General features: G+C 36.1%; 10 protein-coding genes and 2 pseudogenes across 21 annotated transcripts; 1 reads left to right on the forward strand and 11 right to left on the reverse strand.

The window, feature by feature from the left end:
* Positions 1-9,341: 9,341 nt before the first annotated feature.
* LOC108986794 lies at positions 9,342-13,600 on the reverse strand (annotated as a pseudogene).
* A 16,221-nt stretch (positions 13,601-29,821) lies between these two features.
* Positions 29,822-31,632, reverse strand: LOC108986806 (scopoletin glucosyltransferase-like). The gene has a single exon (XM_018959567.2). The coding sequence runs from the start codon at positions 31,502-31,504 to the stop codon at positions 30,041-30,043; it is 1,464 nt and encodes a 487-aa protein (XP_018815112.1). The 5' UTR covers positions 31,505-31,632; the 3' UTR covers positions 29,822-30,040.
* A 2,679-nt stretch (positions 31,633-34,311) lies between these two features.
* On the forward strand, positions 34,312-35,974 carry LOC108986798. Of its 3 annotated transcripts, none has more exons than XR_001995424.2 (3): positions 34,312-35,378; positions 35,460-35,724; positions 35,811-35,974. XR_001995424.2 is itself a non-coding variant. In XM_018959555.2 (3 exons), exons 1-3 carry the CDS (start codon positions 35,202-35,204, stop codon positions 35,949-35,951), a joined length of 372 nt encoding a protein of 123 aa, XP_018815100.1. In that variant the 5' UTR covers positions 34,312-35,201; the 3' UTR covers positions 35,952-35,974. The 3 variants fall into 3 exon arrangements, 1 of the variants encoding a protein (XP_018815100.1); XR_001995423.2 differs by having other exon boundaries at positions 35,464-35,724; positions 35,811-35,973; XM_018959555.2 differs by having other exon boundaries at positions 35,671-35,724.
* Positions 35,975-37,077: 1,103 nt separating this feature from the next.
* Positions 37,078-44,947, reverse strand: LOC108986805 (monocopper oxidase-like protein SKU5). Of its 2 annotated transcripts, none has more exons than XR_001995426.2 (9): positions 44,421-44,947; positions 42,116-42,225; positions 41,764-42,034; positions 41,554-41,692; positions 39,290-39,653; positions 38,607-38,972; positions 38,438-38,516; positions 37,638-37,764; positions 37,078-37,444 (listed from the first exon to the last, which is right to left on the reverse strand). XR_001995426.2 is itself a non-coding variant. In XM_018959566.2 (9 exons), exons 1-9 carry the CDS (start codon positions 44,550-44,552, stop codon positions 37,336-37,338), a joined length of 1,767 nt encoding a protein of 588 aa, XP_018815111.2. In that variant the 5' UTR covers positions 44,553-44,947; the 3' UTR covers positions 37,078-37,335. The 2 variants fall into 2 exon arrangements, 1 of the variants encoding a protein (XP_018815111.2); XM_018959566.2 differs by having other exon boundaries at positions 37,638-37,834.
* Positions 44,948-45,553: 606 nt separating this feature from the next.
* Positions 45,554-53,439, reverse strand: LOC108986803. Of its 2 annotated transcripts, XM_035689923.1 has the most exons (7): positions 53,228-53,439; positions 53,113-53,144; positions 50,746-50,937; positions 49,956-50,006; positions 46,820-46,881; positions 46,627-46,749; positions 45,554-45,759 (listed from the first exon to the last, which is right to left on the reverse strand). In XM_035689923.1, the coding sequence occupies exons 1-6, from the start codon at positions 53,299-53,301 to the stop codon at positions 46,648-46,650; spliced, it is 513 nt and encodes a 170-aa protein (XP_035545816.1). In that variant the 5' UTR covers positions 53,302-53,439; the 3' UTR covers positions 45,554-45,759; positions 46,627-46,647. The 2 variants fall into 2 exon arrangements, with proteins under 2 accessions (XP_035545816.1, XP_018815108.1); XM_018959563.1 differs by lacking the exon at positions 45,554-45,759 and having other exon boundaries at positions 46,482-46,749.
* Positions 53,440-55,300: 1,861 nt separating this feature from the next.
* Positions 55,301-60,781, reverse strand: LOC108986801 (TLC domain-containing protein 4-B). Of its 5 annotated transcripts, none has more exons than XM_018959560.2 (10): positions 60,708-60,781; positions 60,370-60,578; positions 60,109-60,261; positions 59,423-59,511; positions 59,176-59,314; positions 57,724-57,798; positions 57,288-57,409; positions 57,129-57,204; positions 56,478-56,537; positions 55,301-55,665 (listed from the first exon to the last, which is right to left on the reverse strand). In XM_018959560.2, the coding sequence occupies exons 3-10, from the start codon at positions 60,226-60,228 to the stop codon at positions 55,528-55,530; spliced, it is 819 nt and encodes a 272-aa protein (XP_018815105.1). In that variant the 5' UTR covers positions 60,229-60,261; positions 60,370-60,578; positions 60,708-60,781; the 3' UTR covers positions 55,301-55,527. The 5 variants fall into 5 exon arrangements, with proteins under 5 accessions (XP_018815105.1, XP_035546367.1, XP_035546366.1 ...); XM_035690474.1 differs by having other exon boundaries at positions 60,420-60,578; positions 60,708-60,761; XM_035690473.1 differs by having other exon boundaries at positions 60,402-60,578; positions 60,708-60,761.
* Positions 60,782-62,794: 2,013 nt separating this feature from the next.
* On the reverse strand, positions 62,795-66,327 carry LOC108986804 (CBS domain-containing protein CBSX3, mitochondrial-like). Of its 3 annotated transcripts, none has more exons than XM_018959565.2 (6): positions 66,190-66,327; positions 64,853-65,136; positions 64,647-64,728; positions 63,558-63,631; positions 63,356-63,416; positions 62,795-63,225 (listed from the first exon to the last, which is right to left on the reverse strand). In XM_018959565.2, the coding sequence occupies exons 2-6, from the start codon at positions 65,108-65,110 to the stop codon at positions 63,083-63,085; spliced, it is 618 nt and encodes a 205-aa protein (XP_018815110.1). In that variant the 5' UTR covers positions 65,111-65,136; positions 66,190-66,327; the 3' UTR covers positions 62,795-63,082. The 3 variants fall into 3 exon arrangements, with proteins under 3 accessions (XP_018815110.1, XP_035546358.1, XP_035546357.1); XM_035690465.1 differs by having other exon boundaries at positions 64,853-65,115; positions 66,190-66,321; XM_035690464.1 differs by having other exon boundaries at positions 66,057-66,321.
* A 9,357-nt stretch (positions 66,328-75,684) lies between these two features.
* On the reverse strand, positions 75,685-79,057 carry LOC108986799 (calcium uniporter protein 6, mitochondrial-like). The gene is made up of 2 exons (XM_018959556.2): positions 78,105-79,057; positions 75,685-76,531 (listed from the first exon to the last, which is right to left on the reverse strand). The coding sequence occupies exons 1-2, from the start codon at positions 78,555-78,557 to the stop codon at positions 76,046-76,048; spliced, it is 939 nt and encodes a 312-aa protein (XP_018815101.1). The 5' UTR covers positions 78,558-79,057; the 3' UTR covers positions 75,685-76,045.
* Positions 79,058-80,851: 1,794 nt separating this feature from the next.
* LOC108986800 (bifunctional bis(5'-adenosyl)-triphosphatase/adenylylsulfatase FHIT-like) lies at positions 80,852-84,521 on the reverse strand. Of its 2 annotated transcripts, none has more exons than XM_018959558.2 (5): positions 84,373-84,521; positions 84,131-84,239; positions 81,720-81,784; positions 81,178-81,276; positions 80,852-81,074 (listed from the first exon to the last, which is right to left on the reverse strand). In XM_018959558.2, the coding sequence occupies exons 2-5, from the start codon at positions 84,237-84,239 to the stop codon at positions 80,961-80,963; spliced, it is 387 nt and encodes a 128-aa protein (XP_018815103.1). In that variant the 5' UTR covers positions 84,373-84,521; the 3' UTR covers positions 80,852-80,960. The 2 variants fall into 2 exon arrangements, with proteins under 2 accessions (XP_018815103.1, XP_018815102.1); XM_018959557.2 differs by having other exon boundaries at positions 81,720-81,866; positions 84,129-84,239; positions 84,373-84,517.
* Positions 84,522-100,456: 15,935 nt separating this feature from the next.
* Positions 100,457-102,638, reverse strand: LOC108986796 (cytochrome P450 714C2-like). The gene is made up of 5 exons (XM_035690386.1): positions 102,319-102,638; positions 101,977-102,203; positions 101,651-101,898; positions 101,142-101,490; positions 100,457-101,021 (listed from the first exon to the last, which is right to left on the reverse strand). The coding sequence occupies exons 1-5, from the start codon at positions 102,614-102,616 to the stop codon at positions 100,596-100,598; spliced, it is 1,548 nt and encodes a 515-aa protein (XP_035546279.1). The 5' UTR covers positions 102,617-102,638; the 3' UTR covers positions 100,457-100,595.
* A 16,602-nt stretch (positions 102,639-119,240) lies between these two features.
* LOC109003401 lies at positions 119,241-119,777 on the reverse strand. The gene has a single exon (XM_018981516.2). It carries the CDS (start codon positions 119,775-119,777, stop codon positions 119,241-119,243), a length of 537 nt encoding a protein of 178 aa, XP_018837061.2.
* Positions 119,778-135,420: 15,643 nt separating this feature from the next.
* LOC109003404 lies at positions 135,421-137,838 on the reverse strand (annotated as a pseudogene).
* Positions 137,839-144,179: the final 6,341 nt, after the last annotated feature.

Genomic DNA, 144,179 nt, shown 5'->3' on the forward strand with positions numbered 1-144,179 from the left:
TAGTAAGGACTAGAAGAATTTGAAGGATTTGATGAGGAAGATGAGGAATTTGCAGATGAAGATTTATAAGAAGGGGTAGTCATGATGTTTTGCATGGGAGCGTATTTTTCAAACTGATACCATGTTAATATTGATACCAAGAAGTGCTCAAGAAGATATAGAGCATCAGAAAAATCTTTATTAAGTGATTTGTATAAAATGAACTACAACTTATATATGCTCACTTACAAATGCGGGAAAGATAAAACTTAAATATCAAACTAACACTAACAGAAAACTCTATAACAGAATAAAATGAAGCTATATTATCTCTAATAATTTCCAACGTGATAATACAGAAGAAACCTAGAACATGCCCACTCATCTTGATGTTACCCTTCCAACTTCATCGATCGGCCAGACTTGTAAGAAGAGTGGGTTTAGAACGTACGTACAGGTCTAACGACATGCATGACATAAGGAGTGTTTGTGTGGAAGTGGTTTAGCTATTGTCAAATCTAAAATTTTGTCAGAATCTTAATTTTTGTTTATAGTATTAACTTTTAATTAGGCAAATCCATATTGAATTCGTCATTTTGAAATCAAAATAATAATATTTTATTATATATGTTGGTGAAATATATAATAATATAATAAAAATTATAATCAAATTAACATTCACACGAAATTAGTTTGGATTGAGACACGGAAATCTTGCTCTCTTTAAGGAGATTTAAGTTTTGCGGTGTACAAAATCTCAAATTAATCGGTACAACAGGACTCCTCTTGACTTGATATCTCTAGGATACAATAACTCAACTGATCATCGTATATCCTGAACTAATTTTGTCCAAGTAGTTGAGGTCAAAACTCTATCAAAAGAACATATTTATTTTTAGCTAGAAATACTGTCAAAATTATCTAGGTACAACCCTCTTTTCTAGTCTTTCTATAAATTTTCTCTATATTATATAGAAAAACAACACCACACTCAAATGGTGCTAAAACAAATGTTTATTGTATATTAATTTTCTATAGCAATGTTATATACAGTTATGGAATGCGCAAACGTCATGCAGTCGTTTTGAAAAAGAATGAGATCCACTCATAAAAAATTAATTTTTTTTTATGTGGATCTTATATTTATTCACTTTTTTTTTAAAATAACTACACGATATTTATATAACACTTACACAATTACGATTGTAACTATCATTTCTTTAATTTTCTAGTATTACAGTGGGACAATGCCTATGTATTTATACTAGATAGTATTTACAGTGAAAATATTACAGCTAATAAAGACAAAACTTGCTACGGCTAAAGTAGATGGTTGAAGGCTATTGGGTGCTGCAGAGTATAATGGACAGAGTCTTCGTAGTGTGCTGGCTGCGCACTACTTGCTGCATGCCGTGTGTCCTACATGTTGCATGCCGTGTCCTTGAGCAGGTTTCGTACCAGCTGCTGCTGGCTGTGCATTGCTTGTACGTTGCATGTTACGGATTGACTTGAACAATTGGAAAACAATACTAGAAGAATCCCCCCTTCTCTCAATAAGCTCAACCATTTAAATAAAAAATAAACGTTTTCCTTCATCCGGCAACTGGGCAATCAATGAAAAAGAAACTCACAACATAAAAAAAAGGCCGTTGGCCATCAGTGGTACCTAATAGCAGCCAATTAAATAAAGTCGACCGCACTAACTTATAACACCATTAACAAAGAGAGGGTAAAAGAGAGTATTAAAGAGAGAAAATTCAAACGGCTTGGTTAGAAAAATACCGTAACAATAAAAGAATTTAAGCTGCCAGATTTTATCCCCATTGAATGCCTTAATGATCACGAATGTTTAAGCTGTAAAAAAAAAGAAATGATATATGCAGTTGTGAGTATGCAAACGCCGTGCAGTCACTTTAAAAAAAATAAATAAATATAGAACCCATATGAAAAGAAATTAATTTTTTAATAGTAGACTTCACTCTTTTTTAAAGCGACTGTATGACATTTACACATTTTACGACTGTATGTAGCATTACTAAAAAGAAAAAATGTCGCAAAACTTCAATGGATGGAAACCGCCAACGGTTATGACCTCTTAAAAGAAACATTAAAAAATTATTATTTATTATAAAATACCAACATTTTCCCATTATTTTTTAATAAAATAATAAAAATAAATAAGAGAGATACTTTTCGACAAAAAAGGATTATTATGCATCATGAATGTATGCTCTGTATTGAATCCTCATATAGTGAAATAATAACTTTTACTCTAGAATCAGTAGTAGTCTTAGACTTGAAGTATGACTGCTTAAGGGAAATAAATAATTATTACTTGCACATAGTAACCTGGGTGTTGACATAAGCTTTACTAGCGAGCACATTACGGCGTTGTGCTAATCCATATTTCATAAGTGTATTTGAGAATAAACCCAAATCTCATAGAGTGCAGCCCCACTTCCACACTGACATATATAAATCTGTCAATTGTGCTCCTGTAAATTTTACACCCTACTGATAAGAGCTACAAAATTTTATTAAGAGTTTCTCCAAAACATTACAAGATAAATACACTCACATCATAGGAATGAGAAATAAAATAAATAGTGCATTTCTTATGACCATCATATGATTTGTTTTTTCCATTGAATTCAGTTTTTAGGATCTCTAGTCTCTAGGTTGAGTATCCTCATATATGACTCATGAATTTATGGGTTTTAATCACATTCCCCTCGATGTATTTCAGATCATTTCTCTAGTCAAAATTTTGTTTAATGGCCTATCCACATTAATAATACCATGAATAAAAAAAAATCTTACAATACTGTATTTTTCTTCCAAAAGATCTAGATTTACAGTTATAATAACAGTTTTGTATTCTATCAATTATAACAGTACTATCACAATAAATAAATATTAATGAAACTGAATTTTTTTCCACAAAGGAATAAATCTATCAACATACGGCAGCCAACCAAATGCTAAAGCAAGGAGCAATAAAATCTTAAAACGACTTAAAGCAATAATAAAAAGCTTTCGATTGTGGCACTAAGTCCAAAATTAATACCACATACTTTTAAAGAAAGCAAACGGCAACAAATAAAATAAATGCATTTGATGTAAATATGTACAAAGCCGCATGCCGCTTGGAAGTTGGAAAAGTTTTCGTGCATCTAAATGCACTAGGCATACACAAACGTTCACCAAACACCAAGATTTCAACCACTTGTGACTTTACTCCCAAAACTAAAAAAATAATAATAAATAAATAAATAAAATATTATCTTCTAAAAACTTGACCCCCACTAATTTTTGGATTTAAAAAGAAATTTTCTTTTCATAAAAATAAATACACCTTACTCAAAAAACACTTTATTCCAATATGAAAAAATGGACTGCTATTTTTATTCCATATCTAAGAAAGACATAAGCATGTGTGCCAAAATATTTAAAGAATAATGCACACAAAAAGAAACATTTTATGCTTTATTCTCAATATTCAATTTAAATTTCCCATCACAAGCATAGCCCTTGTCACAAAAACTTCATTTTTTGTAATTACATATGATTAGATTCCATAATTTGTTTGAAGCCCGCTTTGTTAAGTAAAAAACTCGACATCAAATTCTTCCTCATAGACGATGTATAGAGTACATCTTTGAGCATCAATATACATCCAGATGTGAATTTCAGTTTAACCTAACCACTCCCAAGAACCTCTGTTTTACTTGAATCACTAAACATAATAGTCCTCTCTTCTTCAAAGGGAATAAAATTTTTGAACCAATCTTTATTATAGCAAACATGCCTATTGGCACCAGAATTTGCCCACCACCCTTCAACAAATTGAACCATATTAATGTCTGTGATCATTGCTACAAACGGCTCCTCAGTTACGTTAATTTGATGATTATTTTCTCGCTTCCGGAACTTACAAATTTGAGCAAAGTGCCCAATTTTGTCATAGATAAAACAAGTTTGATTTTGTAAAGGGGGTCCTTGGTTCTTATTATTTTGGCTTTGAAAACCCTTTTTGTGAGGTTTACTAATTTTTTTGAAATCTTTTCTTTGCGGCTTCAAATAACTATTTCTTGTATTTTGACCTTTTGACAAGTTACCATTTTCAGAAATTAAATTTACCTTTATCATGGAATCCTTATTACCATTTTGAAACACCAAATCATCTTAGCTCTAACTTCCTCCTCTACACGAATACGTGTGATTAAGGTCTCCAAGGATGTCTCCTTTTTTTTTTTTATGGCGCATTGACTTTTGAAACTCTCTCCATGAAGGTGATAGCTTGTCGATGATGCCACAAATAACTAGATTGTCTCCAATCCTGATACCTTCAGATCTAACTTCAACTACAACCATTTGAAAATCTTGCACATGCTCTGCAATGGATTTTCCATCTACCATTTGATATTGAAAGAAGCGATTTGCCTCATATTTCTTCTTTCCGGCTTATTCCGTATCATATTTACTCTGTAAAGCTTTCCAGATTTTCTTTGCAGAGCTGTAAGTAGTATTGTAATAATCATAAAATTGATCCGTAGAACAATTTAAAAGATAACATCAACAATTATACTCATATTTGGTATATTTTTCCATCTTTTCTTCGTGAGCTTTCACTTGTGCTTTAGTCATGTTCTCGGTAGTGATCTTGCTAGGATTCTTTGCAGTGAGAACATAAGAGATATTGAGAATGCTTAGATAGAAGAGCACATTGCACTTCCATCTCTTGAAATGAGCTCATTCGAAACGGAAGGGCTTGTTGAGATCTCCAATGCTTTTCGTGGATTTTTCAGTTGTAGGCTCCATGTTGAATCTCCTTAAAATTGTTGGTGAAATACACAATAATATAATAAAAATTACAACGAAATTAACATTCACACAAAACTAGTTTAGACTTAGGCACTAAAATCCCGCTCTCTTTAAGGAGATTCAAGCCCTCGGCGGTGTATAAAGTCTCAAATTAACCGATGCAAAAAAACTTCTCTTGACTTGACTCCTCCAGGATACAACAGCCCAATTGATAGTCGTATAACCTGAACCAACTCTGCACAAGCAGTTGAGCTCAAAACTCTACCAAAAAAATACATTAATTTTATCTGGAAATACTCTCAAAATTATCTAAGTACAACCTTCTTTTCTAGTCTCTCTAGAGATTTTCTCTATATTGTATAGAAAAACAACACACTCAAATGGAAAACAATACTAGAGGAATCCCCCTTCTCTCAATAAGCTCAACCATTTAAATAAAAAATAAACGTTCTCCTCCATCTGGCAACTGGGCAATCAATGAAAAAGAAACTAACAACATAAAAAAAAACTGTTGGCCATCAATGGTACTTAACAGCTGCCAATTAACTAAGAAAAATTCTATTTATAGTCTGGGACTACGTATGCATACCTCACTTAAACGAAACGGTTTGTTTAAGTGAATAGCTATCTTGCTACGTGGGGGGCCAAACGATAGAAACGGGAAGGCTCTGAAGGAAGGCTCTCGTGGGGAAGAAAGGCTCTCTAAGCCCTAAGCACCAACGCCTCTGAATCTGTCTTCCTTCGTCATCGCCAGTTTGCCGTCGTCCAATTGATCCAGCCATCAACCAGCTATCTCAGAACCTCAAAGCCTTGAATTAATGATAAAGTTTTTTACAAGATTCTGTCTTTCAAAGCTTGAATTGAAAATATTTGGACTAATGACTTTCATCTTTCTTCCTACATATTAGGTTGTGAACGATGATGATGATGATAGTGTTGGCAGAGATGATGCTAATGGGAATGGTGATTTATCAAATATGATGCTGGATGTACTGGACTCTCAGTCAAATTTGAATCCTGTAGGCATTCATGTTGACCAATTGAAGGAGAAGATGGATGGGTCTAAGTTTCAAGTATAAGAAATAGGGGAAAAAGAAATTAGGTTGAAACAATGAATTAGTTGCGGCTCCCTTTCTATATATCTTATTAGCTTTTCTCCCCACAAATTCATTATCGATTGTGAGATATTATTTGCAAAATTTTGGTTTGCCATTTTTTTATTAAGTTCTGTCCACAGTGAGTGCATTGTTTTGTGTGAACTTTTGATAACCCATAAAGTATAGAGATCATGAATATCAGAAGACAATTCAACTATGAATTTTCGGTTTAATTTTCTAGTCGAAACAACGGACCAGTATGAAAACAATTTGTACCCATTTTTACACCTTTTACTGAACGGAAACTTGTTCATTTTCGCTAATACACGATCGGTATTATTTGACTACAAAAAAACCATGTGGCGAAAGAGTTCCCTCAAACCCCAACTGTGATCCTCGTAACTATCTGAGCTTGGGCTCGTCGGTCTTGCATCCTTTGGAAGAAAACAAAGGCAATGTAGTTGAAATCCTGCTTTGTGGGGGTTCACCGCGAGATGGGTTCTGGCATGTATCGCCTGGGACTTTTGGAAACTGGGGCAATTTAGTCCATTCAAGGATAAAAACGAGGACAATTTAGTCAATTCAAAGATAGGATTGCAGAGGAGTCCCAACAAGGGGACTGTACGTATCTGCTCTCATTAATTAACTAAAAGTCGACCGCACTAACTTATTACACCATTAACAAAGAGCCGGTAAAAGAGAGTATTAAAGAGAGAAAAAATTCAAACGGCTTCGTTAGAAAAATACCGTAACGATAAAAGAATTTAAGCTGCCAGATTTTATCCCCATTGAATGCCTTAATGAACACGAACGTTTAAGCTTGTAAAAAAAATGCCGCAAAACTTCAACGGATGGAAACCAACGGTTATGACCAATTAAAACAAACGTTAAAAAATTATTATTTATTAAAAAATCCCAACAATATGTTTTAATAATTTTTGATTTTTTTTTATATATTTTGCACATACACTTAATATATTTTAATAATATTTGATAAAAAAAAATTATACAACAATTCTTAAAACCAACAAACTACCTATTATATTATGTATGCATGCATTATTCTATATAATATGCTCGTTGAAGATGGGCGGCATCTATATCTCGGGACTGGGCAGTTCATTTACAAACAAACGGAAAATACTCCAAATGAGTTAATTTCACGCGATAAATTCGTGGAGTTAATTGTGCTACATCATTGAATTAGAGATAGAGGCACTCATAGCCAACTCCAAGCTGACCTTCTCGAGCATTTATGGAGTACTCATGTCTGCACATAATTTCATAGCGAGCATATGGAAAGAGTTGTTCCCACTATGTAGTACTTCTATGACTTATTTCAATGTGGTAATTTGTAGTACTTCTATTATTTAAATGTGGTAAAGTGTAGTACTTCTATTATTGTATGAAATCAAAATCACTTAATTAGCAAGACACAACAAGTCACTTAATTAGCACATCAACTTTATGCAGGTTGTTATGCTACATATATTCATAGTCTTGTCAAGTGGAGATTCACAAACCAATCACTCAGTGTTAGCCAAAAAGAAAAAAGAAAACAAAAAACAAACCAAAGCTTTGTCAAGTGGAGATTCACAAATCCTTGATCTCATTCTTCGTCAAGTGATGAATGATGCACCTCATATAATTTTCTAAGATTTGCGATACAATCATAACATCCCATGACTCTGCTTCCATTAGCACATACCCTAAGACTATGGCCTAAAGATGATGATATAATAGCAACGAATTTCTCGCTTCTCAGACAATAATCAACCATAAGACAGTTGATAAAAATGAATATACTCACAACCTCTAAAACTACAGACACATGCTACTGCACTTCAAAAAATCCATACTATCAAAACCAAATTAGTTCACTATTCAATTTGAAATATATTGTTACCCAATTAGTTTTGATTACAAACCAAAAATGTGCATTCAATATTTTGTCGTCACTTCCCAAATCACAATGGAACACAAAAATAGCACAAGATCCACCAACTTAATTAGCAAGACATGGCAACACCTCCAAATTCAACATTCCAAATTCAAGTCCAGCAACACACGTACCAACAGTCCATATAAATACCTTTTTATATATCAAAAGAGTCAGAAAAGTTAAACTTAACTGCCTGAAGAATGTTCATAATATTTCTGAATATTAAACCAATAAAAGAAAAATAAACATTATTAATGGTCGGACTTTTCATATTCAAAATTAATGGCCGGTGACAAATTTTTTTAGAAAATGATTTACAACATAATATTTTTTCACAACATATTTCATAATAATGAGTTCAATGAAGGATATTTTTGTAAAATATATTATAAAAGTAACATTACTTTACAAAAATACCCTTATCTTACATTGTTATAAAATGTGTTGTGTGTGTATCATTACTCTTTTTTGGAAGGGGGTGTTTGTTTTTTTCAATTTTTTTTTTTAAGAAAAACTGTCATCATTCATTCATTTGAGAAACTTACATCTATGACCAGATACATTCTGAAAAGTCCTCATATCAAATATGACATCATAAACCAAAATAATACATTTGAAGCTCTACCAGTATATTATTTCCTTCTGTCATTGGTCTGATTTTCACTATTGCTGATATTTTCTATAGAAAAACTTCTATGAGACAACACCTTTGCCTAAATAGAGACTAAACCTCACCCTTACTAGCGTGTGTATCCATAGTTTCTTGAAAACTGATTTTGGTTTTAGAAATCTCAAGTTCTTGGCGAGCATGATTTTCTTAAACTTTTGAAGGTATTCTTGTTTTTTATTCTCATACATTTGATTTTAGTTTTTTATTTTTTGTTAGAATTTACCCATCAAATCGAAAGAATTGTTAGGGGTAAAGAGTTAGTTTTGAAGGGATCGTGTTACAGTAAATACATAATATCTAGAAATTAAATAAAATTTTGGACGGTGTAAAAAAAAGTTGAAGAAAAATATTTCTATGTATATAATTTTTTCGAGGGACAATTTTCATATACGTAAAATTTTGAGAAAAAAAAAAAGAAATTTTTAAATTATAAAAAGTCTTAGGGCTTTCCGCCAATTGCCAGTGATCAACAGATTTTAAAACAAGAAAAATGCTTAAGCCACCGTGGATTGTCGAGTTTCTACCAATTTGATTTTTGATTTTTTCTTTTTCTTAATAGTTAAGGAAGTACTTTTTAATGAGTTTTTAATTTTTTTTAAATTGTTTAAAGCAATTTAAAAAATGCTTGAAAAAAAATATAAAATAAACAAGTGCATTTTACACTTCTCAATAGAAACTCTCGAAACAACCTCTCAGTGGCCCTATCAATTCTCTTAAAACAAACTGATGGCCATAAATGATCGATCCCAAAAAGGATTCGAGTTTAAGATATGCGGCGAATCAGTTTTCTCAACAAAATTATGCGGCGAACGAAAACTCGCCGCAAAAACTACTCTACTGTGGCGATTCTTTTTGCAACACTATAAAAATCGCCGGAAAAATCCTTTTTTCTTGTAGTGGTGCCATCATTCTCTGGGTTTGCTACATAATTCACATAAGCTTCTTGCCCCCAGATACCATGAATTAAGATTCTCTGCACGAATGTTCCAAAGGCCGGCACTGTTGTCAGGAGAAACTAAAATGGCTGTCCAAGCTCCAGGAAAGACCTGCTCTCAAGAAGAAATAAGAGTTTATCAACATAATATTTCAATGTTTTTTCCCTTATGTTTTCTTTTTTTGGATTTCATTTTTGTTTCTAGCTAATCATTTATAAACAAAATCAAAGATACACCACATATCTTGCATGCCATTATGTGTGCGTACGTGTACATGTGTGCACAAGTACTTCGATTGAGTAAAAATAAGGAGATTTATATGAAAATTCCTATTATAAAACTAGATCGTGCGAATATAAGGGGAATGAGTATGTAGTTGTTTTACATTCACACTAAAAATTCAATATTGAAAGGGGCTACCTGGCAAATGCTGATAGCATTACGTCATAGTGGAAATCGAAAGGGTTCATTTTCTAGATTTCAAAGAGGATCTTTCCAGAAAATTAAACACCTAGGATTTGCATTTCATTTTGACAGTATGCCTAGTAGGTTCCTAATGTAGTGAGAGGCAGGGAGCATCACAAACACACAATCCCCTAGACCCATTCTGCAAGTCTTCCATGTAGATAATCTGAAGAAAATTAGCATTCATACAGATTATAGAACTCCTTAGCATTTAAGATAATCTCTACTTTTCTTTTCCTAAATTAAGCTCAATCACCTTCCTAGTTATTGTCTCTCCCATCCCTCGATTGCAGTTTTCCAATGCAAAAATTGTTTCACCAGGTGATCTCTCTACAAAAGCATTTTGGGTAAAGATTGAGAGACAGGCATACCAGTGTAGTGCAGCGAGCAACACCATCCCATTTGTTATAAGTGCCTCTGCTATTCTCTGTCCACAGTCCAAAATCCATACTATAGTTGCAACAGGAAATTGTCCAAATGAATCTTTCAAGTACACAAACTCGAAATTTTCAATCAAGGACATCAAAGCTAAAGGCTCACCCCACAACAAAGAATGCATAGCCATCCATGTGGTAGCTCTGGACGGTTGTATCATTGTTTTGAAACATGATTTCCATAAATCCTTTGTGAGTGCCATTAATTAGAGATGTATCCATTTTGGGAGGATCTATTCGGGAAATCCAGCTTGTAGACTCCCAGCAAGTTGAACTGCTGCGCAAGCTTTATGGGTGTTGAAGGTGGCAAATATGAAATACCATTGAGGGTAGTACGCCACTTCCCATCTATAAGCTCTGGAGGTCTATTGAGGATCACTTATAAATCCGTAACTGTAATTTGACCATATTTGAAAGATCCCTGTGGGTTTGGACGAGCAGCACCAGCAGAGACATTCCACCTGAAAAGCACCATGGAGATGAGAATGTGACAATATATAGTCTGCCCAGCATCCATGACTAATCATCCAACACAATAACAATGTTGCTTTGCCCTCAGCCAAAAATGTCAATCGTAAGCAGTTGAAAAGATAATTTATCCCAGATCACATAACTTATTAATGTTGAGATCAAGTATGAAACCATCTTTCAACCACTCACTTTCCTGCATAGGAAACGTTATTGATTGATTAAGACTCTAAGAATCTTTGATGAAGCATACAATATGTCCTTTTGGGATATTAATGTCATTAATCCAAAAAGAGATATACTTAACTACAACCTTATGGATCTTGCTTGATTCATTGAGAAATAAGAGTCGTATTCATTTGCAAGATCAGGAAGAGGACCTGAAGCAGGTCCTAGAGAGTTGAAGTAATGCAAAATGGCAACTCCAGTAGCCCTTACCAAACAGATGAATTGACAAACCACGAACTTGCAACCACTTAGTAGTCATGGCAAGCATTTTGATCCATCTGACCAAGAATGAGTATGACTGACCCACATGAATATCCATGTCTGTGTAGTTCTGCTGAACTGTGTAAGATCCTTCAGTCTCCACAAGAAGTATGTTATGATCTTGTATTCGGAAATTCAAGCTAGTTGAAATGCCAACATTGTGCACCCGGAGGCGGTATGTTTTTCCTGTAGCAAATGAAATTTCAAACATTTGGCTATTACAAAAACTGCAACTAAGAGAAACTGCACATATATTTCATGTCAATTGAACATTTTCTCTCTTATCTCAAACTTGGATTTTGGTGGCTTAAAAAATACTTCAAATATACAATTGTTTATAATTAAGAACAACTACAAAGTCTCCTTTTTATTCATCTTTAATATCCTCCTATCTAATTCAACTGCATTTTAGAATCACTATAAGAAAATAGGCAATTTTCAGCGATTTTAAGATCGTCGCAAAAAAAATGGCCGCAAAAACTTTTTATTTGCGGTGATTTAAATTTCACCGCTGAATTCCAAAGCCGAATTTGGAAAATGCTGATGATAAAGTTTTGTGGCGACATTTAGAGATATTGAGGCAACTTTTTTTGCCGTAAAAAACAAGTGCGACTATTGCGGCTTTTTTATCCGTTGAATAGCCAAATCGCCACGATAAATATTGTTGCGGCGAAATATGTCGCCGTAAGATTTTTATGCGGCCAATTTACTGCTTATTAGCGACAAATCAAAAGCGCCGGAAATATCTAAAAAAAATTAATTACCCCGCGCATTTCCCCCTCTGTCATTTCCCTCCGTCTCCCACCCTTCCCCCCTCTCTCCCCAATCCCTCCGCCGCGCACAACCTACGCTATCGCAAATATTCCGTCGCCAACGACCCCACCATGCCACCACCACCTCACCTCGACGACCACCCCCTCCTTCTCTCCCAGCCCCTCGCCGATCTCTATCCTCCCCGAATTTGGCCTCACCTCTCTCTCTCTCTCTCTCTCTCTCACAGATTTCTCTATATCGTTGTTGCTAGGGGCTCCACTCACCACCACCCACACATCAACGCCATTGCTAGTTCTCCGTTGGAGCCCCATTCTCCTCCACGCCTAGCTCAGCAGCTCGAGGCTTTCCCTCTCTCCCTTGCTCTGTTCGCAACCCAAGACCACTAGCTCCCCAGCGCCATTGTACTCCAATCGAGCCACCACTCCACGCCAAGCAACCACCACGACCACCCCTCTCAACTTCCTTATTAACAGATTTGGCTAGCCATTTCCTAGTAGACTGTATACTTCATTTATATTTTGTTTTACAATACCTTTTCTTTGATATGGTCCTCCTTGTATAATGTTTTAGTGGGGAATATGTAGGATATGTGCGCAGAGAGACAGAATGAGGATATGGATCATGCTATTGCACTCTCTCTGTTTGAAGAAAGTCAAAAGGGAAAAAATGTGATTGGTAAGTGATGTGTCTTTCAAATGCTTGCAAATGCTCCTGCCATTGTATACTTTCTATAAGTTCATGGTATTGCATCATTAATGCAATTCAGTTCTCACTTCAAATCCAGTGCACATATGTGGGGTGCATCGTTGCATGCTGGGTCTCCTAACACATGCATTGAGTAAGGTGTGCCTTGAGTCTGACGAGTCTGTGAATGGGCATGTTCAGCAGTCTACATATAGTTGGGCGTCTTGCCCAGCACCCTACGGTAGGGCTCAGTAGGCTACTGAGCCCCTAGACGATCTCATTGGTATATCTGAGCTCGGTGCTAAATGGCCTTCCCGGATAGGTTTGTAGTCACGAGCTCGGCACGTGATTCTCCGGCTCGGACTCTTAGCTTACGAGAGGGTTTCGCCTTTGGGCCTGGAGTTCCATGGCTTGCCTTCTTCAAGCCTGGGCCCTTTAGGGATGGGCCTCTCCTTCACAATACCCTGTGAATTCCTATCACGTGCGCATGGTGGGAATTCATAATACTTCTAATTACGTTGCCCCACATTCTGCTTCCGTCGCTTCAAGTTCTCGAGGCCAACTATTGTTGAAGGGGCGCCTCTCCCCTTCTCCCGAGGTCCTCCTGTCTCTCGACGATCGATTTGATGTGCTGGCCACCCTTCCCTTCATATCTTGGGACCTCATTGGTTCATGCCCCTCACTCTCTTGACACAACGCTTTCCATTCCTGTCATCGCTTCAGAGACCGTGCACCGCGTGGTGCTTGCGGACGTCGCTGCTGTCAGAGTCGCTTTGTTTCCCACACACTCTCCATCCTGCCTTCACTATATAAGGCCCACTCCCCTTCTTTTTCACCATTTCCTCCTGCCATCGTCTTTCGTGTTTCTGCCATTTCTCATTCACTTTCTCTCCAGCCGTCGTGTTCGCCTCCCTTCTCTTTTCTCCATTACTGCTTTCCTATTGCTTCCCATCACTGTGATGGCACCTTGCAAAGTTGATCCTGTTCCTCCATATTTTGGGGGGAAACACTGGGTTTCCTCCATCTCAGGCGATGACTTCAGGGCATTCTTCTCCAAGTACAGGATTCCTCCTACCTTGGTTCTGGAGATTTCCCGGGGTGAGCACGCGGTGAAAACTGATGGCACGACAACTAGGGTGGCTCTTTACCAGCTAATGTTTGCCAATAGTCTCCGCCTCTCGGTCTGTCGTCCGGTTCACGAGGTTCTAAATTACCTTGGACTGGCCCCGTCGCAGCTCCACCCTAATGCATGGCAGCTCCTGATATCCAGTTTCATCATCTTTCTGATGATACTCAGCAAGACTCCTGAATAATACCCAGACCTAACAGCTCGGGAGTTCTTGTACGTATATCGCCTTAACTACCGACCGAGAAGCGTCGTCTGTTTCCAAGCCAAGTCTCCGGGCCAAAAGATTGCCTCGCTCGAGCAGCATCATTTGAGCATAAAGGAGTGGCCCCGGAAGTATTTCTTCGTGTCGGGCTAGGACTTGGAGTACCCCGAGGGGCAAGCCGCCCACAAGGAGTTCCCTATTCAGGCGTGCTGGGGATTTCCCTCTTCCACGAAGAGCTTGGAACTTACCCTCAATCGGAGAGAAGAGGCTCGGTTGGAGTTGGTGACAGCTTGGCTGCGGGCCCACCCTGACAAGTCGCATACTGATTTGGTCTTCTCTGACCAGAACATCCACAACTACCTATCTACGCTTGACCGTTCATATGCTATCGAGAGGAATTTCTTGGGTAGCAACCCCCCTTGGCTGGACCCTCTAGCCTCCAGACAAAGCGACCAAGGGTACACCACGATTCTCCCCCACAAAGTGATGAGGCTGGGTGTCATTCTCCTTTCAGCGGTTGTGCTGGGGAACTAGGAAGCCCACCCCAAATGCCTCGTGACCGGGAGTTTGTGCTTGCCGAGATTTCGGTTCCTTCGACATGGGGGAGCACGACGTCATTTCTTAAAAGCTTAAGTCCTGCTGCTGGGCCCTCTACTCCAATGAGCTCTCAGCCAGCTCTCGCTAAACCTTTTATGGACCCGTTGCTTCCTTCCACAAAGAATTGGATTCCTGCGATCTTCAGGCATCATTTTCTGCTTCTCTAGCACACTCCCCTTCTCGTGCGCCTAACCCGTTTGAGTCCTTCACTTCTTTCAAGGATACGCATCAGGAGGAGATGGCCCACGAGGTTCCCTAGGCAAGGCAGACTTATTCCTAGGATATGAGCCATGGAGGCGCTAGTGAAGACAAGACGGCCTCGGGGCCCGGGTTGAGGGAGGCAAACTCCAGCCCCTCCCGGGCCTCAAGTCAAAAAGGGGTGATGGCACAAATCTTCTATCAAGACGAGGAAGATGAAGATGAAGAAGAAGAAGAAGAAGAAGAAGGAGCCAATGGAAGTGGAGAAGGGCTGAGACCCATAGCTCCTCCTCCTGTAAGACCTGCCTCTCCAGTCGTGGGGTCACTCCCCCATTCGTCTGTAGAGCCGAGCGGGATCGATCGTGGCCCTGATTTCCAAGAGCCTTCAGTTTTCATATATCTGAGTGATGATGATGACTCTGAGGCTCTATCTCCCTTGGTGCTCAGGCCCTGCAGCGAGACCTAGGGATCCTTTCCGAATTTCACTTGGCAGCTAGTGATCACAGGCCCCTCCGGGGTAGAGGGGACGTAGGCCACAGCCTCGACCTTGAAAGAGGCTCCCGCTGCCACCACCGAGCTTGTGGGCCGGATGTTGCACCTCTATTTTCCTAGGTATCTTCCTTTGTTTGATGTATTTCGTCGAGCCTTCTCTAGCCTTCTACTTCTCATATAAATATACATATCTCGTAGGCCGTAGTCTTGTTGGCCACGAAGATCGGTGGGGAACTGGGAGAGATGGAGGAGGTCAATCGAGAGCTTGGGACCTTGTCACGCTTTGGATATTTCAAGTTGAAGTAGGTGGCCCAAAGAATAAAGAACCTCAAGACTAAGCGGAAGGAGCTGATCAGCGAGGTGGTGTATGTGAGGAACAAAACCAACACCTGGAGGCAGTCGTAATAAGGCGTAAAGAGAAGAAGAAGGCCCTTAAGGGTTTATTACGGATGCCAACCAAGACATCCTTTGGCTAACGTCAATGAAGAGGCGTACCGAAGAGGCTCTCCAAACTTCCGAACAAAGTTTGGTCACTCAGGAAACAGAGTTGGAGGCCGCTCGGGAGCAATTGGAGTTTGGTCACTTGGGAAGCAGACTCAGCTTTGTAGGACAGGGGGTCGGTACCCAGTCTGGAGACTTGGGACCTTATCCCGTAGCAAGTCATTGGACCCATTTTTTTGCTAGTGTAAGGACTCAAATTTGTTGGACAGGGGGTTAGTACCCAGTCCGGAGACTTGGGACCTTACCCCACAACGAGTCAAGAGATCCATCTTCTTACGAGTGTAAAGACTCGGCTTTGTTGGATGGGGGGTCAGTACCTAGTCTGAAAACTTGGGACCTTACCCTACAGTGAGTCAAGGGACTCGTTTTCTTGCCAGTGCAAGGACTCGGCTTTGTTGGACATGGGGTCGGTACCCAGTCCGGAGACTTGGGACCTTACCCCGCAGTGAGTCAAGGGACCCGTCTTCTTGCGAGTGTAAGGACTCGACTTTGTTGGATGGGGGGTCGGTACCCAGTCTGGAGACTTGGGGCCTTACCCCGTAGCGAGTCAAGGAACCCATCTTCTTGCGAGTGTAAGGACTCGACTTTGTTCGACGGGGGGTTAGTACTCAGTCCGGAGACTTGGGACCTTACCCTGTAGTGAGTCAAGGGACCCGTCTTCTTGCGAGTGTAAGGACTCGACTTTGTTGTACAGGAGTTCGGTACCCAGTCCTGAGACTTGAGGCCTTACCCTGCAATCTTATTTATATATATATATATATATTTATTTTTTTAAAACCACAAGAGATTTGATATGAACATCCAGGCATCCTCATTCATTCATGGTCATTCGTACAAAGTATCGTCTTCTACTTCTACACATAATACTTCTTTAAATGTTCGGCGTTCCACAAGCGGGGTAGCTCGTGTCCCTGGCTATATTTTAGGCGATAGGAACCAAGTCGGTTGCTCACAGTCACTACGTACGGGCCTTCCCATTGTGGTCCCAGCTTCCCCTCTTCCGGGGAAGTTATTTCATTCTGCCATAGCGCACGGGACCTACCTTGAAGGAGTGTGGCCTGACTCTTCTGTTGAAGTATTGCCCCACCTTTCGCTTGTTATTCGTTGTCCAGACTGTTGCTTCTTCTCTTCTCTCCTCAGGGACATCCAAGTTTTTTGCTAGCCTTTCGTTGTTAGCGTCTGGGTCGAAATGTTGGACATAGAATGTGGGGAGTCCGACTTCTATGGGGATTACGGCTTCGCTGCCTTAGGTGAGGTTGAAAGGTGTCTCCCCAATGGGGGTCGTCCCCGGTGGGGGCCCGATACACCCATAGCATACTTGGGAGCTCTTCGGCCCATGCTCCTTTGTACGCCCCAATCTTTTTCTTGAGGGCAAATATGAGGGTTTTGTTGGTTGTTTCAGCCTGTTCGTTGGCTTGAGGATGTCCTGGCGAGAAGCACTTCACTTTAATTTCGAGCTCTGTGCACCATTCCTAGTAATGTGTGCAATCGAACTGTCTTCAGTTGTCCGATATGAAGTTCTAAGGTATGCCGAATCGGTAGACCACTGACTTCCACAAGAATTTCATGATGGTTCGGGAGGTGATGCTTGTGAGAGCCTTCGCTTCGACCCATCTTGTGAAATACTCGACCGCAACAATGACAAACTTGGCTCCTCCTCTTGCTATTGGGAATGGGCCATTCCAGTCCAGGCCCTATTGGGCGAAGAGTCACGGGGCCGTGATTGATGTCAGCTCTTCCGTCGGGGGGTGTGGAATCGACCCTTGCTCTTGACACTTTGGGCATTTCTTGGCAAAGTCTTCTGCATCCTTGAGGGAATAGGGCCAATAATATTCGGCCCGGGTCATTCTCGCAACGAGAGCCCTCCCTTCTAAGTGGCTTCCACAAATCTCTTTGTGATTCTCTGCTAGCACGTATTGGGTTTCATCCGGTGAGAGGCATTTGAGGAGTGGCTCGGAAAAACCTCTCTTGTACAGAGCTCCTTCTAACATGGTGAATCGGGCCGCCCTGTTCCTGACCTTTCGTGCTTCTTCTGGGTCACTGGGCACCTGTAGGAATTTTTGGATATCTATTGCCCACTCGGGAGGTGTTGGGGTCGTGACAGACACTTCCACCCCGTTGGAGGGGGAGTTGACTGTCCTGACTACGCTGTATTCTGGAAGCGGGAGTTCTTCCGACCCAGATGCAGCCCTCGCCAGACGATCTACCTTCTGGTTTTCTCTTCTTGGCACCTGTTGGATGTTGAAGTAGCGGAAGCAGTCACACTCATTGCAGACCAACTGGAGATACTTCTTCAGCCTTTCCCCGTTCTTGACGAATTGCCCCAGTACCTGGCTAACTAGCATTTGGGAATCCACCCTCACTTCTTTTTCTTCAGCTCCTAGTAACCGAGCGACTGTCATTCCAGCCAAGAGCTCTTCAGACTCAGCTTCATTGTTGGTCGTTTTGAAGGCCTACTTCGCCACCAACTCGGCAGGACGAGCCGTCGATGTAGACCTGCCAGGGCTTTCCTTGGGGTGCATTTGGAATTTCTTCTGAAAAATTGGTGAACTCAACAACGAAATCTCTTAACACTTGTCCACTGATTGCGACTCGAGGCTAATACTGCATGTCAAATTCGCTGAGCTCGATCACCTATTTTGCAAGTTGTCCCGAGGTGTCTGGCTTCTGCAGTACCTTCTTGAGGGGGAGATCGGTGAGTACTTTCATCGGTGGGCCTGGAAATACAGCCTTAATCTCTTGGCTGCAATGACTAGGGCGAATACTAACATCTTCGTTTGGGGGTACCTTGCTTCTGCTCTGCGGAAGGCCCGACTCATGTAGTAAACTGGCCGCTACCCTTCTTTTGCGTCCCGAAACAAAGTACGGCTGATACAGCGTGTGGTGATACTGCCAAGCACAACGTCAAGGTAACCCTGAGTCTTGTTTGACTAAGCAGTGGGGGCCGACTCAGATTCAACTTCAAATCGACGAATGCTTTTTCGTATGTCTCATCCCACCCCTGGGCTTTCCCCAGGACTATGAAGAAGAGTAGTCACTGGTCGGTTGATCAAGCGATGAAGCGGTTCAGGGCTACTACCCGCTTAGCCAGCCTCTCGACTTCGTGAAGGTTCCGGTGGGCTGCTACCCGCTTCCACCTTTTCTGGGTTCGCCTAAATCCCTCTCTCGGAGACCATGAATTCTAGAAACTTATATCAATATGATATATTAATATTATAAATTAAATTTATAGTATATGTATTGGACTATAACTATAAGTCACTATAATTCTATATACATGATTAATAACACTTATATAACTTTTGGCTATTATATATATAAATATATATATTGTATTATATATGTACTAATATATACGAGTCGAGCTGACAAGTCGAGCTTCATACGAGTTTGTTCACAAACATTATTCGAGTCAATCGAGATTTATACGAGTTTGTATCACTTAATAATCGAGCCTAATTCTGTGTTTACGAATGACCCATTTAATATTCGATTTCGAGTTTAATCGAGTCGAATTTGAACTGCCTGTCGAGTAGCCTGTTCATTTTACAGCCCAACTTGTATCAAAAGATTAGATCACTTATAATAATGTTAAAATTGATTTAAATCTGACTGGAGACCTCACGTACATTGTGTTTAAATGATTTTCATATTATGTTGATTACGATTTTATGTGGGTGTCTTCTACTTTTTCAGCACCAAATCAAAATCGGCCATACATGATATTAGAAAACTGTTACAGACATAAACAGTTTACATAAAAGTAAACTTACAAATTGGCGTGACTTTATAAGATCTGATAGATCTACTTTACAATAAAAATAAATTTACAATCAGACTTATCATATCAAATCACGTCACGATAATGGATAGTAGAAACATAGAAAAACTTAATTGTGCAAAAGATATGACTTAGTGAGGACAATGGATATAAGAAAACAAGAAGAAGATCAAGACAACCAAGGGCCAACTTGATTTTAATTGTTTAGGAGCAACCTTTCATATGAAAAGCTACTGTTGCTCTAAAAAATAGTTGAAGGTACTATATTGTCTTTGAGTGTGTCTACAGTAATCCTCGTTGTGCCTACTCTTAAATGAAGATTTGCAGGGTCCGATATAATTAAAAATATCATAAAAAAACTTGAGTGTATCTTCTTAATATTAACTAATTTTAGATCAATTTGTAGTTCACAATCCTCTATATATAAATATATAAATATATATATAATATGTATGAGTTAGAGGAGGGAATTGATGAACAGAATGATGTTGAAACGCAGAGTAGAGGAGGATGTTTCCTTCAACAAATAAAATGCTGTTAGTGCTTGCTCCATTAAAGAGATAGTACTGAAAGAAGTTAGTAATAGTATGTATGGGTACGTGGTGGAGTAATAATAATTGATAGAATGACGAGAGTTTTGCACGTAGTCTTCTCTCTTTTTTTTTCTCTCGGGAAGGAGTCGAGGTGAAGTGGGGTCCACTAGGATTCTAACGGAATCAGAGGTGGTTGGGAGTGGAGGAACTGCCTCTGGAGTGACTCCACAGCACGCTAAGGACGGTGCTGGTGGTTGCAGAGACTTTTTTTTTTGTGGAAAAGAAAGGTTTACGACTGAGGAAGAGAGCATTGTGGTGGTGGGTACGAATTTGTTAAGGGTGAGGGTGGTTTATTGGCGGTGGGGAGATGAATGAGCTTGAGCATCGGTGGGAGAATCTGAAACTGTCTGAGGAGGAGGCAGAGAACATCGACGTCGATGTTTTTGAATCTGTGGATTCGAAATATAAAGAAGAGGTGAGCTTAGTAGGGAAAGTTTGGTCGGAGAGGAAGATTAGTAAGGGTGTGATTGAGTCTGTCATGGCAAAAATCTGGAGAATCAGTAGAAGAGCAAAGTTCCATGAGGTAGGGTTGAATATTTTTGTGGTGGAATTTGCCAATCACGAGGACAAGCAGAAAATATTGGAGGGGAGACCTTGGCTTTTTGATAATCAGCTGTTTGTGCTGCTGAACTTCGATGGCCTCACACCGCCGCAACAGATGCTTTTCAACATGGAAAGATTCTGGATCCAGTTATACGACTTACCTCTAAAATGCATGAACAAGGAGACAGGGGAGATTCTTGGTGGAACACTTGGCAAAGTGGTGGAGGTAGAAACAGAGGAAGACGGAACTGGATGGGGTTTATTCCTCAGAGTTCTAATTGAGGTAGACGTACATAAACCTTTAGCAAGAGGGAGGACCATCAACTTGAAGGGAAAGACTCTATGGGTTCCTGTAAGGTACGAAAAGCTTCCTTACTTTTGTTTCAAGTGTGGTTGTATTGCTCATGGTGATCTGGGTTGTAAGGGAGAGTCGAACGGGGAAATCCAGTATGGTGCTTGGTTGAGAGTCGTGAGTAGACAAAAAAATAAAGAAGGGATGATGAGGTCTGAGAGGTTTAAGAAAACAGTGAATAATGCTAATGTGGAAGACAATGCCAAGGGAAAGGAAGATAGGCCAGAGAGGGAGAGGAAGGGTGAGTTTTATCAATGTATGGAGGAAGAGGTGGAAGTGGTTCCTGCCACTCAGGAGGTATTGGAGCAAAGGGTTGAGGAGGAGAGCAGTTCAAAGGAGCCAGGGGAAATGGGGTTCTCTCAGGGGAAAAGTATAGAAAGGAGTGAGGGGTGGCTGTCAAAGGAACTTCTTGAGGGAGATGGGAGTAAAGGGGTGAATCCAATGAGTAATTTGGGAAAGGAACCTTTTGAGGGAGAAAGCACAGAGAAGGGGGAGGGGTTGCCTACTTTGGGACTTCTTGAGGTGGAGGGAAGCAAAGGGGTGAATCCAAACAGTAGCTTAGGGAAGGTTAGAGGTGCATGGAAAAGGAGAAGGAACAGTGTGGAAGGGTCTTGAACATGTCACCTTCGAAGAGGTTGCTGAGGTCAGGGTTGGACATAGAGGAGAAGGAAAGAGTAGGTAAAAAAGCTAAAGGGAGGGAGGGGACTATGGTTGGGAATGTTGAAGGGTTTGCAATAGTAGAGGTGGAGGCTGTGCAGCAGCCCCACCTATCATTATGAAAACTTTGAGTTGGAACTGCCGAGGGCTTGGGAACCCTCGGACAGTTCAAGACCTTTGCCACTTGGTAGAGGACAAGTTGCCCAATGTTGTGTTCTTAATGGAGACAAAACTGAGGAAGGCTGGTGGGGAAAGAATTAGGAGGAGGTTGAAGTTTAATGGGTGTTTGGTCATTGAACCTTTAGGGAAGAAGGGTGGACTAATGTTGTTATGGAAGCAACCTCTAGAAGTTGAGGTTCTGAACTACTCCAGATGGCATATTAATGCATGGATTAAAGAAGTGCAAGGAAATGACAAGTGGCTTCTAACGGGTTTTTATGGGCAGCCAGAGACAAATTTAAGGGAAGAGACTTGGAGTCTACTAAGCTCTTTCAAACCACAAGAAGACAAGGGGTGGTGTGTAATGGGTGATTTCAATGAGATAGCAGCCCATGATGAAAAGAGTGGGGGAAAACAAAAAACCGAAAGACAGATGGCCAGGTTTAGGGAAGTGTTGGAAGAAGGGGGTTTGTTTGATTTGGGTTGGAAGGGGGATAAGTACACTTGGAGTAATAAGCATGAGGATGAGTCATTTACAAAAGAGAGATTGGATAGGGCTGTAGCCAACATCAAATGGAAGGAAAACCATTCAGATGGGTGGGTGGAAGTACTGGTGGCTTGGTGTTCTGATCATAGGCCCATTTTGTTGCACATGAACCAGGAGTATGGAAAACATGGGCGCCATAAGAAACTGTTCAGATTTGAAGCTGGCTGGTCCTTGGATGAGAGCTGTGAAGAGGTGATTAACTCAGTTTGGAAGGAAAGGTTGAGGGGGAGGGAGCCCTCTTTGGGATTAAATTTCAAACTTAATGAGACTAGAGAAGCTTTGGTAAGATGGAGTAAACAAAGGGTTTCTGACCATAAAAAAGCTCTAGCTGAGAAATCTGAGTTGTTGAAGGAGCTACAAAAGAATGAGGGCAGTCATAATATAGCAGCCATAAAGGTTTTACAAAAGGAGATTGGTGTTTTGCTTGAGACAGAGGATGTGAAGTGGAGGCAAAGGGCAAAGGTTAACTGGTATCAGCTAGGGGATAAGAATACTAAGTTTTTTCATAGCTGTGCAAATGAGAGGAGGAAGAACAACAGGATTCAGATGATTGTGGATGAACAGAACAGAAAGTACACGAGTCAAGAAGGTTTGGAAGGGGTTTTCAAAAGTTTTTTTGAAAAAATTTTTGCCTCTTCTGATCCGAGGAGCTGTGACATTGAGGAATGCCTTAATGGCTTAAAGGGTTGTGTGACTAGCAGTATTAATGACCAGTTATCAAAAACCTTTACCGGAGAAGAAATTGAAGTAGCTGTCAAGAGTATGGCACCTCTCAAGTCCCCAGGGCCAGACGGGTTTGGAGCATGTTTTTTTCAAAAACATTGGAACACAATTGGTGAGGAAGTTAGTGGTAATGTGCTGAGATGGCTCAATGAAAATTCCTTAACCTCGACTACAAACTTTACTTACTTAGCTCTTATTCCCAAGATTTCAGCCCCTAGAGTGGCAAGTGACTTTAGACCCATTAGTCTTTGTAATGTAGTCTATAAGATTTTGGCTAAGGTGTTGGCAAATAGACTAAAGGGAGTTCTTAATGAGATCATATCCCCTAATCAAAGTGCTTTCATCCCAGGTAGATTAATCTCAGACAATATTCTGGTTGCTTATGAGGTGTTGCATTCCATGAAAGTGAGGAAAAAAGGCAAAATGGGGAGTATGGCCATTAAGCTTGACATGTCAAAAGCTTATGACAGGATTGAGTGGTCTTATTTAAGAGCAGTGATGGTCAAAATGGGATTCTGTGGAAAATGGATAGAGCTGATAATGATGTGTGTGTCTTCTGTCTCTTATTCTGTTCTTGTCAATGGGAAACCAAGTGGCCTAATCAAGCCCTCGAGAGGATTGAGGCAAGGAGACCCGTTGTCTCCCTATTTGTTTATCCTATGTGCTGAGGGACTTAGCTCCCTATTCAACAATTCAGATCTTAGAGGAGAGACAAGGGGTGTGACTGTTTCAAGAGGGGGGTCTCGTATAAACCACTTATTATTTGCTGATGATTGTATACTTTATGGTAGAGCCAAGAAAGAGGGATATGACAGGATTCATGGCTTGCTTAGTTTGTATGAGAAGGCATCTGGTCAGTTTCTCAACAAGGATAAAACTGCTGTTTTTTTCAGTTCAAACACTAAGGAAGTTGACAAGAGATTGATATTGGAAGGAGGGGGTGCAGTGTTGAGAGGGAACTATGAGAACTACTTGGGGCTTCTTGCTGTAGTTGGGAGTTCCAAATATAATGCTTTTAGAGGCATTAAGGAGAAAGTTTGGAGAAAAATCAACAATTGGAAGAATTCTTTTCTGTCTGCTGCAGGGAAAGAGGTACTAATCAAAGCTGTCCTTCAAGCTGTGCCTACCTACACTATGAGTGTTTTTCAGCTCCCTAAACAACTTTGCAAAGAACTCAATGTCATGCTTGGCAGATTCTGGTGGGGTAATCAAAAAAGTGGCAGAGGAGTGCACTGGTGTAGCTGGGAAAGGATGGGGAAACAAAAGGGAAAATGAGGGCTGGGGTATAGGGATCTCGAGAGCTTCAATTTGGCTCTATTAGCCAAACAAGGGTGGAGGATCCTTCAAAATGAGAACTCTATAGCTGCCAAGATTCTAAAAGAGAAATACTACAAAAACAAGTCTCTGCTTGATGCTAGTCTGGGACATAGACCTTCTTTTCTGTGGAGGAGTGTATGGAATGCTTTGAGTTTGCTTAAGGAGGGTCTGATTTGGAAGGTGGGGAATGGAGAAAAAATTAAAATTTGGGGCAATAAGTGGCTTTCCACCCCTTCATCCTTCTCTGTCCAATCACCAATTTCTAGTTTGGATAAAGAAGCTAGAGTTTGTGAACTGATGCAAGGCAGAGGGGAGTGGAATACTCTTTTGATCCGAAACATTTTTAACAAGGGAGAGGCTGACCAGATCTGCAGTATTCCAATTAGCAGCATGGAGGTGGAGGACAGATTAGTATGGGGTCCCTCAAAAAAAGGCATTTTCTCAGTAAGGAGTGCGTATCATTTGGAGATGGAAAGAAAGCAGGCCATTAGAGGTGAAAATTCTAGGCATGAGGAGAGGGTTAAAGGCTGGGACAGCATTTGGGAGTTGGATGTTCCAAGGAAAGTTAAGCTTTTCCTCTGGAAAGCTACAAACGACTTCCTAGCTACCAAAAAAAATCTCTTCTTGAAGAAGATAACAGGCAATCCCTTATGCCCCATCTGCAAACTAGATGAGGAGACTATTATGCATGTGGTGTGGCAATGTCCTGCAGCTGGTGATGTTTGGTCAGAATCTTCAAGCATTATGTAGAAAATGAAGAGGGAAGAGCATGATTTGCTGGCTTTATGGGAAAAACTTACTCTAAAGCTGAGTGAATTGGAGTTAGAGGAGGTTGCAGTGGTAATGAGGGGTCTGTGGGTGAGAAGAAATGAGAGTATCTTTGAAAATATCTTTAAGTCCCCAAGTCAAGTTATCAGCATTGCACAAAATGACTTGAAAGAGTACAAGCAGGCTCTACAGATGAACAAGGTAGCACTGAGGAATAATGAGGAAGGAGGAAGCAGTACCTCGAGGTGGGAAAAGCCAAGGACAGGTTCTGTCAAAGCAAATTGGGATGCAGCAGTAGATAAGAAGTAAAGGAGGGTGGGTTTAGGGGTACTAATTCGTGATGAAGATGGAAAACCTCTAGTTGCTGTTGAAGGTCAGAAGGACAATGTAGACCATCCTGCTGTGGCCGAAGCTCAGGCTCTGTGGAAGGCAATGGTTATATGTAGAGATCTCAGATTGGAAAAGGTCATTTTTTAGGGAGATGCACAAGTGATTGTCAAAGCAGTCAACAATGCAAGTGAAGATTTTTCTGTTTATGGTAGCTTAACTGAAGGTATAAAACATTTGTTAAAAGGAAGGACAAATTGGACAGTTCAATACACACATAGATCTAACAATGCAGCAGCACACACTTTAGCAAAGGAAAGTTTATATTCACAAACTGAATTAGTGTGGATAGAAGACATACCTGATAGCATTCAAAGAATTGTACAGAGGGAGTGTCATTGTATTGAGTGACATTTTGATATCAATGAAGATGATGTTTATTTCAAAAAAAAAATAATAATAATAATTGATAGAATGGGGACAAAGCTGCTTTTGAAAACATTGCCCACCGAACCTTTGTTTTCTATTTGGACGTTGCTACGTCCACATATGGTTTTTATCGAAATTCTCTACCCTTATTTTATGTCATTTCTGGCCTACCATTTTCAACTTCTAATTACACATGTTGGTGTGATGTATTTTAATTTTGAAAATACTAGTATGACTCTTAACTAAATATGTCTATTCATATATTTTATTATTATTATTTTAATAATTAACAAAGTGACTATTAATAAATTTATATCTTATTTTTATTTATTTTTTAATAATTAGGGGTGCTTAAAAAATATTTTTAAAAAAAGTGATCATGATCACTGTAATTGTAATTTTTCTAACACTTTTTTAAAAAACAAATACATAAAATTAATAATATTTACTTTCTTAATTATTAAAATAAATAAATAAATAGGTACAAATTATGGCTTGAAAAATCATTTCTCCCGTAATAATACAGAAGAAACCTAGTGCATGCCAACTCATCTTGATGATATATACCCTTCCAACTTCATCGATGGGTGAGATTTGTAGGGGCTTAGAACGTACGTACAGTTCAAACGTCATGCATGACTGGCAGTGATTGGGAGAGATTCTGTGATTGAAGAAGGATGTTGATTTTTTTTTTTTTTTGTTATTGTCGTAATGTGAACTTGAGTCTTCTAAACTCTAGTGATTGAGAGAGAGTTAGAGTATTGATAAAGTTTTTGAAGATTTTTTATGATGCTACTATAAGACTTTTCTAGCTCTTTGTATGTCACATCTAATGCATATTTTCAAGAGCTTTGTGACATCCAATCACATTTGTCAAAAATATGTCCAAGTAATAATGCAGTGTTGAAATGTATGGCGGCGAATATTAAGATTAAGTATGATAAATATTGGGGATCAATCGAGAAGACTAACTTGATGATATTTATTGCTGCTGTTCTTGATCCAAGATGCAAATTTAATCTTTTACATTTTTGGTTCAAAAAAATATATGGTGGTAATTTAGTCGAAGAAATGATGACAAAAATGAAATAATTGATGATTGATATTTATGGAGAATATAGTGTTGTGTACGGGAGTTCAAGTGGAGTTTCCTATTCTGAGCCTCCTTCCTAAGTTGATCCTAGTATGATTGATTCTGATTCTCAACAGAGTTTTTGGGTTGAGTATGAGCAAGAAATAATTGAATCTAATTTGATGAACAAATCAGAGATCGATCAGTACTTGGAACATGGTTGTGAGACACGAGCTCCAAATTTTGATATTTTAGATTGGTGGAAGATCAATGAAGTAAAATATCCTATTTTGGCAAGAGTTGCACGGGATGTGATGGCCATTCCCGTTTCTATTGTTTCTTCTGAATCAGCCTTCAGTGCAGGGGGTCGGGTGCTTGACCCATTTCGTAGTTCACTATCTCCAAGAACAGTCGAGGCACTCGTTTGTACACAAAATTGGTTGAGGGATCTAATACTCATTGATCTTCGTGCCTCCTTGGATAATATTGAAAGCTTTGAGGCGGAATTGAGTAATAAACTTATTTCTTATTTACATATTTATTAAACTTTTTCATTATGTTTATTTTTATATCATTTAATAATTATCATGTATTTTTTTAGAGTTTGATCCAAAATCAAGTTTTACTTACGTTGATGAGGAGTAACTCAAGGCTTATGGTTTGCATGATGGTATGTTTTTCATTTTCACTCTTTTGTTAGAGAAACTAAACCACTTTGTGTTGACTTGGATTATTTGATGTGCTATTATTGATTTGGTGTTAAACTTTTTCATAATGACAGATATAGAGAAAGAGATAGGAAGCTGCTGTTATTTGATTGTTGGATGCTCTTCAATCTTTTATCCGTTAATATTCATATTTTTGTAATTTAGATAGTTTTTGTAATAGATGGCTTATGTACATTTTTTTTATTAGTTCTAATTTAGATAGTTTTTGTAATTGATGGCTCCTTCTTTTTATTAGTTCTAGTTCTTTTAGTTTATTTTTTGGAAGAATTATCATTAGTTTATGTCAATATTTTTTTGATGTCTTTTGAGATCTTAGTGAACCAGTTTTGTATGTTATATTCATTTTATTAAGCTGTAACTTAACACACGTCACTTACAAAAAAAAAAACCGACTCTGTACTGTGCAGGTCGGGTCGGACTGGCGCGCAAACAGTACCGGGTCGGGTCGGCCCGGCCCAGACCCGGTTGGAGTGCATCGGGTTGCATTGACTGCTAATGAGACATCAATCGATCCTTCACGTGCCACCCTTGGAAATATGCTTAAGAGTTGGTAGTTTATCATTTCTCCTGAAACTTATGACTGAATTAAATGTCAGTGAATGATGGTACGGAAGTTCTATTAGATAAAAAAATTTAAAAATTAAAATATATATTTAGATTTTGAAATGAGTTTTACTACACAACCTCCACCACACTCTACACTCTACACTTTTTTAAATTTTTTAAATTTTTAATATTTTTTTTAAATTATTTTTTGAGTTTATTTTTTTAAAATTATTTTAAATTTTTTATTCATTATTTATATAATAAATATTTAATAAAAGAAAAAAATAATAAAAATTAAAAATAATATAGAATGTAGAGGTTGAGTAGATTTTTTTATTTCAATTTATTATTATAATTTTTTTAAAATTTTAAAATAATAATAATAATAAATAATATTTTAATAATATTTTATTATATTAATTCAATTCAATTCAAATTACTTTAACGTTCAAACGCAGCCTATAAACCAGTCTTCAGTCCCCTAGCATGGTCCCGTTGAAACGTCAAAACACCCCCGTCCAAAACAAATTTGTCGGCGGCCATTAATTATGAGTACGTACGAGATGTCCGGATGACAGAACCTCTAGCCACACAAACACTTCACCTTAAAAACATGATTATCGCCTGCAGATATATATTTTCAGAGAAATATTAAATTACTAACTAATTTATTACTCTTAAACTATTATTAAATAAAATAATATATTTTTTAAATTTGATTTTATTTTTTGATTTTGATTTAAAGTATCTAAAATTTGAAAAAAATATAATTTATAAAAAAATAATAGATAAATTACAGATAGATTGTTTGTGTATCACTACTCAAGTTTCAATTTACATCTGCCATGACACGTGAAAATAGGTTTATAGGTCACGCTTTCAAGATGAATTAATATTCTAAGTTGGAGATCGATTATGGGTCCCAACCTTGCCTTCATGTATAAAGATAAATAATATTCTAGACTCACATTCGGGAGTAGTACATGGCAAAAGATATTTTATGATTATTCTATTAAGTTTATTAACTTAGTCTTGTAGAGGAAAACGGATTGATTTGAACTTAATTATGAGCATGGATGAGAGCCAAGTGGTTAGGGCGCTGCTACTCAGCCCTGCCAAATGTACAAAAAAAATTATTAATTTAATAGAATAAAAAAAATTGAAGAAAATAATATTATTAAATTTATAATATTTTATTATTATTTTACATAATAGATGGATAATCTACTGTAAAAATAAATTTTGAGTGAAATAATCGAATACAAAATCTAAAATTATATTTATATTTGTATAATCTAATGACAAAGCTCTCAATTTCAGACGGTCGAACCATAATCTTTAAAGTACTAAAAATTTCCATTAAATCAATTATTGAAGGAAGATAGTTCACTCTTCTTCTTTATTTTTTTTTTCCTTTTTTAAGAATAAGACGATAGTCCAATTTTATTAATAAACACTCACTTATAACATAAGAACACTAACTTATAACAGAGGAACATAGGAGCAAAAATTAAAGAAGGAAATCTCAAAAACAGACTCATAAAATTTAATAAAACCTAATCCAAAGCAGAAAGATAGTTGAGATATTATCCATATCGCTTAGTTCATTCCAACAAACTTAACTGTCGAGGGCCTTTAACTCTTCAATTAAAGCATTCAAATCGGAATAAGACGATCCACCTTCTTCAATGGCTCTCCTTGCCATCTCCCCAAGTTCTTTGGCTCTGCTTCTCATTTCCTTTGCATCTTCACCTTCCATGAGGTGCCTCACTGCCTTCTCTATTGCTTCCTTCTTTATAGGATTATCATTCCCACTCATTTCAACACATTGCTGAGCACCAACAGGAACACCAATCATCAATACCTCAGTCACTAACTTCTCGTTGAGAAATTGCTCAGCAAACATTGGCCATGTCACCATAGGCAGCCCAGCAGCCACTCCTTCTAATGTCGAGTTCCACCCACAATGTGTCACAAATCCTCCCACTGCTTCATGATCCAAAATCAAAACTTGGGGTGCCCAACCTCTTATAATCAATCCCTTACCTTCCATTCTCTTCTCAAATCCCTTGGGTAACCAATCTTCATCTTCTTTTTCGCTTTTGTCTTTCCTCACAACCCAGATGAATTGCTGCCCAGAAGCCTCAAGACCCATTGCAATCTCCATTAGCTGAGAATTATTGAAGTTAGACAAGCTTCCGAAACATATATAAACAACTGAATTGATATTCTTTGTGTTAAGCCACTTCAAGCATTCATATTTATCAATGGAGGATTCTTTTCCCCTCTGGTCTTTGTCTTCAGCGTCCTTGTTGCAGAGTGAAAGTGGGCCTATATACCATGCCTTTCTTCCGCAAACCTTTTCGTAATGATTTGCATAAGCTGGCTCGAGCTCGTAGAAGCTGTTTAAAACAACCCCATAGCTCCTCACCTCGGATTCTCCAACTTCTTTCATGAAGTCGGAAAAGAATGCTTCAACGTATTTTTTCTCGGTGAAGGTTGGCAATTTCTTCCTTGTCAACTTTATCTCGCCAGGAAAGTTAGGGATGACGAATGGTTCAGAATCAGATGAAACTTCCATTTGAGGCTCGTACTGTCGCATGCTCACCAATGCGGACGAAGAAAAAACACAGGTTGAATTAAAAACAAGCACTGGGATACCAAATTTAGCGACAGCATCAATTGCCCATGGAAAGAGCATGTCAACAACAATGCAATGAGGATGATCATGATTTTGCAGTAGCTGCTCGAGTGGTTGACGGAGCATCGCAAGGGCTATGATAAAAGTGGTCATCTTTTCATGGGTAGTCCTGGAGTCAGTAGTCTCGCACCCTTCTGGGAGGCCGGCCTCTACTGCCGGGAACTCGATGGTTTGGATATCAATCTTGACGACACCATTGCCGCGGGTTTTGGTTCTTTCAATCATTTTCGCAACTGTAGGGACGTTGAGCGGGGTGGTGATTATGGTTGCTTTGACACCTCGGGTTGTGAATAGCTTGGCCATGTCTAACATTGGAATCATATGGCCAGGGGCCATAAAGGGAAAGAAGAATACATGGAGCTGGCGGCTTTTGCTACCCATAACAGATTTTGACTCAGTTTCAGATCTTCAACATGCACAAGAACAAATGGGGCACGACCATGATGAAGAACGAGGAGAGTTGGAAATGGAGAGAGATTGCTAGGTAGGCGGGCTATATTGTTGCAATATGTTTGGCTCGTGTCCAAAATATAATATAAATAATTAAGTTTATATTTTTTTTTTAATTTAAATTTTGAGAATAATATGTATAATATGCATATATATATATATTATATAATAATAATTCTATTTAGAAATTCTTACAATATGTATAATATGCATATATATATATATTATATAATAATAATTCTATTTAGAAATTCTTACACCACATACAATTCACATATTATAATTTGATTTAAAAGATAAGTCGTGTGAATGGTATATGGCATTATATAATTAGTTAAATTCTATATATATTATATAATTATATTTATATTTGAAAATTTTTCTACTACATACAATCCACGTGACATAATTTGATTTAGAAGATAAATTTTAAAATTTAAATTTTACAAATCAAATTATGTTGTGTGAATAGTGTGTGACATTATATAATTAGTTAAATTATGTAACACCCCAATAGAAAATTCAAATTACATGACTTATATTCTATAATGCTAGTCAATAATATAATTAGAGCTCTATTAAAAGTTTATAAAGAGTAAGAACTCTTTTTTATGAAACAAAATGAAATTTCATGTATCACATATCCTTATTTTTATTATATGAGATATTACAATTTATCTCTTTAAATTTTTGACATTCTCATCAGGTCAGTCCATCATAAATAATATAGCTTAAATTTCACATTTTTAGTTTAGATAAGCTCTGATATTATTTATAAATTGTAATAAAAAGTTTACATCACATTACTTATATTTTAAAAAGATTATTTAATAATACAATTGGAAGCTACACCTAAGTACAGTTCTAACGTCATGCATGACTGCTAAGGAGACGTCAATGGAGCCTTCACGTGCCACCCTTGGAAATATCTGCAGGTGATCATGTTTTCAAGGTAAAGTTTGTGTGGCTAGAGGTTCTGCCATCCGGGTCCGGTAACCGGGGGGGTTTGTTTCGACGGGACCATGCTAGGGGACTAAACTCTAAAGACTTGGAGATGTTTGGATTCGAAGATGACTTGAGATGACTTGAGATGAGTTGAGATGAATTATGAATAATAATGAGATGAGTTGTGAATAGTAGTGAGATTTGTGAGTTAAAGTTGCTGAATAGTAGTGAGATGAGTTGAGATGAGCTGAGATGACTTGGTGTAGCTAGAGATGCTTTCACCTGTTTTTTTTTGGGGGGGGGGGGGGTTGGTTACGGGACCATGCTAGGGGACTGAAGATGTAGCTAGAGATGCTTTCACCTCATTTTATTTTATTTTATTTTATCTCAGTCTCTATCGCCGTCTCGCACGATTGCACGAGCAGCACCACACCACCAGACTCCAGTCACTCCACGGCTCCACCGTCGTTGACTCGCCACCACTCAAAGGTAAGAAATCTGAAACCCTAAATTTTATTTTTTTAGTTTTGGATTGGAGATTAGAGGAAGGATGAGTTGAATCGGAGATGGAGGATGAGAATAATTGTGAATTTGTGTGATGTGGAGAAATTTGTGCATGTGTTTGATTCGTTGTGTGTTTTTGTTTTTATTATTATTATTATTTTTTTTTTTTTGTAGTTTGTATTTCACTATTTCTGGCCTCTAGGTATTCGGATTAGGAATCTTAAATCAATTTAGGGTTCTAATCCGAAACCCATTCTTGAAATTTAGGGGTTTCAATTGAAACCCCTTAATTTTCAATTTAAGGGTTTTAATTGAAACTCCTTAAATTTTAGGGGTTTCGGATTGAACCCCTGAATTGAGTTAGGGGTTTCAATTAAAACCCCTAAATTGTGTGTTTTTGTTTGTTTGTTTTTGTTATTATTATTATTATTATTATTATTTTTTTTTTTGTAGTTTGTATTTCACTATTTCTGGCCTCTAGGTGTTCGGATTAGGAATCTTAAATCAATTTAGGATTCTAATCCGAAACCCATTCTTGAAATTTAGGGGTTTCAATTGAAACCCCTTAATTTTCAATTTAAGGGTTTTAATTGAAACTCCTTAAATTTTAGGGGTTTCGGATTGAACCCCTGAATTGAGTTAGGGGTTTCAATTAAAACCCCTAAATTTTAGGGGTTCGAATTGAACCCCAAAATCAATTTAGGGGTTCAATCCAAAACCCCTAAATTGAGTGGTTTCAATTGAAACCCCTTAATTTTCAATTTAAGGGTTTCAATTGAAAGCCCTTAAATTTTAGAGTTTCGGATTGAACCCCTAAATTGATTTTGGGGTTCAATCCGAACCCCCTAACACAATTTAACGAAACCCCTAAATTGAGTCCCCTTAAATTTTAGGACTTCAGATTGAACCCCTAAATTGTGTTAATGGTTTCAATTGAAACCCCTTAAATTTTATGATTTTCTTATGTCGTGTATTATTATGATTTTCATATGCAGTGTGTTGATTGATTTTATAATTTTTTATTGTGTTGTGGAATCAGGAATGTCTTCTCAAAGGGATTTCACTGATAGCTCTCCTACCCCTACCAGTACCCCTGCCCCAGAACCTAACCCTACTTCAACCCCTGGGAGTGGGAATACACATTGCCTCGCCCCCAAGCCCACACAAAGCAAGAAACTTATTTCCGTAGTTTGGTCTCATTTTACCAAACTAGAGGGTGGTGACCCCAATAACCCCCAAGTTAAATATAATTATTGTGAGAAAATATATGGATGTCACTATAAGAAATATGGTACATCCCAGTTAAAGTTTCATCTAGAGGAACAATGCAAGAAGAGTCCAATATTAAGATCTTTACTGAAGAAGAGTCAATCTAGACTAGAAACTTAACTGAAAAAAATGATGGATGGGAGTAGTGGAGGTCCAACATTGAAGGGGTATACAAAGTATAATGCTGATGAGTGTAGAAGGAAATTAGCTCGTATGGTTATCATAGACGAGCTACCTTTTCAGTTTGTGCATGGGAGAGGGTTCCAAGAATTTGTCCAAGAATTGGAACCTAAGATATTAAAAAGATGTACTGGAAAGATAAAGATGTTTTAAGGGGCCAACTAGCGGGTTTGGTAGTTTGCCTCACTACCAATACTTTGTTGTGAAGACTGTAGACATAACATCAAAGAATGGTCTTTGTACTGATGTTCCTACCAGATGAAACTCAACCTTTTTGATGTTGGAGGCGGCCCAAGAATATAAGGCAGCCTTTCAATTATTGGGTGATGAAGACATTCAATATGTTAAATACTTTGATGAGCACGAGGGTTTATGAATGTCTAATGATGATGATTGGGAGGTAGTTGCTACTTTTGTTGATTTTCTCGAACCTTTTTACGATAGCACGTTGAAGTTATCTGCTTATTTGCACCCTACATCCCATGAATTTTGTCAACAAATATGTAGGGTGCAAATAAGAATTAGACGACATGTGTAGGGATTCCAATCTAAGGATGAGGAGGATGACATTGACCATGAGTGTCAAATATGACAAGTGTTGTAGAGATTTGACTAGACTAAATATTTTGTTATATGTGGTTGTTATTTTTGATTCTGTCTAAAAATTTCAGGTATGTTATATGGTTTGGGACTTGCGCATGATTAGGCATAGACTGATCTTATTGGTGAGATGGCCCGAGATACACTTTATAAATTTTATGATGAGTTTAATGCAATTAAGGGTGGTATTACATCTACTACACCTACCCCAACACCTCCTCCAGACACCGGGGTAACAAAGAAGCATAGATTGGCATGGATTAAGACCCTCACACATAATCCCACACTAGTCCATCAATCTACAGAGGTAATTTCAGAGTTAGACAATTATTTGTCAGCAGATTTTATTCAAGATGATGATGATTTTGACATATTATGATTGTGGAAGGTAGCATCAAAGAAATATCCCATATTTTCTGAGATTGCCTGAATTGTGTTGGCCATCCCTATTAGCACCGTTGTCTCGGAGTCTGCCTTTAGTACCAAATGGCGCATATTGGATCCTTTCTGTAATTCATTGTCTCCTACAACTATGGAGACATTTATATGCACACAGAGTTGGACGATAGAAAATTATATTTATGTTCCGGATGTTTTAGATTTTAAAGAAACTGACGAAGAGGCTGGTGATCAATTTGGATCTGCACCATCTGGTAATTGTTGTTTTTATTTTATTATTTTGATTTATTTATATTCATTTCAATTTCATCAGTATTGATTTTAATATTGATTGTTGTAGAACCACATGAGACGACTCAGACGATGTCTACCTCCATTGCAATATGAATATGTGCTCAAGCCTCAAAAGACTACCTATCCGACCGCCCCAAATGTCACAGTCAAAAACCCAAACAGGTCGCCTCTTTTTTTAGATTATTAATTTTTTAGAATATTGAAATTTGAATCAAATGTACGTATTATGTATTTGATTTGTAATTTTATAATGTTGATACAATGTCTCTTGGACATTTTTTTCTTTGTAATTTTGTAATTGTTTAGATTTTCCATTTTATTTTTGTAATAGCTTAGTTATTATTATTATTTATTAGTTTTTATTAGGTAGTAGATTTGTAGTCTATAGTAGTACTTCATTAGAGTCTTAATTATATAAAATTGTATATGTATATATTATTTTTATTCATGTAACTTTTTTTTTTTTTTTAAAAACTTTTATTTTTATGGGCCTGGGCCATTTTGAGCCCATTTCAACGGCTTCTGGGCCTTTGGCCCAGTAGGATGCGGGGGGCAGACAGAGGACCCCCTCTACCTGCACCCTGTTATCTGGAACAAGATCCCTCACTCCTGCACTCTAAGACCGGGGGCGGGTTGGGGGCTATCCTGCCCCGTAGGAGGCCGGTAGCACCCCTACTTGCATGCAATTAGTAGCAACTGTTATCTGTACACCAAGCGTCGGAATAACACAGAGGCGTCGAAATGAATTGCGATGATGCACAGATGCAGCACGACAAAAAATAAAAATAAAAAATAAGAAACAAAAACAAAAAGGGGTGGGCCTTATGAGCTGTCACGCACGCCGTCATAAGTGCATTTAATGGAATTATTGGCGCATTAAGGTTATCTAAAAAAAAAGGTCAACTGAAATGAAAATTCATCTCTACTTTTACAAGAGATGATATAATTAATTTCAAAAGACCTAAATTAATTTTATTAAAAACAATTAACAGTGCGTGCAGCTCCCTAGAGTGAACTCAAATATATATACATGAGAAAATTTGAAGTAAAGCTGTGTCGTACCATACTGATATTTCTATGTATATAATTTTTTTGGGGGGCCAATTGTCATATACATAAAAATTTGAGGAAAAAAAAGGAAAAACTTTAAATTATAAAAATCTTTGGGAGGGTTCCACCACTGGCCGGTGATCAACAGATTTTAAAACAAACCGATGGCCATAAATGATCGATCCCAAAAAGGATTCGAGTTTATTTGACATGATGCATGTCTTTAATCAATCACAAGCTGCATGTAGATGTTGGCATTGTAATTTTACATCACAACACTAGATCAATTATACATTCATCAGTTTCAAAATTACAATGATACACAATAGAATTACAATTTTACATGCTTTTCATCCAGCAATAATATTCTACAGCTACTCCATTCCCTTGATTTTTCTTCCCGTGGAAACAAATGAAAACTATATATATTTTGTATTCCACTATTCCTCAAACTACATAAAAAAAATATCTTGTTCAATTACTTGATACATAAGGCTTGCTTATCATTCAATCCAACTTGATTACCCTATGCAAGTTCCTAAGAATACTATCACTACTATAACCAAAATTCTTCTACTTACATCTGATGAAGACGGTGCACCAGAGAACTTGATTCTGTGAGCCTGATCACTGCAGACAAGAAAGAAACAAATAAAATTATTGGTTAAGGTGATGGAAGTTTTTTGTATGAATTGTATACTTTTCAGTATATATATATATATATATATATATATATAGATTATTGCAAATGCTTTTGATTTCCATTGCATAAATGTAGTATAATAATCGAACTGACAAGGTGTAGTTGTGTTTGCCTTCTTACCTTTGTAATGATGAAAGTAAGCCGCAATATATAGTATTTTCAGGCAAAGGAACTTCAGTGCCATCAGTCTCTGGGTTTACTACATTCACATAAACTTCTTGCCCCAGATACCATGAATTAAGATTTTCTGCACGAAGGTTCCAAAGGCCGGCATTGTCAAGAGAAACTAAAATGGCTGTCCAAGCTCCAGGAAAGACCTGTTCTCAAGAAGAAATGTTTCTATGAAAAGATTTACTTCATCTAGGGTGACTGTTTTATAGAATTCTGAATATGTATCACTTCTGAATCGATTTCTTCCGGTAGCTAGATTCTAGTATCCAATCTTAGGTATCTTAAATCTATTTGTATGAGATATTCTTAAGATTCAATATTGAAAGGGGCTACCTGGCAAATGCTGATAGCATTACGTCACAGTGGAAATCAAATGGGTTCATTTTTTAGATTTCAAAGAGGATCTTTCCAGAAAATTAAACACCTAGGATTTGCATTTAATTTTGACAGTATGCCTAGTAGGTTCCTAATGTAATGAGAGGCAGGGAGCACCACATACACACAATCCCCTAGACCCATTCTGCAATTCTTCCATGTAGAAAATCCGAAGAAAATTAGCATTCATACAGATTATAGAACTCCTTGGCATTTAAGATAATCTCTACTTTTCTTTTCCTAAATTAAGCTCAATCACCTTCCTAGTTATTGTCTCCCCCATCCCTCCATTGCAGTTTTCCAATGCAAAAATTGTTTCACCAGGTGATCTCTCTACAAAAGCATTTTGGGTCAAGATTGAGAGACAGGCATACCTGTGTAGTGCAGCGAGCAACACCATCCCATTTGTTATAAGTGCCTCTGCTATTCTCTGTCCACACTCCAAAATCCATACTACAGTTGCAACAGGAAATTGTCCAAATCAATCTTTTAAGTACACAAACTCGAAATTTTCAATTAAGGACATCAAAGCTAAAGGCTCACCCCACAACAAAGAATGCATAGCCATCCATGTGGTAGCTCTGGACAGTTGTATCATTGTTTTGAAAGATGATTTCCATAAATCCTTTGTGAGTAGCATTAATTAGAGATGTATCCATTTTGGGAGGCCTGTTCATCAATCTATTCGGGAAATCCAGCTTGTAGACTCCCAGCAAGTTGAACTGCTGCGCAAGCTTTATGGGTGTTGAAGGTGGCAAATATGAAATACCATTGAGGGTAGTACGCCACTTCCCATCTATAAGCTCTGGAGGTCTATTGAGGATCACATATACATCCGTAACTGTAATTTGACCATATTTGAAAGATCCCTGTGGGTTTGGACGAGCAGCACCAGCAGAGACATTCCACCTGAAAAGCACCATGGAGATGAGAATGTGACAATAGTCTGCCCAGCATCCATGACTACTCATCCAACACAATAACAATGTTGCTTTGCCCTCCGACAAAAATGTCAATTGTAAGCAGTTGAAAAGATAATTTATCCCAGATCACATAACTTATTAATGTTGAGACCAGGGATGAAACCATCTTTCAACCACTCACTTTCCTGCATAGGAAATGTTACTGATTGATGCAAGACTCTAAGAATCTTTGATGAAGCATACAATATGTCCTTTTGGGATATTTATGTCATTAATCCAAAAAGAGATATACTTAACTACAACCTTATGGATCTTGCTTGATTCATTGAGAAATAAGAGTCGTATTCATTAGGAAGATCAGGAAGAGGACCTGAAGCAGGTCCTAGAGAGTTGAAGTAATGCAAAATGGCAACTCCAGTAGCCCTAACCAAAGCAGATGAATTGACAAACCGCGAACTTGCAATCACGTAGTAGTCATGGCTAGCATTTTGATCCATCGTGACCAAGAATGAGTATGACTGACCCACATGAATATCCATGTCTGTGTAGTTCTGCTGAACTGTGTAAGATCCTTCAGTCTCCACAAGAAGTAAGTTATGATCTTGTATTCGGAAATTCAAGCTAGTTGAAATACCAACATTGTGCACCCGGAGGCGGTATGTTTTTCCTGTAGCAAATGAAATTTCAAACATTTGGCTATTACAAAAACTGCAACTAAGAGAAACTGCACATATATTTCAGGTTAATTGAACATTTTCTCTCTTATCTCAAACTTGGATTTCGGTGGCTTAAAAAATACTTCAAATATACAATTGTTTATAATTAAGAACAAATACAAAGTCTCCTTTTAATTCATCTTTAATATCCTCGTATCTAATTCAACTGCATTTCAGAATTTTAACCATATACTATATAATATCAAGACTTTGGATTTTGTGAGAACTTTCCCCACTCCTTTCATTCCACAAGGGTAATCAAACATGCTTCTCCCCATCTTTATGCAGTCTTCTCTCTACCTTTAATTCACTCATAGGTTTCATTTTACATCTGCCATCACACGTGAAAATAGGTTTATAGGTCATGCTTTCAATATGAATTAATATTCTAAGTTGGAGATCTTTTATTGGTCTCAACCTGGCCTTCATGTATAAAGATAAATAATATTCTAGGCTCATTGAGGTACATTTGGGAGTAGTACATGGCAAAAGAAATTTTATGATTATTCTATTAAGTTTATTAACTTAGTCATGTAGAGGAAAACGGATTGATTTTAAGAATGTGAACTTATGAGCATGGATGAGAGCCTAGTGGTTAGGGTGCTGCTACTCAGCCCTGCCAAATGTACCACTCAAAATTACCGCTAATGCATTTGTATTTGTACTTTTTTCATAGCATTTTCCCTCGTGGTTAATAAGAAAAAAGCATTGATCTATTTTTTCAATTTATCTTCAATCAGAACCTAGCATAAACCAGATCCTCTACACCCTCCAATAGCAAGATGACACATCAGCCTTTTACAAATTAAAATAGGTTCTCATCAATAAAATCCTTATTTACAGATAAAGAAAATAAAATAGGTTCGCCCACACTAAATTAAATCTGCAAAAATGTAAATTAAAAAAAAGGGGTGGCCATCCACCCTTGGCCGGATCGCCCCAGGTAGGGGTGCTACCCGCATGGTGCGGGGCGGGGGCACCCCCTCCCCGCCCCCACTATGCCCTCTCTATGCGGGGCGGGGCGGAAGCCGGGCGGGGCCCCGCTGCCCACCCCAAGCCCCAGGCAAGGTGGGTCTCCGACCACCCTGCTTCGAGATGGATCTTTGGCTGCAGTAGAGGTTGTGGCCGCATCGCGGTCACCACCTCTAGTCCACCCTAAGGGTGGTTATATATGTCTTTTAAAAAAAAAATAAATAAAATTTGAAAAATAATCCTGTGTAGTATGGCCATTCCAAAAAATACTAGAATTCTCATGTGGCGGTTTGTGATTGGTGGGTGTCCTAATCATAGGTGCTCTATTTTAGTGACTCTCAGATCATTGGCCATTGCTGCTTACCAAATAATTAGTACAAGATTAGTAAGCTAACAATTCTATGTTTGCACAAAGGTAAGAAATGTGATTAGTTCATGATGATATTTAAACTGATCAAAACTTGACGAATGGGCGGTTATGATCTATTGTTAGTTGGTAGGGGTTTATAGGCTTATTGTGATTAGTTAAATTCATGGTAGAGATTTTACCGCATTAAAATTTTCTCACTTTCAATTCAAGTCAATGTACAAAAATAAGGCAAATACTGAAATGATAGATATTTGAATTTCAAAGTGATAGTAAGGCCTGGCCGGAAAGTGTTCTTGCTAAAAAGTTCAGTCTTCTATGGCAAAAGTCCTACTATTGAATTTAAAAGGTTGAGATCTAGAGAAATCCACCCCATAGGTTATGCTAGAAAATCTAAAGAATCCTGATCCATGACAAACAATTAGAATAGTTTTTTTTTATAAGTTACACACAATTAGATTAGTCGAGAAGGTTAATGCTACATGATTGGCACACACATTGTAGAAAGTTACCTGGTTCAACGTTTAGTGTCTGGTAAACAATGCCATCTGGAACAACTGCCTCATCAAAGCGATAGGGACCAAGTCCATTAATGAGGATACCATCCGGAACTCCAAGGTCAGTTCCTTTTTCAACATCCTTCCTTAGTTCCTGTTTCACCATAAGCATCAGTCAATACCAAGGAAACCAACAAAAATAACCCTAACAAGATATACACCGACCTTATGACTCTTAGTATACCAGTCGCTAATGAAGATTGTAATATCTCCATCTGGCGTCCCGAAGGGCAGTGGAATCACTTCTCTGTTGTTGATGATGACTCCCCCATATCCACCTGCAGCTCTCTGAAAGCTTAGGGAAGGGAAGTAAAAGAAACTCCCTATTTGATCTTTAACCTGAAACTGATATGTCCAATTCCAACCAGCAGGAATTGGACAATTAGTCCCTGAAACACCATCTTGCCAAGAGTTCTTCCTATGTTGTATGCCATCCCTGCATTACACTAGGCAATATTAAGATTAATAAAGTCGATACATGCATTTCGCTAATTCTTTACGGTAGAAGTAGATATACCATGTGAGTAGCAACGGCTCATCAAGGTCATTCTTGACATTGACAACAACATTCCAATTCGTAGTGACATTGAGAATTGGTCCTGGAAATTGCCCGTTAATCCCAATCACCTGGAATAATTCAATCAAAATTAATTGGCAAGGGGGGAGTAGCCAAGATATTAAGCACAATGTGGTATATAAACCACAACATAAAGATGTACACCATAGTAAATGAATGCACAATATTATAGGAACACAGATAAATAAAGCCTCCATTCCAAAATCTAGGATCAGTATGAGAAAGATATAATGGAAAAGTAAAAAGATAGGTTGACCGTGCTTAAGCAGTCAACAGGTAAACCTCATCTTCATACCCAAGTTTAAGGTCAATTACTCATAACTCATGCATCAAGTGAAAAAGGAATGTAGATGGTTAAAAAAATAAATGACACGTTGACAGCATATTTGAAGAAGCACAAATATTAAGAGTAAAAATTAATAGGGAATCAAGTGTTGATGGGTAGACCAAGAATAAAGTTCTAAGAGTAACATACAAATATGGTGGACGTCACCTGGCAGGAAGAATAGTGCAAAAAATGCATTAAACAAAGGTGTCTTTATAGTGGTATTGATCTCCAGATGCGAGAAGCAAATTCTCAAGATTACATCGTGACAAAGCAAGTAATTTATTTATTATATTATGCAAGTACAAATGCCTGATTTTTGAATCAGCATATTGTAGGACTTTGCACATCTAATACAATAATGTTAAAGGATTCAGATAAATTGAAAAACACACTCATATGGCCACTACATGCTTCACGATTAGATTACTGAGTGATAGGGTGTGATAATCCATATGATATGGATAAGGGTAGGTGGTGTATGGGATCCCACATTGCTTGGGAAGGAGAAGTTCTTGCTCTTTATAAGGTTCTAATGGGACTCCAATTGTATCATTGACTAGTCCTTTTGGAGTATAGGCCATGTGGTTTAGGCCTTCCATTGGGGCGTTACATAGGGTCTCAATTACCACATTCAACCATTCAATTCTAGCATCTGAGCTCACAAATTTGCTCAGATAGATTACAACTGTTTTGAGAAGAAACTAGTTTGAAACTTTTGGTTGTCAGTATGGATTTATTTAGTTTATATTGTATAGTAACTGCTGGAAACATGTGGTTCATAGATTTCTAAATCCGAGAGTTAGCTAATGATGAAGCAACAACCAACAGCAATATTATGATAACTAATAATCCGAGAGTAACTTGTGTGGGCACAAGAAGAAATGCATCACATTCCACAACCCAAAATTAAGCCTGAAAGCCCTTTGGGCACAAATCAACATTTTCCCCCAATAAGAAAAGTGAGGTCACCGCCAAACATATATAATTGCCAACAGGGATGGGAAAGTCTGTAGAGGTGGATGGGGAGTTGCCCTGCCGCCATTTAAGAAAGAAGGAAAGAAGTTCTCGCATATAGAGCAATTGGCAAATAAGATTGTCTATTATCTATACATAAAAAATTCAGGCTTTAGTTAAATCACTAAAATACAAAAAGAAAGACAGCAAAAGAACTCAGGTGCCATAATAAGAATAACTAAGTACAAACTATACGTCACAAATGAGTTTAGTAAACAGTGACAAAATCCTGACGTTATTTAACAAAGGCACTTTCGTGAGATACAAGAGAGCTCCTATGTTGTCATCGCTCCAACAGATTAATGGTAGATCTTGAGGCACCACTCATACCCTTTTTTTGCATTTTGCTTTAAGTCAGTGCTAGATTACTACATTCGCCCTTAGCTCTTCCTTTAATTTTTATATCTTCGTTTTTCTCTTTGCTTTCATCTTTTAATGGTGAGTTTTAGATTTTGACTAACATCTTGGGAAGGAGGAAGAGGTATAGCTCTACTTCGCGACCTGAATTCTGACCGAAACCCTCCTACAAGACTGGCTACTTTGGGTCGAACACGGAGGTAGAGTTGAAAAGTTTGTATAAACAAGTATTGTCTAAATTGAGAATGACGGTGAAAATTTCTTTGTATACTTCATCAATGCCGTAGGCATTACAAGATTTGCATTAGGAACTTGTTCCGAGTTAAATTTCTTTAGCTTTTCACTCTACAGCTTATTAAAATGATTCTCTAGTAAGCAACTAATTTCCAAGAAACTAATCACATGAACATTACCCAAAATTTAACATGAGCTATTCCTAAACAGTGTGCATTTACTTCCTAAGAACGAGAGTGAAAAAAACTTGAGAGTAGAGGAACAAAATCAACAAGTAAAGAGAACTGCAGAGAATGGAAGTGAAGAAATAACCCGTTGTTTAACTCCAAGTGGGGAAGCAGTGATGTAGGAGACAGTCCAATCGAAGAACACAAAAGGGTCTCCTGCCAAAGCGGCAATTGGGAAGCAGGAGAGAAGGACAACGAAGAAGGATGAAGCTGGCATTGGATCCAGATTCCTATATCAAAGTTTCTTCTTTTTATTTTCTTTCTGGGTAATGGGTATCCGTATCTTACTTGTCTTCACCGAGAAGATAGAGAGAGAGGAATGGGTGGGCGAGGTTGCGAGTAGAGTGGTAACAATAGTAGTGGCATATCTTTGCAGAGAAACAGCTATGGCCGTCAGAGGTGCCTCCTGTTGTGTTGTGGGTCCCATTGGCTGCCATTTTTATAGAGAATCGAGCCGGAGCCACTGTGTTTTCCACGACTTTAGAAAACGCGGATCACATTGCGGGCCATTATTTTTTGACAGGGGGAAGTCCATTGCAGGCCATTATTAAAGCGTCGATCGTATTGGGAAAGTTGGGGGGGAATTTGGAATTGGAGCTGCCTGCTGCCTGCTGCCTGCTAATCTTTTTGGACCGACACCGGAGAAAAAATAATAATATAGACATAATTTTTAATACTTGATACTATTATTTAATGATAAAATAACATTCTTTAATATCTGGGTAATGCTAGAGGTGTACTGTTAGTGTAAATATTTTTTTATATATTTTTTAAAAAAATTAAAAAAATACAACTTTCACTAATAATTGATTCTTTAATCATTAATAAGTAAATACTTGAACCGTAATTTTGAGCAATAACCATGAGAGGGCTAAGTAGTATTTTTTTTTTAATATGTGATAGTACCATATAACTTAAAAAAAAAAAAACACATAAAAAATACACTACTAATCTCCAGCGGGAGCCCTCAACGGGAGATATAGCATTTCCCTTTTCTAAAACTCTTTACAAAACCATATTTTAAATTGAGGATATTTATGTTAAACAATGTTATTTTCTTTAAGTTATTTTTATAAAAGAATACAAAACTATTTATAAAACTTTTTTTTAAGCACTACTAATATAGAAGTTTTCCACATCAACTATACTAAAAAATAATTATATTTTAGTGTTTTTAAAGTTATAATGAATTCCAAGTACCGACTAATATATTGCAAAACTATATAGAAAGGAAGGGGAGTGTGTGGATTTGAATAGAAAAAAGAGAGGAGAGTAGTGGTTTGCTTTTTCTTTTTTTGGTCAAGAGGAAAGTGAATGAGCGTATGAGCATCATATAGCTTTAGGGATCACCGCTGGATAATCCCTTAGTCTGAAAGTTGGTCAACAAATCATGATGATCTGCATCTCTGGAATCTGGATTACAACTGCAAAAAAAAAGAGAAAATTATGGAAATTGTTGTCTCTTCCAGTTCTAAAATGCGTTTCAAAATTAACCACTTCAAATGAGCGATTGGCTTTGAGCTCCTATGACAGAGCTGCGCAAGTTTTTCTCTGCAATATCAAGGCTGCCCTTTGGTTTGACAAGTGTAGGTCCAGCCCCAGCCCCAGCCAGCCGGACCGACTGGTATTGTGATTCAAAGTTTCAAAACTACAATATTTTTTATAGAAAAAATACTATTTTGCCCACTTAATTTATCGACTCATTTTTCATGTATTTTAATTTTTTTTATTGATATTTTTTTATTTTTTTAAAATATTTTAAAATGATAAAAAAACCTGAATAAAAAAATTGAAAAAAAAAAAAGAAATGTTCTTAATCTGACGGTAAGCTTGTGCGGTGCACTCTAAACGGCAGATTAGCACTACTCTATTTATAGCAAGACAAGCAACCATTCATGTCGTCCAAAAAAGTGCCTTCGAATTCAAAGTTTTCCTTTTTCAAAAAAAAAAAACCCCAACACCGTGGCCATTAATCATTGACAACTAGACTAATGTAGGGCATTTGAGTTGAAAATTGAGATATATGATTGACCGATGATACGGCTGATTCATGCCATTAACTTCCCCGCACCTCCCCAGAAGTCACAAGTCTATTTGACAAAAAGGAACAAAAAAAGAGGGTAAAAGAATAATGAAGAAAGCCGAATGGGCAAAGGAAATAGGGGCAAATTGACGCTCAAACTTCACTTTCATTTGCATACACATTTTAGTTTGAAGATTCACATACAAGAGGGTAGTGCTGTTTTTTCCGACTGAAATTAAATACCACAAGTAAACATCCAGGAACATACTAGTTACGTGTAGATGCTGTGTTACGTGCCAAAATTGGTATTTGCATTGCGCTGTGCTCGGCGAAGTTCACCCAAGAAGTCCATAGGTGAACCATAAGGTCCAGCACCAACTGGAGCCATCATCTGAAAGATAAGCAATGCAAATGTGAGAGAGAGAAGGGTAAATAAGAGCAGTGAGAATTTTCATATTCACCTGATGAGGAAGTCTAAAACTCCATGCTGATGGGGCAGTTCCTGCGTACATAACTGGTCTCTCTGAAACAAAAAAACTCCAAAACCGTAAATAAACCCACTTGGATATTCACATCATGGTATGCATGCAATTCAGTCATATCATCGCATGCTAGATTTGCTAAGAAAATCCTAAATGTAATACGATAAAGTGCAACACCGGTGACACAATGTTGATGTTGGCAGACAGTCAAACAGAGACTTCTCTCTGATGTGAAGCATATCAATGCATGACACCTTAATGGTGCTACCCAATCTCCATTCTTTTCACTGCTCATCTATCAGTCCTTTCTACCTGAAATTTATAAATCACTCAGCAAACTGTAACACCCCGAGTCCAAAAGTGTGATTTATTATTATTATTATTATTATTATTATTATTATTGTTTTTGTTATTGTTATTGTTATTGTTTTATTAGATATGTCTTGAGGTAATAAATAGTATGATCATATAAATGTATGCGTATTGTGAATATTATTGTCATATATGAAAATATGATGTGCTTATGATGGTTATCTATGCTACGCTAAGAGACAAGCCAATGTTAGATTCCTTTCATGATCTTGAGGGAATATGAGATTATGCTTGAATGAATAAATTTGTTTGATTAATTGAATGTTACTAAAAATCGTATGAAAGCAATGAGATATTCATGTAGTAATTCAAGTAAGTATGCCATGTAATAGAATAGCCATATTATGCGAGCCATGTTCATGTAGTACTTAGATTATGTATGCCATGAAATGTCATAAAATATTCAGATCATATTATGTTATGCCATGTATAAGAAAGTACCATGTTATGTTATGCCATGTATAAGGAAGTGTCATGTTATGCTATGTCATGCTATACCATGTTCAAGAATATGACATACCATGCTATGATATGTACAAGAATATGACATATTATGCCATGTTATGCTATGCCATGTACAAGAATATGCTATGTTAGAAATATTCATGAAAACCTAATAAATTTTCATGCATTAAGGAAGTTAAGAAATATTACGGTGCCACGGACTCAAGCGTGGTTAACCATAAGTTAAGTGAAACACGGACCCAAGCGTGTTTCACTCCATGTTATGCAAGTTAAGTGAAACACGGACCCAAGCGTGTTTCACTCCATGTTATGCAAGTTAAGTGAAACACGGACCCAAGCGTGTTTCACTCCATGTTATGCAAGTTAGGTGAAACACGGACCCAAGCGTGTTTCACTCCATGTTATGCAAGTTAGGTGAAACACGGACCCAAGCGTGTTTCACATCATGTTATGCAAGTTAGGTGAAACACGGACCCAAGCGTGTTTCACTCCATGTTATGCAAGTTAGGTGAAACACGGACCCAAGCGTGTTTCACTCCATGTTATGCAAGTTAGGTGAAACACGGACCCAAGCGTGTTTCACTCCATGTTATGCAAGTTAGGTGAAACACGGACCCAAGCGTGTTTCACTCCATGATAAGACAAGATAAATAAGATATTATGCATTCACGATTACATGTTTGCCACGATTATGTATGCTTCCGCTTTTGGTCAATGATTAAAACATCTGCTATGTGAGTCTATAATGATATACGTATGTAAAATCCTTCAGAAAGTCATGTTACGTGTTTGATTGTAATCTATGAAGTTGTAGGTATGTTTTGAAGAGTCTCATAGAAATGAAATGTATGTTACAAAAATTATATTTTACGGTATGATGTGCTACTTACTGAGTATTCGACTCATTTTGTTTGTTTGTCTTCTTGTTTTCTTCTATGTCTAATTCTCGCAGATGATGTCTATGATGATGCAGAGTTGGATGGCCAGGAATAGATCTAGTACAAAGACTTAGGAATGAATAAGTGATATTCACACAAGAATTAGATTCCTTTTTATGTCATTCATAGGATTAGTTTGTGTTCTTTTATTTTACGTTTAGTTGTTAAAACAATCATGTTCAATCTAGTTTTAACGTTTTGATGAATTTCAATAAATGAGGTATTTCTGGATATGAATCTCTTTACCGGGCACTAAGTTATAAATGCTAATAACATCTCTATCCTACGGGAACGGGGTGTTACACAAACTCTATCTTTCGCAGCTCCCATCCAAAAATGTTAGGAAATTGGTAAGAGATTAAAGCATCATTTAGTTTGAAACTCAGCTGAATCAACGGGACTCCACCAAAGTCCATTCTATATTAAAACTGAATACAGCTCTTTCATTTTTTCTAACATGTTGATGTTAAGCAGATAACAACATATATATAGTCCACAAAGTGTTGGATGCCTAATTGGTTGATGGCATCTCATCTGTATGTTAAATTTGCTGTTTGATTAGTACATGCCACGCTGTAGACCATACAAATACAAGTAAAAATTCATAAACAATTCCACACACTAAATCAAGAAAAACTTGGTAGAAGTCTATTTAACAAGTATGCAAATAATTTTTTTTTAATGGCACCGGGTGTCCAGGAATAGCGTCCCAACTGATCCCAGGGGTGCACAGGTCCTCGGCAAGGAGTTTTCCGCAAGTGCACCTTGAGTAATTCAAGAGAATCCCCCAGTCCAATGGCCCCTAGAGATTGTTTGCACCCAAGGGGATTTGACCTTAGACCCGGGGGGAGCATACCCCCAAGCCCAAGGCCTTTACTACTTGAGCCAACCCCTAGGGGTTAACAAGTATGCAAATACAACTGAAGTTGATGGATCGCCAAGGCGAAATATCATGGTTGGCCTAGATGAACATCGCTCATATTCATAGTCTAGCTGTTTGATCAGAGGCTATTCAGGAAAAAATAAAATAAAATAAATTTGTATCGAGCTAAGATGGTGTCATCTTACAATATCACATTGCTCAATTACATTTTGTATCTTACTCTTAAAATGTAGGTTTTTGTTAGCCAATAAGAAAAAGAAATCAGAACTAAGAAATTGTTTGTGCAAAATTGATGATTTCAAATTGTTAATCAGTTCTATTAACTATATTACTATATTGTTTGGTATATTTGCATTAAACTCTGCACAATGATGAACTAATTCTAGCAACTCGAATTTGTCCTAGGTTCCATCATGGATGGAGTGCACAAGAAAAAGGTAAAAGTTCATCCACTCACCAGATAAATCTATCGATGGATTATTGTAGCAATCCAACGCAGCTGCCCAGCCTGTATTTGAAGATACATGAAAATTGGAGATAACAAATTTTAGATGACATCCAAATGGCCACACACAAATCACTGAAGAAAATAGTTTAAGATAAGTGTTAATCAGGAAAATTTTCATGCTGATTTTTATATCTCAAGGCCAAGGGATTTCCTTAATATTTTTGCTAAGTAAGTCCATTTTATTAAGAGTGAAAAGGTCGCAGCCAAGGGACTTTACTAGAATGTAACTACATATCTGTTAAAGAAGCAAATAATACACACTGATTCATGATAAGGGTGAATCAATTTCATTAAGCACAGCAAGGATTCCAACCAAGTCATCCCACACCCAAGACACTGTGTTGTGTACATTGGCACAAGTATCTCCACTAGCACAACAAATGAGCAAGTTGTTCAAGAACAACCTGAAACTTGCCTTGATAAAAGCTCTTTATGTTTGTATTTCTCAAACGAAAAACCTAGCAAATGATTTTTAAGGCTCGAATAAACATGCAAAGCTTGAGCAAGACAAAGCTCAGCTTATTTAGGCAAGCAACACAAGCTCCTGAGCTGGTTCATGAATGAAGCTTGGAAAATTAGATGAATAGGCCAGCACTTCCTGCATAGATAGTTGAACTTGGGTATTCTACCAGGACTGTACTGTAATAAAGGTGATGTACAAAGGACACAAGAGATCACAAACAAATAATCGATAAACATAAAATAATCGTGTTTAAGAGACTGCTGCAAGAAAACATACGATCATCCAAGAGCCGAGAAGCTTCACTGCGACAGCATCCCTCTAAAGCTATTAATCCTGAACAATGATTTTCATTCAGAAGATTGCTGCTCCCTGAATCCCCATGATCGATGATGGGAAAGTTTCTTGAAGCACCAACTTGATTCTTCTCTACATCATTTTCATAAAGATTTTTTATTTGATCAAATCGATCTGCAAAGTTTAATAAATTCAAATCGAACATAAAGTTTATGCCAACAGATGTACAAATTCACCTTCCTAACAGAATGCAGCAATAAACATCCATTTCCTAAGTTGCCCTCTCGCATCAATAAATATATATATTTATAAATATCTTTTTATAAGTAAGAAAGCCAATTTTATTAAAGGAATGACATTGGGGAAGCCCATGTACACAGGACGTAAAATATATCTATATATTGATATAAATAAAGAGACATCCAAAAGTTCATTGAGATAACAACTTCATATTTCATGTATGAGCTTTCTGATCATTTGGTGAAGTAAAGAGAGGTCAAACAAACACAAACCATAAAATTTCAGATCAACCATGTCCACGACAAAATCGTCATTTTACCAAATTCCTACATCTAAATTTAGTTTCCTCAACAAAAATTTCACCAACAAAATTGTTAAATAGACTAAGTTAACTAATAAAAACAAGAAAAAAGCTTTAAAAGAGATTGATAATGGTGCTGTCCATTGGAATGTAAGTTTTTAGAGAGCGGCTCAAGATTGGGATTTGGATACGTTTGCTGATTTCTTTGACTCGTTGTATGCTATGTCGATTGACAATGAGATGGAGGGATGATTTGGAATCCGAGTGGAAACAAAAAATTCTCGGTGTGCTCCTTCTATAAGGCTATCTCAGGATTTTCTAATGATCATTGTTTCCCTTGGAAGGCTATTTGGAAATGCAAAGTACCTCCTAAGATTGCTTTCTTTATATGGACTGCATCTCTTGGGTGGATTCTCACCTCAGATAATTTGAGAAAATGTGGTCTCATCATTTTAGATTAGTGCTTGATGTGCAAGAAAGACAAGGGGAATCAGTGGATCATCTTTTGTTACATTGTGAGGTGGCCCAGTTTTTATGGAATGAGATCCTTAATCGGACCGGGGTGGCATGGGTTATGCCTGGAAGAGTTAGGGATATTTGGAGGTGCTGGACAGGAATTAGGGGAAATGCCCACATCGCTGCTGTGTGGAGAATGATCCCTCATTGCATTATGTGGTGTTTGTGGATGGAGAGAAACAAGAGGTGCTTTGAAGACATGGAGCATTCTTTGGATGAGCTGAAGCGATTTTTTAAAATACTTTACTCTCTTGGGCTTCAGCCATTATTTGTAATACGGACAATCTTCACGATTTGCTTATATCTCTCACTAGTGCTTAGATGTAATTCGGCATGTTCGTTGTATACTACTAGTGTACTTGGGCTATGCCTTTTATATCAGTAAAACTTTACTTTTACTCATAAAAATAAAAATAAAAAAATAAAAATAAAAACTTTACTTTTAAAGTTCGTTGATAAGGGCACGTTTTGACGATTCATGAAGTCTCCTTTCAACAGAATTTTGGGTAATAAAAGTTGAACACATCTGATATATTGCTTATTAAAAACTTGAAGTGGTGCAGTGGTGCAGTTTGCAAAATCATGCAAGTAATTTTCAATGCCATTAACTTTTATGGAGGCTCATATTGCTTGTAAACAATTGGTGCCACATTTGATTTCGTTGGCTCAATTCAGGATGATATATTCATTCTTTCAATCCTTGATAAATTCAAATGGATCTATTTGATTTTCATGTGACAATAAAGCAAGCATTGAAAGAATGATAGCAATTCTATGTCATCTAGTTCCTTTTTAATAGAAATTAAGTATATGAATTAAAATGAGACACACAAGCAAATGGAGGCAAATAACTCAGATGAATCCTGCTGACCAGGCTTGCTGGATGCAAATCCAAATTAATATTCCAACAGAGTAGAGCATGGTCATTTCAGGAAAAGTAGGGCTTATTTTCGTTTTTTTTTTAAATCTATCGGCATCCTTGTTATGAGACTTCAAATAATAAATTATGTACTACTGCCTGCGCTGTCCAGAACACACAGCTAAAATTGGAAACCGCATGCAGGATAGAAAACCAAAGCTTGATATTAATCGCATTACAACAGGGAGTAGGAATTAGTTGTGATAGTCAACTTTTATTTACAATCTTAAACATGGGTATTCTTTTTTTTTTTTTTTTGCATAATATGCGGTTCCCATACGATCAATGAATGAACATCCATAAGATTATCATCGTACAATGCGAAACAAAAAGAACCGATAGACTGGGAATACAAAGGAGGAAGAGAAATGACCTGCTGACTTGCGCCTGTTGAGAGGGCGATTCCTGCAATCGAAGAGTTTTACTTGAAAACAAGAAAAAAGCGAAAACTCAAGAAAGAGAAAAAGAAAAGAAATAACAATAGAAACCTTAGATTGGGAGGAGCATGACGCCTGATGGCTGTATCTGCTGCAGGTAGTGTTGGGGGAGGGTTTTCAAGCATCTCTCTCTTTCCGATGAGGGAGAGGAGTCGGGGAGTCGCAGCCGAAGACTGAAGAGAAGGAGAGAGGAGTGCACGACTGCACGCGCGTCGGCCGTTCTTTTTAGCTATTACATCAATCGGGCCGCGACCGGATCGTGTGTATCCATGCGAGAAATAGTAAAGTTTTAGGATAAGTTCACGTATTATTAGGGCTGTACAAAAAACCGATAAACCGACCTAGACCGACTCAGACCGGCCGCCGGAGCTCGGAATCGGCCGAAACCGGTGAAGAACCGGTCGGCGTGCGGCAGAAAATAGTATAAACCGATATCGGCCGGTTCGGCGTCGGTTCGAACCTGGTTCAAACCGCTGAACCGGCCGATTAAAGAAATTTTATTTTTTTTTATATATTCTGTATTCAAAACGACGCCGTTCCACTTAAACTGAAACGACGCCGTTTGGTATTAAACTAAACGGCGTCGTTTTATTCTTAACGTATTAAAAAAAATTAAGTAGAACGACGCCGTTTGGTTTAGACCAAAGGCGTCGTTTTGAAATTAGGTCGTCTTCTTCTTCGGGCGTCTTCTTCCCAGTGACGCATCGCCGTTTTCATCCCCGCTCTCTCTCCTCTGCGACACTCTCTCTCTCTCTACTCTCTCAGACGTAACTCGCCGATGAACCGACCGTGAACCGCCAGAGAATTGCCGGTGTCGAGACGGCCGGTGTTTTTCTCCCCATCGATCGGTTTCGGCCGGTTTCCTCCCCCAAAAATAAACTATCGGTCGGCGTCGGTTTTACCCCAAAACTGCGCCGATACAGTCGGTTTTCACCCCTACGTATTATATTTTAAAAATGGTGGATTTAATATTAAAAAAATAATTTTTTTTATAATGAATTTAAATTTACTTATTTTTTTAAAAAAAATACGCGAGATTTATACATTTTAAAACCGTAAGAAGTATTAGCATTCCATCTAATATTAAATTTCAATCTCATTGAAAAATCATGTAATTTAAAAATTAAGGTGTTGTTTAGAAGTGAGTTGAGAAAAAAGTTGAATAAAATATTATTAGAATATTATTTTTTAATATTATTATTAATTTAGAATTTAAAAAAATTGAATTATTTATTATATTTATATAAAAATTTGAAGAAATTGTAATTATGAAATAATGTGAAACACTTCATATCATAACTCAATACCATATCAACAAAACAAAATAAGGAATATTATGTAACATAACTCAATATTAGAAAAAGGCCAAGAGTGAAAAAGTGATACACATGAAATGAACTCCACAGATGTTTATATATATCCAAGTTAGTTTTTCAGACAAAATTAAATATCTAAAAAATATTATGAAACTTTATATGTCTATCTCTCTTATTTTAGGCCAAGAACTCTGAGATCTCTATTCATTAGTACAACATTCTATTTTAGAGTCTTTGACAATCAAATTTGATGGAATTAATTAAAATTTATTTATTCATTTGCAAAGTTTTGAAAAATAATTAAAATAAAAATGTCTCTTCTTTAAAAAAAAATTATTTATTCAGGTTTAGTTGTCAATAATAGAGGAGAAAAAGAATAAGGAAGCTCATCAGTCATCACCCCTCCAAAAACTCAAGAATTCAGAGATGTTGGTGCATTTGAATACAAAATTAACAATTATATGATCAACAACTAGTTTTATTATTACAATAAACTAGTCAATTAATTGAAGAAATATGAGAATTCCATAGATTAACGAGGTGTTGGTGAGAAATCTTTAAAGTCTTGCATATCCAACCACTGATCCAAAAGTTTTAAGACTGTTGGATACTAATTTGATTAAGTTTTTAATCCAAGGAACATAACACTGTCTTTTAATGATAGGTTGTTTACAATATGGTAATTTATAATATTAGATATAGAGCTTAATTTAGAATATAGGAATTGAATCCAATCTATATGCACAAGAAAGTGTAATAACATTTCAAATGATACTTCTAATAGGAAATACCATTTCAAAGAGAATGCTTAACCCAAATTTCATTTATTTGGGCCCTCCAACCGTGTTAATTATTGGGATAGAAAACTTTGACGAAAAAGGTTTTCAACCCTTTGTTAATGCAGCTGTTGGTTTAGATCAGAAAGCATGTACTATTCACATGAACCAGAACAACAAAAAAAGAGAGAGAAAACATATACAAATACAAGCACTGAATGTGCCATTCTATGTAGGCAAATCAAGGCAAACAGCATGCTCATTTACTGTGTCTTGCTTTGGTAATAGTCTTAATGAAACCCTTGGCGATCTTCCAAAACCAATACAAGTTCATCACTGCCAACACAGGAGGCACCACAAGCAAGCTGTAGAAGCCCAAAGCAAAAACTTTCTTGACCTGAAACAAAAAAGAAAATAACAATTCAACAGAAACACCATTTATAGTGATTAGGTCAAGCTTGGTTTGAAGAAACACCATTTACCGCGCCATAGATATGATACAGCTCACTCTTTAGTTTTCAGAAGGACCATTGGTTATGAGCCAATGGAAACAAAACAAGTAATATATATAGTCGTCTTTTTTGTTTCTGCATGTGAGGGGAGGGGAGCAGTGATATAGAGAGGAAGCCGATAGTCCACCACCCTTGAGCCTAATGACAAGACCAGTTTGCAGTTTCATTTTTGGTGACTACCAATCAGGAAGAGAGAAATGCTTGAAATCACCTGGATATTGCTTGCTATGATCAAGAAATAGGGAGAAACCCTAGTTTAGGCTGTTTAGGTGTATTTTGATTCATACCAAAGAAAGTCTTTAACTCTGCAGTATAGTTTTCAACACATTGAAAAGAATAAATGCACCGAGCAGCTAGATCTGTACAATTTCTGAAAAGGGGCAAGAAAGACCCTGCTGTTGCAGTAAAATTTTTAATGTTTCTCAAGCAAGTTCTTTAAAAATAAGAGCAAGCAAGATGAGTCTTTCAGCCATATTGCACAGTACCCTATCTTACAAATAATAAGAAAGGGAGACAAAAATTGCAAAGAAAGTTGAGCTACTCTAATTGAGCTGTGAAATTGGTGTGACGAGATATTTGCAAGCAAGCTACAAAGACCTCTAGTTAACAAATAAAAAAAATATAATGTAAAGATTGTATATGAAAGGTTTTGTAATTAAGGCTCATTTATGGGGAAAACCATAACGCGTCCACTAACCTGATCAAAATGGATGAACATGTGTGCAAAAAAGTAGATGAACAAAAGAATCCTTGCAACCTGAAGGAAGAAAAAATTACATTAAAAGAATTACTAATTTTCAAATTACCATTGTAAATTATAAAATCCAATTTTCCCCTTCACCCTTCTCTCTCTTTCTCAACATACAGGTGTCTTGACCTGTGTGTCTTGACCTGTGTGCACACTCTGGCATATTCAAGCACTAAATATACCAAAGGTATATTCAAAGAAGAAAAGCGAATAGCTGAAGTACACGTAAAATTGGATCTTGTCCAACAAGATCAGCCATCTCCATTATCATGTAGCCTCCCACAGAAGCCTTAAAAACAGATAAAAGCTTCTGTACTAATTCATGTCAATGAAACTAAGAATGAAAAATGAGGTTTCCATAAAGTTTATATTCTGCATGTCCTTTTTTTTTTTTTTTTAATTTAACCAAATTATTTGACAAAGAACTCCCTTCAAGTATGCATTTTTGCCCGCATTACACCCATCAAGAGCATTCATCATTGAAAATGAGCACTCTTTTTTATCTACACAAATGCCAATAGGCCCATCATAAACCTAGTATACACAAAACTTTGGTTAACAACTGAAAATAACCGAGATCATGACTATCCAAGACCATACCAACCACCCAAGGAACAATGCAACACCATTAAAGATGTAAAGATTGGAGTTCTTCTGACCAGCAACATCCAAGTACCTGAAAGTATGTATTAGCAGAGATAAGCCAAAGTTGAAAACAGACATCCTGAAAATTAAGGAGATTCCAATTGCTAACTTTACCATCTTAGATTTACAAAAGGAGTTGTGCTCTCGGAGAAGAGTACCATTAGTATGTAAAATTGCACTTGACCACTTATGAGGGAGAAAAAGATTGAAAACATGGATAGCCCATGGTGCAGAACCTGTTAGAAATAAATGAAATCAATGCAATTGGTGAACTAGTACACATGAATATTTGAAATCAGAAGTCCGAGATTCTATAATTCAACTTGACCTGAAAAAGATTACCAATTTAACCAACTTATTGAATTAACCATAACTAGATCCCGTTGATTTATAAATCACACTTTTCACTTTTTCAATCTCGAATGGTCAAATAAAACTTGGATGCCAAGTAATCTTAGTCAAAGTTGGAAAGCCCATTCTGGAAATTGATAAATCCATAAGATATGATACTATTATTTAAAAATATCAAGCAAGTGTTTTCAGCACTTACATACTCCAGACCACCTAGAGCTGGAAAGAGCCATAGAATCATTGCCAAGTCTGATATAAAATAACCAATGGAGAACTGTATAAAGTGCAAAACAAAAGGGACAAGAATGAGTGAACTGAATTCAAAGAAAATGCAAAAGAATATTACAATTATGTTGCAGTATCACACTGCCCAACAACAATGTCAAGTTAGCTAGGATCCTCTCATGCCTGTGCCCATATGTTGTGTGCTAATAAATATGCATGGGGGAGAGAGGTTATACTCAAACCAAGTGGGAACTCCTAATTTATATAGTATAAAATGTAAAAGTACATCGCATCTAAAACAAGATAGAATAACATTTACTCAATTGGATTCACCATAATGATGGACATTAATAGGATATAAATATTCAATTATGTTCGCGTGAGGTCATGTATTGGAGGTTTACTGCCCATGGGTGGGTCTGAGGGTAAGGTTCCACATATCCAAACAAAAAAAAAATAGTCATTATTCCTTCACCAACTGGATACATCTGAGATCCTCAACAAATACCACTAGAGCCACATGGAATTTTTAATTTAAGTCTCGAGCTCTGCAAATATGCACTCCCCAAGCAAAGAACAGTCTCTTCCACCTTAGGCCTAAGAAATAAAATTTAAAATGGCATTCCACTATCAATTCACCTTACAAAACAACAATTTAGAAGCAGCTAAAACAAGCAAATCTAAAATGGCCTTCCCTAAAGTTTCAAATCTTCCATTTTGTCAAGATTATGAAGCACAGACTCTTTCACATCTCTCTGAGTTATTATTCATCCTCCTGTTCTTCCTCCCCTTTTTTTCTAGCTAAAGAACTGAAAATCTATCCTAGGAATGGAAACCTAAAACACGCAAAATCTTTTATCCATTTCTTGAAAATGTGCTCTCTTCATATAATTTGGTTTCAATGGTCAGAGAATATCACTGTCTACTGCAACTCTTTTAGCCCTTTTTTTCAGTGACAGTTTTGTGTTTTTGGCTTAGCATGCAGACAAAATTTGAACATAGGCCACCAGTTTCATATACTTTTCTTGAACATAAACTATGAAACCACAGACTCTATTTTGAATATGATTTAGATCGAGAAAATTCATCACGTGTTTGGGTGGTGTGGGGGGGCAGCGAGACAGAGAAAGCGAGAAGTAGAGTCTTTCTTTTATTTTTCTAAATTCTTTTGCTATGATATTTCGAATTTTCTTATGTTAACAATGTAATAAAAATAGTAAAGTGAAGCTAAAATACAAAGTGTTTGACATCCCATCCAATTTGAATGGGCTAGATGTATCTAGAATTAGCTAGATGTATCAGTAAAAATATATCGGTTTAGAGGGTCATGTCTATTTATACGGCACAAATAAGTTGAATTGATTACTTAAAGGGTGAAAAATCATGCCAAGAAAGTCAAATAATGCTTCTTTCAGAGTCAACTTACCCCCAATAACGTATCTGATAAAGCCGATGTCCTCCTAACTAGTAAGTCACCATCAGAGTTCTCATCAAAAGTATCTGATAATAATAAGAGGTAAAGAGAAGCAAATGCTACTAGAAGAGCATGGAATGTCGAGAATCCCCTGCATGACAGAAACTGTAACCTTTATGCCCATGAAGAAACCAAAAAATCTAATATGGACAAAAATTGTGAATGCAGAAACAGGAATTAACATGCAGAAGAGTTTCACCGGTTGTTCCATTCAACTTTTTGTGCAGTGCTAAGTTTGCCATATCCCTTGAAGCATAGGAGGCTAATACGACCTGTTAATCTGTAAACCTTCAACAAGAAAAAGGAACCAAAATTAAAAAAATAAAAAATAAAAATAAAAAATAAAATTCATTAAAAATATAACATAAGAACAAGAAATGTATAAAAAAAACCTTGTCAAAATTTCAACCCATTTCTTTTTAAGTGATTAGATACTTGACCTAAATATTTCAAGCTTTGAAGGTACCAAGACATAAAAGTTGAAGTCATATTATTCCCAAACTAACAACAGCAAAAAGACTCATTTCTAAACCTGGATCCACAGTCTGCAAGCAAACATCGGTCACTTATTCTTTGGTGGGGGCAGGAGCCAGAAATTAAGTTCGTCTACAACTGAAATCAGTTCTTGATTATGTATATTAGTTTTGTACAAAAATAATTCCTGGTGATGTTATAGAATGCCCTACGTTGCATTCTTCTTTTAGTAAATAAGAAAAATAATAAGGCACCAAGAAGCTCCAAGAATTTAAATTTCCCATGATTTATCTGAAAAGGAATTTCACCAAAACAAAAAGAAGGCACCAAGAAGCTCAACGGCATGTATTCTCGTATACTATATGCATCAAGATGTAATTTTGTAGTACTAACGTTTACAAGCATGCTTACAATTATGCAGACTAGTATGCCAGAAAAGACGGACGCCAGCCAGTGATATACTTTGATCGGACTGACGTAGCCAATGTCAGAGAGAAGATCATGGGGAAGAGGAAAAGGAAATTCAACCATATTGCTTTGTTGGAACGGCTATCTTAGATGAAACTGCGCCAAACCCAAAGAGAACCATAAGAATCCCATTGTAACACAATATTCTTGGGATTCAATGCCAATCCAACAAATTAATCCGAGAGGAACAAAAAGGAAGAATACAAATAAGGGCGCGGGGTAGGGGCAGAGCAGACGTTCAGAAGAATCAGTGCCTCAAGAAAACAGCCCAACTATTAGAAGGGTGAAAGCCGCTTGAATTTGACTCAAGCCGGCGTGAATATCGCTACACGGTACAGTAGGGGATGGAGCAGCCGGAAGGGTCTTCTTCTTCTTCTTTCTTTCGGTTCTCTTTCTCCTTGAAACTTGGGAGTCTTTAAGGAGGCAGGAAATCAAACAAAGAGCATAAACACGAAAGAAACTGACATAAGACTAAGGAAGAATGATTAGCATAATCATAGCAGCAAGTTAAGCGAACCCAAGAAATTGACCGGATTCTTTACCTGTAATAGTCGCCGGGATAAGGCAGGAGGAAGATGGAGTAAAGTAATAGAATAATGTTGTGCGCACGCAAGGTGTTTATATACATGTAATTTTTGTCAATTGTTTTTGTTTATTGGTTTTTTTTTCTTTAATTATATTTTTTTTTCTCAGCCTCTTTTTAGTTTATATATATATATATATATATATATATATATATAATATATTAGAGAAAGAATTCGGAAACGTTAGACTCGGAATGTACTTAGATATAATGATTTAAATAAAAAAAATAAAAAAATTAATAATTTATTTATTTAAGAAAATAAAATATAAAATTAAAGAAAGATAAAAAGTTTAAATTAAAAAAAAATTAATTTCAACAAAGTATCTAACCACATGACAATTAAGGATATTTTGATAAAACATGACTTAACAAAAAAATAATATAAGTTAAAAGAAAAAAATAAAATTTACTATTCATAATTATATAATCATTTATTATAATAGAGTAGATATATATTATAGGAAAACTTCATTAAAAATTTAGTTTCATTTGTTTTTACAGATAAGATGAGATGAGTTGAGATTAAAATTAAAAATTTAAATAAAATATTGTTAAAATAGATTTTTTTAATATTATTTTTATTTTAAAATTTAAAAAAAATTAATTGTTTATCTTATCAACCCAAATAGCTTCAAAAATAAGCGTATGAACAACTGCCCCGCACATGACAACATCATCCACATTCCAAGCATAACAAGCCAAACAATAAGCAGCCTCATTGCCTAATCTATGAACATGTTGAATCTTATAAACACTAAACATTTTCATTAAATGATGTGTTTCCTTCACCAGATTATATAAATTTGAGTAGGAATCTGTTGTTGCTTCTTGAAGTTCTTTTATCTTCATCAAGCAATCACTCTTGAGAATGATGTGAGATATCTCCCTCTGTATACAAAATGGGAGACCTCTGAACATTGCTAAAAATTCAACTTCTTCCGATTATGCCACTCCTGCCCTACTCATTTGAAATGCTAAAATTGTTTATGTTATTATTTATTTATTTATTTATTTTTGTCTATGAACAGATCTCATTCTCAACAAAGCATAAGTTAAAATTTTTGTTTTCGACTAATGAAGGTTTAAAAGATAAAGTGTTATTTTTAAGAAGAGAGAAAATTAGTGGAAAATGCTGTGAAAAAAAAAAAAATTGCAGGAGGAAAAAAATAAACAATTTAGTAATTGTTACCATTAGAAGTGTATTAGGATCTTAAAACTCTTGGGTCTCAACCCATCTCATATATTTTTCAAACAACACTCAAATATAAATATTTTTAAATTTTAAATTTTCGACTTTTTTACAACTTTGTTGAATTTTCAAATAAAATACAAAATATTATAATTTTATAAGATTTTTATTCAACTTTTTTTTCTCTCCTTTCTCAAAACCTAATAAAATATTTTATCTCAAACTATTTTATTATTATTTACAAACTATTTTACTATTATTCACAAATTACTCATCTCATTCATTCCTCAAACAAGAGACCTTAGTCATTTATTTTGGCCTTTTTGAAGCCTTCCTATCAAAACAAAAAGAGTAATAATTTTTTTTACAATTTTTTTTTTATAACCAGTATTTTTAAATAGAACTATGTTACACGAAAATGATTATTTGCGTATCATTTTCCAAACTAAAATGCTACAAAATTATGCATACATCATTCCACCGAAAAAAAAAAGAAAAAAAAGAAAAAAAAAGATGATGATGATGATAATGCTAGAAATATATAAAATAATTTTGCATTATTTTTGTTAAAAAATATTTTAAATAACGCCAAAATAATATCTTCTACTGCAGAATCGAATCCAAGATGGGTTAAAATTGATTACTTGTTGAAAGAAAAAATATGTAGAGATAAAAATATTATATATGTATGTCTCTGTGTGTTTCTGTCTGTCTAAGTCAATCGATAGAAGGATCTCATCATACTTATGGGGCCTTACTTCCTGTTTCAATTGAGAATAATGAGACATGAAATTAATGATGTGGTTTCTGAAATTTGATAAACATGCATAGTTTTCAACAAACATGGAGTTGAATTTTCAGGCATAAGGTAAAACGATTGATAAAGTCAAAAGCATCTGCCGTGTCACTTGCAACACGCACTAAGCTATGAATTGAAAACAGAGTTTCAAGAAAAATTCCAGTGCTTATTATGAGCTTGTCGTCCACTCGACCTTATGCAGGTAGTTCGTACCATTCATACATCCACATCTGAAACACAGAGACCCATAAAACAGATATTTACAAGCAGTTAAAGCTTATTAGTGCTCATGGAGCAGGCAATGCTTCCAAGTAAGTGCATCAACACCATAGTCATTTGTCATCTAGTATCCTCCTTGTATATAAGCATTCAAGCGGTCTAGCTCCTCCCGATGCTCACTCACCACAGCACGGACCACATCTCCAATGGACACCATGCCCATCATCCCATTTTTATCTATGACTGGAATGTGCCTGATTCGGTTATCTGCACACCCAAACATTAGGTCCAAGCCTTAATTGTCTTGATTTGTGTATGTGTGCATCCATGCATGCGTGAGAGAGAGAGAGAGAGAGAGAGAGAATAACCGTCAATAACAATAAGCAGCGTATGGTACCTGTCATCAGTTGCATTGCGCGCAGAACTTTTGTATCAGGTGTTACTGTGATAAGCTTGTTCTGTGGACATCATGTTGCAGTATTATAACGCCACAGATTGTTCAATGCAAGAAAGAGGAAAATGTGAAAAGCTTTTGTTAGAAACTGGAGGAAAAAACCAAGAACCATGGCTTTCCTGCAAAAGTGGAGAAAATTTTATACCTCTTCAGTCATAATATCCCCAACCTTGGTTGATTTGGATGATCTTCCCTGCACTATAATTTTCCTTAAATAATCTGCAAATATATCATCAAATAGAAAACATGATCAACTAAGGCAAGTACAGACATACCTTCCAAGAATTGCGGGTAGGATATTATATTTTGACGAGTAAATATAATGGTGATAGTATATGAGCTTGCAAGACCAGGAAGTCACTTCTTTTTTCTTTTTCTTTTTTTTAGTCTTAGTAAACCAGGAAGTCACTTCTTTCCCACTTTTGGCAGTTGAGTTTTTGGCAAGATTCCAGTGATATCACACGTCCCTCATGGCACCAGCCAATGGTCCATGGAATCATCTCTAAACTCAAGCGAGATATGAAAGTCATCTCAACTAAGCCATACAAATCATCTTCAATTGTCGCAGCCAGGGAAAATCTGCCATCTCATAATGAAGGGTTTTGGAACGAATAAGAGCTCATTCCCTCAAACTCTTTTAAATGTCAAAGTATTCCTACTTAGAATCCAATAGTTGCCAGCCGTTTTTTTCAATCGGTAAAGTTAAATATGCAACCTAGTGTTATTGAATCCGGAACCTCACCATACACCCTATTCTTCTGAGGGGAGGAAAATTGAAATGGTCAGCATTCATTCAACATATCGTGAGATCATAGATATTTCTTGAAGCTTCTCGTGTTATATCCATTATTCTAAATTCTATGGAGTTCCAGTATATGATCAACGAAATAAAACAAAAAAAAATCACATTGATGCCATCCAACATAAAGAAGCAAGATAGACCTTTCAGGTGGTAGAATGAATTAGAAACCACATCATTGGAGAATAATGTCAATGAATCTTGTGGAATATCAGATTGCAGTTCAAAAAAAGTTTAGATCAGTTGATGCAATTAAACTATAATAGAAGTAAATAATCAAATTCTCATATACCAGTGAACAATATAATATGTCGTGGTATATTAAATAAGAGTGCAAGTTCTAAACACAACCCTTCATATCATGAATTTCGGACAAATACAATAGTTCTTTGTAGGGAAGTATATGAGCTAAAAAATCTTTAAATAAGCACAAACCTCTCTCTGTAATGATTCCTGCAATTGATTTCTGCTCTCCAGGTTTCACTACCACCAAGGCTCCAACATTGTGCTGTGTCATCTGCAAAAGAATGGTTTATGTAGTCTATAGATTAATTTTCTCTACAGAAAATCCCGTCAAATCATTTAAATACTTGTCATACACAGAAAAGAAAAAGGACATTATTAAGCTCAAAGATGCATACCGACTCAACAGCATTATAAACAGTGTCATCCATAGTGCACCAAAGCCAAGAGCCATCAGCACTTTTACCTTTAGCTTTCAAGACATCTGCAATCGTAGTGCTCTCAAAACCATGCTCTTCCATTCGAGCAGGAGTTATCGACTGAAAGCGTGAGAACATAACAGGTTGCATCAGTGGATTCATGAGACGGAAGTGTTTCAGAACTGTATTTTTTACAATGTATCCACATGATGAAAATGATTGAAGAGCTCCTTGCATTTTCCCTGTTAACAAGCGAGGTGGTGCTGCATAAATTGATAAATGATGTTACACTTAAAGACGATGGTGGTTATCCTTCACAAGGGAAAAAGTGACAAGTACAACAAAAACCAATCACATGCAAAGTTTATTGCTTAACTGGAAGAGAAGTTCATAATGGGTATCAACTCCAGAAAAATCAGAAATGATATTCTCGAGTCCTATATCAATTCATAACCTCCAAAAAGAATTGATTTCGAGCTGACTGGTTTGTTAAAAGTAATATTACATTAGTAATGCTGCTACAATTTGGTCTGATCTATTCAACAATTACGACGCAAAACTCCGATCAAACTTGGCTAATACATTGGGAAACAAATTTCTCCGATCAGAAAAAGGCAATGCAGATACAATTTGGTCTGATCTACTCTCAATGACAAGTCAAACTCTGATCATACTTGGCTAGATACGTCGTACAACAAATTTCTCCGATCAGAAAAAGGCTCTACTATTAAACTTATGATAAGAAGAAAAATGGATAAGGGTACTCAAACGTTTAAATGCGATCTAGCTTTCAAATCGAAAGAATGATGTTTTGTGATCATCAGTATTTACCACTTCTCACCGATCCAATATGTCCCCTTATTTTAAAAGCGATAAAAATATGAACCCCCTAAAATAATTTATTAATATATTAAGGAATTCTGCCATAGCTTACGTGGAAATACTACAGGATTTTAATCCGAAGATAAATATGTCAGATAGAGAAATGGAAATTGATTCAGAAAACGAAAAGAGATGGATTTCCAAAAGGGGAGAGAAATCATGAACATATGCAGCATCGATCCGTCCACTATTCGTACTGATCCCAGTTTCTCCAGCGAATTTATATGGAATCTATCTAACAAGAAAAATGAGCACAAATCTGGCACGAAAATTACACCGACGAATCCAATAGAGCACGCACCGGAGCGCAAAGAAGATCGGTGGGGGTGGGGTCTTAAATGCCCAGTGAAAACAGCGAACCAACTCTCACAAATCACAGATAATGGAAGGAAGGAGTATCATCTAGCAGACAAAGAAAACGAAACAAAGCATACCCGGATACAAGAAAGAGATTCTTGCAGTGGCCTGGGGGAGAACTCGGCTCCGGGATAATGAATGAAGTGAAGTGAAGAGAGTGGAGAGACGAATATGACTTCTTCAGCTGCGAAGCCAAGCGCGGGGCTTCGAGATTTATTCCCTACTTTACACGTGCGTAGTTCTTTTAATGCTAGAGTTACCGATATTTGGGTCTCGATAATTTTTTTTTGTTGTTATTTAGTGATTAAAAAAATAATTTTTTATAATGTTGTATTTTTTAAAAAAAATAAATAAATAAAAAAAATACTTCTATTCTTCTCGAGCCGGTCTCGTGCTACATCCTCGGTGGACGTAGCACTGCTCTTGCCTTACCTTACCTTATCTGAAGTCTGACGCTTAGCCCATGAGTCGTGGGCGTGGGTCTGTCGTTTTTTTGTCCATTTCTCCATCACTTTTGTTAAGATTATACTTTAGTTTTGGCAGAAGATTCATACTTAGCTTAAAAATGCAATAGATGTGAGATAATAAAAATTCAATATGTTGGATCCATGATTTTGCTCTTCAGCAATTCAATGTTAATGAATGAGGAACATTAAATTATTTTAAAGTTGGCAGTGGGCACATGTACGTGACAGAAATCATGACCATCCACTTACTTACCCAATCACTAAAAAGGTTTGGAAAATACTCAATTCTAGTACATCTCTGCCTCTATTCTATTTTGTATAAGGAGAAGCTGCAAAAATGACAGCGCCTAAGAATGAAAAAGAAGCTAGCAAAACAAAAGATTATGTTAAGGCCTTGTTTGTTTTGTGAGTTGAGACACAGTTGAGATGAAACAAACTCAACTTGGCTCGTACGAATAGAGTAATCGTAAAAACAAACACATTATTTTTTATCTCTACCCATATGAACTCGTCTCAAGTAGATTTCAAATTTCTAATACTGTTTGAAATTACCTAACACTGATAAAACAACTGACACCACGTGCCCTTTGTCCATTTTCTTTTCCCTTGATTTTCCCTATGTAAAGTCGTAGCCATCAGAGATGGATGAACCTTTTCCCATTCGACATAGCAGACTGTCCATTGCTTCTCCTTCCTTCCCAAGCTTGAGACCTACAAGCCCTACTTATTGTAAGCTGCAAAGTGTGAATCTTTGCATCCATCAGTCCATGCGATTCTCCTTTGCATCACAGTGACGCCGTACGATTCTTCTTTGCTTCTAAACCATTTTCGTGACAGATGGTTCCATCAAACCATCAAATGGTCTTCTCCCCTCTTGAAGAACACATTAAGCTCGCATGGGCGTTGAACAAGAAGGGTTCTCGTGCCCTGTACAACGACAATGGGTTCAGCTTTTTTGAAAACCCACTCAATGCCCCTTTCGTTCTCATTTCCTCTTTCAATTGGGCAGTGATTTTGTCGGTGAGCGGATCGACGGCTTATAGCAAGGTCTGTAACTATTTCAATCCCCAAGAACGTACTATAAATTGAATATGTCGAAAATGAACGAATCCACCATAACACATCTCACCTCACGATACACCACTGTCTCTGGCCATAAACGTCGTCGAGCCCAGAGGCCAGCCACGACGGCTCTGAAGACTCGATCCTACCAGGTAAGCATGCCTCGTCTCCCTACTTCAACTTTTCCATTTTGCTTCTTGGGTTTTTTCATTATACTTTTAATTTACTACCATGTTCTATGTTGATTATTGGGACTGTTTGTGCACATAAATTGGGTATCCATTTTACTATTAAGGAAAATCTATTTTACTATATATTGTTATAGAGGAAGTCTATGCGAACAAAAATAATTTGGTTTTTTTCCTTGGACTTTTATTTCCTTTTTATTTTGTTTTGTCAATTGCAAAATTGGTTGAACTAGATTGGACTGTTGGAATCTATTTGGATGTTGTGTATGTATGATTGACATTTGGGCAAACTACGAGATTTTTGTTGTTGTTGTGGTTATGTTAAGGTTTTGATAAGATGAGAAAACATTTTGTTTATACGCAAAGACTTCCTATGAAACTATTAACTCACAAATACAAAGTTTGGAGCCATTTTTGTATACCATCTTGTACACTTGGGCTATGACTATTCTATTAATATTTTTTTTATAAGTAAAATGAATGGTTTGTGGTTGCTGCAATGCCTATTCTATTAATATAATTGTGTACTTATACAAAAAAATAAATTTTGGAGCCATTTGCACTTGAACAAAGAAGATGTGATAGTACTTGTGAATTAATTAGTATTTAGAAACAAAAATTGGGTTTGTTGGCAGAATAAAAAATATAATTCACTAAAACAAAGTATATTTTATAATTCACTAAAATATAATTCACTAAACAAGCATACCATCAAAGTTGTTGGAAATGTCTAAATCTAAAAGTATGGTTAGTTCCTTCAAATGTTTGCAACTTTCAGGGGTGCTCTTTCAAACTTTCCAACTTTCCGGGGTACTCTTTCAAAAGTTTAGTTCCTAAATCCAAACTTTGCAGATGTTCGCACTTGAACATGGTGGATGGGATAGAACCTATGAAAAAGTTACCATTTAGAAGTAAATATTGGGGTTTACTTGCTAGAGAGAGAGAGAGAGAGATTGTCTATCGAAATTATTTGTCCACAAATCTAGACTTTGTAGAAGTTTGCACTTGAACAAAGATGAGGAGGTTGTCCTCGCGAAAAAATTACCATTTAGAAAAGATTATTAGAGTTTGAAAACCAATTAAAGATTATAATCGAGCTATCAAGACAAGGTTTAAATATTTTACATTTAGGTTGAGCATGAATTATTTACAATTTTATTAGTTGGCAGTCCAAATTTTCTTGAAAAATCAAGGTCTTGTACCATAACTTAGGGACAACTCATGCTAAGATACAATGTCAATTAAGTATTGTTGAGGAAAAATTACAAAGCACCAGATTATGTCCATGTTCTATGTTGGTTATCCTGATCTGTTTGTGCACACAAAATGAACGTGTGCATTGTCTTTATCGCGTTCTGGTTTGTAAGCCCCAAAACATTAAAAGTGTGCACACAGACTCTAGACCTTAGAGATGAGATAGTTACTCTGTGGGATCCATGTGGGAGAGCTTAGCCACCATAAGTAACTTCGTATCAATTTGTCTAATGAGATAACCAAATGAAAGCTTTCATGCCATAGTGACAAATACAAGTAATAACACAAAGCAACCGAAAATGCTCATCAATACCTCCAACATTGATCTCCCAGAAAATTTCACAAGATTTAATAACTTTATGATCCAACTAGCAAGTTATTATCCCTCTCAAGTCTTGCACCTCAAACATATGAACATTTTTTCTGGCATGACCCTCAAGATTTTCTCATGCTCCTCTTGGATTGAACTAGACTATAAAAATTTGTTCTGCAAATGCAGCCTAACGTGTACATGTTGGTTTGTTTTAGTCCATAAATGTACCAAAGTGTGTAACAGGTTCTCTGTATGTGTGGTATGTGATTAAGTTTGAAAAAACATGAGTTCATAAAGGAAAAATTTATACTAAGGAAATACAATGATTTATTTTTTTATATAGAAAACTTAAATACTTAATTACATTTCAAGGTATATTGTTTTCCTAGCGTTACGACCTACGCTCGTGTCGCGTAACTCACTGTCGACAAGTATGGTTGACATTTATAAATTATAGAACGTTCATCTTTCATATGCATTAATTCATATTAATTGCTGCAATTAATCACTAGCCTTATATATTTATCCTTCATCTGCATCCATCATCCTTTCACATGGCTATGTTCTATATATCCTTGATCTGTGATTTTAGCTATTTCACATGGATGATCTAGAGAATACACACACTAATCGTGAGTTATGGGTAGATGAGATAGATGATATTTTGATTGAGATAATGTATGGGAATGCCGTTAGTAGTGCACTACGGGCAGGGAAGATCACAATTAGGGACCACGCTTTTTACGCTCAATGCCTTACTACTCTGGGTACAAAGGCGTTTGATGCGAACCAATTAAATGACAAAATACAAAAGCTGAAGAAGAGGCAGCAACAGTTCACTGATTTGATGAGCCAAAAGGGTATGAGATGGGACCCTGACACCAAAATGGTGATAGCCAGTTACTAGCACTGGGCAAATGCTATTAGGATAAGCTAATTAAACTTACACAAAAAAAATAGCCAAGTTACTGCATCAATACATGTTTCCTTCAACTTTTATGTCTAGGTAACCAATATATAAGAAGCGACTTGATATATTTGAACTAGGTGAAATCAGACTGGAAGTATTTTCAGAACGCAGGGTGCCCAAAATATGCAAAGTTTTACACCATTTTTAGTGTGTCAGTTGCTACTGGGACACTTTACCATGCATCAATCGAATAAGTGACAAGGAGCGTCGGCTTGATGCAGAGATGCGACGTCAGGGCCTCGCACTGGGCACGCAATTGAGAGTAGAGGTTGATATTGATGACATAGACGTTTCCATGGGGACACTTTCCATGGGACCATCGACACACTTGTCACGTCTCTATAAAAATAAGGGGGCGAAGCAGCCAGGTTGATGAGATGAGGAAAACAACAGTAGTATGATGGAAGTGCTAAGAGGAAAGAGCTGAGGCTTCTGCAGCAAAGCATAGCAAGGGATCGACGCTGACCATGGACAGCGATGATGGATGGGATCCGTTCACTCAGTCGAAGTTACCGAAAGATAACTTTTTTCGTGCATTCAACGAACTACGTGACCTCATCGTCCAACAGGACCTTTTAGCCATAAATGACGAGCATAGGCAATCGTGGGCCATGCATTGTTGATTTCTATTTTTACTGCTTTATGTCATTTGCTATTGGATCTATATTAGAGATTATTAATTATTTCATGTGAACGTACTTGATGAGATGCTATTTGCTATTAGTACTATATGAAATTGTTGATATGGAAATCTATGTGGCTGATTGATTTGTGATGTTTCCTATAATGAGTAGTTTACATCAAATATAAATACATAAAAGTAAATATTTGTGAGGATCTGTGACAATAAACTTGTGATAATAAATACATGAAAATAAATATCTGCTAGTGGGAGGTGAGGATCTGAACAGTGTAGGTGAGACTTCTACATATATTTGTTATTGGTAGTAGGTGAGACTTCTACAAGTATTTGTTAGTGAGGACTTCTACGGTGTAATTTATATCAAATAGTAAACTATATTGTTGAGTACAAAGACTTTTATTGCTGGATGCTTCTTGTGCAGGCCGTTTGTATCGCATGCATCATGTGTTTCTGGCTTTATTGTTGACTTATTAATATTATGACTTTATGGCATTCTACGTGTAAGAAAGTATGTGTGTGTGTGTGTGCGCGTGTGTATAGCTAGACGTATAATATTTTGAGTAACTTCGCAAAATGCATTATCTCCGGCCTGTATAAGGGGTTTATCCATAGCAGATCATGTGATCTTGCAATGTTTAGGATGTAATTAAATATATATATATATATATCTACACCTCATCCTAATCAATTACATGGGTAAATAGTATCAAGTTACATGGGTAAATATTATCAGAACAACCATAAACAAACAAGAATGAGGATGCGCTTCAACTCGGAACCATTCACCCACAACAGAAGATCAATTATTGGTAGTGAGACTTCTACCAATCGTAGATCTAATCAATTAATTGCTAGTGAGACTTCTACCAACCGTAGTTATTGGTAGCAGGTGAGGATCTGAACAATGTAGGTGGGAGGTCTACTATGTTGTCATTGTGAAGTTAATCCTATATATAAATATCGGTCACTTGAAAGTATACGCATAGTTGGGCTGATTTTATTGCTTCGGTTTGAATAGGGGTTAATTGCCTGTTTGACTAGAAGATATCACACAAAACACTGCATAAAATATTTGGGCAACTAGTTCAATGCCCATACGATAAAGAAATTGCACCAATTTCTAGGAGTAAAAGCCTTAGGCACAACCATTTTCACGATCTTTGGCTTGGCATCCCTTTCTGGAGGATGAAGGGGCAACTTTGGTGTTGGTGTTGGTGTTGGTGGAGGAGGGGGCGGCTCTAACATTTTGCATGAAATCATCAGGTCTGAAATCTCTATGCTTATACTGTAACTAAAAAAATAGTTAAGAACAATAAACTAAAATTATATTCTCTAAAAGTTGTGTTTCATTTTCAATTCATACTAAGTTTTTAGTGTATAGGGTTTTTGCCTACATACTATTTTTTTTAATATATGCCTACATGTATGTTTAAAATCAATGGTTAACATGTAGAGTGTACAGGGTTTATTAAACCCTGTGATCTTAAAATGAGTAACACCGCGGGTGACCTTACTATTTAACAATTACCATCTAATTCTTACTTGGATATATTAATTGATTCATTACATGTTATTATTATCCATTTCTTCCACTAATGGGGAGTGTTTTCTCAATCAAATTTAATTTATGCGAGCTTTTTGTGTTGATTTTTGTGCTATTCTTGTTGTAGGAGATGTCTACTTATTTCCTTCACAAATAAAATTATGTCTACTTTATACTATTTATTTCATTTTTGAAACTACCTAAAAAATGAAATTAACCTCTCATTCAAACCATTCAAGCTTCATTCATATTCATACCCGTCCATATATTATTTTGTAAATTGTCAACTCTAATATTCTAATGTAATTTTTACAACAGTTTCAATGAACGTGTAAGAGATAATGGATGATGAACTAATTGGTCAGTCGAGGGCAGAGAAGATGTAAGTAGTGACGATGAATGGAGCTCTAGTGGTGATGAGTACGAAGCACTTGAGCTAGACACTATTATTAGGATCATATTATATCAACTGGGTGGCATCGTTGAATGTCACAACACAACATAGGCATTCGAAGAGATGAGTATATTGTAGGAATTTTGAGTAGACATCCGGATAATTGTAAGGATATGTTTCGGATGGAAGTATCAACATCTCATGCATTATACTTGTTGTTACGTGGAAATAATTTTTTGCGTGATTCTAGACGATCGGTGACCGTAGAAGAATATGTCTCCATGTTTTGCATAATTGTGGGCCACACACAGGCCTAAAGAATTGTTGATGACTGATTTCAACATTCGACCCAAACAATTATATGTGAGAAGGGTGATGAAGGCCTTATGTGAGCTTGGAAGACATATTATCAAACTACATTTCATAGACGAGGTGCATCCATATATTGTAAGGAACAACCAAAATTTTTCGTGGTTTGGGGTAATGAATTCTCAATTATTTATAACAAAAAATTATGTTTCAAACTACTGGATTTAAAACCATAATTAAATATATTTAATGTAATTGTTTACACGTGATTTTATTTATGAGTTGACAGTAATGAGTTGGAGCGATGGACGACACTATGATGCATACCGTAGTACCAACCTTAGTACGTGAGACATTTAGAAATTGCCATGGGCGAGTTGCCCAAAATGTATTGTGTATATGTGACTTCGATATGAAGTTCACATTTGCATACACTGGATGGGAGGGAACAACGCATGATGCTCATGTCTTTCTCCATGCGGTGAGTCAAGGATCTGCCTAATTTCCATGGTCGCCTAAGGGTATACTTCTTTTTTATTTAATGCAAAGATGTTTGATTTTTTGTCATGTTTTGTTTCCTTTCAAGTCATCTCAATGTGTGTTTTGGAATCTATGTTATTAGGTAAATATTATTTGGCCGATTTTGCTTTCCCATGCAATAAGGGGATTTTGCCCCCGTATCCCGGAGAACGGTACCACAGAAGTGAGCTCCATAATCAAAGTCAATTTTGAGGGTACAAAGACTATTTTAATTATCGTAATTTCTCTCTTCGTAATATTATAGAACGCACTTTTTGGGAACTTAAAAAAGGTTTAAAATTTTAAACTTAATGCCTCATTATTCTGTTGGGCGGCAATGATTCACCATGACAATATGCTGTGTGCTGCATAATCTCACTAGAACGATGACTCCAGACGACTGGTTATTTCAATATTGGAGTAGGGTTCAACTGTCTGTTATTGAGCAGTTGGTTAATGACGAGGCGGGGCCATTTGGTCGTTTTGAAATGATGATTGAAGTAGTAGAAGCTATGATGGCAATAAGAGACGAAATTGCCATAGCTATGTGGGAAAATAAGGGTGACCGTTGAACATCTAATTAAAAGTAGTGGTGTATGTGTCATTTTGTTTACGTATTTTAGTGGTGTACTTGTTTGCTTAAATTTATTGTATATGTTTTAGAATATTTAATATTGGTACTATATACTACGCTTTGAACATAATTATTGGATGTGGTGTATTTTTTAAGAAGAATAGTAATATGTGTTATTTCTCATTTAACTTGCGTTATTATATAATTAATTAACTACCTCAAAAAGTAGTAGCTTTTGTGTGTATGCATTATTATAAACGGATATTTTAACTTACTCAATATGTTATCCACTTGTGAGTTGAATAATAAAGTTTAATGTTATATTACCCCATATTACCCAATTATTTTAGAATATAAAATTTATTTTATTAATTCATTCTTGTTTAATAACGTTATATAATTTTTTATTTTTTATTATTTCATATTTGATATGAATTAATGATAAATATTTAAATAATTATTAGGATTCGCACACCTAGCTTATTCACTTCTATCTCCATTGGGAAAAACTAAAAAAAAAAAAAAAACGCAAGCATATATGTAATTTTTGTTGTGAAATCAGACTTGAAAGTAATGTTTTAAATTTTGTATCGTACCGACTAGTATTTATTGTACTGGGATAGTGACCGGTACAACAATTATATGTGTTTTATACTGGGTTAAATACCAACCATACCGGTGCGTTTCGGTCAATATCGGCGAGTTTTCAGTGTGCCGGCCAAATTTTTTTTTTTATAATTAATGTAAAAATTTTGATTGTTTTATAATTTTCATTCAAATTCTCACATCTGAAGACTATTTTTTTTAATTCAATTTTCTTGAGAACTGAAAATCAAATCCATACTTTCATTTTCGTGATGAAGATGAATAATTATTATTTTTAAATAATTGGATTGAAAACTTAGAAATATTATTGAGTTTTATAAATATATATTTTAACTTTTTAAGATTTGTATTAATGTTATTTTAAAATATAATTTATATATATAATTAATTTATTATATATAAACTATCTCAAAATAATATCCAAAACGATATTTATATTAATATATTTCATTTCAATACCTCAACTAAAACAACCACAAAAATGATATTCAAAACATTGCTAAAAAATATTGACACGGAAGGACTTTTGTTTCATTCGGGAGGGGGCTTGACAGCCAATAGGCCCAATACATGGGGTTCGTCCATAGGACCGTTTCACGTGCATAAAGTTACTGGTGGTCCTCAATTCATCTCAATTACTACAAAAAAGTATAAAATTTTTTTTTTTTTATCTCATCTCTATAAATAAATAGATATTTTTAAAAATAATTTCATCTCAATACTATTTACATAAAATTCAAAAAATTTTAATTTAATTCATCTCAGCTGTAGTGAGACCTCAGAAAACAAACTAGTCCTAAATATAGGTACCCTGCTTGAAAACAAGAGGGACCAGATCATTGCAGTAAAAAAACTCCAATTAAACAGGACGCTACGAAAAAGATCTCATGTCTCAAGTAAGAGATGAACACATGAAATGAAACCCACAACATTCATCACGCATTTAATGTTGTCTTTAAAATCCACACTAGCAGCAATAAAAGTTGCAGGACCCATTTCATTTCATGTGTCTTTCTTTCGCTTGAGTCTATCAAGTACGTGTAAGAACTTAAAAGAGATCTTGATCCGCCGATAAACTCCTCCAGAAAATGTTAGTCCCTGTGTAAGGCATCGTCCAGTTCCAGTTCCAGTCCCACCCGATTTTTAATAGAGGCAGTGGCATGAAGAGATGTTTTGCACTTATTTTCTAACTCCTTGTATCTTTGACAATTAAAATCACGCTTCTTAATTAGTTTCCTCTGCCTTGCGAGAAAGAGCCTCTTCATCAGGTCTTGGTACGAGGGGTCTCTTGAAGTGAACAGGAAGTAGGCATAACCTATGACTATACCAGTGGTTGTTGAAAAAAATGCAATGGGTTCCATTACGTCCCATGAGTATTCCCAGAATGTAAGCCGGAAAAAGAGTCCGACTTGTACCACAGCAATCCCCAACCCAGTCCAGAGGATGCGCCTGACCTGCTTATGTGCCAGCACATCGATTTCTTCTTTCTTCTCCTGAAGCCTCTTTAACTCATCCCTCATGGGATCATCTTCGGAAGTCAGAGCAAGGGGCACTGCTCTTCTGACCAGATCCACCATCTAAACAAATAAGAATGAGGTGGAGCAATACCAGTTAATATGATTGGGGGTTAATAATCCAAGGAATCTCAACATAGACGACCAAAATGTATTGTGGAAAGACCCCTGTCACTTGCTCAAACTATACTTCCAGTTCTTTTTCAAAACCGATGTCCACAGCTAACTAATAAGAAAAGGGGCAAACACTTGGAAGTTAGCAATTCAAACTGCTCCTGGCCAATACAGGTTTGGTTAACGATTTAATATAGTATGCAGATTAGCAGAGAGCACTCAACACGGAATTTCATTGTATATATTCCACCTTCAGATATAGCTTCAAAATGCCCAGAACCTTCAGAAATTTCATTTGTTATCATGAAATTTCCTAAATGTCCAGCACTATAAAGCATGCTTCCTTTATGCCTCGTTTATACATAGATCATCACATTAATGTCATGATGCCTTCAATCCAATCAAACATTGAATAATCATATGCTAATACGACTCCAAAACAAATACTTCAATTTTTCTAAACTCTTAGAATAACAAAAACATATATTTAATCAAGCCTCAAGGTTTCCATTAGATTTTAGGGGATCAAGAGACAAAAGGCACATACAGGAACTCCATAAATATTTAAGGAAACTCATTATATTCATAATGACGAGGGAAGACTAAGAAACTTCACATAATTAAACCCAACCAAGTGAATATAAAACATGGCGGAATGCAATTAAGAGGGGGGAAAATGCAAGGGGCAAAGCCTCCTAAAGTTTTGAAAAATGCTTATCATCTCATGCATCTGTGCTGATAGATACGGCCTTTATACGTATTTTAGATACCAAAGATTAGGATGCAAGTCAGGGAAGTGAGTAAAAAATCCAAGTACTTGAAATACACCAAGCTCAACTTTAATTGCAGATACAATATAAACCTTCCAGTTTTATGGACCTAGTAGAATTTGGGACGATGCAAATTAAGAGAAAATTGGACGAACTTTCACTCTGAGGTTGGACGAAGATAAATACTAGAACGCTATGGCAGTAAATGGGGTATCTTCATCAATCGCTAAAGCAGCAAATAGGGTGCACTTTGAATTCCAATTCACCCCTGAAAGCTATATGGGGCAAACAGTATATGGGATAGAGAAGGGAACAATAAAATCAAAGTCGAACAAAAGGAGGATCGCAATCTTCACCCATTGCTTCCAAACCCAAACTTGTCCGCCACCACCCTTTTAAGAAGGATCTTGATGTTCCCTCTTAAGGAAAGTAGAAAAAGAAATGAACTTTTTGGTGTTTTGTCGGGCAGGTTTGGGGTTGAGATAAACATAAATTCTCGACTAATCGTTACACATATTTTTTAAATTTTTATATAAAATATAATAAATAATTTAATTTTTTTAAATTTCAATATAATTTTTTCAACTTTTAAAATAATAATAATATTAAAATATAACATTTTAAATTTTTAAATAAAATACAAAATTCTCTATCTCAACCCAATCTGCCGCTCCCCCTGTAATATAAAATCAGGAAAGAAAACTGCCCACAAGAGAATATTATAGTAGGATAAAAGATGGAAAAGAACTTACTTTATCGGGATGAAGGTAGACCTTGTGACGGAAGAGAAGGATAACACCTGCCTCGTCGAGGACTCGGGCGAAAGCAGCGGCCTCCTCGAGGGATCTGGCGACACCCATGCTTTTGCAGGCGTCCAGAAGCTCCGAATAGCTGATAACCTCCTTCCCTTCCGTACCCAATTTCCTCTTCAGCTCCTCCACATTCACCAGTCTCATTACCTTCTTCGCCTCCTCGAACGATATGACACTACTACCGCCAGTGTTTGAATCAACACACAACAGCGGCGGCGGCGGCGGCGGCGACGTCGATGAGGTCCTCAACCATAAAGATGACGCAGGAACAATAGCCCTCAATCCCAGAATTTGAGAAGGATTTGGAGGCTTGATCTTCCTCCCATTGAATTGGCCGAAAACCACCGACACGCTCTGCTTCACTGCACCGCCACTCCACCATCGCCTCCACATCTTTTCTTCTTCTTTCTCTTGTTTCTTCGATCCTTATCTAAAGCCCCCACCTCAATATAAGATTATTGTTTTGCTGGGCAATCGCTTTCTCTCGTACACACGCACCCAGAAGTCACAACACCTCCTTTACGCGGAGACACGCACCCAAACACGGATACAGGGGAAACTGAACAGTAGATAACGCATTTACAAACAAATCGCCAACCAAAGGCTTTCAGACGATCGCTAAAACATAACCCACGACTGTTTTCTCGAACAAAACGCAAAAATCCCAAAAGATACCAAAACCAATCAGCTCGATATCCCTTCCCAAATCTCCCAGAAAAAATAAATAAAATAAAATAAAATACGGTCGGTATGCATAATTTATGAGTCAGAAACCGTTGGCGTTATCTTAATGAACTGGTAAGGACCCCAAAAGGATAGATGGACCAGAGAGTGACCCGCCATCGGACAATGCGAAAGGCCAAGAGAAGCAGTAAATTATGGAAGGAACTAGGAAGGTGAGGAGGAAGTGACGGAACCGCTAAGCTATGTCCTTTTTGTTTTTTGAGAAATAAAAAAAATAAATTTAAATTATGCTTTTAACCGTAATTAACCTGTTTTTAACCTCTATTGCTCTAATAATGTGTCTGATTTTTTTTAATTAAAATTTGAGAAAAGATTAGAAATTATATTTATTTACAAGCATAAATTAGATTTTTATTCCCATTTTATTAACGTGACATTATTTAAAATGAATAAAAATATATTTCAGCATTACTCTTAAAAACATACTCACTATTTCTTTTCTTTTTTTAATTTCTTTGAAAAATTATATTTATACTGTACTATCAATTTCATATATAGTACTAATCTTAGAAAGAAAATTAAATGGTGTGTTGTGTTTTTTACTGTCGATCGGATAGTTATTAAATTAATAGTTTAATTTTGATAATTTAGAGATTGAGTTAAAAGAAATGATTATTTTCAGATTTTATTTTTTTTATTTCGTAAGGGGTGAAAATTCCGATTTATTAGGTTTTAACGGTTAAAAAAATTACCTGCCTAAACTCTAGTAATTAAATATTAGAAATTGGTTGTGATAGAGTTAGTACATCCTTACTATCCATTTATTATTTATAGTATATTTAAAATTTTTTATTTTTTTATTTTTTTATTATTTTCTTTTAAGTATTTTTTTAACATCCTTAATCATTAAGAAAAAATTAAAAAAATATATAATTTTAATAATAGTCACTTTTTTAATTATTAAATAAAATTAAAAATTAAAAAAATCAAATACAAAAAGAGTAATAAATAAGTATTATCATTATCTATTAGAAATTATCTATGTCATTGTAACCATGTAATGGCCGTGACAATGCCTAAAATAAAGCGAAGAAATTATTGTTTTTAGATCTGGAATTTAAGCAAGAAAAATACTATTTTGCCCATTCAACTTGCCTCCTAATTTTGACACCTCATGCATTTTAATTTTTTTACTTAATAATTAAGGAAGTGACTAATAATTTTTTTTTTATATTTTTTAAAAATGTTTAAAATTGATAAAAAAAATATGAATAAAAAAAATTAAAAAATAGAAAATAAAATGATGATTTTGGCCTAGTGGTAAAATAGAGCGAGCTATTTTGAGCTGCAGGATGACACCGCTCTTTTAGCAAATGTAAACTACATTTACGTATGCTTGCTAGTTCTTTGTTCAAACAAATATAAAAGAAATTATCTTTTTTTTTTTAATTATTCGAATTATGTTTTCTTCAATCCATTTTCTTAAAGAAACTTTATCTTTCTAGATGGATCGATTGGACACATTTATTTTATGACGAGAGAATTCCTAGAAATTGGCTCAAATGGTAAGACCTTTAGGTCTAAGGTTTAAATTTTTGAATGCAAATAATTTTTAGAGACCATTAGACCGAGAGATCATCTTATTTAATTACTTAAGATACACTTGGGATAAAATCCTTGTCAATAGTCTGTGCACCTTCGAGATTAGTTACGACTTTGTTGACAGAGTTTTCCCCCAAACCTACTTTCCAATTTCCCAAACAAATGTTCATCACAAATTTGAACAATTAACCATTTGACTATGAATTTAACAGTAGTATGATTATATAATTATCCTAGATGAGAACATCAAATCTGCACAAATGGAAACGATAAGAATATATCATCTTATAGCAAAGGAATATCAATCTCCACCGATCATTAGACATCAGGTAGACAAATATATTTTCCTTTCAGAAAAAAAGGAAAAAAAGTTTTCCTTTTACAATTCAAATAAGGTCAAGTTACCAAGATAATCACGCATAAATTTATTATTATTATTATTATTATTTAACATGAACTTTATGCGGAAAAGATAACCTGCAGAAGTTTCTGGCCGATAAAAAGGAAAATTTACAAGATCTTTCTGTATTCATCTGCCTCTTGTGACATCTCCTCAAGGCTTCTGTCCCTTCTTTCCTGATCTAAGTCAAGATTTTTCTTTAATTCTTGCTCCTTTTCGTTTATCTAAACCATGTTAATAAGCAGAAAAATGTAAATATTCAAGTAAAAGGTTAAAACAAACATAAAAACCAATAGTAGTAAGCAGTGAAGAAAGTTTCCATCTTACAGCATCATAGATCTTATCATTCTTCTCAAAGTCACCACCTTTCCTTGGCACGATGTGGATGTGAACATGGGGTACTGTCTGTCCTGACTGGGGTCCATCCTAAGGTTCAAACAAAGTCGATAATGCATTTAGTTTCAAATGACCTAAAAATACATCATTACTCAGGAGTGGTGACTTGGGGTGTGAAAAAATGAACATGAAGTGCTAGCTGTCTGTCATCAAACACCACAGTTTTAAACTTAACCATTGATGTTTGCTATAATATTGGTCAGTGACTTTAACACATAATCACATAATTCTAGAAAACTGGAAAAAGTTTGAAAACATGTAACTAAGAGTTTAACTTTAAGCAATAATTACATGAAGTTGTATCCTAAACACACCCTTAAATTTTGGAATCTAACTTGTATTTGATCTTGGTTTTTCTCTAAGAAATCAACATGACGACCATCAAGATGGATAGTAACTGATATTCTACAATAGCAAGAGGGATATAAAAGAAGGATAGTAACTGATATTCTAGTAAATAACAACCATCTTACTTGGATTGTAAATGTGAGAGATGATGCTTTGTGGTAGCACTCAAGCATACCACCAACCTTTTGTGCTGTGAGCCATAAATCACAAATCTCATCAGCAGTGAGATCAGCAACACGCTTAACCTCACGCCTTGAACATATGAGAACATGTACATAATGTCAAGTCAACCTTGAATATTGAACCACATGATAAGATTACAGGTCCACAACAAAATACCTCAAAATCCAAATATTTGACATGTAAAACTCTCAATTTGAATTCTGGGGTGCATAGCAGCATGTACAATTTTAAGTGGTGATCATAATAAGTAGTGATGCAGGTCTAGCATTGTAGAGATGAAGATGGATGATTTATGCCTTTGATCAATCATATCCAGTGAGTTGTAGGTGTGAAATCACCAATTTTTCTGAAAGCTTACATGGTATCATAGCGGAGGTCTTGAACTTGAATCTTGACTTTAAACTTTAACTCATTTAATTAAATATTCTACGTGTTAGACTCACTTATTGAGAATGAGTCTAGTCCATACGTGAGAGGGATCGAGTGTTAAGAATATAACAAATATTTAAATCTGCCTCTTCTACTAACTTAAATTTTTGGAATAAATAGTAATTTCACATCTTACAGTAGGTGTACCCAAAGGATTTGGTCAATATCCTATAGCAATAAACACATTGAACTATATTCTCCATTACTGCCACAAGTACCCCTCGTGTGATGTAGGACAAAGCTATTTGAATTGTACCCATAACAGTAGCCGTGAACGGTACACATCAAGAGTAGTGGGAATGGTATTTTTACATTTGTGATCTTAATGCAAGCCTTACTTGGGACAAGTGATTTAGGTTTCTAAGATTTGGGTTCTAGCATTGGAGTGAACGGTGTGTACGAAATCTGGCAAAGCTTGGCAGTCATTGGATGTTATATGTTGAGGAATAATCCCACATTGACTGTGGACAAGGTCTTGGGCATGTTTATAAGCAATGAGCAATCCTCTTTTATACAACCGGTTTTATGAGATGAGTTAGGCCCATGAATTTCATCATGGTATCAGAGCCTGCCACAGGACGAATGTGGGCCTACACTACTTACCCCGTGACAAGGACCAGAAAAAATACTGGCCTGCACGTGAGGGAGAGTGTTGAGGAATAATCCCACATTGACTGTGGACAAGGTCTTGGGCATGTTTATAAGCAATGAGCAATCCTCTCTTATACAACCGGTTTTATGAGATGAGTTAGACCCATGAATTTCATCATTATAAAAGGTTGCTGAATCTCAAGACAGCAGCCCTTGTGTGTACATGAATGGGTGTCATATGCTCAGTCACAAAGATGTCCCTCTCAATCAAGATTCTGCAGGAGAAAATGCTTCGCACATAGCATCCTTGAATGCATGTACTGCACAGTACCAGATGACAACATATTGCATCAAATTCAAGGTGATTGTACTTTAGTTTTAGAAAATACTATCTATACTTTACTTATATAATGATAATTATATATGCTGATGTATTAGCTATTAAAAATTTTAAAATTTGAAATTTAAAATTTGAATTAAAACAGGAAATAATGATAAAATAGAACTGTCACTCAATACTTATAATATTATATGTAAAATTATACGTATGTGTATCACTACTCTTATTTTTGAAACAAAACAAAGGCAATAAAATGATTCCAAAATCAATCCCAACATAACATTCACTGTTGAGGAGGAAAGGATATGACCTGCAAAGGAAAAGAGAATCACATCACAGCAAGAGAAGAATAGTTGGTCATTCAAAATATAAGAACAGTACAAAAGAAATTCACCAAAAGCAAAACGGGCAAAGACCACAAGCGCCTTTTGATCTATAGAACTAACTATATTATGCCTTTCCTCATAAAACTGCACCTTGTGATGCAGTTTCTGGGCTATCCTACCATTTCACTAGCACCCCTCCACGGGCCACAACAAATTAACACACAAGTATGAAGAGAGGATCCGCTGAAATTAAAATTAAAGGCCAAAAGATTGCAGTAAGCAATGAATCTAGTGTGAAGCACACAAATACATGATATAGAAAAGGAAATCAATAAATCCACATGACATGATTGTAGAACAGTATGTAATTCATGGGCAATTGTATGATCTAGGCTTAGATTATAAGAAAGACACGCTTCTGAAGCCTTCTCCCTTTGTTGAAGTTAAGAGCATACAAGTACTGAACCCAACCCATTATTGTAGTCATTGAGTACACAGATTCTAAATTGGATTTTTACATAGCACTAGATGAGTAATCATAATGATTAACTTGCATCATTACAAAGATCATCTTTTCCTTTTCCTGTTTTCTCAAAGACGTAAAGGTCGCCGCATTTTCTAGCTTTTCTTTTTCTATTGGGCAAATAAGAGGTGGGGAGACGCATACCAGGAGAGACAGGGCGGAGATTAACCATGGCAAAGGAAAGATGAGTGGTGAAGAATACTCCCGTGTGGGATATTTTGTGAGGCCCGAACGTGTAGGATTCCAAAGACATCTGTGTCCATTTTGCAGATTAAAGAACTTCATATAATATATATATATATGTATATATATATATATGTAGAGATTGAAGTGGACGATGAGGAAACAGGGAAATAAGTACTAAAAAGAACGAAATGACCACTTGCCTTGATGACGGAGGAGATTGGTCGGAGCCCTCTTGATGAAGCAGCTTGGTCTGGAAGTGACAGACGTCAACGCCTGCAGCAGTACACACTTCTACCTGCTCTACGCCAACTGGGTTTATATTGACGAATCATCCAGAAGAGGGCTCTCTAGAAGCCGTATAAAATAAGAACAATTATAATGTTAGGTGCATCCTAAGGGAAATGTAGTCTATATATTTTTATTTATTTAGTAATTAGGAAAGTATTTTTAAATACTATTATAATTTTTTTAAAATGCATAAGAATATAAAAAAATGAATGAAAAAAAAAAAAAAAAGCCAAAAGTCCTATCAAGACTCATCCTTCGGCTACACTCTAAGTGGATGCAGCACGACTTGCATACTAAATGCACATCTTAAATATACACATTAGTATAAATGATCTTTTTTAAAAATTCTTAATTATTAAATAAAAAATAGATAAATTCACTAATAGTCACGTCCATAATTATTAAAAAAAATAAAATATATGTGTGGCCGTATTTGAAAGTCATCCTAGCATTTTACATAAAATAAAGTAATGCTAGATTGAGTTTTTAGAGAAATATGATATTCTAATATATGACATAATTTTGATTTGTAAGATTCAAATGATATTTATAATTTTAAGGCATGTAAGTCATGCGCACTTCCTTTCAAAAATGTGGAGTTTACTATTAAAAATAAATAAATTTTTATATCAATCTTAAATTTATTTATCATTTTTTAAAGAAAGTATATGAGACTTGTGCATCTTATAATTGTAAATATAATTTTTTATAAAAAATGTTAATATTTTGTTTCTATTTATAATTAAAATGAATTTTACTACAAGTATTTATTTTTAAACTATTTTTTCTATTTTTACAACTTTGCATAACTGTTTAATAATATATAAATTATTTATTTATTTTTTAAAATCATTTTTGTATTTTTATTATAAAAATACATTTACGCTTAAATATTTATATTATAATTCTTAGTAAAATTATTTATTTTCCCAACTTCTTAAATTTGATTATTTCATTTTCTTAACTTTTTATTAAAAGCAAGAATAGATAACTGCTGGATAAGATTCTATGATTTTTCTTCGCTAATTGGTTTATTCCTCGAGGCAAAAGTGTTGGAAAGGCAGATGAGGGCTAAGGAGGATAGTGTAAAAATTATAATAGAGAAAAGATATTTATAATTATGGATTGTGCAAGTATAATATATTCTTTTAAAAAAATATAAATTTAGATAAAAAATAATTTTTTTAATAATCAACTAATGCACAACAACCATAACTGTTATCATTCTTTGGAAAAATATGTTAGGCGTGGCCACTTCAACCCAAATGATAAATCCACTGTGCTGTTGGCGTTGGTGGTGCCTCTATAGCTATTATCAAAGCCATTGTAGGCAATTGCCCTGGCCATTATCATCATCGTCGCTCGCGATTGGAATTGGTGTCCACGTTTGGTAATCTCGATGTTCGTTGCGACTTGTCCTCCTTCTCATCCACCTCATCTGTTAAGATTGTTGTTGCCGCCGTTGATTCCGACCACATCAATTCCTCCAATGCCGCCAAAAATATTTCTTCTTTTACCTTCACATAAGTGTTGGGATTTTGCTCATTTTGTGAATCCCACACCGATGGGAGAAAAGTGAGGATGAGGCCTCAAGACCTATAAATAGAGTGCTTGACCTCTTAGTTAATTATACAAACTCATAAGCTTAATAAGTAACTTGTGACTCTAGTAAAATTCTTCTATTAACATTTTCTTGTAAAAATGAAAGAGATGAGAGTTAAAGTTTTGTTAGCAGGGAAGCTTTGTGGGTGTCATTTGGGGTGAGAAAAAAATTGTGACTGTAATAATTTTTCACATAGTGTATTTTCTTCTCTAGGTCTGATGGTTTTTCTCATGTTTGGGAGTTTTTACGTAAATTCTTGTGTTGTTATTATTTCTCTATTTTTCTTCATATTTCACCAAATGGTGGATCCTGGGGGGTGAATTTAGGAGGTCCAAATTCCTAACAAGTGGTATCAGAGCCACTAGGTTCTTTTTGGTGGTGGAGCTTTGATGTGGTAGAGTGGATTCGTACTATCTAAGGAGGTTCTATCTAGGAGATTGAAAATTTAAAATGTGTACATTGTGACCCTCCAATCTTTCCTGGGAACCTTGAAGTTCTATCTAGAAAAGAATAATCTTTCTTGGGAACTTACTTAGTGAGTACCATTCATTTCTACGGTAAAAATCATCGAAGCAATGTCAGGAAGTTAGGTTACAAATCCTATCAAATTTGAGGTGGAGAAATTTGATGGGAGAATCAATTTTGGTTTGTGGCAAGTTCAAGTCAAGGATATTTTGATTCAGTCAGGATCAGACAAGGCGTTGAAGGGTAGACCAACCCTTGAAGTCAGCAGAGCGTGACTGGTGAAATAAAGAGCATATCTGTAATGAGCAATAAACATTGGGACGATCTGGATTTGAGAACAGCAAGTGCGATACGTTTATGCCTATTCAAGAATATTCTTGCAAATGTACATGGAATATCTATGGCAAATGAACTCTGGGAAAATGTCGAAGAGTTGTATCAGATGAAGGGCGTCTCAAATCGGGTGTACCTGAATGAGCAATTTCATACACTGTGGATGAGTGAATGTATGACTATTTCAAATCATTTTAGTGTTCTCAATAGCATTGTCTCTAAGTTAGAATCTATTGGAGTTAAAATTAATGATGAGGATCAAGCTTTGAGGCTCATCTGGTCTTTTTCACCTTCCTATGAGCATATGAAGCCCATTTTGATATATGGGAATGTGAAAATAAGTTTTTTAGAGGTTACCAGTAAACTCTTTTCTGAATAGAAAAGATTAGGTGATGGAAGAAATAGTCCACCTGAGAACTTAGCATTGGTAATAGCTGGTAATGGGAAGAAAAAGAACTCCATGAAGATGAAAGTAGTTTGCTGGAAGTGTGGACAATCTCGGCACGTCATGAAAAATTGTCCAAGAGCAGGAGTAGGTTCGGCAAGTAGCTTCAAGTCAGTAAATAGAGATACTGGTAATGAAACTAACGTTGTGTTGTGTCTCTCTCCATGGAAGATAATGTCTTTTGAAAAGGGACATGTACATTCTCTTGGCATGCCGCTAATTTTCAAAGTTGTCATGATAGAGGATGTGTTAATGTTAGTGGGTTCACAAGTTTGCATACAAGCATTGGTTTGGCATTAATGCATGGTGTGTGATGGAAATTCATATTGATGGCTGATGAATTTCCAGGAAAGCCAAATGTGGAAGTTTCACCATAATTATCAGCAAGGTTATTTTCGACATAGGTCGAAATTGAAATACTTGGAGTTAGTTTATTCTAAGTGGGTATGCTTTTATGATGGAGCATGATAGCGGAAGCTATGAAGATCTCATTGCGGTGGAACATGGCTGTGGGATTAGCCAAAGTCGCAAGGTGAAGATTGCTGGAATTTTGCTCCTTTTGTGAATCCCACACCGGTGGGAGAAAAGTGAGGATGAGGCCTCAAGGCCTATAAATAGGGTGCTTTGCCTCTTAGTTAATCACACTAACTCATAAGCTTAATTAGTAATTTGTGACTCTAGTAAAATTCATCTATTAGCCTTTTTTTGTAAAAAGAAAAGAGATGAGAGTTAAAGTTTTGTTAACGGAAAAGCTTTGTGGGTGTCATTTGGGGGGAGGAGAAAAATTGTATAATTGTAATAATTTTTCACATAATGTATTTTCTTCTTTGGGTCTGGTGGTTTTTCTCTTGTTTGGGAGTTTCCACGTAAATTCTTGTATTGTTATTATTTATCTATTTTTCTTCATATTTCACCAAATGGTGGATCCTGTGGGTGAATTTAGGAAGTCTAAATTCCTAACAATCAGTGTATGTATGTATGTAGTCGTGCTTGCTTGTTGATGAATTGATACCTGTACTAGCTTTCACTCGGCTTGTTTTTATTTATTTTTATTTTTTTGGATTTTTCATATATGTACATGTGCAGATCACCATGTTCGATCCAACCATAATTTTTCAGCCCCATCAACTCGTTTGCTCTTTTGGGTATTTACTAGGTAGTCAATCTCATTGTCTTTCTTTGGTATAATGCAACGTTTTTCATCTGTTGGTAGTGGATAACCTATAACCCATGTGGCGTCCACATGAGTGAGAAAGTTATTAATTAACTCTCCCACCACTACCACTTAGCTTTAGAGAAGTTAATTAATCCCCTCATGTGAAAACTCTTTAAATAAGAGTTTTATGTACAATAAATTAAGAAGTGTGGAAAAAGTGTACATATTAAAAGAAAAGCTCTCCTCTCTCTCTACAATTTCTTAGAAAAACCATATAGATATTTTGATCTTGAAGCGTGAAATTTATTGGGAGAGTCTAGTTGCTTTCTAAGTGACGTAGATGTGTAATCACAACAAAGTGACTTAGGTTGTAAGACGAGCAAAGATCCGGCATTGTGGAAACTTTGCTCCTTAAGGTAATTCGATTAACCTTAATTAAAATTGGTATCAGAGCCTATGCTGCTTGCTTTCGCCTTTATGAACACGATTACATGTTATTTGATGCTTTGGAATAGGTTTAAAAGCATGTAATTTATAATATGCCATGATTGTTTATGTTTCAGATTTTTCATTAGAGACTATGGTATAACATGTTTAAGATTGAATTATCCACATAAAAACATTCCTTATCATGTCATAAACATTTCTCTTAAATATGGTAAAATTTTGTTGTATATAGAAGAAGAAATATAAAACCCTAATTTTAAAGTTCATGTTTGGATCGTGACTTTGAACTAATTTTTAACCACCAAATCTTATTTTCTGGACATAAATTTTATACGGTTAGAAATTTGGGTTCTTGAGCTTTGATTTGAAATATCATATGCTTAACTCTGACTTAGTATAAGTAAGTTATGACCGATTGAAAATAAGTGGTCGAAATCAAGAAAAAACTATAAATTTGGGCTGAGGGAGAAGACGATGAACAATATTTTTTTTTACCAATCCTACTCTCGGCTACGAAGAGTGTGATCCACCCTTACACTTGGGGTGCGTGTTTGCTCATTTTATTGATACACATACACATTAAGATGACTCAAATCTGTGTTTGGATGTCAGAAAAAACCTTGAGTTTTGGAGGTGATCTACACTCTCCACCGTGGCAAGTGAAGCAGAGGCAAGACAACATCTAGAGCCAAAATGAAGCCCACAAGCATAAAAGGAGAGTGGTGGCACGTGTGGCTGCTTTCAGTGTCCAATTCTTGTCATGTATTGCACGTGTACTCTTGTGTTGGCGTCTAAAGTTGGTTCATATTTCTTTTTTAGGCCGAGAGTAGAAAAATATTTTTTAAATTATTTTTAATAATGTGCTTAAAACAAATTTGAACACTAGTCATACAGCTTCCTCAAGTCCACTTATTCTGTGTTATATGAATATTTATATAAATTAGTTATGGATGCATCTATTGAATTATTGTTAAATGCATGTTTATATTGAATATGTCTCCATAGATTTGATGACCTATTAAACCCTTCTCATTAGTTCAGAATGTAAGTTTTCTATCCATTGAACCACTATGCATGCCATTATGATTGGATGTCTGAGCTCATTTTTTTTTATTAAGATAGATCGAGTTGACATTGTTAATTTGTTAAGCTCATGTGTAATGTATGTATTTATTTTTATGCAAATGGATAAGATGTAGCTTATAAGTATATCAATGACGTGTCATCTCTTTTTATTTATTATTTTCCTAGAAGTTTTGTAGTAGGATTTTATTTGGAAATGTAATATTGGCAATGTAATTTTATTATTGTGGCCATGTAATGGGATGTATTTCACGTATATCAATATACTTTAAAGTCACCTTAACATGATGTACCAAATTACTAATGAGGTTTTGGGTGGAGCCTATGCGCAATGTATTTACCACAATGATTATGGATTTTCCATATTTTATGAATGGAGTATATGTGCATGGGTTTTAAGTTTTTTTTTTTTTTAAAAAACTCCTCTATAAATTTTATTCAAAATTAGTTAGATATAATATTTGGACTTATATAGTGGGAAATGATTGTTAGCTTTTCGTGAAATTTTCGATCTCATTACGTAGGAAGGAATTTCATGGTCCAATTAAATTTTGGAATAAAATTAAATGTGTGCTAATGTCAATCTCGCGCAATGAATGTATGAATAATGACCACTAAGAACGTAGTCGTTGACGTTACTAAAGAAGAGAAACTAGATGAGACCAACTATGACATGTGGCATAGGAAAATCCAATATCTGCTTAATGAACAAGAAGTCCTTGAAAATTTATCTCACCTTATGATACAACCTGAGGAATGTAATACTTCCCAACATCATCGTGATATGGAAGCCTATCAGGGTTGGGCAAAGAAAGATCAGTGCGTGCGCTTTACCATGCTTAGTAGCATGCACAATGATCTTATTGGGGAGTTTGAGAATTGCCCAATTGCCCAAGATATGTGAAACCACCTGAAAATTGTCTATAGGAGAAATCGGCTACTAGACTCCGTGCTCTCACTTTAAGGTTTGAGCAGTATGTTATGGACCCTAAACATACAATGACTGAGCATTTGAGGACAGTATCTGCCTTGATTCGTAACAATAAGTTACTGTTGTAATATTAACTTTGTTCGAGTCAACATGGGAGCAAATAAGCTCGTTTTGACACACATTAAGAATATTAAAACTTTTGCTAATGTGTCTTGCCATTTGGAGCTAGAGACAAAGTACATAGATGCGCACCAAAATACTCTTCTTGTTACCCAAACTAAAAAGTGCAAGTAACATAGGAGATTTGTTGGAGTGGCAAATAATCTTGTGCTAAGGGATGAGAAAGTAGGAAAGCAAGTCAGAACCTTCTTCTTATTGAGATAGTCGTCATTTTGAGATCAAAGAGAAATCTTTCATGTGTGCTCCATGTGACTTTGATGAACCTTTTTCTTATGAGGAAGCATTAAGTTTACCTGCTTCAAATAATTGGTTAGCTGCTATGAGAGATGTGATGAATTCTATTCCAAAGAACCAAGTTTGAGAGTTAGTTGATTTTCCACATGGGCGAAAATCTATTAAAAAATGGGTTTTAAAAAAATTAAGCGTCAAGCAAATGGATCAATTGACAAGTATGAAGCCCAACTCATGGTGAAGGGTTATACCCAGAGAGATGGTATAGATTATGTAGAAACATTCTCACATGTCTTGTGATTTGCTTCCAATTGCCTTATTCTAGCTATAGTGTACATCTAGATTTTCAAATTTTCTAAATAGATGTGAAAACTGCATTTATCAATGGAAAACTAGACGAGCAGATCTATATGGATCAATCTGTTGGTTTTGATGTTGAGGGACAAGAGCGTAAAGTATGCCAACTGAAACATTTCATTTATGGCCTTAAGCAATCATCTAAACAGTGATACTTCATATTTCATGAGGCCATTACATCAATTGGCTTTGAGATGTTAGAAGAAGACCATTGTATGTACGTCAAACGTACAAGGAGGAATTTTCTAGTTTTGTTTTTGTAGGTTGATGACATATTGTTAGCTAGAAATGATATGGAGATATTTGTTGCCACAAAAGAGTGGTTGTCCTTTACTTTTGAGATTAAAGACATGGGCGAAGCAAATTATGTGTTAAGAATTACAATTTCAAGAGATTGATCCAGGAAGTTTTTTGGTTTGTCTCAAGAGACTTACATAAGAAAATTCTAGAAGGATTTTGTATGCACAACTCTAAACCCATAGACACACCAATTGAGAAGAGTTATATTTCGAGTCTAGAACATTACCCTAAGAATAATGTGGAAAAGAAAGAAAGGACCAGAGTTCCTTATGCAAATGCAATTGGAAGTCTTATGTACGCTATATTGTATACACAACCTGATATTTGCTTTACAGTTAAAAGAATTTTTCGATATCTTAGTAAGATAGCAGACCACGTTCTTTGCTATCAGGATGGAGACATGAGACTAAATGGTTATAGTGATGTCGATTGGCCTAGTGGCAAAGATGAGCGAAAATCCACGATGAGTTATGCTTTTATGTATAGTGGGGGAGCTATTTCTTGGTGCAGCAAGAAACAATCATTGCATTGCTTTGCCCATGATGGAGTTAGAGTACGTTGCTTGTTTAACAGTTGTATAAGAGACTGTTTGGTTAAAGAGATTTTTTCAGTGCCTAGAGGTTACAGGTATTGCAAATGAAGTCATTAAGATATACAATGATAATATGTCAATTTTGACATATGCTGAGGATCCCAAATACCAAGGTAGAACTAAACACATAGATATTCGATTTCACTACATTCGAGATGTTGTTGCGCGATGTGAGGTGATCCTACAATATATCTCTACTAGCAAGATAGAATCTAATCCTCTTACTAAGGCTACTAGTAGAAATGTTTTCAAACTTAAGTTCAGTGTTTGAGATTTCATCGGATTTGATATATGTTGTATTGAAGATATCTTAGACTTTATTATACATTTGACACTATCAGTATCTATTGTAGTAAGATTATTGTGTTTATCTCATATTATTAATTAATTGATACTAAATGAAAACCACACATTATAAAGATTTCAACAGGCAAAAATGAGACCATTTATATGAATGATCACCTTGGCGCTTGAATGGTGAACAAGATGAGACAAATTGATTATTTTGGAGCTTGGAAAACGAGCTAGTAAATATCTTAATACTTTTGGAGAATTTAAGATAAATTAAAAAAATGTTGCCTTAGCTTGGCCAAGATAAGACTTACAAAAGTCGTATATCAAGTATTTGTAGAACTTTATGAAGCCTGATTAAAGCGGAATGTGAAATCAATTTGGAGCTTGGAAAACGAGCTCGTAAATATCTTAATACTTTTGCAACATTTAAGATAAATTTAAAAAATGTTGCCTTAGCTTGGCTAAGATGAGACTTACAAGAGTCGTATATGAAGTATTTGCAGAACTTCATGAAGCCTAATTAAAGCAGAATGTGAAATCTTAGGCAGGTGCTAGATGAGTGACTGTGTTAATAAACTCAAGCTAGAGCACCTTTGCGCCGATTAAACTAAGATTTCTACGGCGTTTGAACATGAGAAACCCAATTAAGTGGGAGTTCCATTGTAACATAAATTTCATACTGTATGTATTATAGATGATCATATGAGAGAGTGATTGGATGGGTCCCTGCTCTATCACTATGTGAGCCCTAATGGATTAATAAATGATCTATTCATATGCCTTTGATTCTAGAACTATGTTATGAGATGAAAAATTGATGTTGCTATTTTATCATGTTTTCTTAGGACCACGAATGATACGATCTCCTGGAGCATGTCTAGAAAGCAGTCAAGTTTAATTGAATTGACATAAATGTCTAGGGAAGATTATTTGGATTCATACTTATTATTTTATATCTCATAGCTCGAGCAATTATGTCACTTTGACTTGATATAATCATGAGCATATTATGTAATGTAAGCGTATTATCATGACCCTTGACCTAGTGAGATCAAATGGTCTGGAGCATAGATGAGATATTTTGAGTGATGTACTATGTTAGTATGATGATGACTTAATATAGTACTCCTACCATATACCTTCTCATTAGATCTCACGGCGCTTCATTTTCTGTATGAAGGATAATTGATTGAAAGATTAGGAAGAGATTGTTAATAGGCATAACATGTATTGTGGACAAGTTGGAGATGTTGGTAATGGGTACCCCATGATCCATGCTGTGTCCACATGGGTAGGGAAGTTATTAATTAACACTCCACTATTACATCTTAACTTCAGGGAAGTTAATTAACCTCTTATGTGAAAACTCTTAATAAGAATTTCAGTATATTAAATTAAGAAGTGTAGAAAAAGCGTATGTATAAAAAGAAAAGCTCTACTCTCTCTCTACAATTTCTTAGAGAAACCATTTAGATCTTTTGATCTTGAAGCGTTGAATTTATTGGAAGACTCTAGTAGCCTTCTAAGTGACGTAGATGTGCAATTACAGCAAAGTGACATAAGTTGTAAAATGAGCAAAGATCCGGCCTTGTGAAAATTCTGCATATTAAGATAATTCGATTAACCTTATTTAACATCATCTAACCAATAGGGATAAGGGAAAACTTTGCAATGCTTGATGGAAAACTATCATTTACTTACCCTCCAATCTTTAACCCCCTTTCTTTCGATAATGGATTGTTGTTCTTTCCCTACCCTAGGATCCAATTCAATCTGTGCTTATTTGTAGCGCACCTACCATCTGACTTAAAATATGTGATTCATTTCATTGACTTGAATTGGGTATTGTATTGTAAGCACTTTAATCTCATTTTCTTACATTTCCATACATCAACAAGCCAATAAATATTTTTTTGTTGTTACAAATGCAAAATTTATGGTGGATGAAGAGGAACGTTTCCAGAAGCTCTTGGCCGAGCGGCTTCGTCACTATGGAGATCGTGATAAAGAGCAGGATTTCCGGCTCGTGATTGAACCCAAGTTCTTGGATAAATTCTCTAACATAACTAAGAGATTGCGGAGACCTGCTGTTGCACTTGTTTCAACCAATGGCCCTTGGATCACGTAAGAACACCCTTGCTCAAGTTTCTGCTAATTATGAGTTCTGATTTTTGTTCTTTCTCCCTACCTTGTGTGTGCTTTTGTAAAACTCTTACATGGATCCTTGAAAATGCTGAAGTTCTAGAATTGCAGTACTTTATATGTTGTTGTTGTCTGTTGAAACCAAACATAGCAAACATGGAGGTGCTTGCAAGGGATATTACACACTACAAACTTTAGCCATTCTCTTGATTTGCTTTTCCTGAAGTAGACATTGGACTCCAGATAATTTTGATGTTCTATATACTATTGCAGTATAAATTCTTAGTTTTAATTTCCACGCATTATATCTCCGTTGTTTTCTTTTTCTTTTTCCTTCTCATTATAGGTGAGCAATTGACAGTTACAACCTGACGGGCTAGGCATCTGACATTTATTTTTTTCAACTTTTCTGTTATTTTGATGATAAAAATTGGAGACTCTGTCAAACCAAATTAGATTATGTAATGATGATTGCATAACATTTTTATATTTGATTATATATAAATTTAGTGCATTGGGAAGATCACACCCTTAAATGAAAAAAACAGCAATCGTGTGGTTTGGTAGGTTCGTGAAGTTACGACTGGACCGGGTTTTATCAGGCAACTTCGAATCAGATAGTCTTGAAGAAGCATTAGCCTCTAATCCTGCCAATCTACAATTTGTGAAACCAGAAAAATGGGTGGGCACCTTACCCAAAGTATGGATTTGGATGGTGGGGACCCTTCTTGCCCTCAGATCAAAAGATGAGGTTTAAGTGTAAAACATTTTTCCTTTTCCTCTAAGCCTTGAGCATTTTCCTACTCAATGGGGATTTTCTCCCATCTATTGCTAATCAGGAGTTGAAGTTCTACTCTGTAAGATAGTATACGGATGGGATGATGTTGAGAACTTATACATATATACAGTATTGGTTCCTAAATTTCTCAAATATGGGGTGAGAAGAGTAGCTCAACTTGGGGGAGTGGGGTTTCGGTTTCCCTAGTGGGAGACTCAACTGTGGTAGAATACGCCTTCTCCGACTTCACCACCAGTGCAATAGAGATGCATGCTAGCAATATGATGAAACAACGCAATGGAGGGAAATGATCAATAGCTTTGCATCAAATTGAAGCTCTATTGTCGGAGCTTCTGATTTTATTGCCACCACTCTAATCTTCCTCTTTACTGCACACTTACTGCAAAGTTCATGCAAACTAGAAATAAGATTGTGGTGAAGAATGAAGGAGCTGCTTGATATTATCAAATAATATCAAATATTACATACCATCATGGACAACAAAAATGAGATATTGTCTGCATCTTGACAATGCAATATGATTATTTTTTACATTCTCCACTCCCTTACACCTCCCCTCTCAACAGCTTGCAATTAGTCCTCTCTCCCATTTGGATTATGGTTCTTTACAATATTATGCTCTAAACATTTCTTAAATTTGGAAAGAAATAAACACAACTCGTTAACAGTAATATTAAATACTATGTGAAATGTGAATTCTGCATATAACATTGTCGGGGTCATGGCCTTGTCCCTCCATTTCTCAAAACCAACCACCCTATTGCACAACTACTCTTGCTTAATTTCTTCCTCCTCTCACTGATCATATCCCTTTTGTTAAGAACTTCAAGATTCACCTACCTACAACCTATGAATAGAATTCAACAACAATTACTTTGGTTCTTTATGGAGCTGATCATGCATCATGTTGTCACAACACTATTTTGGACTACCTTAAAAGTTACCCTAGCAATGATCGACGTTTTCTTGGTTTCAAACCACAAAATTATATAAGGGACTAGCTCGACGGTCCATTTCTTAATTCATCATGTATATATAACTATAGTCTATAATGGAGAATTTGCATGTTGGGGGGTCCTGTGATCTGTTGTGTTGGTACTTAATTATTATTTTCCGTTTGTCCATGACAAAAGAAAAAAATTACAAATTTGAATTACTTCAAGTAAGCAGCTAAAGATCACTAAGATGCCGTTTGGATAATGAGATGATATGAGTTAAAATGAAAGTTGAATAAAATATTATAAAAATATTATTTTTAATATTATTATTGTTTTGAGACTTGAAAAAGTTGAATTGTTTATTATATTTTGTATAAAAATTTAAAAAAATTATAATGATTAAATTAGATGAGTTAAAATTAGTTTTGTATCCAAATTGGGCTAATTTAAGTTGTTTTGGAAAGGATAAAGCCCAAGAATTGAGAATTGGCCACGATCAACCGAAAAAAAAGAAAGAAATCATAAGCAATAAAAAAAAAAAAAATTGGATCTATATTGTCCATTAATGGATCTCAGTACCTACTAAGAGCATTGGTATTGAATTATACAAATGTAAATAAAATAGATAATTTAGTTAATAGAAGATAAAAATGGCCTGCATTGAATTATACAAATGTAAACTAAAATGACTTTTAGCTACAGTAAATAATCTCTTGTGATTATATTTGACATTTCCTGTAGCTTAGCCAAATCTATTAAACAATTATTTTTTCGGTCTGATCACTCTCTCTCTTCCCACTACTGAATTGCATTTTAGTGGAGAAAATGGTCAACACCCGTGTGCGTTCTGGTCCCATTCATTTGCTGGCAAGTACTAGTTCTACCAACCATCCAAAAAACAGAAATAAAGATCTACGGTTCTAACTTGTGCTGCAATTGAGCAGGGTTTTTTTTAATTTTTTATATTTATACCTTGTGCTCGTCCCAGTTTTTTTTTTAGATAAAAATGTAATAGACGTGTTTTTTTCAATAATATTGTATGAAATATTTAGAATGTATTTACTGTACTCCAAGACCTATCCACATCTTTGTCCAAATCTCTTATTGTATAATATTAATATTTTCCTATAGCTCTTAATTTTTTTTAAAAAATAATAGAACAAAAAAAATGGAAAAATATTATTAAATTTATAATATATTATTATTATTTTGACTAATATATGGATAATCCAATATGAGAATAAGTTTTAAGTAGAATAGCCAAATGCAAAATCATGTCATATTATGCAAATTTTGCATTTGCATTTGCATAATTCAATGCTAATCATGCTCTAAGATAAAATATTTTGTTTTCGCTCAATCGACCTATAATCATATGAGAAATAGTAAATTTTGTAACATTTTTCTCCCAAAATTTGTAATTATATGAATAGAATAATAATCTAGATCAACTTAGAGTTATTAATTATATCATCTATGAAAATGACGAACTCATTGGGAAAGCTTATGGCACAAAGTATTAAATTAGTTGGAACTTCATGTTTATCATTGTTGTAATGGGACCAAGACTAGTCTCTATTTATGAATATTCTATTTCCTTGGTCAAAGATATATATCACAATGTCTGCTAAATCTTCATAAGAGGAAGGACCCTCCTCTTTTATTGATCTATTAATATAATCAACGTGCAGCTTGAAAACACAAAACAAAACAAAACAAACCATTATTATTAATGTCGTTTTAATATTTTCTTCGTCACGGGTGCATGATCTCGTAACTACTGCATGGTATAGTCGTAGTTGGGACTACTTAATTATTACGTACATTAATGTCGCTTTAATAAGGCAATGTCACAACAAACATATTGTCGTACGTTTCAGCGATTGCATGGAACTTGGGTTCGAGAATTCCGTTTACAGAAACCTTATGATCTTCTACTAATTATAAGCTCCAAAACTGAATTCAAACTGCCATCGCAATCCAATTTGAAGGAAAGAAAAGAGATTATTTTCAGAGAGAAAAGATGATTTGGTTGAACATGCAGAAGCAAAGCTCATTAAACAATCGCGCGTTCATGCATGCTTCCGTAATTAATTCATGTTGTGTATCCTAGATATTTCCACGTAGACTGTTCACCTTAGAGCTTAAAAGATCAGACATATTTAGTAAGCTCAGAAAACTATAAAAAATTTATCTTTTTTAGAAGTGCTACTACGTACAGCAACAAAGAAATCTCATATGAAAAGTAAATATACAAATATGATTTCATATGATACGTTAGATTTACTTTATAATAAAAATAATTTTATAATCTAACATATAATTTTAAATCATGACAATTTGTGGGTTTACTTTTATGAAATTTTTTTGTGACTAAAACATTTTTCTTTTTTTAAGAGCACTGGAATTAGCCTAGCCCAATGTTAATGAAATCTAAATTTTAGCTTTTTTTGAGTTAAAACTATTGCATTGGACTAACCAAAGATATATTTGTAGAACTTTGAGTTACAGTAATTTATGGCTCCTAGTCATATTTGGAGAGTCATTGTAGAATTATCAAATCAATATTTTATGATTTTTCCATCCAACTACCTCTGTATTTCCCTCGCTCTTCTCTCATCTCTCTCTCTCTCTCTCCGCTTCCATTCAGTTTTTCTCTTCAGGTACGTTTCACCTCAACTCAAGTATTGTCTCCTCCAGGCTCTGTTGTAATTCGGTATTCGCAAAACCAGTATTGTGTACAATGTGGGTTAAATATTAAATATTAATACTAATACAAAGGATTAAATATTAAATACAAGTATATTTACAAAATATTAAAATTTTTAAATATTATTAAAATATATAGTATTATATTACTATTTTGACTTTAAGATGGTTAGCCCAATTTGAATTAATCTGTCTAAAAATTTTGACTATAGCCAAAACTTCGAATTCTAATAAGAATTTGGTCTTGGCCGACCATTACGACCATTACCAATGCTCTTACAAAAGTCAAAGCTTTAGGGGACCAAAGAAGTAAATAACCCACCGAAAACATGTTCAAATAGTACTTCCAAAAACATGTTCAAATAGTACTTCCATCTCACACACATCTCAACAATTTTTCACAAGTTTGTTATAAATTTGACTGCACATCTGGAATTGAACTAAATGGACAAACTTAATTTGGCATCTCTCGAGAGCTTAATTGAAGAATTCTTAAAAAAAAAAAAAAACAGAAAAGGAAAAGCTATTTTGAAGGAAGCTAGGAAAGCAATTGGTGGGTGGCTGCCATACAAATGGTCTCAGTATCCATGCATGATATATACTTCCAACATCAATGTGGAAAAGGTTATTAATCCTCGAAATAGATTGAAGAGTTGCTAATTAATTAAGCTATTTCGTCAAGACCAAGACTTTGTATTTTCCACTGATCTCTTAAAAAATGACTAGCGGTGGCCGGGGGAGCAGAAATCGTCAATATTCAATGCCGTGATTCATGGCCAAAATTATCAGAATTAACATTCCCGTGATGCATGCAAAGAAGACCCTCTTTTTGTAATTATGCGGTGATCATGATCAAGATGATCAATGAGTCCAATATTAATTATTCTATATATAGGAGTACTACAGGAATATATATATATATATTAATATGAATATACATGATAGGAACTAGTAATGGAAAAACAGAAAGATCTAACTGCATGCGGTCACAACAGCTAAGCCAATAATTTTCAACGAGAGAAGTTGACATCATACAGTAAAAAGAAAAAGAAAAAGACAAAAAAAACTGGTACGCGAATCTTATTTTCTCCTTCCTTGTGTATTGAACCAACCCAGCCACGAGGCATAGCTCACAACTTCTGCACCAAGAGGTCTACTCCATGTTCAGGCTCTATCACCAACCCAAGAGCAGGTGCATGGCTGTACTTTGGGGAGAGGGAGAAAGAGAAGTTTGACACAAGTAATGCTATCAATATTTTGAGTTCGACCATGGCCAAGTTCTGTCCAAGACACACGCGGGGTCCAACTCCAAATGGCATGTACAAGTGTGGAAGACTGCAAGCACCTGTAATTCCATTTGCAAATCTTTCTGGGTTGAACTTGTAGGCGTCCGGTCCCCATATTTCTGGATCTGTATGCGATGTCAGCACCAGGGTCCAAAGGTTGACACCCTTTGGGATATCAATGTCTCCGAATTTCATGTCCTTCAAGGCCTCCCTAGACACCACAGGAACAGGTGGATACAGACGCAACGATTCATGAATCACCATCGTTAGCTGCAGAAGGATGCAGATTCAATTGTGTTTAGAAATTAAAGCATGATCTTTATTCTCTATGCTTATAGATCATTTAGATAGGGTCCGGAAACACATTAATAATAAAAAGGTTTAGGATACCTGTTTCATCTTACGAAGCATATCAGCATCAGGGTTACCACCTCGGCAGATGTCGAGAACCTCAGCACGGACACGGTCTTGCCATTCTTGATTTGAACCTAAAAGCATGAGGCACCATGTGGCAGAAACTGCAGTGGTCTCATACCCAGCCAAGTATATGTTCTTGCAGTTGTCAACAATGAATCTGTCACTAGACTCTTTGCTCATGTTCTTAGCTCCCTCCAGGACCATCTGCAGTAAATCCTTCTCATGCGAGGCTTTCTCCCTCTCTTTTACTACCTGCAGTATCAAACTGCGGACTTCCTTTTCTAACTCCCATGCTTCCCTATTGCTTTTCGTGGGAAGGTACCTGATAACATTTACATACGTACAGTGAAATCATGAGTAAAATTTTCAGGATAAAACTAGAGGAAGGCCTTTTATATCGTTTAGTTATGTAATTGAACGAAATATTGTAGTTAAGGACATTGATCTTGGTTGCTAATTTCAAGGAAGAATGCGCAGAGTACCTCATCCCAGGTATCCCAGTATATAAAACTTTCTTGGAAAGTACCTCCTGCAGAACTCGTAGTTTTAGGAAAATCTTTTCCCCTTGGACATAGTTGCTGCCAAAACAGGCTCTTGAGATCACATCACCAGAGAAACTTCTCAGGTACTCGTCAATGTGTATATCTGCGGTTCCATCCTCAGTCTCGATCCTACTCTTCCATGAGTTTAGCAGAGTGATGGTAGACTCGGTAATTAAGTTCATCATTCCCTACATGGGTTTTGATATCATCAAATATTGTACGTATATCAACCTATAGCCCCATTTGTTGGCTAAAATAATCTGTACCTTAACTTTCTCCATGTACAATTCGGGAGCAAAAACTTTCCTCTGATGGGCCCAGATAGCCCCATTTGAAGTGAGAATTCCCTGACCAAGCAAAACACCACGGTCTTTTTGCTGATACGATGGCTTCCCCAAGTCCAAGGATGTGCATGTGGTTATCTCTCTCACGATGTCTGGTTTGTTTATGAATAATATTTGTGTGTTTCCGAGAGAAAACACAAATAAATTTCCTGTTTAGATTAAACAGACAGAAAATAATTAAAAGAGCTTAATTTAGACGTTATAACAAAGTCGATGATCTTTCTGTCCCAAGCAAGAATATTTTAGTTTTGAGTTTGAACGTACCGTATGTTTTCCTCCATTGCTCGAAGAAGGGAAAGAGGAGAGAAGCACAATTGTGGGAAACCGGGCTTTCACCGGCGGGAGCGACATTAACTGAGGTGGATCTGGCCTTCTTTATCTCCCTGATATTTCCGAGTAGCAAAGTCGGCGGTGGTCCGGTGATGCCTTGCTTCCTCAGCGCAGATCGAAGCCTCTCTGGCTTCACCACCAGCGCATTATACAGGCGTACCAACAGTCCGGTGAAACCAAGCAATGCAAGGCAAACGAATATCTTTGCTGGATCAAACTGGAGCGCCTCCATGGCTGGAGTCTTCTTTTGTCTTCCACCGTTCTTTCTCTTATGACTTGGTTTTTTCACCTTAGCTCAAAACGGGCATATATATAGTGTGCTTGGCTTGGCAGGACATGCAATTCGGTCATATATAACATGAACAATATATCAATCCATTTGTCGAGTAATTAGTAGTACTTCCTTCCCAATATATTATAAGACAGAATAATTCTATTCCAAAATCTTTATGTCACATTTTATTTATTTGGTATAATTTAATTGAAAAAATAAGTTTTAAAATTTAAATATTATAATTAAAATCATATCACGTGAACGATATACAGTGTAAAAGCCTTTCATAAGACAACATGTCATTAAAAAATAGCATTTATATAAGTAATTTTAATAGCATGCATGTCATCTTTCCATATATTGAATGGAAAAACTGCCTAACAAAATTAAAAAAAAAAAAAAAACCATTAAACATGAACAAATATGATATGGTCTCCACGATTTGTCTATCTTTACCTTAAAATTAGATAATCTAATTTGGAATAGATTATATTAATAAACTCATAAATTAACATGGTTTCATGATAAGATACATTAGATTTATTTTAAAATAAAACTAGTTATATAATCTAAAGTAAATGATATCATATCAAGCCACATCAACTTGTGAATTTATTTTTGTGAGATTTTTTTATGTTTAAAGTATTTCTCTTAGACATATATCTACCAAATTACCAATAAAGTAGTTTGGGCTCCCAAATACTTATGTGCACTGCTTACTCGAGTGTGGTTAAATTCATTTGAATCTCCCCTCACTTTTAACAAAATATTGTGTTCTTGGTAACAAAATACCATGGATCCACTACAAGAAATTAGGCTTTTTTCAGTACTCAAAATCGTCGCAAATACTCATATTAATCGCTGCATTTAAGCATTTTCGGCGATTTTTAATTCGTTGCATTTTCGACGAAATTAAAGTGTCAGTTTTGATCAATTCCAGCGATAGGCAAAAATCGTCACAAAAAACTATTATTTTCAGCAATTTTCGTGCGTTGCAACTATCCCAAAAATGGACGCAAATGACCATTTTGTTTACCATTAAATTGTTGGGAAAAATCAATTGCGGCGATATATCGTTGCAAAAGTTGTAAAATCGCAGCAAAAGACTCGTTATTTTTTCCAACGATTAAAATTATTATCGCTATTATGTATTACCAACAGTTATTATCGTCGAAATAGATTATTTGCGGCGACTTTTAATCGCCGCAAATAAGTTAACCTGACTAAAAAATTTTTTCCAACGAAATTTACTAGCCGGAAATGGTGTTCTAAAAAAGAAAAAAAATACACAAAAATAGAGATGAACTATACCCAAACTATACTTCATATAGAGATAAAGTATAGGATATAGTTCACCAAAATAGTGTAGCAACCCCTCTCACATATATATAATATATGTGAGGGAATGCTACATTATATATAGTTACACTTATATATAATATTTGTATATATAACTGTTGGATATAATTAGTTCACCTAAATAGTGTAGCAATCCCTCACAGTGACTGTTGTTTTAATACTACATACACACACATAGATATATATATATATATATATATTTTTTAGAAGAGCCGAAGTCACCTGTCCATGAGTGACCCCGTCTCAAATTTTATTAATAACCCTCATTTGTGGCGGAGGAATACCGTGGTTATAGACCGACACCTAGTATTACAAACAATATTACCAGATGTCAAAATTACAAAACAAAATTACAAACCTACTAAAACGGACAAACATTTCACAAGAACAAGACACTAACGATAACGTAATGAAGGCAAACCCAAATTATCCAAACGGATTAAACCACGAAGTACCCTCGGCACCTCCCTAACAAATCTCCACTCTGAATTAAGACCCGATGCACCACTCCGAGCCAACCAATCCGCAACTTTATTTCCCTCTCTATAAACATGACGAACAACGCACACCATAGAATCCATGAGAGCCAACGTATCTTCCTAAAAATCTTCTAAATACCACACACCACACCTTCTCCTATTCCACCAAGAAATCACCACTTGTGAATCTAATTCAATTTCCACAAAATTAATCTCCAAATCCTTACATGCCTTGAGTCCCTGAAGAACAGCTAACAACTCCGCTCTATTACTTGTACCGATACCAATAGAAGAATTAAAAGCATAAATTATAAGACCACGATCATTCCTAATGATACCGCCCACCCCTGAACAACCAGGATTACCCAGACTACTCCCATCTGTATTCAATTTAAACCACCCATGAGCTGGCTTTTGCCAAGCCACTAGCTGTAAATGCTTTCTAATAGGAACCAAAACAGGAATATTCAATGACTGTAAAACCTGTGAATCATGTCTGGAACAATTACTAACCTTTTTCATATCTCGAACTACAACTCCCATCCATATACTAATAGAAAGCCGAACCGAAAAAATAGACTGGAACCTTCCCTCCATACGCGCAGCACAACGTCTAGTCCATAGATGCCAAGTAATAATAGACGGTAAAATCCCCACTATTATTCCCAGTTGAGAATTAAAAGATGCCCTTCGAAACCAAATTTGTACCGTCTCCCTCCAAGTACAAGCAATAGGAATACCAAAAATAGATCCATAGAAATGCCATAAAGCCGATGCAAATTCACCTGTAAGTAACACATGATCTTGGTCTTCATAATTACCTTCATCACAACAATCACAATGAGAAACTATCTGGATCCCAATGCGCCGAAGACGATCATAAACACTTAATGCCATGAACCACACCTTCCACATTAAAACCAAAACTTTAAGTGGAAGTAATTTATGCCATACCCAAGGATGCCACTCCATACTAGATCCTTGAACACGAATATAATCCCAAGCGGATTTGGTCGAAAAATTCCCACTGTCATTCTTCATCCAGATCAATACATCAGATCCTCCCTTACACCCAGCCAAAGCCTCAATAATACTCTCCACCTTATCCTGACCAACCAACGTACTCAAAAACTCCACATTCCAACTATTGGACAACTTACACTCTTTAACTTGCAACATCGGATTACCCACTATCTGTAACTCATCAATTAGAGGACCCTCATCTCTCCATTTATCATACCAAAATAAAATATTACCATCTCGAACTCTCCATTTAGCATTATTAAAAACACTCGGAATACTTTTGACAATCATTTTCCAAAACCTCGTACCTTTTCTCATATCAATAAGACACCAACTCGAATTTCCCACATATTTTCCTTTAAAGAAACTAGCCCACAGAGATTCTCCTTTCAAAAGATTCCAATCAAACCTCATGTGCAAAGCTCTTTGAATATTCCCAAATTCCGCAAACCAAGACCACCCTCCTCTATTGGCTTACAAATATTCTCCCAAGCCACCCACTTTTTTTTTCCTTTACCATTAATCTCACCCCAAAAAAATGTGCTCAACAAGTCGATTTAAAACTTTAATAATAGATTGAGGAACCTGTAATACTGCAAAAATATGTAAAGCCATACTAGACAGCACATGACGAAGTAAAATTAAGCGCCCACCCGCAGATAATAATTTCATTTTCCAACCACTGATTTTATTCCAGACTTTGTTAATCATCTCCTCTAGATGCTCATGTTTAAGACGCCCTAATACAATCGGAACCCCAAGGTATTTAAAAGGAAACAAACCTTCAGAGAACCCTGTCAGCCTTTTAAGATCTCTCTTTCTTACTAACGAAATTTTAGGAGAATAAAATATAGCCGTCTTTTCTTTACTAATTTGCTGACCTGACCATTTTTCATATTTTTCAAAAACCAACAACAGTTCCTTAACCGATTTCTTACCCCCATTCAGAAAAATAACAATATCATCAGCATACATAAGATGAGAAATATGAGGAGTACCTCTAGCTTGGGAAAATTTTCCAATCTTGTTCCCATCAAAGCTTTGTTTCAAAAGTCTAGAAAGCACTTCTTGAAGAATAATAAAAAGGTAAGGCGAGAGAGGATCCCCTTGGCGCAAACCCCGCCTCCCTTGAAAGAAACCTTTCGTCGTACCATTAAGCATCACAGAATACCACACATTCGAAATACAAGCACTAATCAGAGCACAAAAGGAAGAAGGAAAGCCAAAACACCTCAAAACCTCAAGCAAAAAATGCCACTCCACCCGATCATATGCTTTAGCCATATCAACTTTAATCATAATATTACCACCATGTGACGTCCTCTTCAGAGAGTGAACCATTTCCTGGGTAAGACTGATATTCTCAAAAATACTTCGCCCAGGTATAAACGCTCCTTGTTCAAGAGAAATCATTTTGGGAAGGAAACCTGTCATGCGATTCACAATAATTTTTGAACAAATTTTATAGAAAACTGAACAAAGGCTAATTGGCCTAAATTTATCAAACCCCGAAGGCACATCTACCTTCGGGATAAGCACAATAAAAGAAGCCGAATAAAATCTCGGAAGGCGTTTTGATAGAAAAAATTCTGAAATAGCTTCTAAAACGTCCACTTTAACCACCTCCCAGCAACTCATAAAAAAACCCGCGCCAAAACCATCTGGACCCGGAGAACTATTAATAGGAATAGTTGATAGAGCCTCTTTCACTTCAACCAACGAAGGGATCCCACAAAGCCGGACACAATCCTCATCATTAATAACCGACGAAATTAAACTAGATAAATCAGGCACCTCCCTAACCGGATTAGATCTTTGAAGAAACTCAGAAAAATAATCAACAGCTCCAAGATGAATTTCTTCTGGAGAATTTAACTCCAACCCATTCGAAGTTCTCAACTGATGAATTTTCCTATGCTTTTTATTAGATAACCAAACATGAAAGAATTTTGTATTCCTATCACCATCCATTCTCCACTTAATTTTAGCCATTTGTGCCAATCTAATATCCTCCCTAAGCCTCCAAGAAGACAACTCATTAGAACTCCTCACTAATTCCCTTTCAATATCATCATCCCAATCTCTCTGCAACAAATTTTCCAGATTCTCAATCTTGTCTTCAAGAATAGCAATCTGATTATTAGTTCTCCCAAATACACTCTTGTTCCATACACGCAACGCCACCTTAAGTTTTTTAAGTTTAGTAGCTAATTTAAAAAGCCCCGAACCTATAACCGATTCAGACCAAACATTTTGAACAAAAGTCATAAAATCCGGATGCTCAACCCACATTTGCTGAAAACAAAATGGAGGTGAACCATAAGAGAAAGGATCACTTAAAAATTCTATAACCATAGGACAATGGTCCGACGTAGTCCTAGGGAGATACAAACAATGAGTAGTCGGAAAAAGAGACAGAAAATTTGCATCAAGTAAAACTCTATCCAACTTTGCCCAAGCTCTAGATAACCCTTGCTGACCATTACACCATGTAAATTTACCACCTTGTGAATTCATTTCCAACAACCCACCCTGATGAATCCATCTATTAAACTCATCAATTGCAACTCTATTCCTCGGACGCCCACCACACCTTTCAATATCCGACCGAATTACATTGAAATCCCCAGCAAACAAGCACGGCTCCACACCCATTCTATCCGAATTCAACTCCTCCCAAAGCAGCTGTCGCTCAAGCCTATTACACTTTGCATAAATAAAATTACCCAAGAAATGATTATTTCCTTCGGTAATACATAATGACACAAACTGCGAACTCATTCGAACCACCTGCACATCCAATTCATTTTTCCAAAACACCCAGATTTTACCACCATCAGTCTCATTTGATATCGCCTCATCAAATTTCAAAAACCGCATGAAACTATGGATTTTAACCACACTCTGAAAAGGTTCCAGCAACACTATCAATTTTGGCTTATATTTAGACAGCATTTTTTGTAAACGTCTCTTAGAGGTACCTAAACCTCTTACATTCCAAACTAAAATTGATCCAATCATTGAGAAAACTTTTGTGTTCTAGTGATCACCCGTCTAGAACTACGAATCTTCTCAAACTGCCTCTTTTGATATTTACGCTTAACAACTTCATCTTCTGCAGCCGAGTGATATTCCTTCTCCTGCAAAAAAACTTCCGCACATTTCTCAGGTTCCGGATCAGACATCGACCCATCTTCCAGACATACCTCTTCCTCAGGTCCATCATAAATATCTTGTTCTCAGAACTAGGAATAACTACCCCCTCTCTCATATCAGTTTCCAATTCTGTTTCCCTTAAGCGGTTCGCGCAATCCAAATTTCCGTCCATAATTCTTGGAATCATCTCTTCCGCAAGTTCCGGAATCTCAAGATTATCCTCTTGATCCTTTTCCGGTTCCAACTCCGCATGATCAAGATTATCCTCTTGAACAACTATCACCCGATTCTCCTCAGCTGGTTCTTTTGGCTCAACGTCTGTATTTTCAAGAACTGGATTATTATTCTTATCCTTCGGCTCCTCCACGATCAGTTCTTGTTGCCGAACCCACACATTACTTCCTACATTTTTTTTCCCAGCACGGCAAGTCTTTAAATTATGTCCCTGTATATGGCATTTAGAACAGAACGCTGGCAACGTTTCATAAACAATTTCTTGCTTTCTGCTAGTTCCCAAATCAGGCATTCCAATCCAAAAAGAAGGTAACGGTTTCTTAGCAACATCCATTTCAACACAGATACGAGCACCAACAGTCCGAGTAACACAACGAGTAGAGTTATCACTTCTAATAAATCTACCAATAGGGGCTGTAAGAATTTTAAGGAAAGATTCATGATAGTAATTCGGAGGCAAACCTGGAAGTACAATCCACACCGGAACAAGCGAAGGTTCTTCTTCTTCTTTAAATTCTGGAGTCCAGTGGAATGGACGGTAAGGAATCCCATCTATATCATTGACTTCACGAGACAGAGCCTTATTGCAATCTTCTTCTGAAACCATTCTAATAAAAACATTCCGAGGATGCCGCATATTGGAGACGATTGGAACTCCATCAAGATTCCATCGCTTATGAATGAAGGCCCGAATGGCATCCAATGATGGTCTGTTTCTCAAAAACTTCAACACGATCGAATACCGAAAAGGCTCGGCAGAACGTTGGACTTCCTCCTTAGAGAACTGGAAAAAAATTTCTCCATCCTTAGACTTCGGCAGACGAAAGGCCACAGACATATCTGGAAGAGGCTGAGGAACCACTGATACTAGATCCACGAAGGGACGCCGACCTCCGTTGATAGCAGCAGCAGCCATTACTTGCGTCAAACGAAGCAAGAAAAAAATTTCAAGAAGAAAGCCATTCTTGGAGCGTCGGAATTCATACGTCTACTAGATATATATATATATATATATATATATATATATATATCAATGAAATGGAAGATTTTGCTGAAAAATGATAAAAGCTCACTATCTATATGTTCTTGCTCAAAAAATGCAATTGCACAAGTGGGAAGCATAAAAACAGACTTACAAATGATCTAAAAAATCAATAACAAGTGTCACCAAGGACATAAAATTGCTCTAAATTTTAATAACTATGTGCAATCATCTTTGGTACATTCCAATTTAATAAAGGACATTCATTCATTCATCCAAATTTTTGAAGATTCACATATATCAAGTTTTTCCATCACATCAAAGCCTAACAGATTTTTGCATTCCTCATAGAGTCAAATAGCATTACCTCTATTTAAGTAGACAGATGATAGGCAGCTATAAATCGACCACAAGCTGGCAGGGGTGGGTGGAACTCCATTTAATACCACTGCAACCATTTGATCCATTTAATACCACTATCATAGGCATGCAAACATCAATCTACCAATTGTAGTTTTAAACTAAACTCAACTTAGTCTTCTTACAAATGAAATTTAAGCCAAAGTTCCAGCCTTTTAGAGTGAAGAAATAATAGTATGTGCTTCTTCCCAAAAAACAGAATTTGCCAAGGCATCAACTTTAAGTTTATCCTGTCAGGACCAGGTATTTGAATAGGGTGATGCAAAGGCCTGAATTGTCAGAAAAAAACAGAATCAACCTGAATGCCAAAATGCACTAAAGTCCCAAGACGTGGAGAACTTATGAGGAATGTATCCACACTCGTATACAATTGATTCTACATTTATAAACATAACTATCAACAGACTCCTGGTCTCAGCCTTGCCTGACCTCCTAACTAGATCAAACTGATGTCGCCCTCTAGTCATCCGAGTGATAGTATAGCAACTTTAAAGATAAAAAACATGTATTGATGATCACTTGGGCATTGAAAATGAAATGATATGATCTTCAGAGATACTGATCTGTGCATACCCTTGCTGGAAAGCTACATAATCAGAATCAACAAGCAAAATTACAAAGCACTTGCAAACACAAGCATATAGATACAGAGATCGAGCCTATAGACAAAGAGATTTTGGTTGAATGGTTGCACACACCAAAAACAACAACTCCAATAAATGCATCCCCAGCACCAGCTGTATCGATAAGTTCTGATGGCGGTATCTTCTCAACTGTTCCAAGAAATAACCTCCCACATAATGTCGCTATGCCATTCGCTCTCAATCTTGCCACTGGCTGTGCAAATAAAATGAAAAAGAGTAAATCCTTACCATATGTGGATGCCATCAATTAATTATATGCTGCTGGGATTCTATCTGACTAACAAGCAACTATTTAGAACATTGTGATAATTTTAGGGGTAGTTAAATAAGAACTACACATGAATTATATACAACTATGCCATCTTCAGTTCCCCAAAACATGTGCCTTCAATCTGGAACATACTGGATATTATTTGGCATATTATATAGTTCTAGCAATGGGTAAAAAATGGCTTATTTGATGTAGCTGGAAACTAAAAAGGAACCTACACATAGAAAGTAAATGTACTAATACTTTGTCACTGGAAGGTCAAGTTTTCCCAAATTCGGAACACTTGAATACGTCAAAAGGCATCAAACAGAGAGAAGAATTAGAGTGGACATTTCTCAAATCTAGTACACCGTAACATTTTTTTTCTTATCTGTCATTGTCAAGAATTTTCTTTCAAAAATATAGGTAAATAATGCACACACATTTGTAAAGAATAAACAAGGTTTGAATCTACCAAAAGAACCCAATGATAAAGCTCATTCAACTCAATGATAAAGGATTAATAGATAATAGCAAAAAGTTGCACTAAAAATGGTGAATTTGAAAAAGGTTCACCAGTTAATCATCTCTCAGAATTCTGTGGACTACAATTTTCTCTGTACCGATGGCCATCTGAGTTTTCTACTTGTGGAACTCATAAACATGAAACTGGTACACTAGACTTATCAATGTCATAAAAACTATCCAAGTTCCACAGCAAACAATCCCATTAACCGAACAGAAAAAAATATTGAAGTCGTACAAATATGGAAAGCTCACAAATGAGTTTTAAGATTCAAAGAAAATCTTAAAACAAAAAGGATAAGCTTAAGAGACCATCTGAATCAGAGCAACCTAAGAACTAATAGGAATTTCTTCTTGCATACATAGGCCATAGCTAAAACAATAAATCAAGAATTAAAAAAAGAAGAACCCATGCTAGAAACCGTACATACAGTGAAACAAATGCTCCACAATAGTATCATTAGGCATGTACTCAGCAAACAGCAGCTTCTCATCTCCATCACAGCAATACCCAATCAAATTGGCCAGCCTCAAATGCCTCATCTGCCCTACTCCCCGCGCCTCATCCTCATTTGGTGGCAGTGGATTGCAAACAGAGCAAGGGAGAGAGGAAGGGCCTCGGGCTGCTGGGCTAGGCGTAGAGGAGAAGGGGCTCCGACGGAGGACTGGCGACGGTGTCGATGTGTGGGTGGTGGCGAACGACGGCCCCAACGACGGCGATATAGAGAAATCCGAGAGAGAGAGAGAGAGAGAGAGAGAGAGAGAGGTGAGGCCAAAAAAGAGATTGGCGTGGGGGCTGGGGAAGAAGGAGGGGGTGGCCGTTGAGATGAGGTCGCGGTGGCGTGTTGGGGCCGTTGGCGACGGGCTGTGCGCGGCAGAGGCTTGAGGGAGAAGAGGAACTGCAAAGAGAAAGGGCAAAGGGGGAGAGACGGCTGGAGGGAACGAAATGAGGGGAAAATCTAACGCGGGAGTTTTAATTTTAATGAGCTTTTCCGGCAATTTTGACTCGCCGCTAATAAGTTTAAATGGGTACATGTGTTTTTACAGTGACAATGTTTGCCGCAAATAGTATATATTGTAGCGATTTTCTTTAATCGACGAAAATTTAATGTCGTTATAGTTAATAATACATTGTTGTGACGACAAAAATCACCACAAAAGGTACAAATGTCGCCGCAAAAGGAAGTGACCAATCTGGGAGCTGAATGATAGGTGCAGTGGTGAGAAATGTTTTCAGCTGATCAAATCAATTTTGACACTATTTGGTCCATTCAAACTTAACATCATGCATTAAAAGTTGACAAAGAGGCTTAGAGATAAAGCTAAAAATCCTTATGAATCTTCTATAAAAACCAGCATGCCCTAAAAAAGATCTAACACCTTTCACATTTTTAGGTGCAAGCAAGTTTAAAATTAAATCTATTTTAGTTTTATCTACCTCTATGCCCCGATGAGATATAATATGCCCCAAAACTATCCTTTGTCTTACCATGAAATGACATTTTTTCCAATTTAATATCAATTTTTCTTCTTCACTCCTTTTCAAAACAGTTTGTAAATTAGACAAACACGCATTAAATGTTTTCCCAAAAACTGAAAAATCATCCATGAAAATCTCAACAATGTCCTCAATCAAGTCCCTGAAAATGCTTAACATGCAAATTTGAAAAGTGGTCGGGACATTGCATAGCCCAAATGGCATTTTCTTGAAGACAAAAATCCCAAAAGGACAAGTGAATGTGGTCTTCTCTTGATCCTCAGGGGCTATTTCTATTTGATAATAGCCAAAGAAGCCATCTAAGAAACAATAATATTCATGCCCCGCCACTTTTTCTAAAATCTGGTAAAGGAAAAGTAAGGGAAAATGGTCATTTCTAGAGGCAGTATTCAATTTCCTATAGTCTACACACATTCTCCAACCTGTGGTCTCTCTAGTAGGCACCAATTCTCCCTTGTTATTTTCAACCACAGTAACACCAGATTTTTTTTGAACAACTTGGATTGAACTAACCCATTTGTTATCAGCAATGGGATAAATGATGCTTATGTCTAACAATTTCAAGACTTCATTTTTTACCACTTCTTTCATTGTGGGGTTTATTCTCTTTTGCATCTCTCTAGAGGGTTTTGAATCCTCTTCCAAATATATCCTATGTGTGCAAATAAACGGATTTATACCTTTGATGTCAGCAATGGACCAGCCAATGGCTGATTTGTGTTGTACCAAAATTTCCAGCTACTTACTCTCTTGGTCAAGGGTTAACAGTGCAGAAATCGCCACTGGAAATGACTTTTCTGGCCTAAGGTAGGCGTATTTCAGCTCCGAGGGCAGTGGCTTTAATTCCAGCACTGGGGTCTTTTCATTGGAGGGCTATGCCGAGGCTTGTAATGCTGGTAGTAGCTCAAATTTGAGCTTCTGCTGCATCACATTTGAATTCCCTACAGCACAAAGAGAGGAAAATTGATTAGTGGATTCCATTAAATCAAGGGAGTCTTCTAAATCCTCTCAGTGTTCATCACAATTGTAATTAAATAAATAATTTTCAGAAAGTAAGGATTCCAATGCATTGACTTCTTCAACATCTTCAAGTTCTTGAGGTTGCTTGCACAAGTTAAATATATTCAGTTCTAAAGTCATATTCCCAAAACTCAATTTTAAAACACCACTCCTACAATTAATTATTGCATTAGAAGTTGCTAAGAATGATCTTCCTAAAATCACAGGCGGTGAATAGTTTGAGTGGGATGACAACTTCATATCCAATACCACAAAATCTACAGGGTAATAGAATTTATCTACTTAGACCAAGACGTCCTTAACAATACCCTTAGGAATTTTTATGGATCTATCGACAAGCTACAAAATGATGGAAGTGGCTTTTAATTCCCCTTACCCCAATTTTTCATACACACTATAAGGTAATAAATTAACCCCCGCACCTAAGTCTAGCAAGGCTTGACCAATCTTAGAATTTCTAATGACACATGAAATAGTAGGTGATCCAGGGTCTTTGTACTTAGGTGGTGTGTGCTTTTGAATAATGGCACTAACTTGCTCAGTGAGAAAAACCTTTTTCTGCACATTTAGTTTGCGTTTCACAGTGCATAAATCCTTTAGAAACTTGGCATAAACAAGAATTTGTTTAATAGCATCAAGAAATGGAATGTTAATCTTAACATGTTTAAGAATTTCTAGGATTTCAGCATACTATATTTCTTTATGCAAAGAAAGCAAACGATGTGGAAAAGGTGCATGTATGTGACATGCATCATTATTTAGATCTAAAGTGCTTGACTCACCACTAACTAAGGGAGGGTTAGCATTTTTACCTAAATTTCTTGCACTATGAGCAGGGATATCCACAACCTTACCATTCCTCAAAGTTGTAATGGCCTTCACTGATCTCACATTGGCCCCTTCACCATTACTCTGAGATGGTAGACCTTGCCCTCGTGGATTGGGTTGGGGTTGAGCTGGGAATTTACCCTTCTCTTGATTACTAAGACTAATGGTTACTCTAGTGAGGGTCCCTTTGATCTCGTTGATGGCTTGGGCATTTTGGTTCTTGATCGTGGCCTGACTTTGCATAAACTGTTGTAAGTTAACAGTTAGTTGCCGAATGGAGTCTTCTACTCCATTTTTTTGCATTAGAGGGGGCTGATTTGCAAAATACGAGGGTCCCGAGCCTTGGCCAGCTACTGCATACGGGGTGTACTGACTTTTTCCTTATGTAGATGGCCCAGATTGTTCATTTTTCCAACTAAAATTTAGATGATTTCTCCAACCTGCATTGCAAGTATTAGAATAAAGTCCAGAAAAATTCGTAGAAATCATATGCACAATGTTGGATTGATCAAGCAAAACTTCCTCAAGAGCAAGAATTGTTTGGCATGCATTAGTCACATGCCCTGGATCTTCACATATGTTGCATTTTTCAGAAATTGATGGTAAAACATGCATTTCATTTACTTTCTTAAGCTCTAAAGATTCTAACTTTTTAGACATTAATGCAAGTCAGAAACATCCCAAGATTGGGCATTTTCAGCCAAATAGTCAAAATATTCAAAGGTTTCCTCGAGCCCTTTGTTGAAGAATTCACCATTGCACGTGGTTTCTACAAATTGCCTCATTTTTTGTTCTAAACCCTCGTAGAAAAAGCTTATGATCCTCCAATTCTCACATCCATGATGAGAGCATGCATTTAAAAGGTCTTTGAATCGTTCCCAACAATGATAAAATGTTTCCACATTCTTTTGGCAAAAATTCATAATTTGTCTTTTCAATGCATTAGTTCTATGCATGGGAAAATTTTTCTTTAAAAATTCAGTTTGCATTTCTTGCCAAGTCCCAATGGATCTTGGTCTTAAGGAATGCAACCATGTCTTAGCATTTTATTTTAAGGAAAATAGAAACAATTTTAATCTTATGACCTCTTCAATGCATGTTCTATCCATAAATGTGGAACAAACTTCTTCAAACTCTTTGACATGCATGTAGGGATTTTCGGATTCCATGCCATGAAAATGTGGTAGCAATGGAATCATCCCGGGTTTAAAATTAAAAGCTTTTGCATTAAGAGGCAAAATGATGCAAGAAGGGGTGCTAGTCCTAACAGGCTGTAGATACTCTATAAGTGTCCTGTTTTTATTTACCATTTCCCTATCATGATGTTCATCTTCAGCCATGATGTTATCAGTGTCAGATGATGTTTCAAGAGAAAGTGATGCGGAGTTAAAAGATACCAATGATTCTGTCCAAACCAGCCGAGATGTTTGGTCTCTAGTCCAATCAGTCATACACACAAGTGCAAAAAATCAAAGACAATTAAAAATAAACAGAGAAAAGGGAAAAATATCAAATATCACCCAAGCTGTGAAGAGCTCCACAAACGCTCTTTCACCAGTAGAGGAATGCTCTGATAAGTCCAGGATCGTATTCCACAGGGACAAAGGATTATCAAAGCATTTGTGAAATTTTGTTATGTAAAAAAAAATGTATTGACTATGAGAGATGAAAAATAAAATGAAATGCAATGTGAGGAATCTTGAAGATGAATTAAGAAAAGAAAAAGTATGAATTTAATTTCCATAATAATTAAGTCAAAATTGGAATTAAATTTTCTAATCGAATAGGCAAATTAACAAACACTTGGGATGGGTATGAGACTCTTTTTGTTTCGGTTCTTAGATAATTTTTTCGATTAACAACCCAGTCAAGGCATTGATAAATAGAAGATAAAAAGGAGTTATGCTCAGGTTTTGTAATATTTTTCTAAGGAATTCACTACTTTACTAGCCAAACACACATTAACAAACAACTGAGAGAAGCCTTGATAATTTTCAAACTTTTGTTGTGCCTTACGTCAACAACAAATCAAGAGCAAGAGCTGCAATCTATTTTCCATTCGAATCCGACTAGCAACAAGTGACATCAACATTTATCAACAAAATATTGCATTAAACTGGAACCCTAAACAAATCAAGTCTCATTCCACAACCCAAGCTTCAGAAATTAGCTACACATGGTATTTCTAACAGCAAAATCTAATCTAAATAAAGCCATTACAAAATCTAAGAGCAAAAGAAACCTAAATGGGTTAAACCCTAGAATGCAAAAATTAACTTCTCAAAGAAAACACTTTGTCCAAAATTGAACAAGAAATGCTGAAAATGAAACTGAGAATTGACACCGTCTGAAAGAAGAACCAAAATAAATCCCAGAAAAATAAAAAATGAATCTCGTCAACGAAAGTAAAGAAAACTAAAAAAGAAAAGTCTAAGGTAAATAAAACTGCAAAAACTAGCTAACCCCTTCACCCAGAAATTTATCTTCCTTTTATACTCAGATTCTTCGCTCATTCTTTCTCTCCTGGCATAACAGCTTCTTGTGGTCCCCAGGTTTTCTCCGTTTCAGGCGTTTATCTCCTCGCTGCAGCACGTAGGCTTGGTCTCCATTTTATTTGTGTGTTCCACTACTGCCGCACATAGGCATCAGGCGCACCCACCAATTCCCAAATCTTGAGGCGTAAGTCATGAGGCATAAGGCATGAGACTTGTGGCCCCATTTCATTCTGCACATGGCCTTTCTAAATTAAATTTGGTTGCAACTCTAAGAATCCTCATGGATTTCAGCCCTTGTACATGGGCCTTTTTATGATGACTTCTTTCCAAACTAACTCCTTGAGCCCATCTGAATTTAATTAGAGACAAGAAAAAAAATCATTTCACATGCCAAACAAGATTAAATCACATTATCTAATTAATATTCTTATTTTAACACATAAAGCTCTTTTAACCCAAGATATTTAAGAGTATTAATATCACATAATTGACCATTAATCACCCTACTTGCAATGCAGTATAGATCGCTCCCAGCTTGGGGTCAGCTTGGTATTTCATTTTGATGGAATCAAACCCAGTCATGGTCACCGTGAGGGTGGTAAGTAGAGCAGCCTTACAGCTCAAGGCGTCAGCAACTCTACTTTTAGATGCTTATGTTTGAGTACAAAGGAGAACAGCTAGAAGAAGTCTACCCAGCGAGTGTGTTTGGCGCTCAAGTGTTTCTGAGTTTGGAGATGTCGTAGGGAATCATGATCTGTGTAGAGTATAAATTCCCTGTGGATGAGGTAATGTCTCCAGTGTCACAGGGCTTGCACTTGTGCGTAAAATTCTAGATCATAGGTTGAGTAGTGGCGTCGGGTTTCATTGAGCTTCTCACTGAAGAAGGCTATGGGATGGCCATGTTGGCTAAGTACGCCACCAATACCTATGTGAGATGCATCGTAAGCAACTTCGAATGGTTGCTTAAAATCTGGTAGCCGTAGAACAAGGGCCTTGGTGTGGTTCTGTTTGATAGTCTGGAATGCCCGTTCCACGGTCGTGGTCTATAAAATGACCCATTCTTTGTGCACTCAATAATGGGAGCCATGATACTGCTGAAGTTCCGAATGAAACGCCTGTTGAATGAAGCAAGCCCATGGAAGCTACGTGCTTCGTGTACATTCGTTAGAGTGGGCCAATCCCAAATAGCTTGTACCTTTGATGGATCAGTAGAGACCCCTTGGTCAGAGATAATAAATATGAGAAATGCCGCCTAATTCTTTGGGTGGATGGAAAAAATCTCGAATCGTAGAACTTGTAGTACTTTACGAAGGTGGTCTAAGTGGGTAGAATAATCGCGGCTGTACACAAGAATATCGTCGAAATAGACTACAATAAACTTGTTTATAATGGGCCGTAAAATCTGTGTCATTACCTACATGAATGTACTGGGGGCGTTTGTTAGTCCGAATGGCATCACCAACCACTCAAAAAGCCCATCCTTTGTCTTGAAAGTTGTTTTCGACTCATCGTTGGGGCGTAGTCAAATTTGATGGTAGCCACTCCGCAAGTCAATCTTGAAAAAAATTTGCACACCATGCAACACATCTAGCATATCGTCCAAGCCAGGGATAGGGAATCGGTATTTTACTATAATTTTATTGATGGCCCAACTGTCAATGCACATGCGTCAGCTACAGTCCTTTTTAAGAGTGAGTAAGGCGAGCACTGCGCAAGGGCAAAGGCTCTCACAAATAAACCATTTGTCAAGTAAACTCTGGACTTCTTGTTGTAGTTCTTTGTGTTCGGTTGGACTCATCTGATATGCAGGCAAGTTGGGCAAGTTTGCGCTTGGAACTAAATCTATAGCATGTTGTATGTCCCTCATGAGCGATAATGCTCGAGGTAGTTCGTCTGGAGTAATGTCAAAGAATTCCTCCAAAAGTGATGTCAATTTTGTTGCCAGTGACTTAGTCATTGGTGGTGGCCCAGTGGATTTGGCAATTAGTGCAAAAATAATACCACTATCTTGGCTTACTTGCTTGAACCCTCTCAATGCTAGTATCCGCTCTTCGCCATAAGGGTAGTCAAAGTCATGTATTTTCATGGGTTGTAGGACCACTTTCCTGCCACCAAACACAAAGGAATACGAGTTCTTATAGCCATCAAACTTGACTCTTCGGTCAGAAAACCAAGGATGCCCCAAAAACAGATGGCAAGTTCTCATAGGAATCACGTCACAGCACAAGGAATTAACATAATGTTGTCCTAGAGAGAACGTGATCAAACATTGATGCCTCACCAGAATGGAGGTGTCGTCGACCCAACTCAATTTGTATGGTTACGGGTGTTTCTCTACTTGAACCTTGAGTTTGTGTATGATCTCTTAGGAAATCACGTTCATTCTGCTTCCGTTGTCAATAATCAGATTCAGAGACTTCCCTTGATGCTCCACTCGAGTAGGAAATATGTTATTGCGCAGCCAATCATCACCAATCAAGTCTTCCTTCTTATGCCTTGTTAGTACCCGGTGAATCACACAAACATGTAATTTAGAACCTTCTAGAATTTCTTCAGGCTCCGTGACTTCGAGTTCCTCATCAGTATCTGATGTGTCTTTTTCTTCTATTGTCTTGAACTGGTGCTCGCTCACTAGGGTCAACCTTTGTTCTTTTGTGGGGCAGACCACTGTAAAATGTTCACATCCTCCATACTTATAGCATTCCTTTGACTTGCTTTTGTCTGTATCGCGTTCTGAACTCCCTTTTTCTGGTACCGACAAAGCTTTGTTCCAAGAACGTTCTATGTATGAAACTTGATTTTTCTGGTTTGAAATCTTTTTTTGCGTGGGAGTTGTCCAGTTGGACATGGGTTTCCAGGAACCCCCGTATGCTGCTCTAGGCAAAGGGCCAGCTAATAAGCTTCTTCAATGCTCGTTAGACGAACTGTAAGTAGGTCCTTCCGAATGTCATCTCGTAGGCCTGCTTTATAACGTGCAATTGACTGGCATTCCGTCTCAGATTACTCGGCTACGGATGCTGAGTTCATGGAATTTTTTGGTGTAGTTGTCTACTGAGGCCTCCCCCTGCCTCAATAATAATAGCTCTACAAATTACATCTCCTCATAGTCGATGGGTAAATATTTCTCTTGTAGCTTTAACTTCATCTCTTCCCAATCTGTAATCGGGGTTTGGTGGAGCCTATGCAGCTATTCTTCAACACACTACCACCAAACTCTTGTTTGTCCATTTAATTTCATTCTCACAAAACGGACCTTGCGATCAACTATCATCCCAAACCAATTGAAGTAGTCCTCTAAGGCAGTAATCCTGTCCTGGAAAGCGGCATGGTCTAGCTTCCCATGGAAATTAGATACTTCTACTCTAATTAGTCATATAGCCTTATCGTGGTGATTTTCGAAAAATTCTGATCTATTCAAGAGAGATTCCATACGGGTTGCAAATGTGTTCTCACCATTATACCCTCGCGGCATCCACCGAGATCCTTGGAAGGGAGTGAAAGGTGGTATGTGTGATTGGTCCTCGCTACGTCCCTCTCCTTTGAGATGTAGTTTTTTACCTTCCGGTGTGTCCTCTTGCTTGTTCGCACTTGATCCCTCCAGTTTATCAAATACATGATTCCAAACAATATCAGCCTTCTTGTTGAGGGAACCCAGTTGGTTAATTACTTCCAGTAGGAGGTCATCTCTTTGTTGTGGTGTTAAGCTGGTGCCGTTGGGGTGCTTGTTACCTCGTGTGCTCATGGTGTTGACGATGGAACCTTCGACTCTTGATACCAAAATTGACGTAGGACCCCCGAATAGTAATAAATAAATAAAAACTCACACACTACTCGCGTCTCACCAAAGTACTCCCATCTCAACATCCAAATATGTTTTTTATTCAATCATCAAAAGGTGCCTCCAAGTTTACATTTCAGATCCTTAAATAAGCAATAAATGCAACTAAAACTCTAGTAGACTAGGACTAGGAAACAATAAAACACTAACAGACTAGGACTAGGAAATAACATCTACGTGGGTTTCAACACTTATTGATAAAATAAATTACTGACTTAGCCTTATTGATAATGAAGACTACTACTAGAATTTATCCATTAAGTGTTGTTGAGTCCCTCTCGTATTCGGACTTGTCATTAGGTCATACCAACATGGAACTTATTTCCAAACTTTCAAAAAATGATCTTGTGAGAGGTTTTCTAAAAGTAAGCTTACTTAAACTTTGTGATGCATGCCAGTTCGGTAAATGAACAAAAACTTCTTGTAAAACTAAGAAACATATTTCCACTACTAGACCATTGCAACTGATACACATGGATCTTTTTTTATCAAACAGAGTTGTAAGTCTAGGAGAAAAATATTATGCATTTGTTATTGTTGATGATTTCTCTAGACATACTTGGGTCATCTTTCTTACTCATAAAGATGAGGCACATAATGCCTATACCAAACTATGCAATAGAATTCAAAATGAAAAAGGTTATATTATTTCAAGTATCCAAAGTGATAGGGGAAAGAGTTTGTTAATAAAGATATTGAAACTTTTTGTGATGAAAATGGTTTTATGCATAATTTCTCTGCACCTCGAATTCCTCAATAAAATAGGGTAGTAGAGATGAAGAACAGATCTCTTCAAGAGATGGTAAGAACGATGCTCAATGAGAGCAACTTGCCAAGTTATTTTTAGGCCAAAGCGATACGTATTGCTTGTTATGTTATAAATAGAGTTATGCTAAGGTCTAAGTTAGATAAAACCCCTTATGAGCTTTGGAATGGGAAAAAAAACTCAATATTAGTTACTTTCATTTATTTGGATGCAAATGTTTCATTTGAAATGACAGGGATAATTTAAGCAAATTTGACAAAATCTTATGAAGGTATCTTTCTCAGGTATTCTACTAATAATAAAGCTTATAGAGTATTCAATAAAAAGACTTTGACTGTACAAGAATCTATGCATGTAGTATTTGATGAATCTAATCCTCTATTCTCCAAAAAATCTGTTGATGAAGAAATAAAAGCTCTAAATAACATGGAAAGCCTCAGACTCAATAAAGAGAACACCAGAGAGGACGTCCAACATGGAGACATCGGGAAAGATCAGCAAAACTTAATGCAAGATGCAACCAAACAGTAAAAGCTTGTGAAAGATCACCCACTAGAACAAATTCTAGGAGAACCATCACGAGGTGTAAGTACTCGATCATCTCTTAGAAATGTTTGCAATCATACTGCATTTTTATCTTAGATTGAACCTAAAAATACTGATGAAACACTTCTTGATGAATCTTGGATTCTAGTTATGCAAGAAGAGCTAAATCAATTTGAAAGAAATGATGTTCGGACCCTTGTTCCTAGACCTAAAAATCATACTCTTATTGGAACAAAATGGATTTTTAGAAACAAGAAAGATGAGTCTAGAGACATCACTAGAAACAAGGCTTGACATGTAGCCCAAAGTTTCAATCAAGAAGAAAGAATCGATTATGACGAGACATATGCATCGGTCGCAAGATTAGAAGCTATTCAATGCTACTTGCTTATGTTTGTTATAAAGATTCCAAAATTTTTCAAATGGATTTTAAAAGTTCTTTTTTAAATGGTTTTATAAATGAAGAGGTATATGTTGAGCAACATCCAGGTTTTGAAAATCATATTTTGCTAAATCATATTTTCAAGCTCACAAAAGCACTATATTGTCTCAAGCAAGCCTCTAGAACTTGGTATGAGAGACTTAGTGGTTTCTTAATTAAAAAAGATTTTTTAAGAGGAAAAATCAATACAATCATTTTCATCAAACATGAAATGGGTGATATTCTTTTAATTCAGATTTATGTGGATGATATAATATTTTGTACTACTAATGAAAATATGTGCCAAGATTTTGCCAAGAGTATGCAGGAAGAATTTGAAATGAGCATGATGAGAGAACTTAACTTCTTTCTTAGATTTCAAATCAAGCAAGCAAAAAGTGGAACATTCATTAATCAGTGAAAATATATCAAAGAATTACTCAAAAAGTTTGAGATGGAAGGTGTGAAGGAAATTGGAACACCAATGAGCCCAACCACCAAACTTGATAAGGATGAAACCGATAATCCAGTTGACTCAAAGTATATCAAGGTATGATTGGTAGTCTATTATATTTGTCAACCAGTAGACCAAATATTATGTTCAGTGTATGTTTATGTGCACTTTTCTATTATCTCCAAAAGAATCCCATTTGATTGCAGTTAAGCACATTCTTAAATATTTTGTTGGTACAATTGACCTAGAATTATGGTATCCTAAACAAACTTCTTTCTATCTGATCAACTACTTAGATGTAGATTATGCTGATTGCAAAGTTGATCGAAGAAAGACTAGTGGAACATGCCTTTTCTTAGGTCATGCACTTGTTTCATAGTTTAGTAAAAAGCAAACTTCTTTTTCATTATCTACTCTTGAGGCAGAATATGTTGTTGTGGATAGTTGTTGTACTCAAGTTCTTTACATGAAGCAACAACTTGAGAATTTTAAGCTCATGTACAATCACATTCTAATAAAATGTGATAATACAAGTGCTATAAATCTTTCAAAGAACCCAATACAACATTCTAGAACTAAGCATATTGAGATTAGATATCATTTTCTTTGAGATCATGTGCAGAAGGGCAATATTGTACTAAAATTTCCAAGCAACACAATCAGTTGTCAGACATTTTCACAAAACCCCTGCCAGAAGATAGACTATGCATGATTAGAAGATAAATATGAATGATGCATACAATGAATATCTATTGAATATTTTTATTTCATTATCTCAAACGACTTATAAAAATTTGAGACTTTTAGCCTCATTTTTCAAGCGATCTTTTTCTTCATATATCAACATGATATCCTTATCTAAAGGATTAGACAGTTGAAATGAAGAGACAAGTAGGAATTTTAAATCCTTATTCTCCTGCTTTAAGTCTCCTATTTTTTTGTTAGACTCATGAACAAGTTGTTGAAGTACATAAATCTTCTCGTTAAACTTCAACCTCACGAGTTCTAGACTGCAACCGTCGAGAAAATGTGAAAATGGACGATGAGTATTGAGTACCGAGACTCATAAGTTCATAAATAGCGTCATCATCTTACTTGTGAGTCAGATCACCCTCATGCTATATCATGGCATTTATGATAGATGCAGAAATAACTTGTGACTGAGGTGAAGAAGATTGATCATTGCATTTATTGATCACGAGGATTACTAAAAGAAGATTGATGAGCAATTGAAAATTTGTAGAATGAGAATGCAGATTAATTACAGAGATGTGAAGAAGACATGATGCGAATTAGATGAACCTGAAGACTGCTTTTAAAGAGATAGAAATAAGAACAAGACAAACTATCATCTCTTCAAATTTTACTTAGTCAAGATTACAAGATATGTTGGATGCATATTGTCAAAAGATATTTAGTTAAGCTAGCAAGATTAACTGTAGATTGTCCCTATCTTTCTAGTAAATGCCGAATCTCTGCTATTATCTGCTGATGTTGACTTTGTATTTAAACTCTCTCTTGTTCCAACTCCTCTATTTGTGGTTGCAGGTCATGAGCATACCAATCCGCAAATTTCTTCAACTCCTTATACTTTCTATCTTTATTAGCAAGCCTTTCACGCAACTCAAATATTTGACTGTTAAGTTGATTACCTCACTCACCCTTGCCAATAACCTTAGAGACATGGTCGTCACAGAGGCAGCATATTGAGCACTGAGCATTTTTTTTTTTTTTATTAAAGTGTTAGGAGCACTGAGCATTCTTGATTCTGTAACAACCTTAGAATCAGTCCTACCAGAAAAACGCATCTTTGCTCCTATCATGGTGTTGACGGCATCAAGAAAGAAAATTGGTGGTTGAGGCGTAAAGGGTTCCTGATTCAAATCTGGAACATTAATGGAAGAAAGTTTCTCGGCCATACTATCGTTCTGGATAAACAAAAACTAGGTCAAGGAGCAATGTGAGATTTTTTTTTTTTTCGTGAGCATCCGATGGGTGAAAATGATCATTTTTTTAAAAGAAACCCAGAACTTTCAAATCTTTGCAAAATTCCATTTGTCAATAACATCAAGCGGATTTAAATCTCCTTTCGCACTGAGTTGATAGAGCAAGATCTCAAGGTTTTGCAACACTTTTCAAGACCCAAGCGGCTCCCATCCCTCCAAAATTTCTACTAACGCACAAATTTTATTAGTCCATTAGCTACTACGGTTCCTTTTTAATGATGCCAAAAGGGGGAGGAGTTTTAGAATAAGAACATTAATATGTTCTTGCCAATACTTTATTTTAAATTAACATTCATTGAATTATTACGCTTGTTATATATACTTGGAATTATGTTTATCTATTGCTTGAAAAACTAACGCACATTCTCAGGGGGAGCTAAAGTATTACTATAGGCCTCAAAATTCTATGAAATATTTGTCATCATAAAAAAGGGAGAGATTGTTGAGCCTAAGGTTTCAAGTTTCATATAATTATATATGTACATATGGATTTTCATGATAACAAATGAACTTAAGCATAAAATAGTCTCAAGCTCAAGTTGTCTATATAATGAGCCAAACACAGCAACAAATCAAGCATGAGTAAAAAAAGGAACAAACTTACAAATAAAACTCTTAGAGTACTTTTGTACATCTCTTGATAAAATTCAAAACTCGATTAAGGCTCAAAATTAATCTTTTCTTAGAAAGCATCAAATTGTATTTCTCACATGTGCATGATATATTTGAAAATTAAAATTTGAATTTTTAAAAGATGATTGATTGTCATCTTTCACATATGCATGTTTTGTTTGAAAATTTTAAAAAGTGATTGATGCTCTTTTTGACATATGCAAAAGGTAGATGATTTTGTTTAAAAATTTAAAAAGTAAATAATGCTCATTTTTTCAATTTGAGAACTAAAAGATTAGGTTTGAAAATTTTGAAAAAAGAATGATGTTGTCTTTGACAATTGCAAAAAGAATAATCTTTTATTTGAAATTTTTGAAAAGTGAGTGGTGCTCCTTTTTGACATGTGAACGTTTTTAAATTTGAAAATGAAATCTCATATGCTTATGAATTGCTCAATTGAGATCTTAATATTAACAATAAGAGTATACACATATCAATTGCAAGTTTTACAACATTCAATAAAAATTTCAATCTCTCTTCTCTAAGTATTGAGCCTTAACCCTTATTCATTTTGAGAGAGATATAGTTTGCGTTGTATTATTCTTATTTCACTCATTGAGGAGTGTTCTTTGATAACTTACCCACTATCAGCTCTTGTATTAGTAAAAGTGTGTATATAACCCTTGTGCGTGTAGAAGGTGTTCTACACAGGGAATAGTCGAATCACCACGTGTAATGTAATTGTAAGTGTAGAGGGTGTTATACATGGATTCTTTGTAGCAATACTGCTCCAATGTGTAATATGTTTCTATCTCCACCTAAACGAGGTTGAATAGTGAATTTGAGAATCCTTAAGGGGTAGCTTGAGGCGAAGATGTAGGCAGTGGGGCCGAACCTCGTTAAAATACTGAGTTTGCTTCTCTCTTACCCTTACTCTTTATATTTACTGTTGTTTCGTATTTCATTTATATTTTATATTGTGTATTTGGTTTATAATTATTAATTTTTTAAATACAACTCAATTCACCCCGTCTTGTGTTAGTCATCTAGGCAACAAAGCCTTTATAAGTACTGTTTTCTTCTCTCTTACTCAGTTTGCTTCTCTCATAACCTTGATGAAGCCTTCTTATTGGCTGGAAAAAGCCTTTATAAGTACCGTTCATCATCACAGAATACGATGGAGACTTCACACACTTCGCCACCAGTTTACAAAATCTGTGAGAAAAACCAAAACCTGCAAGGACTGTGAAAAGAAAATCCCAATGCACCCTATCATATACCTTTGCCATATCGATATTTACCTTAACATTCCCTCATTGAACCTTTTTATTAATGGCATGAGTCATCTCTTGTGCAAGAGAAATATTTTCAAAAATACTACGCCCAAGTATAAAAGCACCTTACTCAGGAGAGATCAAATGACGCAATAATCCTATCAACCTATTTACTATGATCTTAGAGAAAATCTTATACGCAACCGAGCAAAGACTAATTTGTCGAAATTTATCAAAACTCTTAGGATCTATTACCTTTGGAATAAGGACAATATATGAAGAAACATAAAACCTCAGCAACTCAGATCCATTGAAAAAATCCCTTGCCACCTCCATTACATCCTCCTTCACAATATCCCAATAAGAGATATAAAAAGAAGAACCGAAACCATCCAACCCTGGGCTCTGCCTCGAAATGGAAAACATAGATGCCTTAACCTTTTCCTCTGTCGGCACTTGACATAAACCTGAGTTAGCATCCGCTGAAACCATAGTATTTAACAAAGACAAAAGATCAGCTTGCACCAAATCCTTCAAAGTTGAGAGAAAATTTTTAAAGTAATCCACTACCCCCATGCGCACTTGTTCTAGAGATTCCAACAAAGTCTCATCTGCAAGCTGCATATGTGTAATAACGGAAGCTTTCCATCATTAATTAACCACAGCATAAAAAAATTTAGAATTCTGGTCCCCCTCCTGAAGCCATTTCTTCTTGGCTAATTGGGCTAGTCTAATCTCTTCTCTTTTCTTCCAAACATCAAGTTCCAGCTTAGTGACATGATAATCAGCTTCAGTCTCCTCTGAGTAACCAAATTGGAGTTGTTGCTCAAGTGACTCTAACCTTTCTTCAAGCTCCTTTATATTTAGATCCACAGTACCAAACACAACTTTATTCCAAGTACGAAGTTCAGTCTTAGTTCTTTTCAGTTTAGCTGTCAACTTCACAAGACCAGAACAATAAGTAGGCTTCTCCCAAAATTCCTTCACAAGACTAAGAAATGATACATGAGAACTCCACATGTTTTGAAACCGAAAGGGAGAAGGACCATACCTCGTCACCACCCATGCTAATCGAACCACCAAAGGTCCGAAGAGTTCCTCTTAAGATACTCCAATTCCGCCTTCTCAAACTGATAAGTGAATGCCATATTGACCAATTCCCTATCTAGACATGCCCATCGTCTGGCAGTACCCTCTTGGCCATTGCACCAAAACATGATATTACCTTGGCAACTTAACTCTACAAGGCCATAAGCATCTCTAGGCAGTCATTAAAATCATCCATCGCCTGAGCAGATCTAGGAGAACCACCAATTCTTTCACTGTCCTCCCTAATTATGTTGAAGTCCCCCACAATAAGCCAAGGGTGATCATTCATATTGATAGCCACCAAACTCTCCCATAGATCCCTTCAATCCGCCTAAGTGCACTTAGCGCAAATAAAAGTCACTAATGTCTTCATAGATGCCAACGAAAACCATCCAGTCAACATATGATTTGACAAACTCAAGACTTCAAAAGCATAAGGATCCCTCCGTAACAACCATATTTTACCCCCATCCCTTCATTACAATAGTAGCTATTAAAACCCAAAAAACTAGCTAATTGCAGCAATTTATTCTCTCTTGCAAAAGGCTAGAAAAGAGCTACAATAGCCCCATTATACTTAGTAACCAAACTATGCAACCTACGTCTAGAACTGCCCAACCCCCTTATGTTCTAGGCAAGAATGGCATCCGTTTTAAATTTAATTTTGCTGTTCGGGTAGATACACACTCTGAGTGACGTACAACTTGATTCTTCTCCTTATAACTTAATGCAGAGCCATGATAATGCTTCGAGTCATACCCCTTATGCTTTGCTAACCCTGCAAGGTTTTCCTCTTCCCCATCAAAACCATGTGATGTACGAATGGGCTCATCCTCCATATGCGATTTCAGCACAATTCTACTTTCCATTTCTAAAGCTTCTGTCACCACAGCAAAATGACCACGTTCCACACCAGGCATCATATGAGGACCTTCAACAAAGATGAGATCTGTCACAACCTGATTTGGAACCTTCTCCACTCCCTTGCTCAGCTGATCTTTTCCTACAAGATCTACTGGGACCACCTTTTGGATCGAAGATAGCTCATCAACACTTTCTTCAGATGCATGCCTTTCCAACGCCTCTACTTCATCACCTTTCTGAGAAACGACTAAAACCCTCGTTCCTTCATTCCCCCACCATTCTCTCGCCTTTCTCATCCACCACAGTATCCTTCAATACCCCACTATTAGGCATTGAAGTCATCCCATCAACCATGACATTATCACCCTGAGCTTTGTTTGTTTTATGTTTTTCTTGCCAAACTTTTTTCACACCCCCTAGGGTCATCCTTCACATGGTATTGCGCACCCTCTCCAACCCTACAAACCACAATAGTATGGCCCTGCCGACAACATTTCAAGCAGTAAAAACCCAGTTTCTCATACTGAACCTCCTACCAGAATTTCTTATTAGCTACCACAATAGGAAACCCTTGTGCCGGTTCATTTGTAAGATCAATCTCCACACACATGCGAGCCCCCAATGCCCTAATATTGCACAACGTAGTATTTTCAGTGCCCAGAAAACGTCACAATCTCGTTGCCAAAATCTGCAAACAATTAGTGTGATATATGTGCATTAGCAATCCTGCAAGAAAAATCCACTACAGGGCTAACATAGATTCCTTACGTAGATCAAAATCGTTTGTCCATCGAAACAATCGAAAAACACACCTAACAATCAGTCTGCCTTCAGGTGCCCAACCATGTACAAAGTCCCTCTCACTCTACATCTAAACCAAAACATAATCCTCGTCCATCACACTAACAGTGGGAATATCAAGCAATCCCAGGACTTCACGATCGCTAGACGGATATCATCAATAAGTGGCCTAGATCTCATAAACTTCAGGACAAGAGCAAACGAAAGTCTTCTGCAGCCTTCAACATCTCCGGCTTCTTGAAGACAAAACCAGGTTCTCCATCAACATCAACATGATAGCACATCTGAAGCTTAAAGGAAGATTGTGCCACATTCTTGGACACGACTTGAACATACGATAAAGGACCCATAGCCCCTGCATGAGCCCCCGCCGAGGAAGGAGGGGCAGAGGACTAACCACAGGCGAGAAAACCGAGATTCTACGGAGCGATTTCAAAATTCCTCTTGTTTATAGCGGCCCAATTGAATTATTTTTGTATTTGCACTAATTAAGACACGTGTTTTATTTCATGGAATAGAGCCTTGATTTTTTAGTTGGATTTTTTTATGATATATATATATATATATATTTCATGGAGAATCGATCGTCACTCTTTAAAATAAGGAATATTTATTCCTTTTAAATATGAAATATTACTCATAGATTCATTGGGTATGACCATTTTATGATAGAAAAAAGTTTGTCCTTAGGGTTGAGATTTTTTTCTAAAAAAGCCTTCACGAAATACTCATATATCATAATTATATCTCTATTTAGATTTCATTAATTCGTTATTGAAAAATTAAAGATGTAGCACTTACTCATCACATCATGGCTAATCACGAACCGGCACGTGTCACATATGTAGTACTATTAGCATGCTAAGTCAATACAAAATGTTGAAAATATATAAAAAATACTAATAAAAAAGTCAACTCATTTAGAAACATAAACACAAAAATTTTAAAAAAATATCCTTAGAAATTAGAAACAAAATCAAAACTCATCAAATAAAACCATTTCGAAAAACCAAAATGATTCAAATTACAAACTAAAATAAAAAAAATTACCATATATAAATATTTAAAAAAAAAACTATATTATAAATTAAATCACACAAACTTTATTTTTTTTTGTTTTAAAAATGTAGAAACAAAACAACAACTCATAGCTAGACTATATTTTTTTTTCTTAAAAAATAAAATAACCAAAATTAGATAGTGAAAAGATTAAAAAATCAAATAGTGAACTTAATAATAGAAAAAATCAAAAACAACAAAAAAAAAATGATAAAATGTGAATAAAAACTAAAAAAAACGGCCACCCATGCGTGGCGGACCATAGGGCCACTCACAGAGTCATCCAAGTCGGCCTGTGTGGTAATTGTTTCTTAAAAGTTAAAAATATAAGAAGAATAGTTTCTTTAAATATATAAATACAAAATTATTATTAAAAGTCGCTTGAAATGATTAAAACTTATATAAAATCATATATATATGAACCGCATCATCCTTGCGTCAAATTTACTTGAACTCTTAGCACACTTCCAACTAATAACCCATGTCATATCATATTTTTGAGGCTAGCGAGGCCCATGGTTGCACGCATGTTGGCATTATCACCCGTGCCATGGCCTGCCAAGCTCTACTCTATTGGGATCAGCGTCTTCACTTTGCATGTTTCCACCCCATGAAAACCAAAAGCCCACTCCATCATCGATCCTCGTTGCGGCAGTTTAGCCTGGTTAAGCACTGGCCTTTGCCGACACCGACAAAGCAGTCTTTCCAGGGCGAGCGTGCGCGCACGAGAAAGATGGAAGCAGGGTCGGAGGAACTGTAGGGCTTTGGCGTACCAGCACGAGAGGAAAGGTAATATTGGGAAGGCATTGAAATCAATGTTTTGAATACCGTACCGGATGGCGTACCGGTCAAGACACTGGAACGAAATATTTCGATACCGGTACCGTTTCGTGTACCGTTTCAGGATAGTCGATATATGAATAAATTATATATATAAATATATATAACAATTATATTCTAAAATAATAGTTTATATATGAATAAATTATATATAAATATATACATACATATAAATTATAAATAGTCTAGTCTAAATTGGGGGTCAAAAAATGAACTTGTAGTTTGAAAAAATGAAAAAAAAAAAAAAAAAACACAAGCCCAAATATCGGCCGGTACCGGCCAAATATAGGCCGGTACAAGCCGGTACAGGCCGAAATTTAGGCCGAAACGGCCGTATACCGGCCGGACGGCCGAAACGAAAAATTTCGGCCGTACTGGCCGGTACGGTATGAAATTAAAAACATTGATTGAAATGCCTTAATTTTAGGCAGTGTATGTGATTATCCATATTTTAGTATATTTTTTTAATTGAATGATTTTTTTTAATTAATTTAAATATTAGTTTTCTTGTTTTAAATTTATCGAATTTTTTGTTAGATTTATTTTATAATTTTTAAGTTGTGAAATTTACTTTAATGTACTTTCTTAGTATTAATTATCGTTTTACATTTAAATTGCTCTTTACTTTAAATCAGTTTAATATTAGACTTTAAAATTTTTGTATTGTTGGATTTTTATTATTATTTTATTTTAACTAGTCATTGTGTTTAAGTTATTTTATTTAAATTTACTATGTTGGATCAATTTTGTAATCCAAATTGTGAGAACTAGACTCCATTTCTTTCCCTCACCTTTTCTTTCTCCCTTTTTCTTTTTCTCCTCTTTTTCTTTTCCTTCTCTTTCTTTTGTCTCCTTATTTCTCACGAGTCCCTCCCCTCTCCCCCGTTCGTTTGATTCGTCAGCCCCAAGCTCCGTCGTGCACCGTCCGTGTCCGCCACCACCCCTCCCAACCTCTTCCTCACCAGCCGGCGACCACCCCCTCTGTTTTCAACTCCTCCCGCACTGCCGTTAACCCCCACATGCGGCCTCAAGCCGTGGCATTCCTTGCGTCGTTGCGCCGCCGTCGCGCCACCTCTAGCCACCATCTCTTCACCACGTCATCCTTGACCTCCCAGCAACCTAAAGCACTCATATTTAGCTCCGATCCGTCACCAATGAAGCTCCACCATCTACTTTTTCGATTTGAGCATTTTGGCCTCCAAACACCTCCCACGCCGCCACCCACGGCCAACCACCACCACCATTAACTTCACCAATATCCCTAAATCTTTCTCTAATAATCTCAAATTTTCGTTTGTCTCTGTTTAAAAGTTGAGTTTTTGAGACCCACGGCCTTTGTCCATTTTTCCACTGTTAAATTGTTGTGTCGCCACTTCTAGCACCCTCGTGATCTTTTGAAAATTATATTATAGTATTGTAAGTATTTTTTCAAATAACTTTGAGATTTAAATGTTTTTTTTTTTTTTACGCTAACTCCTTTTTACTGTGAATTGGTTGGTTGTGTCAGACTGAGTCCAAAGAGTAAGGAGGTCGGTTAGATTGGATGATGAAGTTGTTTGTGTGATTGGTTTATGCTGAGACTTGTTGATTATTTCGGGTTTAAATATTGGTGTTTTGAGTTTGACGTTGGTTAAGGTGAATATTGATGATTTTATAAAGTGATGATATATTTTGGGATTATGAGAGTTTTAAGTTTTGAGGAATGATTAGAAACTTACGGAAATTACGTGATTATTTTTATAGGTGACGATTTATAGTCGACTCGACATTTTTTAGAAAAATTTTAAAAAGCCAAGAAGTCCAAGTAAGCGGGGTTTTTATGCTAGATTTTACATAAAAATAAAATGGGCTGAGGTTGATTTTTGAAAAATGTGCATGTTTGGTTATGAAAAGAAATTTGAACTATCTTAGTTATTTATTCTGCATTACTCATGAGATTCTGTTTAAGAATAAAATATTTTCTGGCATGATTGGTGCAGACATAAGCTATTTTGGCATTTTGTTTCTAAACTGTACAAAAGAGAGCAAATATAAGATTTTGTGCATAAATTATATTTTTGTAATCTGACTCTGTTCTGTTCTGAAAAATGTTATGTACTCTGATATGATATGATATGCTTTCCTCAACCTCTAGCATGACATTATGTTTCTATTCTGTTCTGACCTTACCACGGGTGTAAAACTGTGGCTTCTATTTGGGTTGGTATCAACTTTTCTATTTCTGGCGCACTCACTTTGGAAACAAAGTAGCTTTCTGCATGGTCTTTCCTATGTGCATACTGGGAGCTCCGAGAATGATAAGGGGAAGATTCACTTTCTGTTTCTGCTTGGTTGGCCGCCAGAGTTTGCACAACCCTACCACGGGAGTTAAACATAGAATTCTATTCTGATATAATATTTCAGTTATGTTGTGCCAAGAAAATTTTGAATAAGAATATTTTTTAACTTTCGCTCTGATATTTTGATAACATATTCTGACTCTGCATTCTAAAAATAAAAAGTGTTTTCTTCTGCATTCTTAAATCTGTAAATGCTCATGTTTGCATATTAGTATATGTTCTTTACTTACTGAGTTGTTGATAACTCACCCTCTTTATCTTCACAATATTTTCAAATGATTTTGAATTTTTCAGCTGAGGATCAAGACTATGAAGCATTGGGTAAGATGATTTAAAAATAGTGGATTAAGAATGAAAAGTTTACTATGAGTATTGGTGATTTTTGTTAATTATATTGTTGAAATGTGAGTTTAAGTGATATGTAGAGAAGTTGATAATTTTGAGGTGTCTGTATTGAGGATTTAATATATGAGTTTGTGTAATTAATTAAAATTGTGGTGTTTACGTTTGATTTAGAACTTTTGGAAGTATATTAGTAATATTAAAGTTGATTATCAGATAACATGAGTTAACTCTCTAAATCTTCGGAGACGGAGTATTACAGTGTCATAGCATAGCCAAGTGTCCCCGTTCTTTTTTGTGGCAAGTGTTAAGTCACTGCTCTAAAATTTAAGCGAATATATAACAACAGATATAACATCTTCTCATTCAGAAATCCACAATTATTTCACATGTTGTGCACAGATATAACAACTTCACTTCGGGCTTCAAAGTCTACCTGTTGTCACATCAGGCGAGACAATTTCCACGACAGAAAGTTACCACTTGGCACTTATTACACAAAGAAACAAAAACAAGGACAATGTACGTGAATTTTATTTTCACTTTCCTTGTAGAGATCGAACCAACCCAATCACGAGGCATATATAAAATATATAGCTTACAACTTCTTCACCAACAGATCCACTCCATTTTCAGGCTCTATGACCATCCTAATAGTAGGTGCATGGCTGTACTTTGGGGAGAGGGAGAAAGAGAAATTGGAGAGAAGTAGTGCTATCAGTATCTTGAGTTCGACCATGACCAAGTGCTGCCCAACACACACGCGGGGCCCAAATCCAAATGGCATGTATAAGTGCGGCTGACTACAAGCACCCTTAACTCCATTTGCAAATCTAGCTGGGTTGAACTTCAAGGAATCTGGTCCCCATATTTCTGGATCAGTATGCGATGTCAACAACACTGTCCAAATGTTGACACCCTTTGGGATATTAATGTCCCCCAATTTCATGTCCTTCAAGGCCTCCCTAGACATCACGAAGACGGGTGGATAAAGACGCAAAGATTCATGTATTACCATCGTTAGCTGCATATCCATATTGAATTCAGTTTGTGGTTAGAAATGCCTTCTTTATTACTCTTTGTGCTAATAGATTCAGATACGGTTTGTACAAGGAGCGCGCAATTATTATAAGTAATCTCAAAATACATACGCATAGTACCTATTTCATATCATAGGATGTTATGTTAATTCAAATTTATATGATTACCTGTTTCATCTTACGAAGCATATCAGCATCAGGTGTACAACCTTGGCAGATGTCGAGAACCTCAGCACGGACACGGTCTTGCCATTCTTGATTTGAAGCTAAGAGCATGAGGCACCATGAGGCAGAAACTGCAGTGGTCTCGTACCCAGCCAAGTATATGTTCTTGCAGTTGTCAACAATGAAACTTTCGGTAGCCTCCTTGCTCAGGTCACAATTCTTAGCGCCCTCAAGAACCATATGAAGAAAATCCTTCTCATGATCAGAGGCTTTTTGTCTCTTCTTGACTATCTCTAGTATCAAACTGCGGACTTCCTTTTGTAACCTCCATCCTTCCCTATTGCTTCTCGTGGGAAGGTACCTGTAACATGCATGTAAAGTGAATGTCCAAGTTGTTGCTTTAAAGGGCTATGTAAGCAACGATATAATTTTAGAAATAACATCATTTATTTTTAGTAAATTTGAGAACCGTCCTTTTTTTGGATAAAATAAAAGAAAGAACTCATGAAAGAATCCTCGCACCTTAAGCCAGGTATGCCAGTGGACAAATCTTTCAAGGACATGACTCCTAGTAGAGCTCTTAGTTTTAGGAAAATCTTTTCCCCCTGTGCATAGCTGCTTTCAAAACAGGCTCTTGAGATCACATCACCAGAGAAACTTCTCAGGTCATCGTCGATGTGTATGTCTGCAGTTCCACCCTCAATCTCAATCCTACTCTTCCATGAGTTTAGCAGTGGGGTGGTCGACTCAGTAATTATGTTTATCATTCCCTACATGGGTTTAAGATCACAATCTACTTGTGCGTATCTCTATTGAAAATTGCTAGATTTACAAAGAAATCTTATAAAAGTAAGTTCACATGATTGTTTATAAACTTAGTTTACAACAATATTATTTAATGTTTACTAAAATGATCATACCTTGACCTTCTCCATGTAAAACTAAGGAGCAAAGATTTTGCTCTGCCTGGTCCATATAGCCCCATTTGAAGTGATAATGCCCTGACCTAGCAAAGGACCAAGCTCTTTTTGCTGTTCCAATGGTTTCCCAAAGTCCAAGGATGTGCATGTGGTTATCTCACTCAAAATGCCAGGTTCGTTTATGAATATTTTTGGTGAGGTTCCCAGAGAAAACACAAATAAATCACCTGCTTAAACATAAAACATACAGCAAATGAAAGAGCTAGCTAGCTTACTTCTGCATGTTTGACAACCATTAAGTTTTGAGGGATTTTCTCCTCACTTTTCATAGCTTCAATTCCATCCTTTCTGTGGCCACCCACGAGGCCAGACATGAATTCACAAAGTTTTTTTTTTTTTTTAAATATTAATTTCATCTTCAATATATATATTTTTAAATATTTATCATACAGTGCTTTCTCTATCCAAACCTATCAAATCGTAATTTTCAAAAAAACTTATAAAATTTAATCTCAATGATCAATCTTCTCTCATAACATGATGAGATCAAACTCATGAGAATTTGAGATGGATATTGCAAGGTGATGGATACACACCATATTGTTTCCTCCATTGCTCAAAGAATGGAAAGATGGCAGCAGCACAGTTGTGGGAGACCGGGATTTCTCCGGCAGGAGCTTTAACTTTGGTGGATCGGGCCTTCATTATCTCCCAAATATTTCCGAGTAGCAAAGTCGGCGGTGGTCCAGTGATGCCTTGCTTTCTCAGTGCAGATCGAAGCCTGTCAGGCTTCAGCACCAGCTCATTATACAGGCGTACCAACAGTCCGGCGAAAGCAAGAAATGCAACGGCAATGAATATCTTTGCTGCATCAAACTTGAGCTCCTCCATGGCCCTAGCTAGTCTTCTTTGTCTTTCACCGTTCACGTAGAAATGAGCTTGGTTCATGACTTGGTTTGTTTCCCGGCCCATACGTACAAATTAATATACTGAGTTTGGTCAAACTTGAGGGTAGTTAATTAGTGTTGAGGAATAATTTCTCGTGACAAAGTCTTGGACATGTTTATAAATAATGAACAATTTTCTTTTATAGAATCGATTTTATGAGATGAGTTAGGCTCATGAATTTCTTCATGGTATCAGAACCTCCCACAGGACGAATGGGAGCCCACACTACTTACTCTGTGACAAGTACCAGAAAAATACTAGTCTGCACGTGAGGGAGGGTGTTGAAGAATAATCTCACATTGGCTGTAGACAAGGTCTTGGGCATGTTTATAAGCAATGAGCAATCCTCTCTTATAGAACCGATTTTATGAGATGAGTTAAGCTCATGAATTTCTTCAATTGGAACGAATTATTGTATTAGATTTTGAATTAATTTATCTGTTCCATTCTTTAAGCTAAGAGAAAATAGACATAGTTTTGAATAATTAATGGTGGTGCATCTACACCATCCACTCACTGATCTACATATAATATAAGAATATTAAATGGAATAATATCTATATATATGATGAGAAATTATTTGTACAAGTTTCAAATAGACAAGTCTCATATAAGTCCTTGTAAAAAAATGGACCCCACCTTAAAAAAGTGTAAAAAAAACTACTCTTTATTAGTGTGACCCATTTTTTACAAAAAGTTTGTATAAGGCTTATCTATTTGGAGCTTGTATCTAGCATTACTCATATATGATGTGTCTATTCTTTCTCGAAAAAGAAATAGATCATTCAATTCCATCACATAGCAAGATTTCTATTCTATTAAGAATTAATCTACCAATAATAGTTTGGTCTCACATATAATTTTCTAATTGGCTTAATTACCAAAGTGGCCGTACGTGTATTATTGGTTTGTCTATATTTTTATGCTAGTATAGTTTTATATGCTAATTACAACTTAGGTCATGTCACAGCTTATGTGAGATAGCCTGCAGTTGCATGAATTTTTAAATGGATTGCGATCGACATGATAATTAATTATTTGTTCTAAAAGTTAAAAAATGTAGATTATTATATGAAATACTTAATTAATTGGAGTTGAAGTTTAGAGTTAGGAACAATTAATTAATGGAGGTTAAACTCTAGATAATCAAGATCATCAAATTAAGAATGGGTGCATGCATCATGCATGGGTGAGAGGTTGTATCTAACAAATAATATTTAAGGGATCACCAGAGTCAGGGGGATTGAATATTTGAACAATGAAAATGCACCCAAGTTTATCGTCATTATTAATTATTTTCTGACTTCGATCTGTTGATCACCAATGAGCTCATTGTATATATATATATATATATATATATATATATATATATATATATATATATATATACACTACAAGAAAACTGCTTATTTGCGACCAGTTAATTCCAGCGAAATGATTATTTACAACTAAAATTAGTTGCGATAAGTCTTTTGGTCACAATAAATTGGTCACAAAAGCCCATTTTTCTTGTAGTAATAGACACGCGTTTTAAATTCTCAAACAAAAAATAAATAAGTTTGACGTACGTACGCCATCATTTATCTATTTTTTTTATTCATTTTAAGGTATTTAAAAATGTGCATTAAAAATATTAGGAAAAAAAAAGTAATTAAGAATTCAACATGCAATATGCATGGTGAGACATTAATTAATATGAATATATAGTGGGTCGAACCTTCATGATTCATCAATCAAAGTATATACGTAATTACTCTGATCTATCGTGTCAAAGTAAATTTTAATCGTATCAATTATGGCATAAAAAACTACTTAAAAATTAACTATATCGATAGATGAAGCTAGTTACAAGAAAAACAAACTTTTGTGATCAATTATTTATTATAATCAAAAGACTTTTCACAATCAATTTTAATTATAAATAGTCATTTCGTTGAAAGTAACTAATCTCAAATAAACAATTTTCTTGTAGCATAGCATTACTCTCATGAACAAATCGTGAACTATAATCACTGTTGAGTTAACGCAAATATGATCAAGATCCACATGATGATCAAGCATGCATGCATCTATTATACATGTTCATGACTAATATTATTGTTGATAAATATTTAATTACAAATAGATTTTTTTTTTTAAAATAAACTTTCAAATTAACTAATCGGTCATGATGAAGTATGTCAATACATTAACATTAATACCAGTTTTAATCCAATATTGCTGCCCTAGTATCGGTCTTCGCTGGCAAAATACCGCCAAATTCAACTCATGATATATACGTAAAGAAAGAAAAATACATAAATAAATATTGCTTCATGATTATTCTCTGATAATGATATTGATAATTATATATGCTATATAATTTATGATGTTGAAATTCATGATATCTTCTTAATTAAGGCGCAATAAGCCCATAAAAAAAACAAAAATAAATATTAAACCCATATTAAATTGCAATATATACAGACAGGTTCGTTCGTTTGGTTATATATATATATATATATATATATATATATTAAAAAAACCATGAAATTGAAAGAAGATCATGATTTTGTACATTTTTTAAAACAACTTGATATGATAAATAGGAAAAATTAAGGAATGTATAGAAGACGTGGTTTATATATACCTGATAAGATTAAATGATGACTAGCTCTCACGAATATTCTTATAAGGAGGCCCAATTGAATTATTTTTGTATTTGCACTAATTAAGACATGACATGTTTTATTTCATGGAATAGAGCCTTCATTTTTAGGTTGGATTTTTTTATGATATATATATATATATATTTCATGGAGAATGGCCACTCGATCTTTAAAATAAGGAATATTTATTCCTTTAAAATATGAAATTTTACTCATAGATTCATGGGGTATGACCATTTTATGAAAGAAAAAAGTTGGTCCTTAGGGTTGAGATTTTTTTCTAAAAAAGCCTTCACGAAATACTCATATATCATAATGATATCTCTATTTAGATTTCATTAATTCGTTATTGAAAAATTAAAGATGTAGCACTTACTCATCATGACAAATCATGAACCGGCACGTGCCACACACTACAAGTTTTGTGGTTGTGCACAGATATAACAACTTGACTTCGGACTTCAGAGTCTACCTGCTGTCGCATCAGGCTAGACAATTTTCCACAACAGGAAGTTACTACGTATTACACAATGAAACAAAAACAAAAACAGTGTATGTGAATTTTAGTTTCTATTTCCTTGTACATATTGAACCAACCCAACCACGAGGCATATAATATATAGCTTACAACTTCTTCACAAAGAGATCTACTCCATTTTCAGGTTCTATGACCATCCTAATAGTAGGTGCATGGCCATAAGTATCTTGAGTTCGACCATGACCAAGTGCTGCCCAACACACGCGGGGCCCAAATCCAAATGGCATGTATAAGTGCGGAGGACTGCAAGCACCTTTAACTCCATTTGCAAATCTAGCTGGGTTGAACTTTAAGGAATCTGGTCTCCATATTTCTGGATCAGTATCATGTGATGTCAATAACACTGTCCAAATGTTGACACACAGAGAGCTCTTAGTTTTAGGAAAATCTTTTCTCCTTGGGCATGGTTGCTGCCAAAACAGGCTCTTGAGATCACATCACCAGAGAAACTTCTTAGGTAATCGTCGATGTGTATGTCTGCGGTACCAGTACCCTCAGTCTCAATCCTACTCTTCCATGAGTTTAGCAGTGGGGTGGTCGACTCGATAATTAAGTTTATCATTCCTTACATGGGTTTAAGTAAATTTATAAATTTACTTTTATAAAATCTCTTTGTAGATCTAAATACTTCTTGTATTAGTTACCTACTAATTCTGGAGGCAACCAATATTATTTAATATTTGCCAACGATGCAAACAAATTGAAGCAAGCAATCAAGCAATCACACGACACACAATTTACGTGATTCGGCAACATACTTAAATTTACAGAGCTAGAGAGATCTTATTAATACAGATGAGATTACTATTACTCAATCTCAACTTACTCTCTATGAGGCTTTTTTCTCTATCACACTTTGCCTCTTTTTGTTCTCACTGAAAACTGCTGAAAGACATCTATAAGAGAACAAAATATTAAATCTTTATAGAAAACAGCGCTGAAAACCCTAATTATCGCTCAAGCGGTATGTTAAGTGCGCCTCGAGCGAACGAACAGCCAATGAACATTGGCTCGAGCAAAATTGTATAGAGTTTGATATTTAGTTCAATGCTTGACCAAGCAAGATTTTTTTTTTTTTTTGTAGTTCCAAGAAATCAGATTATTTGGGATGGTGAATTACGAGTGATTAGAAACCCATGAGATGAAGTGAATTTGAGATAGCGAAGGATTTTGCTAAATGGCAATCTAATGATTATTAGTAGGACACTACATGTCTCTCTAGAACAAAAATCCAAATGACAATCCTTAATCAAAAGTCCCTAAAGATGATACAAGAGATCGTTAATAACATTCTTGGAAAAGCCGATAACAAAAATATTGTTGATATAAATCTGTTGGTATTCTAAAAATAAATGAAAAGGAAAGTATCGCTTATTGCTTTTGAAGCCTAGAAGCCATGTAAATTCAAAGAAATCACAACTTAGCCATAAGCAACGTGCAAGAGGAGTTTTTCTAAGCCTGTAAATGGCTTTCTTTAGTCTGCAGACATGATGAGAAAATTGAGGGTACTGGGCAAAACTTGGCAGTTGAGTCATGTGCACAAACTCAATAAGATCTAGGGGTGATTAACGGTCCGGTCGGACCGAACGGACCGACCGTTTCGGTCCGGACTGAGACTTAGACCGGTCCGGTCCGGTCCATATTTTAGAGGACTGAAATCATTCGGTCCGGTCCACGGTCCACAGTTTTTTTGGACCGGACCGGACCGAATGAAAAATTAAAAAAAAATATATTTTTTATATATTTTTTATATATAATAATTGTGCAATTAACAATATAAATTTTTAAATATATTATTAATACTTGTTAATATTCTATAAATTAACAATATTTTATATATATCTTCATTTAACCTATCACTATTAACAATATAAAATTTTAAATATACTATTAACACTTGTTAATATTCTATGAATTAATAAATATATAATATCAATTAGTTAATTATATAGTAATTATATAAATTAATAATATAATTTTTATCTAATTTATTATTATTGATCATATAAAATATTTTTTTATTGAGTTTGTTACATAATCCACATTAATAAGTCACTTAATTTAATTTAGTATTTTAAATAAATTTTTTTATTAATTATTTAAAAAAAAAAAGGCGGACCGACTAGACCGGACCGGACCGATAGCTATCCCTTTGGGTGTTCGGTCCGGTCCGGTCCGGAAAAATAATGGACCGAAAATTTTCGATCCATCGCCGGACCGGACCGGACCGGCCCGTTTGCAGCCCTAAATTAAGATCACTATGCAAAAATGCATTATGCACGTAGTACTGTTGAATTGTCAATGATGTACAATCTAGTCAACCATATAAACAATAGAGGCCGGTTAATGATTCCCATGATTCTTGGGATACTTGTCTTTTATATATAACCGTTATAAAACTATTAATCTAATCCAAAAAAATATACACAAATGGTAGACCTCTTTCACATTAGGTTTATAAATCCAGGAAAAAAATAGGGAAGAAATAGTGCACTTATTGAGAGCATTAGTATTGGATTGGTTATTCTATTCTTCAAATTTTGATTAATATGTAACTTTTTTACCTTTAGCTAATCATTCAAAACTTAAAGTCTACATTGGATTAGTCATCACATTCTCTATAATAATAAAAAATTTAAATTTTTATTATTTTTATTTTCATAATCTTCAATAACCTCCAACAAATCATATTCATTTTTATTTTCACAATCTAATAATCTATAATATAATAATCTCATATGTATATAGATGGTAATGAATAAAAATCTTATATCTATAATATAATAATCTCAAAAAATATTTTTAAACTTGCTATAGTTCTTTTCATATTTAAAAAGAAGAATAGATTTACTGTAGCTTATAGTTTAGATGAAAACAATTTAGCTAATTCAATGTGGAGTAAATATGGATGATATTTGCTAAATTTAAAGATGAAAAAATATTTGACTAATCTAATGCCAATGCTCTGCTCAGATGTTTCAAACTCAGCTTTTATATAATTAAATATATATAATATAATAAAGAAGAGCCTGCAGTAATTCCATAAACTATGGGGGATTCCATTCAACAAAAATAACTTGAACTCTTTGCACTTCCAA

The sequence above is a fragment of the Juglans regia genome, chromosome 5 (genome assembly GCF_001411555.2).
Source record: "Juglans regia cultivar Chandler chromosome 5, Walnut 2.0, whole genome shotgun sequence".
NCBI classification, from domain to species: domain Eukaryota; kingdom Viridiplantae; phylum Streptophyta; class Magnoliopsida; order Fagales; family Juglandaceae; genus Juglans; species Juglans regia.

Excerpts from the sequence above, each read along its gene's own strand:
- LOC108986804 (XM_018959565.2), bottom strand. The coding sequence starts at position 65,110 with ATGCAAGGAGCTCTTCAATCATTTTCATCATGTGGATACATTGTAAAA. Across the intron at positions 64,729-64,852 it reads TTTATAATGCTGTTGAGTCG|ATGACACAGCACAATGTTGG; the intron begins GTATGCATCTTT and ends ATTCTTTTGCAG. Across the intron at positions 63,417-63,557 it reads GGGATATTATGACTGAAGAG|AACAAGCTTATCACAGTAAC; the intron begins GTATAAAATTTT and ends TGATGTCCACAG.
- LOC108986796 (XM_035690386.1), bottom strand. The coding sequence starts at position 102,616 with ATGGAGGCGCTCCAGTTTGATCCAGCAAAGATATTCGTTTGCCTTGCA. Across the intron at positions 101,899-101,976 it reads TGTACATGGAGAAAGTTAAG|GGAATGATGAACTTAATTAC; the intron begins GTACAGATTATT and ends AAACCCATGTAG. Across the intron at positions 101,491-101,650 it reads ACTGGGATACCTGGGATGAG|GTACCTTCCCACGAAAAGCA; the intron begins GTACTCTGCGCA and ends AAATGTTATCAG.
- LOC108986801 (XM_018959560.2), bottom strand. The coding sequence starts at position 60,228 with ATGGTTGAATTTCCTTTTCCTCTTCCCCATGATCTTCTCTCTGACATT. Across the intron at positions 57,410-57,723 it reads CTCTAGGTGGTCTGGAGTAT|GTTCTGCACCATGGGCTATC; the intron begins GTAAGTGCTGAA and ends TATTTCTAACAG. Across the intron at positions 55,666-56,477 it reads TGTTCATCCATTTTGATCAG|GTCAAGAAAGTTTTTGCTTT; the intron begins GTTAGTGGACGC and ends TTTTTGTTTCAG.
- LOC108986800 (XM_018959557.2), bottom strand. The coding sequence starts at position 84,239 with ATGTCTTTGGAATCCTACACGTTCGGGCCTCACAAAATATCCCACACG. Across the intron at positions 81,867-84,128 it reads TCCGCCCTGTCTCTCCTGGT|CATGTTCTCATATGTTCAAG; the intron begins ATGCGTCTCCCC and ends TGACATTATGTA. Across the intron at positions 81,277-81,719 it reads CTCTCACATTTACAATCCAA|GATGGACCCCAGTCAGGACA; the intron begins GTAAGATGGTTG and ends TTTGAACCTTAG.
- LOC108986806 (XM_018959567.2), bottom strand. The coding sequence starts at position 31,504 with ATGGGTAGCAAAAGCCGCCAGCTCCATGTATTCTTCTTTCCCTTTATG.
- LOC108986798 (XM_018959555.2), top strand. The coding sequence starts at position 35,202 with ATGGCCCGAGATACACTTTATAAATTTTATGATGAGTTTAATGCAATT. Across the intron at positions 35,379-35,670 it reads TAGTCCATCAATCTACAGAG|ATTTTAAAGAAACTGACGAA; the intron begins GTAATTTCAGAG and ends CGGATGTTTTAG. Across the intron at positions 35,725-35,810 it reads ATTTGGATCTGCACCATCTG|AACCACATGAGACGACTCAG; the intron begins GTAATTGTTGTT and ends TGATTGTTGTAG.
- LOC108986799 (XM_018959556.2), bottom strand. The coding sequence starts at position 78,557 with ATGTGGAGGCGATGGTGGAGTGGCGGTGCAGTGAAGCAGAGCGTGTCG. Across the intron at positions 76,532-78,104 it reads TCTACCTTCATCCCGATAAA|ATGGTGGATCTGGTCAGAAG; the intron begins GTAAGTTCTTTT and ends TTATTTGTTTAG.
- LOC108986805 (XM_018959566.2), bottom strand. The coding sequence starts at position 44,552 with ATGCCAGCTTCATCCTTCTTCGTTGTCCTTCTCTCCTGCTTCCCAATT. Across the intron at positions 42,226-44,420 it reads CACTTGGAGTTAAACAACGG|GTGATTGGGATTAACGGGCA; the intron begins GTTATTTCTTCA and ends GAATTATTCCAG. Across the intron at positions 37,445-37,637 it reads TTACTTTCATCATTACAAAG|TGATCAGGCTCACAGAATCA; the intron begins GTAAGAAGGCAA and ends TCTTGTCTGCAG.
- LOC109003401 (XM_018981516.2), bottom strand. The coding sequence starts at position 119,777 with ATGAGAACTTGCCATCTGTTTTTGGGGCATCCTTGGTTTTCTGACCGA.
- LOC108986803 (XM_035689923.1), bottom strand. The coding sequence starts at position 53,301 with ATGCTTGAAAACCCTCCCCCAACACTACCTGCAGCAGATACAGCCATC. Across the intron at positions 50,007-50,745 it reads TTCTCGGCTCTTGGATGATC|GCTGGGCAGCTGCGTTGGAT; the intron begins GTATGTTTTCTT and ends CTTCAAATACAG. Across the intron at positions 46,750-46,819 it reads GTTTTAGACTTCCTCATCAG|ATGATGGCTCCAGTTGGTGC; the intron begins GTGAATATGAAA and ends CTTATCTTTCAG.